The sequence below is a fragment of the Grus americana genome, chromosome 1 (assembly GCF_028858705.1).
Source record: "Grus americana isolate bGruAme1 chromosome 1, bGruAme1.mat, whole genome shotgun sequence".
Classification (NCBI taxonomy): domain Eukaryota; kingdom Metazoa; phylum Chordata; class Aves; order Gruiformes; family Gruidae; genus Grus; species Grus americana.
In genome coordinates, this window is record NC_072852.1 from 93,166,397 (window position 1) to 93,280,790 (window position 114,394).

Here is a 114,394-nt window from a genome sequence, read left to right on the forward strand (position 1 = left end):
AAAAGAGAGTATTACACCTGGAAAGATGAACTCTCTCTTCCCTCTTTTGACAGGATTCTGGTCCATGTTACTGCTGCCAGTGTGTTAGACATTTTACAGCCAACCTGAGAAGTTACTGACTTCCACGGCCATTAACCCAGAACTTCTCATTTTTGTTTTATTCATACGACCACGTACAATGATCACGTATTGCTCTTCTAAAATGTCTCTGAAAACAAACCTTGTCAGAAAGGAAACGTTTGAGGGATCTGTGTTTGGTACGTGAGTGTTGAACCATATTGACTTCTGGGCCATGGACCTCCACATGCCAAGCAAAAAGCAGTAAGAGAGAGAATGAGAAAAGCCGAACTGGAAACACCACGGGATGTCTCATAAATAATGGAAATGCATTAGCAGCACCGAGGTGGGAGGGGGCTGGGAGATGATGACGAAGGGGGGATGGTAAAGAGTGGCCAATGAGGAGAGTGGATCTCACATGGCGCTTGCTGGGAGGCCAGTTGGGTCACAGGCGTGCGTTCTCATCCGGCTGTAGAAGAGTTGACAAAGAATGTCAGGGCGTGAAAAAGTCAAAATAGCTGCTTTAATTAACACCTCTTCACCAGGCAAGACAAGACGCCACCTCCCCTCTCCACGCCTCCTTCACCACCCGCCCCACAGGGCATCTCGTACCTGAGCTGCTGAAAACAACCTCTGGCGAAAGATGTTTGTCACCGTATCACTGACAGGGTCAAGAGATCCAGCTCATCACCTTAAGGAGTGAGCAGGTAACAAATTGACAGGGGTTTCCTGCTGCATGCAACGTTGGGGAAACAGTCAGGAGAAGGTAAAAGTGATCTCTGGGATGAAATCCTCTCCACAGAACTGCTGGCTCTCTTCCATCTTGCATGCTAATGCAGAAACATGAGTTTCTCAGGCAGGGATGAAAGGAAAACACGTCTCATATCACACGGGACCCCTGGGACTGGGACGGGGGGCGGGGGGGGTAGGAGAAGTTGTGGCAAGAAAGATGATCTTTCTTCTCCTTTCCATTCTCATTAGCCCTGAGCACCACCCAGGAAGAAAGAGGTTTGATATCTGAAGAGCCAACTGCTCTCCCTAGTTTTGCTGATGGAGATACAGGCCTAAGGGAAATATCCCACCGGTTGGCACCCCAGTGGGACGGAGTACCTCACTTGTCCTGCTTGGGCAGGTTAAAGAGACTTTTACAATTTACTTCAGTTTGCATTGGGTAGAGGCACCGAGTCTGTAAAGAAATGAAATCTTTCCGAAAGGTCAATTTTAACCCAACTTTTGATAAAAGTTTTGCAGTCTGCATTGGACTAGACTGTTGTGGTACTCTCTCCTGGGACACCCTATGGATTTACTTCCTGGGCTCAGGAGGTGGGGAGTAGGGGTCTGCTTTGGAGTAAAGTTCTGCTTTGCCCTCACCTTAAGACTTGTAGCTCTGCATTAAAAAGCACAAGTATGAGAAATAAATCCCTTGTTTTAGAAATGCAGTTTAGTGGGAAAGGCTGCCCAGACAGCTCTTCCTGATCTGAAGCACCTGAGGAGTGGCTCCACCTGGGAGATGAGTTCAGTGATGAGGAGGCAGAGTTAAAAGAGCAGGGTCCAGGTCCTGCCCTGCTGCTGATACCTTGGGTGATCTTTTGCAAATTACTTAGCCAACTACAGAGTTTCATGTTCCACAGCTCTTGTAACCAAGGCTGGTTATACCCAACTAGCTATAATCTCAGCTGGTTATAACCCCAGATGGTTTTAAGCATGGTAGAGTAGCAATGCCTCAGCTTCTTAGGCTGTGCATGTTACAGACTGCGGTACTCCAGCAACCAAGCAGAGATGTATGTGACAGTGGAAATGCCATTCTGCATGAGTCTTGGGCTTAATAAATGCAGCAGCGATACTGGGCTGCAGAGCTTACAAACAAAAGGTATAAAATGTAGTAGCATGGGGATACTACACAGCTCTCCTTTCCATTTCAGACAAGATGAGCTTCTGCAGAGTTTTGTGTCTGACACAGATATATCTTTATTGCAAAGCTGGGCAGGAAGGTATTCTTTACACCTTGTGCGCTTGAGGCTTCATTAAAAACCTTTCCCCTTTTTGTGCCGTACTACCACAAAAAGTTAAAATCTGAAAAAATGTTGAAAACCAACAATAAAAAATGTTTTTTCTTAAAAATAAACATTTTTTCCCCATATATAAACTATTGTGGCTAAACACCCTTTGATCCAAGAGTTGAATCCATTTCTCCAAGACTGCTGGTACACAACGTGCTGGCCAGTTTGAAATCTTCCATCCACGCTCGCACTAGCCATCAGCCTCAATTGCCATGACCCACTCAGCATGCCATAACTTTCTCAGCGGCAAAAATGACAGCAAATTTCACTTTATCGGTCCTTGTACACTTGAGGAGCTGCCCCTCCAAGGCCATACGCGGCCATAAGGTCTCCCCCAAAGTCTCTGCTCATCCTGCGGTCCACGCGTGGCCGTGTCTGCCATCTTGAAGGCGTCGAGCATCCCAGGCTGGCAGGCAGCCCCCCATGGTGCAAGTGGGGGATGCAGGAACAGGTGCGGATGCCACAGGATATTTAACGGCGCACGGCTTAATCTGGAAAGGTTTCAGCAGGATGGGGGAGGGGGGGTTGAAGTCTGGACAACCCACCCTATGGTGTGCAATTTAAAAAGGCACGATCCCCCTGGTTCTTCTGAGGAGCGATTTCATCTACAAGCACTTCAGGGGAGAGAGAGATTCCTGATATCAAAGGGCTCTTTAATCTGGCAGAAAAGGGCATTTATGAGAACCAGCTGCCAGCAGCTGAGGCGGACAAATTCAGACTGAAAATCAAGGTGCACGTTTTCAACTGTGAAAGTAATTAATCCATACGGCGCATTACCTAGAAGGGCAGCGGCGGCTCGTTCACTGGCAGGCCTGAAATCAGGACCAGATGTTTTCCTGGAAGAGATGATATCACCTAGCCAGGGATGGCAGGCTCGGGGCAGGAACCGTGCGGGGCCAGGCTGGAGAGTCGCAGCTGCCTCCGGCACCGGCCTTGCAGCCCACGCTCCGTGCAGGAATGTGGGTTTTTTTATACATGTATGTATGTATACACCTATATATATGTGTGTATGTGTAGCTTCACACGTACAGCCCCAGTTGGCGCAGACCAGCATCCCCCCAGCCAAAGGTCTGCTCCGCACACTCTATTTATTTACCCATTTCAGTCTTAAAGTGCCGCACAAGCGCCTGGCCTGAGCTCGGGGGCCAAAATCTTCACAGCATCCCCAGTGTTTGATCTGGCAATGGGACTGGGATGGGGGGAAAGCGGCCGGATGCCCACTTACCTGGCGGGGAGGGATGCCTGCCGTCACCCACCTCCCCGCCGCAGCCCCCGAGGGTCCTTTGCTTCTGGCCGGCGCTGCCTCGCAGCCCCTCGAGTGTCGCCTGGAGCCTCCATTGAGAATCAGTGGATTGGGCAAAATCCTGTATTCACCCCTCCTTCCCCTCCCCCAGCCCTCCTTGGCAGAGCTGCAGCCCAGACCTCACAAAAAAAAAAAAAAAAGGAAAAAAAGAAACCCCCAACCCTCCACGCTGCTGACAATAGCAACAACCAGGCCCCAGGCCCTATAATTGATGGCCTCAGCGGAGGGACCCTACTTGTCTGGCTGCCTCCCTCGCCCCCAGCCCCGTTCCCGCCCAAGCCCCTGCTGTTGCTACATTTATCCTCCTCCATCATCTCCTCCTCCACCTCCCTAACCTTTTTTTTTTTTTTCCTGGTTAACAAGTGTGCACTGTTATAGTTGTGATCCCCTTCCCCCCTTGCATCATGCTTATTCCCTTTCTTATGGCAGCAGGGGCTTTTTTTTGGGGGGGGGAATACGCATCCAACTTATCTTTGCACAGGTTGGTGCCTCTCTGTGTGGGCAGCGGGACGCGGGGAAGGGCCGTGGCTTGTGCTCCGGGGCTGAGCAACACAATGTTGATGGGCTGGGGAGAGGAGGAGGAGGAGGGGGAAACGAGTCAAAAGGGCTTCCTGAATCGATGGGGAATAATATGAAAGGGAAACTCTGGCGCGCATGGGGCACCCAGATGGACAAAGTGCAGCAAGGCAGCTTAGTTAATGGGCTGCATTAAAATTAAACAGAGATGGTGTTCGTTTTCCAAGCAGTGCAGCGAACGCAGAAGGGCTTCGCGGTCCCCACAGGAAGACAGCGGTGCAGTGTGAAACAAAACTGGGGCAAACCTTTCCCTCCCTCGACCCCCCCCCATCCTCAGTAGGTGTAAACCGGGGCGGCCCCACTGTCTTTCCCCTTGCCTGAGTTAACACAAGCCAGCTCCCAACATCCCTTCCCGGCCACCGGCTTGCATATCTGTAAAAGGGATGATGATCTTGTCATGTTGATGTAAATCTGAATTTTTCGTACATGGTCGCAGCTCTCAGAGAGGTGACAGCCGCTTACCAGCTGGCCACCAGAACGAGGAAGGACCCGGGCAGTCTGCAAGACCAAGTCAAGCTTTAAAGAGGAGGATGATAATAACATGTATCCATCCCCACTCCCACCCCTGTCAGGAGGAGGATTTATACTCCTTCTTACAAAGGACTTAAATAGTCATTTAGGCTCTGCTTCAGCAAAGCACCTGCTTAATTGCTCGCTTTACTTCACTCAGACTGGAGCGCACGGTTAAGAGCATGCTTAGAGGCGCTGCTGGGTAGGAATAAACTTAATCATATGCTTAAGCTTAAAGAGGTGTTTAAACACCTTGCTAAATCAGGGCCTTGCACCTGAGGAAAGCAAAAGGAAAACGTTACCAAAGCAGAACAGAAGAGCGGCTTTTGGAACAATGAACCGTTTTAGGTTGTCTGTTCTGCATTTAATGGAGATGAATGGAAATCCTCATTACTTGGTGGCTGAAGATGGAATAATCAACCAATGAAAAAGAGCTATGTGGTGATATATTGCACACCTTACTGCTGCAACTATGTCTGAATATCTTCAACTGGCAAGAAATACATAAACATTCCTGCGTTTTCTTGGTTTCTCTTTATATTGAGCAGAATGTGAAACATACATCTTTGTTCAAAAAGGCATGGTAAAGTTTGATGTCCATTTTCCATACTTCTAAACAATTAACCAAGCTGTCAGTGCAGATCTGGGCTGCCTGAGCAAATTTATACCTCTTTAAATAAAAAGTAACCAGGCTATTTAACCAGGGACTGGACTGATAGCCCCTGATGTGATGCGCTGCAGGAAGACTCACAATATAGCCTGAGCGCCCTGTTCAGCACTACAAGGTGTAATTGCCCAGCCCCTTTTGGTGTTCCCGCTAGGTAGGTGCCAGCAGTGAAGGCAGCGGCAGCGCCCATAACGCTGCCCTACAAGGGGCATCAGCACCGAGGAGGTAGGTCAGGCTCCCTGCTCCATGCCTGGCTGAGCTGTTGTGACCATCACCAAAAGGCACTATTCAGGTTGCAGCTCATGTCATGGGGATGCTTGCTCCAAAGAGAGTGTGGAAGACACAAATACAGCTTCTGTTCACTCCTCTTCAATCACCAAGGACTGGATGTGATTTAGGAGGCAATGCTAAATGCCCACGATGATGGACTCCCCAAAATTACCTATGCAGGGAACATAAATTACTAGCTATTTTCTACCTTTCGTATAAACAGCTCTTTCTTTCAGCTCAGTTTCACAGGGGCAAATAACTGTTACAAATAAGCAGAAAGAGCTTCCAAATTTACATGGCGTGCAGATAACTCTTGGATGAAAGTGAGCAGCTTTCCTCAAGCTTGCCCCACATTTCAGGGAGGACTGTCATGGCAGCCCTTTCTGAAGACATCCATTTCATAACCAATACATTTTTGAGAACTGCAATTACTCTGAAACCGCAGTCCATAAAAAGATAAAAGACGAGCTATAAACCCTGTCCTCCCTCAGTTCATGGACCAAGGCTTCAAACATACCTTCTCTCAGTTATGCTAGCCGCCCAAGCGATCTGCTTCAACTGATATATTTATGTATTGAAGAAATGTCATACCTAAATCAAAAGTACTAGGAGGTCTAAAGAATGCTGCTGCACTCAAATTTGCAAATATCTGTCTCTCCCTCTCTCTTAGGGTTGGATAGAGCTGTGCAACAGGGGTGAACACCAAACTACACTCTCATGTACCTTCAGCAACATACAGGCATTATCCCAGCTGGACTGACAACACGTTGGGTCTCTGGAAGAGCAGAGCTGCAGGAAATCTTGCAAAACTTGCTATATGACCCAGCAAGTTGAGGATAAGTTACTGTTGGCTGAGCGGATGATTTGGTGGCAGAAATAACACAGGGTGCCCCAGGATCTGGAGAGACTCAAGAGGTGGCAGGAGACGATAGTGTGACAAGGGCTGCCTCCTGCCTCCCGCCTCTGGCTCCGTGCGACACAAACCTGGGTGCTCCTGAGAAGGGGGATGGTGGGAGGCTGAGGGTGTAGCACTGCAAACAAACTCACTGATGGGGCTGAAAACCTCTACATGACTCCCCGGCATGTCTCTGACTAAAAAGTCAGAGCAACAAGTATCTGCAGATGGAAGGCAGCATACACACCTGTTGCTCTTCTTTTTTTTTTGTGCCCCTTGGTTTGGTCTCTCTTTGCCCCTTCAGATCATCCCGAAATGAAGTCCTCCTCCTCGGTACTTCAGGGTCCTCATGTATGCCCATCTCCTGGGCCCCCACTAGCCCTGTATCTGTCCCCGTGCCCCCCCACTCTGCCCATCGCCCACATCCTGAGCATGAAAGCCGTCCGGATTAATCCGGCACAGAGCACATTGTGTGAGAGTCATGACAGGCTCACTAAGGCGTGCAGTGCTGATAAAAGGCAGCTCTGATGGGCTCTGTCAGGGATCCCGGAGAAACAGCGTGGAAAAAATCTGCTAACCAACATCCCAGCCTGGTGGCCGGGGCCTGGAGACAGCCGGGCACCGAGGGGAGCGCGGGGAAGCCCCCATGGCGATGGCAGGTCCGGCTCCAGGCTCAGCCCCTGGGGAAGCCCCCGGGCCAGGACATGAGCCGGTGCTTCCCGGTGCCCTGGGGTCAGGCGAGAGCTCATGGGGGCAAAGGAGGGCTTGCATGAGACCCTAGCCCCTGAGGATGCACTCCGGGATAACCCCCATCTCCCCAGCTGGCCAGGGTATTTTGCGTATTTATGGAGCTATAGAAAGGGAAGTCTGCCTGACCCTTCAGTGCATCCTTCTGCCTAAAAGTTCCCTCTGGATATTTTTCACAGTTCAGTTCCTCACAGCTGTGGACCACAAGGTAGCTTTTTTTGCCAATCCTTTGCTCAGCACTTAGCAGTGCTGCCCCCGGAAGATCACCAGAAGAGACCACAGCCCAGCAATACCCGGTGCCCTCCGATGTGCTGAAAAAGTGCCTCATAAACAACCAGGAACCTGCGGTGGGTGAAATCATATTACAAGCAGGTGTGCAACTCACTGTAACGCTATCCCAAAAGGTTAGCAACAGTGTTTGCTGCAAAAAAGGGTTCTGCCCCGGGCCCCACACAGTTCTACAGCTTGCCTGACCACAGGAGTAGAGATAATAGGGACCACAACATCAGGGACATTGCAGAGAAATCAGGATGACATTCATGTGCACCACTGAGCTGGGAGGAGTTGCAGCCACGGGGTCTGTGTGGAGGGGAAGGCAGCAGCAGATTTCAAAACAATCTAGATAAATTGGAGAATTGGTCTCAAATCAGCAGGATGGAAATCACACAAGAGCGAGCACAAAATACCACAGCGAGGTGTTGGAACTCAAATGCAAAATGGGGACTAATTGGGTAAAGAGCACCGCTGCAGGAAAGGCTCCCAGGATCGCAGACAAAAACTTAGTCAACACTGTCACGCTGTTTCAAAACAGGCAAGCCTCTTGATGGGATCCATTAACAACAGATTCATAGGCCAGGCATGGGAGAAAATGACTGTGCTGCAGTTGGCCCTGGGGACGCCTCAGCTGGGGACGCCGGGCACAGCAGTCTCCAAACTGGGTAAACAAACTGGGGAGTGCTCTGAGGTGCAAGAGCAAGCACGATAAAAGCTTTAGAAAACATAATCTATGAGGGCAGATTGAAAGAATTGGGTTTGTTTAGTCTGGAGAAGAGAAAACTAAGAGGGAACATAACAGCCTTTCAATACATAAGGGCTTGTCCAAGGGAGTCCAAGGGAGGAGCATGAGGAGAACTGGAGTTGGTTTACAGCAAAGATTTAGGCCCACAGAGCAGCAACAGGGAGGCCTTGGAGCCAATGAGGGATATTGCAGACTCCCCTTCACGGGCACACTTTAAGCGGAGGCTGGAGAAACGCCTGTCAGGGATGGCTCAGGTATAACAAATATTGCTTCAGAAGATGAGGGCATCTACAAGACCATAACCAAGCACTCAGTGGTGTACTCCTTCCCCATCCTGCTCTCCAAGTGAGCCTGCAGCTTTACTTACAGCCCCTCTCTGAATTTCAGCAAGGCAAGGGAATGGGGTTACCCCGAGGAGAAAGTTTTCCATAAAGTGATCATCCATCACCCTTCCTCCGCACTCTAACTCATCACCTCCCCAAGTCCCTCTGCACACCTCAAAAATCTCAGTGGGTTTCCAAAGTTCATTTGTGCTCTATTATCTATTTATGTCACAGCTGAATTGTGAGTCCCCAGCAGAGAGATCCAGGAGGTCTCAAATTGCCATGCATGTACTAAATAACGATACTCATCCCAAAGACTTGACTGTCGAAATAGACAGGACAGAGGAAAATTACTTCCCATTAAGAGATGTGGAGTATACAAGAGAAGCTGAGAGAGAGGGACCTGTTTAGCCTGGAGCAGAGAAGGCTAAAGGGGTGTGTTGGGTTTGCGTGGCAAGGTTTTGGTAGCGGGGGGGCTACAGGGATAGCTTCTGTGAGAAGCTTCCCCTGTGTCTGATAGAGCCAATGCCAGCCGGCTCCAAGATGGACCCGCCGCTGGCTAAGGCCAAGCCAATCAGCGCCTCTGTGATAACATATTTAAGAAGAAGAAAAACACTTAGAGAGAGAGAGCTTTTGCAGCCGGAGAGAGGAGTGAGAAGATGTAAGAAACTCTGCAGACACCAAGGTCAGTGCAGATGGAGGGGGAGGAGGTGCTCCAGGCACTGGAGCAGAGATCCCCCTGCAGCCCGTGGTGAAGACCATGGTGAAGCAGGCTGTCCCCCTGCAGCCCATGGAGGAAGGATGAGGGGGTGTAGAGATTCCACCTGCAGCCCGTGGAGGACCCCACGCCGGAGCAGGTGGAGGCACCTGAAGGAGGCTGTGGCCCATGGGAAGCCCACGCTGGAGCAAGTTCCAGGCCGGACCAGTGGACCCATGAAGAGGGGAGCCCACGCCAGGGCAGGTTTGCTGGCAGGACTTGTGACCCCGTGGGGGACCCCATGCTGGAGCAGTTTGCTCCTGAAGGTCTGCACCCCGTGAGAGGGACTCCATGCTGGAGCAGGGGAACGATGAGAGGAGTCCTCCCCCTGAGGATGAAGAAGCAGCAGAAACACCGTGAGATGAACCGACCGTAACCCCCATTCCCCGTCCCCCTGTGCTGCTGAGCGGGGGGGAAGGTTGAAGCCGGGAGTGAAGTTGAGCCCGGGAAGATGGGAGGGGTGGGGGGAGGTGTTTTAAGAGTTGATTTTATTTTCTCATTCCTCTACTCTGTTTTGTTTGGTAATAAATTAGATGAATTCCCTCTCTAAGTTCGGTCTGTTTTGCTTGTGACAACAATTAGTGAGTGATCTCTCCCTGTCCCAATCTTGACCCATGAGCGTTTCATTATACCTTTTCTCCCCTGTTTAGTGAATGAGGGGAGTGATAGAGCGGCTCTGGTGGGCACCTGGACCCCAGCCAGGGTCAACCCACCGCAAGGGGAATCTACTTGCAGTCTCCAGTTATCTAAAGGAGGTTAAAGAGAAGACAAAGCCAGACTGCACCTGGAGGAGGCCAGTGAGAGGACAAGAAACGATGGGCACAGGTTGCGACGGGAGAAATGCTCATCAGAGCTAAGGAAAAAAATCTTGTCCAGGAGGACGTTTCAGCATTGGAACAGGTTTTGCAGAGAGATTGTGACATCCTCATCCGTGATTTTCAAAACCCAACTGGACGCAGTCCTGGACAACATGATTTAACTTTCACAATAGCTTTGCTCTGAGTGGGGGCCAAGGTTGGAGCTCTGCCAAGGTCCTGTCCCACCTGAGGTCTTCTGTGACAGCTATACTGTGAATAGCACAGAAGCCACCTATGAAACTGATCCCTGCCATCGGTGCTTCATACACTGTCCTCTCTGCCACACTGGGCTCTCTTCATACTGGCATTTCTGTCCCTTTGCCCCATGAGCTTTTCTTTGGTCTTTATGTTCTGCAAAGCTGAATCCCCACTGTTTGCATCAGGCCTCAACTCATTGTAAAGCACTATGTAATAACATTTCTTGATCGTGATTCACAACAATAGCTACCACCCAAGTTCTTGGCTCACTGCGTAGTCCAATATCTAACGGTGTTCAGTTCAACCCAATATTATCTGCATCCCCGCCCCCTCCGACTCCAGCTTCAGAGCCTGGCCAGCGTTGAGCCCATGCTGTTCCTGTTTGCAAACCCTAAGCACCCTGACTGCTGCTTGGAATGAAGAGGGAGCACTTGGACATGAACTTTTAGTAGTGCATGCTCTAGGGAAGGCTGAAGTCCTTGCTTTTCTGTCACTGATTTATTGATGTCTCCCTAATTGTGGAAAGTCAACCATACATGGAGATCTGCAGAAAGAAAGGACTTGGCTTGAAGGAAAGAGAGGTCATCGCAGACAAATCAGACACAGGCACCAAGAAATGTTGTTTTGGTTTGGTTTGTTGGGTTTTTTAATTTGCTGCTGCAGTGAATGTAATAAATGTGCATCTGCTGAGCTGTTTCTACTGACAGAGTTTTCCCTTGTTCCAGATTTGGCCTTAACTCTTCTTAGTAACCCTGATTAGCGGTGATCTGCCCAGCAAGGGTATGTGTGCATATGTATGAGAGAGGGAGAGACAGTGCTCATTTCCAAAGCAGACTTTTTGTTCATCCTCTGCCAGCCATTTTTTGGACGGAGGTATGTTTTTCCTCCATTCTTTTCGGTCATAATGGAAGCATGAATTTGAAAATGATCTGTAGAAGTAAGATTTAATAAGCTCACTGACACAGTAATACACCAAGAAGAAAGAAAAAAAAAGCAAAAATCACAGACCTTTTCTCTAGACCTTCTTTACAAATGTGGGTACTTTTTAATTAAAAGTTAATCCATTGCAAACACTAGAGTACACCATTTGTTCATTTTGGAGAGTGTAATCTGCAATAGCTCCTCATGTACCACTGTAACACATACACTTTTTGTCCTCTTCTTCATTTCCCTCTCTTGAGATGGAGCAGACCTCTGGTTTAGCAGCCGGCATCTGTCGCCAATTACAGCGGCTTAAGATGTTACCTCTGAGGAGCAGAAGGGGAGCAGATTGGGGTCCCTGGATGTTGCTGCACACATCTCCTCTCTGGCACTTCACTCCACACGCCGTCACTCCTTCCTCCTAGATTTGCTCTTCCAGACCCTCCTCAAATCAGCCCTCTCCCCCATTAACCCTCTTCACACACCATACCTGTGAGATGGATCCTGTTGTTTCGTCCTGGTACCAGAGCTAAACAGCATTGATTTGACGGCACACCAGAGAAAATGTGCAGTCTACTTTATACTTTGGATTAATCATACTAATTGAGTACTTTGAATCTAGCCTGCTGCGGCATGGCCAAATGCAGCATCCAAATTAGGCTCTACAGCAGACAAGCTGTCGTTAGACTGAGGTTTCCGAGTCACGCTATTGAAGCGACATTCATGGTAAAGCATTTTATTAATAACTTTGTTGCAGAACTTTATCCCAACAAACAGTCTAAAAATGGTACAACTCATAATTGCACTTACATCTTGTAGCACAGGGTTATTTTGTCATTTATTTATGTCAAGTGGCTTTTTTTTGGGGGGGGGAGAGCTATTTTAAGCCTTCTTCGCTGTAACGTGAAGGCTTCCTCCTGCCCTGCTTCGGTTGCTGTAATATAGCTCTGTCTATCAAAATAAGTTTTTCCCCAGTGCGCAGACCTGAGGGTTCAAGCCTCGGTTCCGGTTTGGGTATAAGGCAAGTTGGCTGACAGAAGTCAGATAAAGTGGAGAGAGCAGGTCACAGACATGGCTGACCAAAGCAGAGACTCTACACAGCTTAAGACACATTGCTTTGAGTGTCGGCTGGTGCCGAGGAGGCTCTAAGGAGGGAACAGCCTCTTGCGGTGCAGAAGCGAGGAGCAGCAGCAGCAGCAGCAAGCTGTGTGTGGCAAAGTCTGTGCAGCACCTTCCTGCACTAAACTTGGACGCAATCTCTGGAAATCTCTCACATTCCCCTGGCAACGGATTCACTTTCCAAAACAAAATGAACTAAAACAGAATCATTTCCTATGAATGAAGTTGGGATGGAACATAAAACACAGGCGGGGAAATATATATATGTGACATACTTGAACCAGCAGAGAGAATGATTTCATCTAGCATCCAGCTGACTAGTAAAGGGAGTCAGCAGCCCCCGAGGAGAAAGCCATTAACACACAAACACATTTTATGCTGGTCAAGGTGAGAAAGGAAGGGCTGTAGGTACTGAGGTGACAGCTACTTTAGGATCAAAGGAGAAGGCTGAGAGGAAACTATAAAACTAACTTCAGATCTGGATGTGGGAGGCTGTGTGAACAGAGGGGAAAACTTAATTAAATGTGGCAAACAATGACTATTTTTTCTGGGGAAGGAGCAGTGATGATTTCACTTCCAAGATACTACACCTGAGCAAACATTATCCAAAGATGGCTTGAATTAGGACTTCATTGCCAGTATGGTAATGCAGATCTAACCTTGACTTCAAAGGCTAAGAAAAGTAATTGGGCAGTGGGGAGGGGGCTCTAGTTTGCCAGTGGTGCTCAGTATCCCTGCCCTCTCCTGCAGAGTAGCTGGAATGGATAGTTGGTGGGCATTGCTGAAGATGTGGCCACCTCATTCATGCCAGTCATTTCTGACAAAACGAAAAAAAAGAAAGAAAGAAGGTGGCACCAGTGCTGAGGTGGGTGGCCCAGAACATCTGCCAGGTGAAATGCTATAGCTAATATAGCTCAGGGAGAAAACACGAACATAGACAGTTTAGGGTGGCCTACGGGTCACCAGATGTAGGTCTCATCATCATGACAAGTCTCCTGCAAAGCATCAAGCCAGGAAGCAACTAGCAGATTTCAACCACAGCCCAGGCTTTGGTGGTAATGGGGGATTTTTTGCAGCCAGCTAGTTGCTGGGACAGGAAGGCAGCAAGACACGGTTTGCTCAGGAAGCTCTACACCAGTGCAGAGAAAGGAAAAGGAATACGAGAAAAGAACAGCTTGGCTAGACTGCTGCTGTTGACCTTGAGCGTAAAGAGCGTTATGTATAGAGAGCAAAATCTAGGCTGGATTACTAAGAATTAGTATACAAGCATAGCAAAAGCAAGGAAAAGTCAAAATCAGAAAGTCTTTGGAAAGAAAAGGAGCTGGGGAATTATAGACCAATGAATTTAATTTCAATTACAGGAAAAATTCTGGAATGAATAATGAAAAAAGCTATTTGTAAGGAACTGGAATGTAATGGGATGAGTAACAACCAATATTAGCTTCATAGTCTAGTCTTGACAAACCCATCTAATTTCCTTTTAAAACAAGGAGACAGACCTCGCAGGCCAGTAAGGAGAAGCAGATGTCAGTATCTTGACTTGAGTAAGTCCTTTGACACTGTCTTACATGAAATTCTCATAAACCAGTGAGGAATGTGTGGTCTATCTACTGCAGAGCAGACACAGCACTGGTACCCAGAAGGCTGTGAGCAAGACTTCACTCTCCACATACAGGAACCCACTGAACAGAGATGTGCAGGTTTCTCTCTGCCTCCGACTCCAGTCTATTGGTAACTTGGACTGTGAACTAGAAGATGATTAAATTTGCAGGATGCCCAAAGCTAGAAGGATCTGCAAGTACATCGAAGACAGGATTAGAATTTAAAAAAAAAACAAAACCCAAAAGCCAACACATCAGCCTGACAAATTAAAGAAACAGTCAGAGGAAAAAAAAGAAAGGACGCAGCAGGAATCCATGCGAGACTCCACACTGAGGAAGAACTGACTGCACAAATATGGATATAGACCTACTGGAGCTGAGGTTTAGTGCAGATTAAAAACTGAACTGTTTGTCATCAGTGCCATACTCTTGGAAAAGCCAAAAAAAGACATGGGCTAATTAGATACAGTCCAGAAGAAAACAAGAAGAATAATCAGAGGTCTAGAGAACATGATCTGGGAGGAAAATCTGAAAGACTTTGTAAAGGTTAGCCTTAACAAAAGAAGACCAAGGATAAGCACAACAAGTCTTCACGTTCATGAAAGACTGCAGCAAGGGGAGAAAGGCACTAGTCAATTCTATCTGCCCAAAACAGAGAGGTTAAGAAATAATAACAGGCTTAAACAGCAGTAACAAAGATTCAAACTGGATGTTACAAAAATATTAGGGCAAATAGATGGAAGCAATGCATGAAGTGTCCGGGCATGAAGCTTCCCTAAGTGGGGAGCTTCAAGAACAGGTTGGATAGTTGTCAGGAATGGCAGGGGTATCCTGTCTTGGGGATCTGGAGGGGGAACAGAGATTTGAGTGTAGTCAGCACCTCTCCTGGGGGAGGCTGACTGAGGAGGAGGGCTGGGAAGGGTCCATTGTAAGTGGAGGGCCTTGTTAGGAGTGTTCAGAGGGACAGGCAGGGAGGAGTTCGAGGATGTTTCTCCTTCCCCTTTCCTCAGTCTGCCCACCAGAACTTCCTTTTCCCTCTGCACAGGGCCTATTTCCACTTACTCCCCTTGTAGTCCCTTATCTGCAGGAGGTGTCACTGATCTTTTTGCACTTCCCGGCTGCTGCTGCACGCCTGAAGAGCAGGAGGGGCCAGTCCAGACTAACCTCGTCCTGGGGAGGTGAGGGACGCAGGGTCAGATGGGAGAGCACTGAAAACCCTGGAGGTTGGGCTTGCTGCTCCCAGTGCCGCTGGCAGGATGGGGTGGGGAAATGGCTATTGCTGCTGCAAAAGGAAGCTCCCTGCAGCCAGCACCACGGCTGGTGACAGGAACACAGGGATACGCCTGCAGGAGGTGAGAAACCAGTGGTTTGCCTTCACGCTTCCCCAGCAGCACCCAGCACTTGTCCTCTCTGGCCTAAGCAAAGAGACTGCAAGTGTGGCACCCGAGGCAACTGCCCACGTTGCCTTAGAGCATGGTACAGATCCCGGTGTGAGGGGGTTTCTCACAACACGTGGTACGGTAGGTGCCAAAGCCAATCTGCATCTCTAGCCTGAGCTTATCAAGGTTCCTTCCCTGTTTACAGGGCAGCAGTGTAAACAGAAGATGGCTGGTGACCACAGTAGAGATAGGTAGGATAAACCGAAGACCGGAGATTTGATAGTTACCATTGTGCTACTTCTGTTCCACAAAAACCTGCCTTTGTGAATGGAATTGCACTACAGGGAAGCACAGTTTTAGGAGTAAAACATATTATAAACCTACGTATCATCCTTGGATGGCAGAGTAGGGGTCGTTAGGTGTTTATACGCACGGATAAGTTGCAGGCACATCGCTGCCATCGGTCACGACCACCTCTTCCTCTGCATTCCCATTCTAAATTCAAATTGCACCCTGTGCTCTGCCCTGACAACCAAGCACTTCAGGACTTCTGAATTGTGCTTTCTGTGATTTGGGATCAGAATAAAATTGTTCCCCACTGACACGACGGTATAGACTCAGCATTTCATCTGGTAAGTGTCAACTGAATCACTTGGAACTGCATGTAAATGCTATATACCAGGACCTACAGCATGCTCTTTAAAAAAACCCAACTCCAACACTGAATGAAAAGCTAGCCCCTTAAATATTTAACATTAATAATAATTACTCTGATGATCAACAGAAAACTTAGGATAAGATTTTCAGCTTGTGTAAATTGGTTGATTTACATTTCATTGAAAGTAACAGTGCCAGCACATCAACTAAGCCCTGTGAGCCCACAGAATCCAATCCAAATTCACTTGCAAAGAAAGATTGGTTCTACGTGTTCTGGCCTTTTGGGTGTTCACAGATCATTTGTTCAATGGTAGTCTCACGTGCATTTTTAATTACTACTAACAATCATTTTGCATTGCATTAGCAACTCAGCAGAAATGCACTTACTAGTACATTACCCTTCTCTTTCCTTGCATGTTTTTACTGGCAAAAACCATCTCTGAGTATTTATTTTCATTCAGCTGAACATCGGCGATATGCACAGAAGGACTAAGAGACGTCATGACACTCTATGTGCAGCAGGCTATATTCCTATGGGTCAAATCCTCTTCTAGTGTCAGTCACCATTAAAAATCAATGGAGGTGCAATGATTTCACAGATGTAGGTGCCAGATCACATAATCTTCATCCCACACTCCTGCCTTATGGGCCATGTCCAGGGCACATGGCATAGCGCTGCTCCTCCTGCTTCCCCTTTGGCACCAGCACCATACGCTTTGTTACCACGCGATTCGTTAGCCTCGGCTCCTGTTGGGTCCCCATCTCCTCTGCAAGGATGCTCTTCCTGCACGCTGGGGTAAATAATGGCATTCAGCCAAACCTTGGTGATAAATGCTTTCTTGGTGGCAGAAGTGGCTCCATTGTCAAAAATCAGAAGAACCATTTCCTGGTTACAGTAGCCTTCAGATACTGATCCAACTTCAACTGCCAAATAAAGATACTGGGAGTGATATATTGGCTATTCTGTTTCAGTGACTGACCACTCGAGAGCAAGAATGCAGCTCCCAGAGGCGCGACACAAGGGCTTGAAGAGGTTGGCTGTATTTTCTTCCACTTAAAACTGGGAGAGGTGAATAGCTGGTAAAAGTGGGGAGGAGATTGATGGCTTTGGAAACTGCAAGGCCCTCTCCCTATGTGGGACAGCTTTGGTACAGACAGTCAGCTTCAAGCCTGACCTTGCCCTCCCTGACCTGTCAGTAACCTCAACCCTGACCTTGGAAGGACCAGCCTTCTGGGGGAAGAACAGTTTAGGGAATAGGGAGAAAATCTGAGTGGTGATCAGGTCAGATTATTTTCTTTTCCAGGAGAAGACAGGCTGTGAGGCATGTAGAAGCTTGGGTGTCCTTCTCATGCTTTGGTGTTCATGGTGCAGCAACCTCATGGTGCTCACCCAGCATTAGACCCAAGCATGGTCTGAGACTGCATCATTACACTTCTGCATGGAGCACCTTCTGGCCTCCTTTGCTGAGTCCCCATCGTCATTGTGCTTTGGATGGCATGACAGCAATCAGACCGCATCCCTGATAGAATTTGCTGAGTCTCTCCTTCTTCAAAAGTCATCAAGATCCAAAACAGGCTCTTTCCAGACCCAAATATTTCAGCAGAATGAGCCCCAAACCCATCTTGTAGCTCTCTGCTTCCCCCTGCAAGGAAATCACCCCCTTCCCCCCGGAGCTGCCTACCCCCCTGCTTTCCCTTTCTCATAACCAGCCGTCCTTCACCGTCCTGTTTCTGTAAAACACTCAGCACACACGGCAGCTGGGGGGGAGGGACCGAGGGGCTGGTGGAAGCCACTCAGATTTCACATGTATTTAATAGCCGTGGCTGTGCTTGTTTGATTTATCTTCACACATACGTTTGACAGATATGGTCTCATAAAAACTCCACAGAGTAAAAACACCGAAAAGGCCTGCAGCCATACTGTGTTAGCATGCAGTCTGGCTCCAGCTCCGGAGCTAAGCAGAGATCAAGCTCGCTGCAGCTGGCAGCACCCCTCAGATGGGAAACCTTTGAGTTTGCAATGCCCAAAATGCAGGGTGCTCAAGTGTAGCTGGACCCGAGTTCCCCAGGTGGTGGTGTCTGCTGCACTTTATGTAAATTGCTTCGTTCAAATAAACTTACATTTGCGTGGCTGATCTCATCCTTCCCCTGAATCCTGTGGGGCGCAGCAGTGTTCAGAATATCTCAAGAAAGCGTCTGATTTTTATAGCACTTCCAAAAAAACCTCTCCCAAGTCACAACAATTAAAGCGTAAGCTTGCTTCACCCTTACCTTGCAAGGGCCTTACGAGCTTGCTGTATTTCATTTATTCCTAACATTCCCTTAAAAAACTGAGGTCTTATTTAATGAGAAAGATTCATACCATCGTAGTTCTGATAAATACATTTTCACTAGAGTGGAACTGTGCCTTTGTACAATTTGTGCACAAAGCGACTACTATATAGTTTGGGATACAGGCTCCACAAAAACACAACCAACTTTAACATAGGCATATTTCACAGCAGGTTTTTTTTTAAAGGGGAGCACACCTGAAACTCTCATTCCTAGCATCAAGAGAGGCAAAGTGAAATAGCTGTAAATGAAGTCACAGGCGTGTTAATGTTGCTCAAAGGTAGGACTCCAGGTGCATTGAGGTGGTGTTTTATTATGCATATAAATAACAACCACCCCCACACACACCTCAGAGCTGGCAGCACCGTCTGGAAGAAGGAGCTCAGGGCCAAGAGTGAAAGACCCTGGGTTCCAACCTGCTGCTGCAGTGGCCGCTTCATTTCTTTATACGTTACTCCCACATACAAAATAATGTTCTTAATACTTACCTGTCACACAGAGATAGGATAGCTCTTGCTCTGTTAACAAAAGCGAAGGGTGAAGGCTTGGGTATCTGGCCCACAATTATCTTGGCTGCTTGAAACCACTGGAGAAGATTAGTGGGAGAAATTTGAACTGCTTCTCTGTGGGCAGATATTTGTGGTTCCCCCTCTCCTTAGGGACGATTCTCCTCAGCTATAGAAGTGTCATCTTTTCTGTTTTAGGTAAATAACTAAGAAGGATGCAATGAAGGTTTGGAAGCCTCACGTTTTCCTGACTTTGGCTAACCTCTTTTTGTTTATGGCTATCTCCTCTGTTGCTGATGTCCTAGCTGTGGCGCAGGGTCAGTGATCCTCTTGGTGCCATGCCCACCCAGTTTTCATGGTCACGCTGAGCAGTGTCACCCCAGTCACCCCAGCCCACAGCAGCTCAGCGCCTGGCAGGGAGTGACTTTCCAAAGGTGAGGACTTCCAGGCAGTGGTTCCCTCTCTCATTAGGGACAGTTTTTCCCAGCTATGGAAATGCCGTCTCTTCTGTTTTAAGGAAACAACTAAGTTTGCAGACACCCTGCCTTCAGGACACACCAGCTCTCTGTTTTCCGAGGACACTAGACGAGGATTGGAGATACTGCTCATCATGGCCTGGATTTTTCTCTCCCTCTTACTCTGTTGCTGGCAGATGAAAAACTTAATTCACCTTTATTAGTAGTTTCAAGGAGTGGAAGGACGTGCTCCCAGACGAAGGGCCAACTTCACACCACAGAATCCTCCTTTCTGGAGTCTGTGTCATTTGAAGAGAAATCACTTGTGGACAACATATTAATTACAACATCGTTACGCACAAGTGCCACACACATTGGGCAGTGTCCGTGACAAACTGAAAGTGAAGACCCATGGTCTGACAGGATTCCTTTCAGAAACAGGCCAGCCTTTCCCAGAGGCAGGGCACAACAAGCTCCCTCAGAAAGCTGCGGGCAATGTGGAAAGGCAGGTTCTTGGAGCGCACAAAATGAAATAACCACATACGAGATCCGGCTATCACAAGAAAGGGGACCCTATCTCCTACAGATGAAGGCAGAAAAGGAGGCCACCCTGACACCAACGACATAGCCACCAATATGCAGCATTTCTGTCCTTTCTTTTTCATTGTGGATAGCTGCAGAGCCACAAGGAAGGTACAGACAAGCAGTCAAGGAATTCAGCTGCTGGTTGGCTATGCAGGAGTTGGGAGCCGGAGGGTGAAAGTGATGCATGGAAATTAAGTTAATTTTAAACCGCAGGCAAGAGAAGAGACTTGCTAGCAGTTACTTAAGAGAAGCTGCTGACTGTTTAAATACCATTAAGAAGATTAATGTCGGCCCGCAGAACCACTGAAAAATTAGGGCTGAAAGGGACCTTGAAAGGTCAGACCAGTCCATCCCGCTAACCCAAGGCAGGATCACCTAAACCTTGGACATCCCTGACAGATGTTGCTTAACTTGATCTTAAAGCTCTCCACTCCCCAGGCAGTCTATTCTTTATTATCCCTGTCATTAGAAAATTTTTCCTAACATCTAAATTGAGTCTTTCCTGCTGTGACTTAAGCCTTCTTTTTTCTTTTTTTCCCCTCTTCTCCATCGCAGACAAGGAGCAAAGATTATGTCCTTTTATGTGCTTAAAGACTTCAGTTCTCTCCTCCTTTGGGTTAGAGAATTTCAGTTCTTTCAAACTTCCCCGGTAGGTAATGGTTTCTCAACTTCCGCTCCTTCTCTCTGCTCTCCACTGGGCTGGATCCAATTACCCCACATCTCCCCTCAACTGATTTTCCATCACCTCAACACCATGACATAACTGACTCGCCTTCAGCTTTTGATCCTTTTTCTGAAGAATTGCTACTTAACCCATCACTCCCTTCTCTGTACTTGGGGAGTTCATATTGCTGCTCAGGTGTACGACCTTCCACTTATCCTTATTCAATTGACTCCTCTTTCTTCCAGACCATTTCCCCAGTTTGCCCCCATAGCTTTTAAATCTACTCCTGCCCAACACTGCATCTACAGTTTTATTTCATGTGTAAAACATGATGTCCTTATGTTTATCCTTTATAACAAAAGAAAAAAAAAAAAGCAGAACTGAATCAGATGTAGGGTGAAACCCCACTCAAAACCACCTTTCACTTGAATAAGAAGTTGCTGGCAGGGGGTAAGGTTATTCAAGTACGTTTGTACCTACTTTCTACAGGAGCACGTTTTCCCAGCTGGCTTCAAGCATCAAACACCAAACAACTTCTGCAGCTGCACAAGGTTCCTGCAGTTAGGCCTCTCCTGCTTCTCACCTCCACCTAAAACTTCCTTTTTGTTTTGCTGTGCCTCTGTCCCGGCTTTCTTTGGCTCACACACCCTCACTTCACCCCCCTCACCCCAGCCACCCCTCACCTCCCCACCACTGTCGCCCAGGACCAGGCTGCCAGTGGGAAATGCCCCCTCGGACCTTCCAGGGCCCCGGGCTTGGGGGAGTGCCGTGGGACAGATGGAAAAATAAAAATAACAATAATAAAAATATCTTTTATATCCTAGAAGTGGCTCAGGACGGGGCCTGGGCAATAACGAACCCCGTAACTGGGCACCGCCAGGCAGGCTAGGGGTTACCTCGCACCTCCACCTGCTCCCCTCTGGCAACCACCCCGCCGCCTCCCCGAGGCCCTCGGGCCCCAGCCCCGGCGGGCAGCGCGGGCCGTGGCCGCCCCCTGCCGGAGCGGCGAGGCGGCGGTTGGCTGCCGCGGGGGTGCCGGGCCCAGAGGCCGCGGGAGCCGTTGGAACCGGCGGGAGCCGTTAGCGCGGGCGGGCGAGCGAGGCTCCCGCCTCAGGCTGCCTCCCCGGGCGGACGGGCCCTGCCTGCAGGTGCTGCTGGCAGGCTGAAGGGCGAGGCATCTAGCCGGGCACCTAGCTGGGATCGTAGAATCATAGAATCATAGAATCATAGAATGGTTTGGGTTGGAAGGGACCTTAAAGATCATCTAGTTCCAACCCCCCTGCTGCGGGCAGGGACACCCTCCACTAGACCATGTTGCCCAAAGCCTCATCCAACCTGGTCTTAAACACTTCCAGGGATGGGGCCTCCACAACCTCTCTGGGCAACCTGTTCCAGTGCCTCACCACCCTCACAGTAAAGAATTTCTTTCTAACTTCTAATCTAAATCAACCCTCCTTCAGCTTATACCCATTACCCCTTGTCCTGTCACTACACTCCCTCATAAACAGTCCCTCTCCAGCTTTCCTGTAGGCCCCTTCAGGTACTGGAAGGCTGCAATTAGATCTCCCCGGAGCCTTCTCTTCTCCAGGCTGAACAACCCCAACTCTCTCAGCCTGTCCTCATAGGAGAGGTGCTCCAGCCCTCTGATCAGCTTCATGGCCCTCCTCTGGACTCGCTCCAACAGCTCCATGTCTCTCCTGTACTGGGGCCCCCAGAGCTGGACGCAGTACTCCAGGTGGGGTCTCACAGGAGCAGAGTAGAGGGGCAGGATCACCTCCCTCGACCTGCTGGTCACACCTCTTTTGATGCAGCCCAGGACACGGTTGGCTTTCTGGGCTGCAAGCGCACGCTGCCGGCTCATGTTGAGCTTCTCATCAATCAATACCCCCAAGTCCTTCTCCTTGGGGCTGCTTTCAATCCATTCCTTGCCCAGCCTATAGTCTTGCTTGGGATTGCGCCGACCCACGTGCAGGACCTTGCACTTGGCCTTGTTGAATTTCATGCAGTTCGCACAGGCCCACCTCTCCAGCCTGTCAAGGTCCCTCTGGATGGCATCCCTTCCCTCCAGCGTGTTGACCCCACCACACAGCTTGGTGTCGTCAGCAAACTTGCTGAGGGTGCACTTGATCCCATTGTCCATGTTGCTGACAAATGATGAGCCACCACTCTCAGCGGGTCACTCCTCAGAGGGCCCGTGCTGAAATAAAAGGTGTCCCAGCTCAGACCTGCCTGCCCCTTGCTGGCTTCAAAAATCAGTGGACACAGAGCTGACCCGAGGAGGAAACAAGATGCAAGTAAGGTCACCTAGACAGATCACAGAATCACAGATTTGCAGGGGCTGGAAGGGACCTCTGGAGATCATCTAGTCCAACCCCCCTGCTAAAGCAGGATCACCTAGAGCAGGTTGCACAGGATCACATCCAGGTAGGTTTTGAATATCTCCAGAGAAGGAGACTCCACAATCTCTCTGGGCAGCCTGTTCCAGTGCTCTGCCACCCTCAGAGTGAAGCATTTTTTCCTCATATTGAGATCTCCCTTCTCTGCTCCCAGTGCCCCCCCAGTCCAGGCTCCTGCCATTAGTAGTGGTAATACTTACACTTTTCCCATTTTTCAGTCATGATTCACTACTGGGATAGGACTAAAGCCTGCAGCTGTGCTTTAAGGTACTAAGGGCTGTGTGAAGGGACCCAGTGCCAGGGCCCGGAGACAGACCACTTTCTGTGGTAGTGGGAAAATACCAAAAGGTCTCCATGTCCAAAGGCAAGTTTCGCCTGAACACAACACTAATAACTAGGATCAGTTGACTCTGAGCTAGGAAGGCTCTAGTCCATATGATGAGAGGAACCAGCAAAAAAACTAGAAAACAGATCAAATCCTGGCATGTGCTTGAAGAGGGAAGGCTTTCCTCTAAACCATCACTTTTCAGGGGCTGCAAACAGAATGGGTTTTGCACAGTGACTTCCGCACCCCTGGAAAGTGCTGCTCTTGGTGCCTTTAAGGCTTGGTCCCAGACCTGTTCCACACAGGAGTCTCCCACTCTGCACCCTCAGTTCAGGCTGCCTGTGTGGCGCCTGCTCCACCCTGCGTGCCGTGGCTCCCAGGTAAGGCCTAGTCTCTAGCTAGGAAAAAGAGATGACCAGGTTCTCTTGGCTGTGTTTAAACAGATGTACATTTTTAGTAAGCCTGCCCCCCCACAAGCTGTCATGACCTGCCATGGTCAGGAGCAACGGTTGCATGGCAGAGCTGAAGAGGACTAGATGTCACTCCTATACAGGGGACAGAGGTTTTACTAGCCCACTCGGGGCCAATGCAGCCAGTATAGTAGAGGAGTGATGGGAACATGGGTCTTCCTGACAGCTTGCTAGATCAGGGATAGGCAGGGAAGGTCAGGCTGTCCCTTGGCATCCACACTGCCCCCCACCCCTTTGCCTGTTTGCTCTGCAGTGAGGGCATTTCCTCATCCTGCCCATGGTCACAATGGAGGAAAAGGGGAAATCAGTAAAAGCCCATGTGACACCACAGCAGCTGTGCAAGAGACAGAACCTAGAACTGCCTTTGTTCTCCAGGTAAACTGAAGTCTACCTCAGCGCCATACAGATACCTTCTCGCCAGGTTCTGAGAGACTGGGTTCTGCTGCACCCAGGCTCCGAGAAACATTTTGGACTTGCACATTAATCAAAACAGGCTGATCTCAGCTCATTTCTAGCTCTATCTAAACTACCTCACTCAGAAAGCGTCCAAGAGCACCTCATGCCCCCGGCCCCATGCTGCACCCATCTTGCCAGCAAGCACAGCTGTGGCTTGGCTGCCATTCCCTGCAGCCTGCAAGGAGCCCACCTGCCTGATATGGATGTGCCTCCCAGCAGCACCAGTGATTAGCACATACAGGAGAGGACCTGGGCAGGCAGACTGCACCCCTCCTAATTGACTAAAGGAAGAGGAACACTTCAACTTGCTCCAAAAGGAAGCACAAGCTCCAGCTTCCCCACATTCATTTACTTGCAGAGCTTGCCCAAACCTGCAAGTGAGGCGTCAGCTTGCAGACAGGCAGTTTAGAGGAAGCAGAGTTAGGCCAGCACAAGTCAGCTGGAGGTATTGACCCTTCTGGCAGTTTGGATGCAGACCTTGGGCTCAGCTTAAACATGTCTTTCTTCCCTTCTCCTCTGTCTAGAAGAACTGGCCCTTCCCAGCCATTATTTTCTTCAGCATGATTCATTGCAACTACAAGTCCATTGCATCCTTCAACACTGTCTATCCAGGCCCTGCAAAACACACCAGGCAGAATGCCGTCAGAGCACCCACACCCCTTCCATACAGGCAATTCCTGGGGAGAAACAGACATACTATCAAATATCCCATTTTTTGTTTTAACCACACAAAGAATTTACCAAAACGTTCTTTATTTTTCTAGAATGTCATATGTGGTAATAGTCCAGTTTAGCTCAGGGCAAAGCTTAAGGCCAATAGAAAGAGCAAGAATCTCTTGAGAACAACTGTCTGCCCCTCAGGTGATGATGGCACTGAGATATACTAGATGCTTCAGTGACATGCACCAGAGGGCTCTGGTGGCAAAGGCCAGCTAGCACACAGACAAAAACCAAATCAAGAGCTAGCTTCCTATGCAAGCAGACTGGGCAGGCTGCCTGACAGCCATTGCTGCAGCATTAAATGCATCGGAGCAGTGAGTTTTAAGTGATTTTTAGTGAGTTATCAGGAAGGCATAAGTGATTGCAAAATGCATGGTGATGTTATTGCATTAACTGAGAGCTCCACTTCCCAAGTCTCTCAGGAATTGAGGTTTTAGGTTAAAAGTTTCCCTTACTCATTATGTAGGGTGAAGTCTGCTCAGCAATGAATGCAAACAGTGCCACAGAATAATGACAACTGCAGGTGCAAAGGAGGAAATGCTAGAGGCATGATAGTGCTTCAACATTTATTTTCCCCAAAGACACATAAAAAGAATTAAAACAGTTCTAAAACCCACAAAGCTTTTTAATACTTCACAATACATAAATACTAACTGTGCTTCCTGCTTAGACTAACCAGCAGGGAGGTCTCTTATTCAGGCCTTTATGTCAGTAGGTGCATAAAGCTGTTTCATTTACTTCAGGTACAGAACAGGTGACAGGAGAAATGTATGGTAGAGTCATTCCAGTTTGGTTCAAGGCCAGGAAATTCTCCTGAGAGGGATGCTCTGCTGTTGACTGGAAGCCATGTTCAACAGATACTGCTCACATCGCGTACAGATGTCTGCAGTCAGCCAGTCTGCCATGGTCCCTGTGTAACAGCACAGAGGCTGTGCTAGGCAATGGGGTTCCAAAACAATGGGTACGCTGGAGTGGGAGAGAGAAAAAGAAAAGCGGGAAAGCTGACCCAGGTTTCTGTTAGCAGGCATAGTGCTCTCCACCCTTCCCCCACGCATGATCCAAAACTGCTAAGCGGTTTAGCTAAATGCATGAGTAAAGCAGAGCAGTCAGCTCCACTTAGGAAGGCTACTAAGCACCAGAACAGCTTCATTTACTGACACCTTCTCTCCATTGACAGTATGTCAGCCAAAGGGCTAATGGATATCTGTGGTTGATCCAAGGTTATGGCTGCATCCTTATGCTGTAGGATTTTTTTTTTTTGCCATCCTGAAGTATGGCAGTAATGCAGTCACTCAGACATCATCTGCAGCACCTGCATTATAAGACAAACCAAACAACTGCCCCACACAGTTAACTTCAGTAGTGAACACTGCCCCTGATTTTTGGCAACTGAGGTACAAACTGAACCAGAAACTCCTGTGACTATTTTGGCTACATTAAAGAATGGTTTCACAGAGAAGAGATACCTGTTCCTCCAGCAGAATATATAATTGATTTGGAAAGAAAAGAACAGATAATGTATGTTTCCAGTACTAGATATTGCACCTATACCTACAAGGTCTGTCTTTTCCACCCAGAACTGTCAAAAGCCCTTTCTGGGGACAAAAGGAAAGGGTGTTTGTATGTGTGTGGAGGGACTGAGAAACCATTTGAGGCATTACTCTTCAGTCAGTTGTACCTGAGACCATTAGTATACTTTATTTCTAGGTATAAAGCAGCTATTCCTGGGTTGTAGTGACAGACCCCCAGCTGTGGGAGATAGAATATAATGGGGTCTGGAAATTCTCATACAAATGAGGCTGTTGCAAGGAACCTTCTATGTGTGGGCTAATATGGACACTTCTGAATCCACGTCAGAAACCTGATAGCTAAAAAGCCAAATGGACTTCAGAGCACCTACATGTCCTCCCTTTTGGTCATCTAAGATCCACACCACTTCCAGAGAAGTGTGGACTAGTTAGACCAGTGGCTAAACCAGTCATTCAGCATAACATTCAGCTGACCAGCATAATACTACACACTGCTGTCTGCACGTTTGTGGACTTGCATATACAAGTAACTGCTAACATCTTTCAAGGTAAAAAGAGAACATCCCCATCTCAGCTTACCCAAAACACTCCCAGTGCTCTATTTCATGCAGCAACTCTGAGCTCTTCCGCTCTTGAGTAGCTGGGTCTTCCTCTCTGGAGAGTCTCAAAAGTTTTATGAGGTGAAGTGGGAGATGTACACACGTTCTGAAGGGCATGGACATCTAGAATCACAGCACAAGTCACCTGAGTTCTCAGGGAAACACGTTCTCCTTCTTACCAGGAAAATTTGCATGGCATGCAATTGATTTATGGGTGCACTTAGAAGATAGACATTAATGCAGTGAACTTCCTGACCCTTGTATAAATAGAGCATAGAGTAATCCCAACCACTTTACACAGGATGAAAGAAAGAGGAACCAGAGTTGTTTTAGCTGAGTATGACAAGAGATGTCTGCGGTATCCTGGCTGCTTTTGTATCTTGTAATATTCCCTCTTCTTTTTTCTTAGAAACAAGCTAGAATGTAGATTTGAGGTATCAGTGGGGTGAAGGAAAGCTTCCTGTGACTACGTGAGGTGCAGGGAAAACAGAAAATGTAAAACACCCATATGCTGTTGTAAAGACTAGACTTGCCTTGATGCAGCAGTCACAGCAGACAACTCTAAGAGAAAAAAGTTCCCAGCATTATCATTTGAGTAAAGCTCAGCACATACCAATACTGCAGCTAAAGGTGACCTTCCCAAGTAAGTCTTAATTTGTGATTGTGGCACAATCACTTGATGGCAAAGTGAGCAAGCTTAGAACTCCCCTATTCAGTTTGCTAGCCCTCCTAGTTGTGCTAGTTTAGATCATCTGAAATGTCAGCATCCATAGCTTGAAGGCCTTATCTGCAAACACCCATTACTTTTCAGCCAGCACTACCACAAGACAGTTACTCAATTCCCAGTGGTTGTTTACTTGTTGCTTGTAATCAATTCAGTGCTTCACCACTGCTTCAAATAGATTTAAGTGAGCCTTAATGAGCCTGAAGTTCCTCTTTTCCTCTCCCATGAGCAGAAAATCTCTGACAAATAAGTGGATACAAGTAGCTCCAACTCTGTTTCCAGTCACAGGGTCTGGAGTTCACTTTTCCAGTCCTCAATAGAAAATTCTGGTGAAGAGCCTCTCCCAGAACCTGCTCAAGCCCTGGACTGCAGTTAAATCCAACCTTTAGAGCAAAATGCAGAGAGTGATCTCAGAGAAATTTAATCTAATACTTGCACAGTAAATTTGGTCACAGCTAGCTTAATAGTAAGAGTTAAAATTGAGATACCACTTCAGAGGCAATTTTTTTCCACGTCCTCTGCAGCTGTAGACACTTCAGCCTGGCTTGTGCAGTATGGCAAAATTGAAGGGTTTGGCAACCTGTTCCTATCCAGTTTTGCAACTGTTTGAATGCTGAGTATTGTCAGTACTGTTCTTTTCACTCTTTTCTCCCTCCTCATTCAGTCCTTTTGTACCAGCTCACCTGCTGCAGAGGTAACAGCTGTAAGGCCACTTAAGAAACATCTGCTTATGGCAGCTGAAACAGATCTGTAGAAAGGAAAGTTACTTGTGAATGCCAGTGGGAAATATCTTTGTACCAACGGTATCTGCTGCCTGCCAAAGAGCAAGCACATAAACCAACCTTCTAAAGGGTTTGGATCCACATACAATAACAGAGGTTCAATAAAGGATAGCAAAGACACAGGAATTAAAAGCTAAAAAGGCAAAAAAAAAAAGTCTTACTTGTAGGCCAGTGTTTTTATGATGCAGAGGTTTGGGGCAGCTGCCAGACAACAGGAGTTTAAAAAAGGCTCTTGAGCAAACAATAGCTGTATTGTGCAAGAGTGTAACAGTAGCTAGTTAAGAGAGAGGGAAGAAGAGAGACATTCTTTGAGGTAGACTGCAACAATCCCAAAGAGATTAAGTCAGGGCAAATTTGAATCCAATCCTGAAGCAAAAAATGAGTCATAAGGAAGCTGTTGAGTCGCTTGAACTTTATAAAAAAGAACACATTCATACACAGCTGGCAGTCAGAAGTGATATTATCTTGAGAAGTAGACCTTGAGAAAGCTAAAAAAACTTCAGCAGCAAGAGCACAAAGGGGGTAAGAGAGCCATTTTAGAATAGGCAGAGAGCAGGCAAGTTAAAGCAAGGTTGGTAGGAAGGTGCGAAGAAAACAAGGATTCATTCTCAGGAGCATCAGGCAGATTGTGGAAGTAGCACAGCTCTGCCAGCAGAATCCTTTGGCTCTGTCTATACTGCTAAATAAGGGAGGGCAAGAAGCTGACCCCTAAGCCAAGTAGCACAAGACTTCCTCACATCTGCGTTGCAAAGGGCTTGTACTCACGACATCTGCTCTAAGGGGCTGGTTGCAACAGCCCCTCTAAAGGAGGCTCGGTGAATAAGCCAGCAGTTTAGCAGAGTGAGGTCATTCCCTGTCCTCCTCATCTCCCCAACCTTTGCATTCACTCAGTAAGGTGGTTTGAGTCAGCACAACTCAGGTGTGGGAGCCTGAGTTAAGAGCCTTTGCTTCACTGTTTAGCAGTACCAAATCCCAATTAATTACTTTGTGGTTTCAGAGCTGGCCAACAGTCACAGCAGTCAGCTCTCCTAGAGTGGAAATAACAAAGAAGAAGTATCAAGCAAAGGCTGGGTTACTTTCCAGGGAACTTACACAGCTTAAGCTTGATTAGAAGCCATCACCACACAAGTATTAAAAGATTTTTACAGGCTAGGGCCAAACTCAGATCAGCTGTATGAACAGGGTAGGTTGAAGCAGTTCAGCACTGAGGGCCATGAAGCCAGTCAGCTTTTGAAAAGGCAAAGACAGCACAAAGAGGAGAGGAAACATACCTTTGCTTTTGGAAAGACACCATCACTACCTCCTTGGAAGAAGCCCTGCCCTTCCAGCACCATCATGGCATATCTGGTTCCAATCAGCTCAGCAATGGTTGGTGATGGCCACTTGGTAGGAAAGGGACAGTCCTATTGACAGACAGAAGTTAAGCATCAGAGAAAACTGAAGGAAGCAGATATTTGGGGAGGTCATCCTCAAACCTGGGTCCCAAAAGGCTCAGGAGCATTTGCCCCCAAAACTCAGTTTTGCCAGTGATGGGGAGCATCAGTTGACTCTGACAATACTAGCAGAGAAACTACTACACAGCTTTCAGTGGTTGCTATAATTTTCAAGCAGCTTCCTGACGCTTCATTAGGGAAGCAGGTCCCTTGGTCACCACAGTGGTTAATACCATCTCCACAGCCAGATCTGGAGGATTTCTACCTTTTCATACAGACCAAGCACAGACGGCACTCTGGCCCCTCCTAGGTACAGGATCCCTTTCCACAGTAGAGCACTCTTGCCTTCTCTTTCCCAAGAACCACGCAAATGGTCTGGTGGTTGACCAGAAGACACAACAGTGCTTTCATCCCCAGGTGGGGAGCCCAACCCACCTGCATCCCCCACCACAGTGCTGAACAAAGAGGTAACACAGAGTTACAGTCAGTTTAGAGACTCACCAGGGGTAGGACAGGGAGGGATGCAGAAAGAAAGGAGGAGGCAAGGGCACAGCACACCTTGTCAGGGCAGGACGGGGCAAGGCCATGATTCAGAAGGTTGCACAGAAGTGCACAAAACCCAGTATCACTACCACCACAGTCATTCAGAGCCTGATGACTTCAGTACTGCGTAGATTTAAAAGTCACTGATGCTGTGCTATCTACATTTTGTCAACCACTTGTTCCCTTTACTACAGCTTAAAGGATGTTTGTGAACATATCAGAATCTAGAGAGAACGAGGTGAGACGGAGAAAGCAGGACAGCCCTACTGCAAACTATAGTCTGCTTGAGGAAGCCTTGACAGATACTTTGAAGTAATGCAGTCATATTTTTCTCTTCTTGTATGAGGAACATCTTTATTTCATGTCATTCAAACTGGAAAGCCTCCACAAGGACACTACAGCATCCAGTCTTCTCTTAAATTGTCTCCAAGGAGAGAATACTATCCCAACTTAAGATCAGTATACAATGTGGCCTAAGATAAAACCCACACGAATGCTTACTGCTTGCATGAGGATCAAGGTGCAAGCTCTGGTCATTACCAGCTGTATCAGACCAGGCTTGCTAGCTGACATGCTGGACTTACAAGTTCCTTGCTTTGAAGGCCTCTCTCTAAAGATTTGGACCTTCCTCTGTAAGGAGGCAGCTGCTGTTGGCCAGCATTCAGGAAACCATTAGGTTTAATGTCTCCTAGTGTGGGTGCACTCATGGGAGGACATTCGCAATTTGCGGTGAGACCTGGATAGGAAGAGAGAGTTTTAGGGTGCAAAAAAAACAACTGGCAGCTTCTAAGTATTCACCCCAAAAGCTGAACGCTCAAAAGCACTCCATTGCCTTTTGAAGGTAGCAAGGCTTACATCTCTCCCCCTCAACCCCCATCAGCTCAGATGACAAAAAGCAGAGGTTACAGTAATTATGCTTGTCAATAGGCAGTGATGAGGTTTCATTAGCACCATTTAGTTTAATAAAGTCAAGTGGTGCACTTTCTACTTGAACATTCAAAATACTCATTTAGCTTTTACTGTGGATTCCAGTTAGGCCTCTGGGGACATGTTATCATTGTTTTGAAGGTGCAGGAGCTATACAAGCTTCAGTCAGCTGCAGAGAAATGGTATTCTAAGGACATCTCCCCAGACTCATTACTTAATGTTGGAGCTTCTCCTGTAAAGCATCTCCAATTGATCAGAAAGGGTACAGTGAGCCCAACCTAAGGATTTGGGAACCCAGCAGGCCACTGACTGTACTTTGTCACCTGGTTTAGATGTGCAGCTGGAAGTGCACTGACCTGTGCTGTTGTGGGATATTACTGATGACCTAGTTGAGGCAAGCCAGGTGCTGGAAGGCAGCTTGGGAGCTGTTTCCTGTAGATGAGAGGACAGGATGTTCTTAAGCTGCATACAAGAGACACCAAGCCCACTTCCTCACAAGTGCTGCTGCTAAACAAAACCCAGGATACCCAGGACTGACCAGAAATGTTCAAGGTTCAGCCAAAAGTGGAGAGAAAAATGAATGTGGTACATTTAGCAACTTTATATTCCAAGAGGTAATAGCAAGTTAATTCCCCACAACCAGGAAGCTCCATCCAAGCTACGGAAATTTCAAATTCATCTGTTCTCTTTCACCCAAGTTCAATGCAGATACTACACCCAAAGTTTCATCTGTTCAGGAACCAACTTCACAAAGTCCTCTCTACACAACTCCCAGAGTACATTGGAACCATTTTCTTGGCTCCAGCTCACATGTAGCAACACTGGAGAACAGTTCAAGAGACTGTGCTCCACTAACCTGACTCAAACCCAATGCTGTATCTCAACAGCATTGTTTCTAGCTTCTCTAGAAAAGCAGAACACAAATTTTATTATGTTATTCTCCATATGAAGGTCCTTCTAGTTTAGCAGCAATACATCAACCACAGGGTGCTCAGATGCTGAACATTCCTACAAGTAGCACAGACTTGTGCAAATATAGCTAAGATTTTCTTTTATTAATTCATACTCGTTTTCCTCAGTTAAGCAACTGCACTTCAGACAGAAATGTTTACAGAAAACAGATTCCTGTTTGCATGCCAGCGATCTGTGCTAGACATGATGTGTTAGGGCTTAAGTTCTGTTCCACAGAATTTCTGAATATGCTCAGGCTGAATCCCAGAACCAAGCAATCAAGCTTTTCATGATCAAGCCAGGAGTTAAAGAACCCGAAGACCATGTATCATGGTTTATTGAAGAATAGTGCTCCTGAAATTGCTCCACAGGTAGAAGAGTGGGAATTCACCAGTGAAGTTGCTTCCTGAATATAAATCATTAAGTTTTCCTTCCATAAGCTCACATACCACGTGAAATACAAATACATCTAGCATCAAATGCCTCACTGTGAGGTAAGAGCGGGAATAGTTCTGGCCTATATTGGCCCAACTGCTATGCATATTAAAATTTCTGGGGGATCTAGTTTTAAGACACCAGAGCAGAAGTTGGTTCTACAGGCTGCAATCATGGCACAAAAAGAAGTTTTTTAAATATGGTATGAACTTCTGTAGAGGAAAGGACTTCAGTGAACCTAATAGTACCATATCTGTTCACTTTTGAGAGACAAGATTGCCAACACTAGGATTTGAACCTGACATTCCAGGCTACGTGCGCACGCAGATCTAATGCCTGAAGTACTTGTGCCTCTCCAGAGTCCTTTCATTTAAAGCCTTACCTGAACTCCTGGTCCCAGCTGTTGTGTTGCAGCGTTGACAATTTTAAACTTGGTACTGGCATCTTGGAGAGTTAAGAATCTATCGCTTGGAGATTTCAAGGCAGTATTTGGTGTCACAAGCGTTTCTGTAGGGGAAAGGGAGAACAAAAAACCCCATACACACAGACAGGACAAGATACTGTTCTGTGACAAGAAAATGACAAATTTGATACCCACACATCAGAATTTGATATTAGGCTAGACTTTGTCTTGGTAGTTACATAATCTTTTAGTTTTGGGGGATGGTCAAAATCCTGTCCTCTCACTTAGTGGACAGACAAATTTGAACATCCATAAAAAAAAGGTAAGTTGAAACATCTTTTGAGTCTTAATAAGCCACAAACATATTTTCTAGAAAGAACTATTCTTATGCCATACCACCTCTATCCACAAAATTTGCATTCCCGCCTCCCTTGCATTTATACATACTGTGGAAAAGATAAGTGGGCTTTCATTTCAAAGGCCACCCATTATTTTTAGTCAACGCTGACTTCACTTGCATGCTGGATGGGTCACTTTGTAGCAGGTACCTTTGGGCGTGCTCCCATTTTCCCTTGCTGCAGAAGACAAAAGCTTTTGTGGTCGTTTTACTCCTGCCATGAGGTGTTCATGCCAGCTGGACTCCCATGGCACACACTCTTTCAGCTTCCTCTCCAGCACCTGCAGGCAAAGCATAGCACCAGAAAGAGCCAGTGGCTAGAGCAAGGACACCAGTGGTGACAGAACTACTCCTTCAGCAATGGCACTGTTTTACACATGCCTCTCTCTCAAGAGGGCACTGGGCCCTGCACACAAGGGACACATGAGAGAACCTTTAGATAACGCATAGTAGAATACTCTAGGAACTCCCAAATTTGACATCAAGAACACCACGAGTACTTTCAGGACCACAAAATGTTCCAAATGGAAGAAGCAGCAGAGGAAGTAGAGAGACTGATCATCTTTCTCCTATGAAGATGTCACCTCCCATTTTCCTAGCCCCATGTTTTGACAGGAAGGTCTGCCCAAAATTTAAGTATCATTAATATATCCCCCTCCCAAATCCAAACCAGTAGCTGAGACATTAGCTCTACATTCCTAGAAACTGTCCTGTCAGCTCCAGAATCATCTTGTTTTGCTGTCATTAGATGCAACACCAGGTCACCTACAGGTTTTAGATGAGGCTTGGGAGCAGCTACATCAACTTTGGGGGTCCTGTGTTTTTGCTCGATGATCACCTGGAAGAGCAGAAGTGATGCTTAAGCAATAGTTCTTTCTCTACTCGTGGTGTACCCTCCCATTCAGCGGCACAGTGAATGACTCCAGTCAGGCTTTGAGGAATAGGAAAGGTGGGGAAGGCATAACAAAACTGCGCTGGGAAGTGTAGAATGATGAGGTTTACGTACATGGGTTTTTGGTAGAGACAGAGTTGCCTGAGGCAAACTAGAGGCAATCAGAAGCACTCCACAGCTCTTTGGGGCTTGCACAAGAAGCATACAGCCTTCTAGCCCCAGCAGCTTGTGAACTGCTCTGAGGAGCCACTGGAAAATGTTGTACTCAGATTTTAATGTCAGGAATGATCCTGACAAGCACCATGGTCACATCACATTCATCAGCGAGAACTCAGCTCCAGCCAGGAGAGTAATTGAATGGGTTAACAAGACTGTAACAAGAACTGTAGCAGCAGACAGCTGTATGCATGAGCTAGAGTCCCAGAGACTGGCTACATAAACTAGGAACAATAGCAAGATAGAATTGCAGGGCAGGTATTCATGTGAGGCAGACTGTCTCCCTCATCAAGCCCTGTGTTTACTGCATAGGGGAGAACTGACAAAAAAGTCAAGTTGTACATGCATGTCTTCAGCTGCTTTGTTCACTTATTCTTTCTTTGAGGCTATGCCATTTACTTTCCCTGTGTGTACAACTTCAGAACACATGGGAGTCCAGGTAGAACACTACAGCTTCCCACACTAGCTGTGCTTTCATTCATTTGCAAATTAGACCACTGTTTGCTAGAGAAGCTTTAAAATAGTTTTGCAGATGGGGAAATCCTCCTTTAAGAGCCTTCACAAAGACCTGAGCAGTAGCACGCTATGCTTTCTTCTAGCATTTCTGAATACTACTCTTCAAATACGTTTGTGCTTCTTGTTGACCACAGAAAAAAAAAAATTTAAAAAAAATAAGAAAAAAAAATCAAGACCCAGTTCATCCTGCCACCTTGAGTTACGGTTCTGTACTGCACAGCGCATTGATACACAGTACATTGCAAGGAACACAAGTAGTTATGATGTATTGTCTCCTTTCCACTACTATTAATTTATATATCAATCCAGATATCATCTCCAGAGAAATGTCATAGCCTTATCTGAAGGCTGGAGCCACAGTCAAGAAAAGCAAGAGCTGGGGTTTTACAGAGGTGCGTGGCTTCGCTGAGGCTTTTAAACCCCTGCACTCTAGCAGCACCAACAAGGAGAAAAAAGGCTGAAGTCTAGTATGGTATGCAAAGTTTTCACTTTTTAAAATATCGCTCTTTATTACAAGTAGAGTTGTGTCTCATCTTCTGCCAAAATGTCTGTTTGCAAAGCACGCCAATGCCACAAAGCCTTATGCCAATGTTTTAGATCTGCTCATCATTCCCAGCTCAAGCTGCAGCAAGCAAACAGCATCACAAGCCTTTAGAGGCACCCCCGACATTTTTGTATCTGGTCATCCTCAACAACCATCCATGCTGTTAGAAGCCCCTACCACTTGAGTTAGCACCGCAGCTGCCCCTGGAAGGGGCTCAGCTTTTTTTACCCTGACTAAATTCCTGCAGTAGCTCATAGACACCGCCTAGAGGCCTCTGCCTGAGGCTGAGCAAAGGACTCGCTCTAAAGTGCTTTTGCACTTGCACACATCCCACAACATCAGCGAAGGGAAGCAGCGAAGGGAAGCAGCGAAGGGAAGCAGCGAAGGGAAGCAGCGAAGGGAAGCAGCGAAGGGAAGCAGCGAAGGGAAGCAGCGAAGGGAAGCAGCGAAGGGAAGCAGCGAAGGGAAGCAGCGAAGGGAAGCAGCGAAGGGAAGCAGCGAAGGGAAGCAGCGAAGGGAAGCAGCGAAGGGAAGCAGCGAAGGGAAGCAGCGAAGGGAAGCAGCGAAGGGAAGCAGCGAAGGGAAGCAGCGAAGGGAAGCAGCGAAGGGAAGCAGCGAAGGGAAGCAGCGAAGGGAAGCAGCGAAGGGAAGCAGCGAAGGGAAGCAGCGAAGGGAAGCAGCGAAGGGAAGCAGCGAAGGGAAGCAGCGAAGGGAAGCAGCAAGAGATGCCAGGCACAGCTCAGCTCAAGGAGCCTGAGAGGCCACAAGTGTCCAAGGTGGAAAGCATAAGCAGGCAAGGGTCCATTTCATGAAACTGTTGGGTGCAAGGCAGTGTAATTGCTCCAGGGAAAGGAGTGGCTGACCCCTGGAGGGGGAAAAAGTTTAACACCCAGCTTCCTAAAAGTATTGCTATCCCTGAATTAAAATGTTACTGGAAATGAAGCACTTGGGTGGACAAACAGTGTGATCTAATGTTGAGCTGCAGCTGAGAGGGAGACCCAGACACTTCTGGACTTGGAAGTACCTTTGCAAGAGACAGGCTTTTGGAGAAGAGGTCTCAACAAATATTGCTTAGAAATGAGGTAGAAGAGGTGGTTTCAGAGGTGTCTGTTGACTCTCATCACTCACCTTCTGAAGGGTGTACCTCTTGTGCCGAATATCATCCAAAAGTAATTCAAAGGGAGAGCGGACAGTTTCTTTTGGAGGCACGTGATGCTGTGGTCGCTCAGTGGCCTTGCGCAGCCTCACACCATTCTGCAGTTCACGGATGACGTTGGGCCACAGGGATGCCTTGGAGAGACCAGTGAGGGCCAAGTCAACACCTGGCTAGAATGCATGGAGCAGCATTCCCTCCCTCCCCAGAACAGAGCACATTTAGGAACTGAAATCATTCAGAAACACAGAAGTGTGTCCTTAACGCCCCATTCAACTCACTTGCAGATCAGGGCACAGTACCAGAACAGTGAATTGCTTCTCTTTGCAGAAGTTAATTTACAAGGAAGGATCTGGGAGCTGACTTGCCACGTTCATTCCTGAATTTTGTCATTAACTTTATGAATGTACTTCAGCAAAACACAGCTTCTGCCGCCAGGTAGCTAGGCCCATTTTCTTCAATACTTACTGCCTGCAAGTGCTCCAGGTGCCAGAGCTTTTTTGTATTATTGGACCCTAGGAAACACTTGGAATGAAATCCCAAATCTTACCATTAAAATCCTCTGAACTTTCAGAAACCGAGGGTTGAAGGGCCCACAGACAAAAGAGGAAGACAAGGGGAAAGGGCTCTTATACTTTAACCTTCACAGCAGCATACATTAGCAGTTTCAGCCTGAAGACACAAGCCGATAACTGACATCTGCTCATCCTGTTCCTGTATTAATATCTGAGGATGCTCAGGCATGCAGCATAACCCAACAAAAGTTAAAGACAGGAAAAAAATAATGTTTAGACAACATTGTAATGGAAGTGCTAAGTCAACAGCTTATCTGGATCCCAAAGGCAAATTGAGTAAGAACAAGTGATTGTATTATAAACAGAGAATGGGAAGCAAAACATTTTAGAAAACTGCCTCGGAACCAGGCTTGTGACTTAGACTCCTCTTCCTTTTCCACTTACAGTATGAAGCATCTTCTCTCAACTTATCCCTTCAGATATCTTGGTATATTGTCAGAAGACTCTTATGCAGGCTCTGACTGATGGCTGCCTTCAAGGAGACAGGTTTTTTTTCTTGGATTGTTTTAGCGTGGCTTTGGTATAGTCATACTTCAACTCCAGAAAACTAGAACTGTCAGAGAGTGACCATATACTAGCCGTATCTCCTGGGCTACACATCATGTAGGAGAACACACAAAAGTCTCTGGGCAAACTGGTCAGTATTAGAAACCTTTGAAATAGCTTATACTGAGCCATTTGCACTTTCGAGAGTTGTATTTCACATGGTGACGGAACTTGACTGAAAGATATGACCTGAAGAGAGACTTCTGTACTGTAATATTGCCACATTAGTTTCAGGACAAGAATTGCCTTCAGCTGGCCATTTCAGAGCACCTTGTACACCCAAAACATTTTTCAGATGTAGGTGACATCATTATCACTCATACTTTTCTTTCCTTACTGACTGGATCACTGCAATTATTCTACTTCCACCATCCCGTGTATTGTCAAACTCCGCATAAAATACCCACATCTGTGCAATACAGTGCAAACGGCTACAACACTTGAAACCCATTGCATTCAGTTTAACAGATGAGTGGTAAGACAGCTGCGTTCCTAAGAGGTCTCAGTGCTTCGATTTCAAGGTGAAGACTGTCTTATGACATGTACAGATAAGCTCTGCTGAAACTGTACAACCCTGCACACCATCAGGCTGTGGTCTGTTTCAGAAGGCCTGTTTTGTAGCAGTCAACATGAAAAAGTGAGGTCCATAGAGAGCATTGGCTGCTTGGCACCAGTTCTAACCTGTAGGATCCCAGTGAAGTTGGCATCCTGGTTATTTTAAACTCAAGAGTTTGTCAGAGCAATGCAATCAAGTGGCACTTAGGGACTTGGAAACTAGAGGCAGAAGATTTGCAACAGACATCCTGCTTTTGGAATTCATGCCTCCTGAAGGAGCAGAGGCCAAATACACTGGCCTTCAGGTCACATGGCAAAGCCCATGTATTTATTCATGTATTCCCTGCAGAAAAGAACTATAGCAGTTGATGAGTTTGTGGTTTGAGATAGCTTGCCAGTTTATTTTAATAGATCACAAAATTGAGAATATGCCCAAACACACATTTCACAAACATTTTCATACGAATAGTTTGAGCACGCTTCAAAGCAAGTGCTATTTAGACAAAGGGAGCGAGTCCACAAGTCTCTCGGGGCTTGCCGTTTGTCTCCACAGACTCCAGACTACAGTGCATTTGTTTATGCTAGGCAGAGCTCCAGCCAGAAGAGCTATTTGTTTCTGACTGAGCCCTGACTGTGTAGGGCCTTGAAAAGAACAGAATAAGTTGCTTTCTCTGCCCCAAACACACAGTCCAACATCTAGGTTAAGACAAGAAAGGCAATAAGCAGAATGTAGGAGCTGTATCTCCAACCTCACTTTCCTTCACCCCGTTGTTTCAGCTGCTGGAGCTGCATAGCCACAAAGATGGCCAGACCTACTGGCCCTCAGTCCCCTCCAGCCCTGAACCAGCACAGACTCCACATAATAAGAGTCAACTAGTCCACCCCAGTACTACCATCAACAGAAGAGTTTTCTGGGAGTTTTCAGTCCAGCTACAAGAAGGGAAAAGATTGCTTTTGGCAGGTGTCAGTTCCTGCCAAAAGCTGGAGTTTGGGGCTCATTTGCAGGAAGAAACAGCCTGAGTAACTACTTGTGGACACTTACTCCAAAGACTGCCCTGCCTCCAACTTCATTTTTAGGAATGGTTTAAGTTGAACCACAAAGACACTCTGTGTAGAATAAATGTCCACATGAGTTTAACACATGAAACAGTTTAACTTCAAGTTCACTCCCCAGCTTGTTTTGCAGACAAGTCTAACTACTTAAGCTCTTGAACAACCCAAAAAGTTTTGTTTGTGTTCAAGCTCTACACAAGAGTCAATCGAAAGCCTCAGAGAGCCAAGGTAGACAAAAAACCCCAGCCCCCCATAATGAAGAATTAAATCACTTACCCAGTGTTTTTCCTTCTTCTGAAGGGGATTTTCCACTGAATCTTCCACATCAATTTTTCTCAGACTCTGAGAAGCAAGCACATGAGTTCATTACCTTGCACTGTTCAGTGATTTCCTATCTATTCTGTATAAATAACTAATGTTAATCTGAAAAGCCTAGAAGCCCCAAACACCCAAACTTTCAAAAGCTACAATAAATCACTAATATGGTGCAGAGACAGTATATGACAGTAGCCTTTCACATCATGAAACGAGACCTTCAGCTAGGTACACCATTTCTAGTGCAATGGGAAGGTTATTTTAGAACTAGGTGACTGTGTGAAGGCAGAAGGAATAACAACTAAGGGGTGATCCCAAACGTACCTCTTTGGAGGTCTGGATGATGGTCACAAGCTTCTGAAGTTCCATATATTCAGTAAACAGACTCCTACAGGTCATTTCATAATGGCTAGTAGCCTCAGAAGGCCTGGTCAAGTGCTCCTCACAGGCCTGAAAGAAGTGCAGCTATTTAAAAGAGATCTTGAAATGAAAAATCACAGTAGAATAAAGCAAGATTCAGTTTTCTCACCCCATGGTTAAAAAAATCTTCCTCACAGCCCATTTCTATATTTTTTTAATTTATTGCAGATGCAGAGGAAGAAAGAAATAAGATTATGTCCAATTTCATATGTACAATAATGTAAGTAGCTGTGTAATTTATATATCTCATTCTCCATAAGGTGTAGTTTGAAATAAGTACCCGGAAGGAGAAGCCTCCAGTGCAGACAAATCGCAACAAAACACAGCAGGCGGAGTCACTTGTCCTGTTCTTCTCCCCTGCCCTGATCAGACTGAGGGGTGGGAAGTTTCTCATACCTTTAAATTATGGTTGAGAGGAAAATATTCATTTGAGTTGAGACATTCAAATCCCAGCTCTTGCAGAAACTGAATACTATGGACAAGTAACTTTTTTCAATATCCATAGCCTTCTAGGTACCTAATTTGGAGACTATGTACAGAAGGACTTCATAGACACAGCTGAGAGCGCGCCATGCTCAGTCTTCCTTCTTAATTCATTTCCACAGGCACGTGTGCACACCCAAGATGGTTTTGCCTTTTCCCTCTGATGGGAAAGCCATGCGCACCCTCTGTGTTCTCCAACAAGCTACCCAGCTTTTTCCCAGAAATGGTCTTGCCCCTTGGTTAACAGCATTATTCCATCAACTCCTCTAAAGCTACTATGTTTACTAAGAACGAAGAAGGAAACCTTGATAACATCCTGCAGGGTGACTGCTGGTTTCATTGCCTCATCATCCAGTTTCAACATGAGGCACAGCAGTTTCTCCAAAGGATCACTCAGTTCTCGCTCCACTTGGCTGTCAATTCCCCAGTCCAGGGCTTCATAAATCACCACTCCCAAGTACTCCAGCAGCTGCAGACAGAGACCAAGGAAGCAGGGCAGCACAAAGTGTAGCGGAGAACTTCACAGCTCTTGCTTCCCAGCCTCGCGCATACCCTCCACTGCCCCTCAGGGCTGAGCACATCTTTCAGGATGAGAAGGGCCTAAAAGGCAGTTAGATACTCATCGCATAGCCCGAGATACTCCATAAACAGGCTATTTTAAGATTTTTTTTAAATGGCTTTAGCGCCTCTAAGTTATCTGTTATTAAGACAAAAAGACCGTGGGCTATTCCACAGTAGGCAGCATCCGTGCACATTGTTTCCCAGTCCCATTGTTTTACTGGAGTTCAGTCCTAGCATTTTGCTTCATTTTCCAGACTGCAGGAGACAGAGTGACTCTCACAGGGAACAGCAAATTTAAGCACTTTGATAGTGTCCAAAGACATCTGCATCTCCTGAGGTGGCCTGCTACTACAGCAGGATTATATCTGCACACATATGAAGGTGAAGACACAGGCTTACCTTGTCCTCTGACTGCTGAATGCTGCCAGCATCTGAAAGGGAAACAAGAGGGGATGAGGAGAAAGATAACTGCAGAGGCATTGATAAATAGCTTTTAGAATCCCCGACAAGAGAGAAAACCAGGAAGAATTCTTGACAATAAGGAAACAAACTCCTTTGACTAAGGTCAGTCGCACCTGGGGAAAGTAGGTCTATATTTGGGGACTGCCGGAAAGCAACACAGGATACAATTCTTATTGTGAGCATTAGCCCCAAACTAACTGCTGCTGGGTACTTCTTTTGTTTGTTAATAGGTATCTAACTACAAAGAAGGCACTGCATCTTTTTCTTCATTCTTTATTACCTGCTCTTGTCCCTGAAAAGTCAGCCTAGCATTGACCTCTGCAGCAGTGCAACCAAGCGGTGCATAAGACAGGCTTGTTGCCATTTGCTGGCTACATATAGTGACAAAAAAGGGAAACGGTCAATTATAGATCTATTGCAAGGTTACTATAACAAAGGAACCATACATTGGAAGATGAACAGAGCAGGACATATAATAGAGCCTCAGGCTATTTATTTTAAATAACATAAGTGCTAACAAACTTTCATCCCAGCTATTCCCTAGAACCAAATTACTTGCTAGAGCACTATTAGAAAAAATAGTAAGCCATACACCTGTATTACCACTCATCTACAGCCCTTTAAAATAAAGTATAGGCAGCAGAATAGCTTCATAACAACATAGAGAGAGAGGAGAAGGGGAAAAAAAAATTCCCCACATTTTAGCTTGTTATAGGAACAGCCCTTGGCATCTACCTATGCTCTTACCAGACTTGTGGTACACCTTGAAGGAAGCAGTACCATCATCATGGATAAAGATGCTTCCAGGACCTTTTATAAACACAGAATGGAGTGGTGGGCACAGCCCCTGAGCCAATTGCTCCATTTTTTGGCAACACTGAAAGCAGACAGCCCAGGCTTGCTCCTCGCTTATAGGATGTTCAAAACACCTCAGAATCTCGGCTAGAGAGACCTTTGTGATCCTCTGCTCACACCGTGGAGGCTCCATTTTCATCTTTGACCTCTCATCTCCACTCTTAGCCTACAAAGCTTAGCACCCTCCTTTCCAGGACAGGCTCATGGCAGCCTTTTATCAATTCTGCCTCCTGCTTTGCTCTCACCTCTCTTCCCTACAGGTGCAATCACTAATGCCAATTTTGCTCTCTCTTCTTAAAGGGACACCACTTTAATATGTATTTGTATGAGACTCCTTGAAAGAAAACAGAAAATATACAACAAAATGGAATCTAAAGAGAAGACTGTATAAAAAACATGCTCAATTTAACTCCATTGTTTCTAACAAATGTATTAATTGGAATACCAATGTTGGCAGGTAAGAAATGAGTACATTCAACTTCAGGCAGAGAAGGAAGGAGGCAGGAAATAAGGTCTTATGGGAGAAAAACTCACAGAGAACCACAAAAATTCAATCCATTTGATGGGAAACTATTCTGGGAGCACTAATACATTACAGCAATCAACCCTTCAGGGCATCTGCATCCCCCGCAGGCCCCACTCCTGCCTGGCCTTGACCCTTTGGCCCTGCCATGGCAAATCCTAACCGCTGGGGCTGGGAGCAAGGCACGCAGGGACCAGGCAGGCCAGGTGGGTGCCCAGGGTAAGGGCAGCGAGGCCCTTCCTTGCCCAAAATGCTGATACGAATTGCTACCGGTGTGAAGTAATTTTCTCAGCTTTTTTTGCATTTTGGGTTGTGTGTGTGTGCGATGGGAGGGGACAGTCGCACGGCTCGTGACGGGGTCATCCCCTGAGGACTCTGTTGCTGCCGCAGTGCATCAGCTGCTGCCGCGCTGGCTCCAAACAGCCCAAACTCCTGAGGCAGACACTGAAGAACTGTGAGGTTTAAAAAGTATGAATAACTCCCTTAATTTATATTTCTTTCCCTTCTCGCTTATTACATTTTGGGAATGCAGTCAGGCCCAAGGCCTTGGAGAGGTGTCCAGGCTGACATGCCATGGCATCTGGCAGACAACACGCCCCACCACAGCCGGGGGGGCTCACGGCGCGGCGGTGTTTTCGGGGCTGCCCTGTGGCCCTTACCCTGCCTCGGGCATCAGCCTGCCCACGGTGCTTGGCTGGGTCCCGAGAAGGGCCTTCCCGCTCCCGCCCGCAGCGCAGGGGACCTGCCGGGCCCGGTCCTGCCAGGCGGGAGGCCCGGAGCTCCCCGCAGCCATGGGGGGCAGGGGAAGCCTGGGGGCTTCATTCCCGCGGCTCTGGCGTGCCGGGTACCCAGCAGCACCCGAGCTATGCTGTGCCGGGAAGGTGTAAAGACACCCCGGCGCTGGGGACCCCCAGGGCGAGCAGCCCCTGCGCCGCTTTGCCCGCCTCCACCGGGCCTGCGGGCTGAAGGCCCTGCCGCGGGGATCGGCGCGGCCCGCCACCCGGGTGACTTGGTCCGGCCCGCGCCCCCCCCCGCCATGGTCCCGCCCGCGTCCGGCCTCCGTCGTGCCCTGCGCAGCACCGCCCCCACGCGGGGAAGATGGCGGCGGCCGAGGCGGCGTGGAATAGGCTGGACGTGCCGTGGCCCGCGAGCAGCGCGACGGTGGCCCTGGCGGCCGAACACCCTGCAGGTCCCCGGCGCGGACGCCGCGCCGTGCGGCCGGGCTGGGCTGAGGGCCTGAGGAGGGCTGGGGGGCGTTTTAAGGCGCTCCCGGGCGCCGTGCGGGGCGCTGGCGTTTGCGGCGGTTGCTCAGTCGGTGCTCGCCAGCCGTGAGAGGGGGGACCGTTGGGGGACGCGTGGGGCGGCGACGGGCGCTGAGGCGGTGTGTCCCGCCCGCAGGGAAGTGGCTGCCGGTGCTGCGGCGGCGGTGCGACACCGCCGGCAAGCGGCTGTCGGGAACAGGCCTGGCCGTCGAGGGACGCGTCCTGCGGGCCGTGCTCTACGTCTACCACAGCAGGCTGCTCCGGCACCGGCCCTACCTGGCCCTGCAGCAGGTGAGGAGCAGCCCCGGCTGGTTGGCAGGTACCCGGCAGCTGGGCTCTGCACCCCGGCCCCAGTCACCAGTCCCGGAAGGGCATCTGGGTGCCTGGGGCATCGTGCGAAAAGTATTTTGGAGCAGATGCGTTTTTGTTGTCTTTAAAGCTCCTCACAGTTCAGTTGAGTGGGTTTCCTGGCTCTGAGCAGCCAGTGCAATTTCTGCTTTCCAGCCCTGTGGAACCAATGCTTGGTCTCGTATGCTAAAACCTGAAGTAGGTACAATTACAGACCTTTCAATATGTAGTAATACAGGGATTTGATTTTCAATTAATTGTAATAATGGGAGAGGGGAAGAATAACCTTAGACTACTTGATTAGGCACTTTTTGTTTTAAGGTGAAAAGTGACCTCCTTACCAATTTTCCAGTAAAGGGATTGTCAGAATCTTCAAATCACTGTTTTGAAATAGAACAGGAATCGTTCTTACCTTCTTGATTTGTTTATGCATTTTTGTTCTTGAAAGGAAAGCCAATACCAAAAGCCATTGTATATTGCAGGAGAAGCCATGCAGCACTGATTACCAGTGGCCTACTCCGGCCTTTTACTTAATTCCATATTGATGGTAGTGTGATAAAAGGTTCTTTTTCATCGTACCACAGATATGGGAACATACCAGAACATTCCATCTTGCAAACCTGCCATTTGTGCTCATAAGGGGAAGGTGTCACTTACAATAGTGACAGTCCTGAGACCAAGGCAGTGCTGTCTCTCAAAATACCAGTCACGGGAGTTTTCGTTTTTCTAGGTAGAGCAATGCTTGAAACGCGTGTGGAAAATGAACTTGGTGGGCTGCATTGAAATTCTGGCAGGACTGATTCCCAAGTAAGTGTCATGATTCCATATGTTATACAGGATATATGCATTCGTCTGCAGAGCTAAAGGGGGGAATGCTAGATCATAACCATCTCCTCATCCTTGTATCAACACAGGAAAAACACATCCCAAGCCCACGCAGAATGCTTAGTTCCCAGCCAGCCTATACTGGAAACAGTGGCTCTGAAGGTATTGGGAGGTTGCAAGCTCATACTACGTCTACTGGACTGTTGCTGTAAAGCTTTTCTGTATCCTTTTTTCACCATGAAAACATTCTTGCAGTTCACCAGCAGTACCTCATGAGACAGACCAAAGGTAGGTCTGCTGTAGGCCCTGTATTGCTGACGGACTCAACTGTGCAATTCATATGTGCAACTTGACGTTTCTTTGATAGCCAAACATCTTATTTTCAAGTCATTATGTAGGAACCTCAGGCTGTTGGCCAGCTGCTCTTCTGGCCTTGAGCAACCCAAAGTTTGGATACTCATCTCCCAAATTATCCAGGATATTGCCTTGTGAATTGCCTCTAGTTGGTATGTTCAGCAAGTCTCATTACATGCTGTTTATTTTTCATCCTTAACTGTATAATCTTTAGCTTGTCCATTAAACATCTCTGCTCGGAAGAATTCATACTTTTGAACACTGTGGCTTCAGGGTTGTTGAGCCGGCTATGGTTTGTGTATTAAAAAGTCTGTCTTGTTTGTTGTCTGTTTGACATGTCTGTCAGGGAGAAGGGCTTCTAATTAGGCCTTGCTGCTGAGTGAGCTTTATTCAACTGGGAGAAGGAGGAGGAGGGGACTGCCTCCATCCTTTTGGACTTGATTCTAGCACCTGAAGAGTTGTGTAAGTGGAGAGGGACTTCTTACATGCTGTCTTGGAAGGCTTTGTTCTTGGTTCATAGCAGACTTTATGTAGCACTAATAAAATCACAGGGTTAATGCCAGCCTGCCACAAACACTAACATCTGGTGCTCTTTGCAGCAATCAGTAAGTCCTGCCTCATGCTGAAATGGAAAGGCTGGGATAATTCTATAATACTGCTGAGTTTTCCAGGGAAATCGTTGTTCTAGTCTCTCTCAGTGTGGCAGAGCAACACCAAGAAAGTAACTGCTGTCTGTAGCTGAAGGAATAACAGCATTGTGTAGAACTCAGTAAAACATTCTTTGGCACAAGGAATATGCCTCCCCAGTAAACGCAGAGCAGGTGATTGTACGGCATCAGTGCTGGCACCGTTGTCCTGAGTTGTTACAGGTTGCTTTTGGGGGAAGACTTCAAATGATTTGGATGTCACCTGAGAACCTGGTGATTCCCAGGTGTGGCACTCAGCAAAGCTCTAGGGAAGCGTAGCGGCTCCTGATCAGGGATTTACAAGTCAAGTTGCTCCTACATTCTGATCTTGAACAGTTCCTTAAAGTTCAGACTAATATTAAGGAAAGCGTGGTGACGGAGTGTAAAAAGATAAGCTTGTAATGAGGGGGAATAGGGAAAGGGCAGCTTGGAATCTGTTCCATCAGCTCTTACACTTGAGCTGAAGGTAGTTGTTCAGTGAGCGCAAGGTTTTGCTAAAGGAGACTCCATACCTTTCTGTCTTCTCTCTTCAGGATTCAGTACAGGTGTGTATTGCGGAGCCTCATGTCCTTGTATGGCACGTTGTTGACATCACTTCATCTGGTATCCAAGACCCAACAGATGCCTTATATCAAGGGGTTTACCTTCCCTTCTGATATCAGTAACTTCCTTGGAGTTAACATTTCTTCTGAGGTGAAAAAGCAAAAGGCTAGAATGCTTACAACAAAAAAACCTACCAGCTGGCTGAAGAAGTTCTTCCCAACAATGCCAGAGGCAGCGTCAGAGCCTGGGAAAAAGAGAAATCTTGCGACCTGCTTGAATGCTGTGAAAAACTGTAGCATCCCGTGCCCCATGGACATTGGAGAGCCAGTTCTGGTGACCAGAGCCAGCAGAGGTAAAGCCTTGTGCCACAGTGCTACTGGTTTCTGACATCTGAGACTGCAACTCCTGTCCAACAGAGCCGAGCACTTCTACTGTCCACAGAGTGCAGTTCTAGTACAAACTCTCCTGTCTTTGCAAGAGGAGAAGAATGCTGCATGTACCCTTGCCTTCATAAAGCTGTGGATATTGTCAGTATTGTGAGGTTTTTTTGTTTGCTTGTTTTAAACATGATACAGTCTGGAGAGAAGCAGGTAATGAATGTGGTTTATAGGTCCTGTAGTTACTCATATTTTGCTGCTTCTGCATAGATGGGGCCCAAGGATAGTGAAGGAAGCTAAGAGCACTGTCTGCAGTCCATACAAGAGTAGATAAGGCTGTAAGTACAGGGTGCAGGTATCCTGTGCTTGCTGCTTCTGGGTTGTGCCCAACTCTTCCCTTGCAGTCAGGGCTATGGCCAGTTACTGCAGGCATCTCCAGGTGTTGTCGTGAAGCTTTTACCCATTAAGTTTTCTCTGCATCCTCTTCATCCCTTGCCAGCTGCCATGTGAGATGAGTGTAGTCCCCTTGAGTTTGCCTGGAAATGTTGAGTGCAGGTGTGAGCCTGCTGAGACAGCAGGAGATCTGAGAGCTCGGCAGGGCAAAGCATTGTGGTGTCTCTGTGCAAAGACTTAAAACTGTCTTTACGGGAACTCCTCTCTCTTTGTAGGGAAGCGCCAGGGGTTTGATGTGAAGAGCTTACGTAGACCATCCAGACTTCCAACACAAGAGGTTCGTATGCTACTGTTTTACACATAATTTTTTTTTTAACTTTAAAGACCCTAATACTCACAACATGATGTTCCTAATTGAAAATGTCCCCTTTTCCGGCCTTATTTTTGCTTGTCTAACAATCCAAGTTAGTGTGGAAGCTTTGCACTGAAAATCACTACTAATTTCAGCTTAGGAATTTGAGCATTTGTTGGTATGTCAAGTGAAATGACCAGAGAGCAAGTCAGTAGTAGACAGGAATACAAATTCTAATTATCTGCCTCCTCTTTTTGTATTCCACAAAGCAAGACTGCTCTACCACTTTCTCCTTAGGAAATAAAGAATTTTCTCTCAAAACCCTCAATGCTCTGCTCCTCTCCAGCAGAGAGGATCAGGCATGTCATGTTTTTAAGACTAATTCTGTTATTCATTGTTTCAGGGTATAAGCATTGCATCGACACCTTTTAAAGCCAAGTCGGCATCACTCTTCTCTCGTATAGCAAAATTGCAGCATACTGGATCTCTTGTACAGATGGTCCAAACAGCTATGTCATTTGGGGAACTGTCGGAGGCACTCAGAAAAGCTATTCTGTGGTGCAAAGGCAACAAGTTCAAACCAGAAGCTTATTTTCTGCGTAACAAGTTGTTGAAAAGCAACCGGTTGCACCACGTGGAGGCTCAAGGATGCAGGTAACTTTGCATGGGTGTGGGGTTTCTGGATCTGACACTTTAATATCATGTATTTTGCTACAGTGTAGAGAAACGCAGTTGTCTAACCCATTCTTTTAAAACTCAAACAGGATCACTAGTTCAGGTTACTGGACGTTCTGACATGAACATTCTGTTTAGCTTTAGTCATTTGTGAAAGGATTTAAAAGGCTAACAAATGCACAAATACTTAAGAGGGAGGGAGGGAGGATGAAAATGCAACTTAAATCGTGTGCATGTTTAATGGTAATGATTATATGATGCAAGGGATGTCATCTTTCTTCAGAATGCCCTGGCTCCTATTGCATGAGGTGCTGTTCTGTCTCCTTGGTATGACAAGGAAAATGGTAGAGGCGGCTAATAACCCAATCTCTCCAAACCCCAAATGAACTAACACTTCAGCAGCTGATAAAGTTATGTTTTGTGCACCTTCCTCCCCTTAAGCTTGAAGAAAAAACTCTGCTGTGTCAAAACATCTGTCTGTAAATACCTCCTGTACGGGTTGCAAAACGCACGCTGGCCAAAGCAGTACCTCGGGGCGCAGTTCTGTCGAAGGAGGATCAGATCATCCGCGCGCTTGAAGAGAACTCTGAAGACTGTTCGGCAAAAACCTTCTGAGCTTTCTGGGGCCTGTGAGAACAGCGCTTCGCTCATCCTCCCAGCTTACCGGCACGGGCCTCTGAGTTGGGAAGGATGTTCCAATGCTGATGCAGGCTGTGTCCAGCTAAGCACAGCAGGGACCCCTCAGCAGCTGCTGCTGGAAGGAAACCCTGGCCCTGCATGGAAAGAAGCTACTGAGAATGTGGATATTGATTCTATTTTTGCAGCAATGGGTGTCTGACCCTGGACTTGCAAGGAGGGAAGGGGTCAAGTCGTTCCAATTTTGGGGCTTTTTTAAATCCTCAGAACCCTAATGGTGTCTTGGTCACTCACACCTTGAATTCTGTTAAGAAAGCAGCAACTATTTTATTATGTTTCTGTAAACCAGCTTTTTTTTTTTTTTAATGGAAGGGTGTTCCAAACAGTTGAATAGTCTTCATCCTTTTACTTAGCCTTGTCCAGGAACAGTGATTTTGAGTTACCCTTACTCAGTGTCCCTTCTTTATTGCTTGACCACATGTGAAGTGCTGCTGTCAAACCCACAGTGCAAACAGTTACCACCCATGGCAGAAGGCTGCAGCTGATCACTTACTGCTGCTGAGGACAAAAGCCTTGCCACCGCTTTTCCAAGGAAGCAGTCTTACACCCTTCCTTCTGTGCTGCTTGTATAAGAGACAGCCTTGACTTGCAGTATTATCACTGTTCAGCATCTGTTATCCTCGGCCTGAAATGAGGACTTGACTTAACTGAACCTACTGCCTCTGAGCTGCTCCACAAATAGGGGAAAGCACAGCTGTGGCCTGCAGCAGTAAACTCCTGACCGGTGAACATATTTCTCACTGTCCTGAGATCTTTTTAATGGAAGTGCAATTTCTGCCTGCTTGGCAATGCAAGGCCCAGCTACTTCAACATGTATTAATGAAATAATGTTAGAACAAGCCAATGGGGTTAGTGCTTTCTGCCAGGTTCTTGCTTGTGCCCAAGTCCCAAGATCAGGATCACCAGGAAATACTAAGAAAAAACTGTCTCGAAATGAAAAACAGGAATTGCTTTAATGTACCACACCTGCATAGCAGGAGTAAGGAAAGGCTGTAAGTACAAGTAAATCTGGAATAGGTTAACTTCATTTTCTTAGGCTTAATAGTGGTAAAAACCAAAAGAGCTGTGCTCGTTGGGACCAAAGAAAAAATAACCTTCCTAGCCCATTAAGTGCTAAAAGCCCTGTATTATGCATCTTGTGTGAATTGATCAATGTTAGTTGTGAGGAGTGGGCACAAGCTTAAAATGTTTTATTCAAAGAGCATATACAGAGCAAAGAGCAGAACTTCTATAGCAGTTTGGCATTGAAGCCTTTCTTCTGTTAACCAAGATCCATTTTCTAGGTTTCCTGTAACAGGAATACCTAGTGATAACTGAAATATTTGTAGGGAATTATTAGCCCTCTAAATATCTGATTCAACATAGTCCTCCTTCAAACAGACTTCCTGCCATTACAAGAATCTTTAGAACTCTTCTCTCACTTCATTAAAATGGTATAAAAGTACCTAAGTATACCACATACAATCAGATAACATTCAGCTGCTTGAATATTTTTCAGAAAAGGCTGGGAGCGAGGGCAGACATCCCAGCAGTGATCTCCATCCCGAATAACCCCTCCAAACACCACACGATATCCCTTTTTGGGCAGCAAGTGCCCAAGTAATGCATGCCCAGTGCAGCCCACGCACAGGATCAAGATCCGTAGTTTGCTTCATCAAAGGCCTTTCTGGCTCGTTTCAGTTCTTCATTCATAGTTAGGAGGTCTTTAACTCTGGCAAACTTCCGGGGGTCTTTGCGGATTAGAAAGACAATGTCCTCAACTTGTACACGACCCTGCCGCCCAATTGACATGGCCTTGTGTGTCTGTTGGAGGAAAAGAGGAAAGTTGGGGAGGGTTCTTTTGCCCCTTGATTTCTTGTAAGCTCTCAATTCCACTTTATTTCCTGTCATTTTATAATCAAAAAGTAAGAAATTGCAGGATCTGGGCACCACCATGCTAGTCACAAGAGAACTTCCCAGTAAACCATGGACTCACTGTCACTCTGTTGTCCCCAGCTGCCTGTCACACATAGCACTACATACACATAACAGTAATGGCATCAGAACTAAAGCCAGGTTACATGTAGGACACCCAGCCTGCAAAGTAGTTGAACAGCATCAGGCAGAACTCAGAAGCAATGTGAAGTACCCATATCACAGGACAGTTTAGGGCATTTCAGTGAGGGAAGGCAAGGCCAACCTTTTAAAAGAAAGGGGATCCACAAATAGTAGGAATAACTTTTTTCAAAAAACAAACAACTTTCAAACAGTATCCAAATGTCTGGAAGAGTGAAGGCTTCAGGCCCGGGAAGCTTGCATTTCTTTTGTAGCGCAGAACTACCTTCCTATCCATGAAAATACACTGGGACTACGCAAAATGTCAAGAAACTTGAAAAGCTGAGCCTTGTCTTCTGTCAGCTGCACATACAGTGATGCCACAGCAAACCCCCAAGTCAGCCATGTATTCCGCCCCCACCAATACTAATCTACCTGCTACCTAAGGACTTCAGATGTTCTTCTAAGTCTACATGGAGCAAGATGTATGAATTTTGCGTTAATCATGGAAGAACAAAGTCCAAGTTTAGCTTTCTCCTACTAGCATCAGAGTTTTGGGCCTGGAATAATGCAGTATTTGAGTCAGAGGCAATAACCTTCAGAAGACTTACAAAGTCTTAGTGAAGATGTTTTGACCATGCTGTTTAGAGTAAACTTACCATTTCTGTGATAAACTCTATTACCAGGTCCTCAAGAATGTCCACTGATTCTGTGTAAGGGTTCTGGTCATCCCCAAATCCATACATCATGCATCTTACTGCAGAAAGAAACACTCAGCGTGAGGGTCCTTTCATCCATTCAGTGCTGCCAGCAGTGCGCATCTAGTTACAGCTTACCGTCCTACGCATCATGCACCAGGACAGCATGCTTGTCTGTGGGGCAGGACAATTCTTGAGCAAACATACAGGAAATAAGCAGGTAGAGAGAGGCCAACAAAAGCCTAGTGCTGTATATACAGTAAAACACATCTGATGACAGATTAAATATGCATTTAGCCTACCAAATGCTGACTGACATTGTGACTGACTTTTGGCAGTTAGGTTCAGAGGATACATTAGCAGTATTTTTTTGGAGTCTGCACAACAGCTTTCTGCACTTTCAGCCAGGGCACAGAACGAAAGCCGTTGGTGTTGAGTTTTGGAACTCCACAGCTGCCTCCTCAGAGTTTCATCGTCCTTAAAAGCCGCAGGGAGCCCTGTGGCGATTGACCTGCCAGCGCTGGGCAGGGGTTTCTGGCCCGGCTCGACTCACGTTCTTTGGAGAACAGCCTCTTCCTCTTGCCTTGCCCGCCGTCCAGGCCCCCGCCGGCTTCTTCCGCATCTTCTTCAAACTAGACGGGCACAGCGGAGGAGAGGCCGCCATCAGCGCCCAGGGCGGCGGGGGGACCCCTTCCCTTCCCGCTACCCTCCCTCCCCAACCCCGGCTAGGGGCGAGGCCTGGGCCACCAGCCGCCCCCGTTCCCGCAGCACCCTAAGGCTGCCCGGCTGCGGTTGGGATGCGGCCGGAGCATTCCATCCAGCGCTCCGGACCGCCACTTACCGGCACGTCCTCCTCTTCATCAGCCATAGCGATCAGGACCCGGCGAGCGCTTCCGGGCGGGGCGGAGGAGCTTCCGCTTCCTCCGCCCCGCCCCCCGCGGAGGCCGCCATGTTGTGGTACGGTGGAGGGCGGGGGCTGGGGTGGTTTGCTCCGATTTTGCTCCGCCTGCGCTCCCCGGCAGCTTTTCGGTGCCAGTTCCGCTCCCGCGGCCCTCCTCACTTCACTGGGCCTGTTGCCCCAGCTCGGCGCTCCCACAGAGACCGGCGGCGGTTGCGCAGCTGAGGCGCTGCGGTCCTGTGTTACCGCTCGCTCTCCTCTGGAGACCTGTCCCTGCACAGTGCAGCCGGCTGTTTCCTCACACCGTCCCTACACACCTGGGGGAAGTTTCTAAATTCCGCCTTTGTAGCCTGTCCCTGTTTCCACCTGCTATGTGCTGCCTTTTTATGTTGGAGTTCCCGTTGTGGGTTCCCAGTTCAGCCAAACTGATCTCCTAATATGCCTGCTTGTCTTCCTGAGTGTGGGGATGGTCCTTCTTGTGCTTGGAGGTCTCGTCAAAGACCCGCCAGCTTTCCTGAGCTCCCATTACACATCAGAGCTGCCTTCCATGGGATCCCATGTAGTCGGTTAGTGAGCAACAGGCACAGCGCTGTGTCACCCCTGGCTGGCCCATCCAGTACCTGTATCAGGAAGCTGTTCCTGACACCCCATGGAAATCTTGGCTGCTTGTGTCTTGTGTTGCCCTTCCAGCAGTTGTCAGGGAGGCTCAACTCACCCATGAGAAGCAGAATCTGTTGATACAGAGACTTCTGGAGTTGCTTGAAGAGGGGAGAAGTGTTCATCCACTTATCTTACCCGGTTGGGTGGTCAGTAACACACTCCCACCACGCTGTCACCCTTACTGGCCTCTCCTCTCATCCCAAAGCTTGTGAAGAAGCTCATTTATCCTTGCAACAGATAATTATGGAACAGCTAATGTGAGAGTAGCCTCCTCTTTGCCTTTGGTTGGCAGCTGGGTTATGACTTGAAGCTGAATTCCTGTGCACTTGTATTATGTTGAGTACAAATCTGTGTATTCTGCAGATATGGAAAACAGTGGATGTGCTGTATTGAAGCTCAAAACTAATTTCAATTTCTGACTTTGATTTTAGGAAAAATAGTGCTAGGGCATTGCACAAAAGTCAGCGGGCTTTTTTTTTTTTTTTCCTGGTACTGAGAAGTTGAAAGATTGCAGGTTGCTTCATGACAGGATTTTATGGAAAAAGGATCTCAAATGAACCGTGGAATTTCCCTTTCAGGTCATCTGTGACTTGGGAAAGAACACACAAACTTTTGCTGATGCCTGGATCTGGTCAGGCAAAACTGAAGATGAAACTTAACAATATAAGGTAAGATGCTGGTGCAGTTACAGTACAGTTCCTCGTCCTGTCAGGAGAAGGCTTTGTGGAAGTAAATGTCCCTCTACTTTGTGTGAATTCTAAGTACTTAGGACTTCATTAGCTCTTAAGACCATTAAAAAAAAAGTTAAAACTTGTGCTTTTTCTTCCTTTACTGATGGCATTGGTACATGTTCTTACAACATGCTAAGGTTTAAAATATGGTCTAAGTAAATATAGGTAGAAAGGGAGAAGAGGACAGCTTGTTTCATTGCTTGCATGTGGAACTGATTTGGCTTAGCCAAAACAAAAGATCAGGCTTTATTCTTGTCTTTGTTTTTTTAGCACAATTTGGGGTAAGTTCCTCCTCCTTGCTTTACAAAGTGAGCATGGAACATGCATCCATGCTTGGCAGGTGGTTTGAATTTGAGCACTGTGAATGAAAAGCAGCTGCTTTCTAACACAGTAAATTATTTTAGATCAATAAACTCGAGATTATGCTTTTAATAATAAATAACATACAGGAAGGGGAATGGACTTAGGTTTTTTTCCAGTGAAGTAACTGATGGCTCTGAGAGCTGAAGTATGCTAAGGGCAAAGAGCTGGCGAGTGAATCTGTTCGCAGTTGTAAAGAAATGGAATTAGATGCTCTTGCTGTCCTTGATGGTGAGGGTAGAAATAACACAAAAAGAAAATACGTTCTTCAAGAGCTCTGGAATTAAGGGAACAGGAATGGTTGTGTAGCCTTTTCAGGGAAGTTTCTCCTTTTCCTGGTTCTCAGTACTTCACAGATTGAAGCACAATTGACTATGACCAAACAACTTGGAGACAGAAGGTAATCCCCGCAAGCATGGCAGTTTCCCATGGCCGCAACTTTGAAACTAAGTTTAATTCAGAGCATGGAGTTCACTCTTTCACCAAAAGCAAGACTTAAGTCAATGCGAGTGTGTTGTGTAACTTCTGTGTATGCTGCTCATTTCCTGCTGTAACAGCGTTCAGTGTAGGAGTCTGCATTGGTATCTAAAGGTCCTCACTGGCAGTCCCTCACTGTCAGGGCCAAATACAACTCAGAACGATTTCCCCTAAGACAAAGAACAAGTACAATGAGACTCATAAATCCTTTTTCCTTTCTATATAACACTTGGCTCCTGTTAACAGATAAATAATCTTGTCCTTTTTTTTTTAATTTTGTGAGGTACGTTTCATGCTATTAGCATAAACTAGATAAAAAAATCAGAGGAGGGGCAGACAAAGGAAATGGATGCAGATCACTTGCTTAAGTAATGCTCTTTTCAGCTAGATTATAAAAGAATGGCCTATGCACCATGTCATTTAACTTGTATTTGTGCTTAAGTTTCCACCTGGAGCTGCAAGGAGAACGGTGGCTCTTTGTAATGCAACAGCTAAGGCTTGGACAGCATTTATCCTCGTCAGCTTAGACACCTGTTAGTGTTTCTTAAAGAAACTTTAACATTGAAATGTTTTATACTGTAAAAAAAAAATTCTTGTTATTTTTATTGCATTATTTTTAATTTGCTTAATGTACTCTTAATATTGTTGGTGAAGTTCTTACACCTACTCATTTAGAGTACTAAGTTTAGAACAAATGTCCTAGTTATGCCTTGGAAGTCATGTTGGTGAGGGAATAAAATATTTTTTTATTAGAATGGTCTTTAAAAATTGTCCAAGACTAATCCTTTATCCCAAATGTTGTAAATACTTTGGCCACCTGAACCCTGGCTGTTATGAGCCAAAGCTGTCAGCAGTACCTTCTGACAGCGTGCAAACTGTCATTGTGCTTGGCTTATTTACAGATCTACCTGCCAACTCTTCCCCAAGGTTTGCAAGGAGTTGGCATTATTCCTTATTTTTTTCCATCATCAGTTTCTAAAATTTCTGAAATGTCTCTTGTAATTGGGGGCTGAGTACCAGGTTTCCTATGCCTGTTTTTTTGGAAGAAAAAGAATCCCTAATACTTCTGAATTGTACAATTGCTTACATCCTTCATAAATTGTTGTGAGTGGTTCAGCTAGTTTTACTGATGCTTGAGAAATACAAGTTTCTTTGTGTCTTTGTTGGGTTTTGCCTTAAGAAAAAATTTTGTCTTAAGAATTTTTTCTTTATGAAGAAAAATCCATTATGTCTCCAGTAGGAGGCTCACTCCCCTAGTGTAATAAATGCTTTGTCAAGTCAAGTTTGAACACAGGTTTTTCTCTAGGAAGCTGAAGAGGAAGAAGTGCAGCTGAGGTGCAGACACTGGAGAAACAAAAACGTACTGGAGAGTAGAGTCAGAGAGAGTCCTGATGAAGGACTGAAGGACGCCAAGGAATGCATTCAAAAGAAGTGAGTGCAGTGCCTTTTGGTGTCTGAGCCTAAGCAGCCTTCCCTGAGGGAGCTCGCGGCTGGTGCCATCTCAAGACACCACATTCTGCACTGGCATCAGGGGTGAGGGCAGCAGTCCAGCAGTGCTGTATTCATCACACAAGAATCAGCGGGGAATAACTTCTTGGGGAACAGCATTAGCAAGAGTGCTAAGATTTATTCCCTGTCCCCCACTCCCCCTTACTACTTATTGGCATAATATCTTCTCCATCATTCTCAGCATTTTTCAAATAAAATACTGGTTTAAGTAGCTACGTCTGTGCAAGTGGTAGATTTATTGTCTTGTATAAACTTTGTAAGTGTGCCACAAGGTGCACGAATGCTACTGCGGATTATTAGAATACAAAAATGTGAACTACCTTCCCTGAAAAAATCTGCTGTATATTTAACTAAACAGTTGATGGCTGCTCAATAATTACCTTATTGAGCAAAACAGTTTTCTGTGCTTATATAAGAGATGCTTAAAAGCAGACTAGTTATACCTGAAGTAGTTAGAGATCGTATTTAACAAGTGCTTGGACAGTGTTAAATTAGTGTTACAATAAATCTGCACACACATACTTAATGCTGTGGCTAATTCTTAGGAGCAGATCAAATTGCAGTTACCAAACCCAGTATTAAAATCATGTGTGCAGATAAAGAAGGGATGCTTACTTTACTTTTTATTGCTAATGCTTTTAGATACCAACTGGCTGTAAGTGCATCAGATGAGAATTAAAGGAACTTACAGGACTGGCTACAGCATATTGTGGAGAGGCTGGCTTCTCATATAGAGGGCTGTAAAGTCACACCTCTTATTTATAAACTAGTCATTTTTATTTTGGGATGTAAGGTAAGATCGGTTTGTCTTGTCTTAGTTCTGTTCCTTTCCTCATTGCATGCCCAGTTTGTAGTATGGGACAAAAGCCACAACTTATTCCTTCCTCACATGCCCCTTCTGTAAATGGGTTCTGGTCTTACTCTGTTTCCAAAACACTTAAGCAGGAGAGTGGCGTAAGCAGCTCTATATCTCCTTGGGTTTGTCCTTGCTTGCACAAAAAAAGCTACAGTGTCTCTGTAAAATACAGTACCATGTTATAGCTGGGATAAGCAGGTACTAAAGTAACCTCAAGCATGAGTAGGACTAGCCAACAATACAGACTGGAAACATTAGCTACTGCTAAAAATCTGTTTCCTCTCTTGCCAGAAACTCTGATAGCTGAGGTAGCAGTATCTTGCTTCTCGTGGGCAGCCACCCCACTTAATGCAAAATGAATCGTCTGTATTCAACCCTTGGCATGTTCTGTTTGGCATCCAAAATTTGTTTCATACTATATCAAAGAACTACTACTACATCCTAGTTCTGAGCACAGTAGGAAAACAATGCTGAGCCCAAGGAAGAAGACTTTAGACAACAGTGAAAGAAGGCAACGCAGAAACAACCTTCAAAGTGACAGTAAACGAGAGCTCTGCCTTAGTGCATGTTGCCTTTCTGTGTAAATGCCTCGGAGAGGCTAAATCTGAAATGTCTTAACTGCTAAAAAAAGCCTCTGCTTTTTAAAATTACCCAAGAAACCTGTTTAGATTACTTCATTAATAGAATTATTGACATAGTATCTGGTCAAGGTCCCTACTAAAATGCTTTCTATGCTATAGTGGCTCTAGTGGACTGTTGAAAGAGTAAGGTCAAAACGCTGGCTTTGTAGTGCCAGGGTTATGGTGACAGGCTAGACCAGACGCAGTAGAGGAGGAAGAAGGAGAAAGTACTGCTGAAAGACCGGAGAGGCTGCACAAGGTGAAATCCTTTTCCATAGGAGCCTGTACTCAATATCATTTCTGTAAATGCAGGTGCAGAAGAGGCAAAGCTTTACAAGGTAACGTTGGATGCCTGCAGTGTGGTGTACACACTGCAAATGATGTCAGACATCAAAAGCATTTAAAACTGAAGTGATCTTTACTACTTCAGTATGCTGCCAGGCCCACCACTGATCAATGAGTGGGGAAAAGAAAGGGAGAGCTTGTGCGTCCCAGGTCTGAGCAAGTGCAGTTCCTCATTTGGCAACGCAGCACGTTCCTTAAGAACTTGGCAAGGGAGCCTGCTAGTGCGTCAGACGCCTGTTCACCCAAAGCATGCTCCCATGAAGGCACTTAAAGTTTTAATGTTTAAGTGAAGGAGAGGATTTGATTTTATTTACTATCTTACCTGTCACAGGGGCACTGATTCTTGCATGTAACAAACTGGTGTTTTCTCCTGCAGATGGCTGAGCAAAATACAAGAGTTATTCCAGTATTTAAAGCATTTGTGAATGAAGATCTTTCGGCCAACGCAGCAGAAAACCTAGATATGGCCAGAGGTAAAGCTGGTTCTTCAGAACAAAACTGTACCTACCGTTTCTAGTACAGCTGTAAGAAAATGTATGGCCTAGCTCCACCTGTCTTCCGCTAAGGACACCTCAAGGCAACTGTACACACACAGGAGGATCACAGGGTCCAGTTCACAGTCTGCTGCCATTTCAAAGCAGTTTTTATACAAATGGATTTACCAGACATCCTTTATGTATTTGCGTGATTAATAAAAGACTTTGTAGCACTAGAAGGGGTTTTGTTCTGAAGAGGGACTAAAACCTGAACTGCATTTTTTTTACATATACAGGCTTATTTTCAGAGGCTCTTCAGTCAAGGCTGAGGCCTTGAAAATGACAGCCTTGACAGGATCGATGCTTTTGGAAGATCCTGGTTTTAAGATACTAAGAAAAGGTTATTCCTGAAGTGTTCACTTTGCACCTGTTCCAGCTGTCTATATACTACTGCACTTCCCCCTAGGATCAAGCATCCCATTGGCTGGTTTGCCTTGGAGCATTTTGGGCTTAGAGGTAAAACATTAGAGAATTACAGGTTTGATCTCTGCTAAGATGTGGAAACTAGAGATCCACATCTTTCTACTGCATTCCTCACACACCCCCACTTCTTACACGTATGCTGAAAACAGACCTCGCCTCATGTCTAGTCTGAGAGTTACAAGAAATTCAATAATGAAAGAAAACACTTGAAATACCACCTTCTTGCCCTCAGAGTGGTTCACAAGAGGACTGCCCTTTCTTGAGGTTTAAACACTTAATGTAAGTAACTTTGACAACCGCACACCCTCGTTTGGCAATGTTAAGACATGACAAGACCAAGTGCCAGGGTTTGACATAGGCGCTTAATAGCTTTGGTCTAAATTCTCCCATACAACTGGTGCTGTTGACAGCAGTCCTTTTGTCCGATTGTGTACCTTGGAACTGGACAGCTTCGGGTGCCCTTAGCCAGGTACAGCTGCTTGTGGGACTCAGTTCCGCGAGCCGCTACAGTGCCCCTAAGGAGTACAGAGCATCGGTATTGTGCTTCAGCCACCAGGGTGGAACAGATGCAGATAGTGGACAATGCGTCTCATCTCTGGCAGTTCTTCCGAGTGCAGCTGTAGAGCTTATGCTGGACTTAAACCACAAGGTAGATGCAGCACTGACGGCTGATAAAGTGCAGAAGAAGAGCTCCCCTAGTTGTCAGTCTTTTATTCCACTCTGTTTCAAGCCAACAGTGATCAAAAAGTAGACCCCATTAAAGTTGTGTCCTTTCCTTCATCCACCTGGATCAGGGACACCTCAGTGTATGCAAGCGAGGCATGCTATCACACCACACCTATTGAACGCACAATGCAGGAGAGTTAGAAAAGTAAAATATACAAGTCCTAAACACACCTTCCCAGACAGCGTGCTGGCTGTTTCCACTCTAAATCGCCTTAGAGCAGGCAGGTTGCAGAGGTGCCAGTTTTTGGGCCCTGCTACATAAGCTGAGAGAAGTAAACCTCTGTGTATTATTCAACTGGGCAAGTACAGTTTGCTTAACATCAGAGCTACAGTTTTTCTTAACTAACTGCTTTTTTATTAATGAGATCACCAGACTATCTCTAGTATCCTAAATATATTGGAGCTTAGGCATGCTGTGGTAGCTTTTTGAACACTTAACTGGAGGGAGAGGAAATGCTGTATTAAAATTTAGCTTCTCTTTGGAGGTTCTCTGCTTTTTATTCCTTAGCACAATCATGTAGGTTTTACAAAACAGTTTTAAAATAATCTGGATTCATTCATAGTGCAATCTTCCTGAATGGATGATGTTATTAAACAAAAAGTTTAGCCTTACAAACATTAATTTATCCAAAAATGTATACAAGTTTATCCAAAAATAAATTCTAGTACCTCGGGTTATTTACAACCAAAACCCAGACCTCTAGTTTTGGTACCTTTTGTTCTGGATAAGCCAAGCAGATCAGGAGCTGGTCTTTTCAGCTGGCCTCTACAGCAGGCAGGTTTCCAGTAACGTGGGCTACGAAACACCTTAGCAAGTGAACCCCCGAAAACTCCAAAGAACTGTGGAAACAAAGGCGTCGATGTTCAGCACCAGATGCTGCCGTGTCTTGGAGCAAGACAAGCAAACTCAGCCAGTGGCTGTATTAAATTACATCTCCGGCAGTGCAGTACAACCTTGTTAAGAGGAAGCACTTCAGCTACGTAATCAAACCATTACAGCTCGCTACTGTTAACACAACTCCACATAGAAGAGCGTGCAGCATAGGGACTGCTGCCTCTCTCGGAGAGCAGCCAAAGGAAGAGCAGCCTTGAAAACTGAACTCGGCTCCCTTGCAGAGGAGGGGGAAGAAGGGAAGGGGCGTTTCCACACCAGCAGCCCACCCGCTGTCCTTGGGGCACAGAGAAGTGCCACCCACTGCTAGAGCAGACGGACAGATTTCAGGTGGTTTGCCCCACTGCAAGTCATCACCTGAAAGGAAAAGGCAGCAACAGAGAAGAGCTTTACCTGACCAGGAATAGCTGAGGAAAGCATCCCTGAGTTTTCTCCTTTACAAACTCCTGGATCTCCAGCACGTTCTTTAACAACAGTCCCCTGGAAGCTCGGTCAATTTTTGTTAACACCATCTGCATGGATCCAGAAAAGCAGGATTAAAAAAGGAAAAGAAGATTATTTTGCTGCTAGCCTGGAACATCTGTAAGAGTCCTAGACCATCTTGCAAGGCAGGCTGAAAGCTCTGGGTCATATCTAGGGGGAAAATGGTGTAATACAGTTCTCCAAAGCACTTCTATAGCGTGAATAAGGAGTGGACCTTTTCAAGCTCCTCAAGCTGAGCACTGAAAAAAAAGTGTCTTTAATAAATCAAGCAAAAAATCCCTTAAATCCCACTTGGCCCCCTCAACACATTTTAGGCCTATTTATTTAACAATAAAAGGGGGGGGGTACTACTTAGGTAGGACAACTTCCATAAGCTTGGGTAGAGGGTACACACCTTTATAGATTATCTGTAACTTATAACCACACAAGAATGAAGCACTACCTACCACATAAGGAATCCCAAACTCTTCTAGCATCTCTACTGCAATGTGATCTGTTTTCTGGAGTCCTACTACACCATCAACTAATAGAAAAGTCCTCTTCAAGCTGCCAGAAATACAAACAACAGTAATCACCACCATTATTTCATCATCACGGGATCTGGGGATAGGAGGAGCCAAGAAAAGCCATGCATGGGAGCTGAGGGTCAGCATGGAGCAGCACACGTCTATCTTTTCTGCTGTTTTCATCTGTCTAAGCATGAATGAGTAATACCACAGAGGTTCCCAGGGAAACGACATCGGAACTAATCAATGTTACCACTGGAAGTAGCTACTCCTCCTGCATTTTTACACCTAATTACATGACACTATATATAGGTGTCTGGCTTTCGCTGCTCTGTGGAGGTACAGTTAAGTCCCTTACTTGTGCCGTTCCTGCAGATAGGCCTCCACCATCTCCACAAAGTCTTGCGGGGCACGGTAACCGTATCCTGGCATATCCACCAGAGTAAAGTACTTCCCTACTTTGAAGAAATTCATCTTCTTGGTGTGGCCCTGGGGAGAGGATTTAGGTAAGATGAAGGAAGGGGGTCGTTTTAAAAAGGTGCTTTAAGCAGTGAACTAGGAGAGGTCCCACAAGACGTGTGTACCATACCTGCCCCTCCCTGAGAAGGTTGCAAAAACGCTACCGTTGCTTTAAGCCGCCTAGTCTCCTACGCTTGTAGCAATCCTATGCAGCTCTATCCTTAAGAGAGACCAAAAATACCTTCATGGGTCTGTGCTTGGTTCTTCCCAAAGGGATTTATGGCACATCTGCGCAGCTTGTACAACTCTTCTGTGAGGCACGTGTGCCAGCCCTGGCTGAAGAGCGAAGCGAAGCTCTTTCCACCTCTTCCTTTGCTAGAGCAAGGCCTGCACCAGCCTGAGCTGGCGGCCACCACGGCTGACATGCTGCTCTCCTGCTGCTTCAAGTTACCCAAGAGCTTGTTTCCCCCCGCCCCGCTCAGCCCTATCCTCTGGGCTGGCACCAGCTTCTGACCAAGAGGAGGGAAGGTAAAAACGTCACTTACAGGAGTTTTTGACACTCTGACCTCCACTTCTGGAGATAGTGAAAACAAGGCCCGGATTAAAGATGATTTCCCCACATTGCTTCGGCCGATGAAGCACACCTGAAGTAGGAAAAGCAGAGAGAGTATTAAGTATTTCTACACCTGTCCATCTCCCCTCATCTCACGTGTCTGGGCAGGGGTACCCCCTCCTGCTGCAGTCAGTCCTGGCCATTTGTCAGCCTTTGCTACCAACGCCTGGGGACAGCGATGTCCTGTGCCACGGAGCGCTGTGCCGGCCACATCACATTGCCGAGTTGTACAACACGGGGGCAACAACAAATGAATGATTTAAAAAAAACCAGTAATAAATGCACCACGCATTGTGCAGCGCTCAGACACTGCCGCCCCCAGAGCCACACGAATACCGCCAACACCGGTTCATCTCCAGCAGCTCAGGCCAGCCCGGGGGCACGGCGGGGGCTCCAGCTGAAGTCACGGAGGGCCCCGCTGCCGGGCGGGGAGGGGACGCGCGGGGGCCGGGCTCGCCCTGACCTCGGGTAAGGCCGGCGGCGGGGCATGGTCCATGCGGACGGCGGAGCTCACGTAGTCGATGGCATGGTCGCGGCTGGACCTGAAGAGCGCCTCGGCGCGCTGCAGAGCGGCCAGGCCGGGCTGGAAGAGGCGGAACCGCGCCGTGTCGACGCCGGGAGCCAGGTAGCGCTCCAGCCTCTGCAGCGGGAACACGACGCCGGTGCGACGGCTCCGCTCCAGCCGCAGCACCTGGGACAGGGCGGCCAGCGGCGACGGGGAGCGTCGCGCCGCACCACCGGCCCCCGGCAGCAGCATCCCGACGGGTGGCGGCGCAAGCCCGGCCCGGCCCCGGAAGGCGGCGAGCGCAGGGCGGAGCGGAGCCCGGCGGAGCGGGAACGGGCGGAGCGGGGCCCGGCGCTGCGCCCCCGGCTGCCCCCGCGTGGCCAGGGTTTGTCACGGTCCGGTGCTGCGTGTGGCCGGTGCCCTGGCCGTAAAGCCGTCCGTCTTCATCGGACACGAAGAGAGCGGGACGCTTTCCCTAGCCACGGCTTTTTATCTTTTGTTCTTGCTGATCTTGTGTTTATAGACTAGAACCAAACCCATGAACGTTGCTGAGCTGCTAAGGGCGCTGTATGCCCAAGTTTGGCCACGAAACGGGGCAAAGCAACAACGTCCTTCCGCGTGCTCAGTCTCTCTACTGTAATAATCAGTTTTCCAAGAGCTATTCTGATCTTCGACCTTACACCCAGGCAAGAAATCTAGGGGAAAATAGCCTGTATTCTACCTTAGTCCCATAAATTAAGTCCTCTTAAAGTCTGGTTTGTTTTGCAGCAAGACAGAGCTCAAATGCACGTAGCTCAGGACAGACCACAATCACTGGCTGCTAGGTGCACGCTTAGAAGAATGCTCCCAAATAAATCTATGACCATTGTTTGGTTCCAAACCAGTTTGAAACCTACAGAGCAAGCCTCTCTCCTATCACCCCCAGTGGTGCAAATAACCATAGGTAAATGCAGAGGAAAAAAACAGAAGAATAAAAATTTCAGGAATTCTTTCAGGAACACTGCTGGGTTTTTTTTGTGGTAACACAGCAACCTAATTTAATTGAAATCCGTGTTGAAACTGGGATAGAGTGCTGGTGCACAGTGTACCCTAATGCCAACAAGCTATGAAGGGGCAGAACCCATCTGTATTTCTGGAGTGACGGGGGCATCCCAACAGCTGACTGCACTGGAGGCACTGCTATGCTCCAACTGAAAAAGGGATATCGGCAGCACCTGAAGGGGTTCGAGCTGCTTTGGAAGTGATTGGTGCTGAAGCACAGCTCCTCCTGGCACCCCAACTGCCGGTGCTGGCCTGGAGGTTCAAAGGGAGGGTCCCCTCTACGCACCATGCAACTGATGCTATGTAGAGTAAGTGGGTCGCAGTGATCACACAGTGGGCTCCAATAGGAAACCCCAATTGCCCAGGAATTCTGGAATTGATCACAGACTGGCCAGAAGGCACAGATTTCAGAATATCGCCAGAGGAGGAGGTGACACGTGCTGAAGGGGCCCTGCTGCATAATAAACTGCCAGACAATGAGAAGCCATATGCCCCGTTCACTGACGGGTCCTGTCGCATCGTGGGAAAGCATCAGAGGTGGAAGGCTGCCCTATGGAGTCCTGCATGACAAGTCGCAGAAGCTGCTGAAGGAGGAGGTGAATCGAGCCAGTCTGCAGAGGTGAAAGCCATCCAGCTTTAGACATTGCTGAACGAGAAAAGCGGCCGATGCTCTGTCTCTGGACTGACAGAGATGGACGGTGGCCAATGTCCTGTGGGGTGGTTACAGCAATGGCAGCAGAGCAACTGGCAGCGCAGAGGCAAACCCATCTGGGCTGCCCCAGTGTGGCAAGATACTGCTGCCCGGCTAGAGAAGCTGGTTGTAAAAGGACATCATGTAGGTGCCCTCATACCCAAGAGTTGGGCTGCTGAGGAACATCAAAGCAACCATCAGGTGGATCAGGCTGCTAAGGTTGAAGTGGCTCAGGTAGATCTGGACTGGCAACATAAGGGTGATTTATTTATAGCTGACTGGGCCCATGACACCTCAGGCCATCAGGGAAGAGATGCAACATATCGATGGGCTCGTGATCAAGGGGTGGACTCGACCATGGACGCTATCACACAGGTAATCCATGAATGTGAAACATGTGCTGTGATCAAGCAAGCCAAGCGGTTAAAGCCTCTGTGGTATGGAGGATGGTGGCTGAAATATCAATATGAGGAGGCCTGGCAGATTGATTATATCACACTCCACAAACCCGCCAAGGCAAGTATCATGTGCTTAGAATGGTGGAAGTAACCACTGGCTGGAAACATACCCCATGACCCATGCCACTGCCCAGAACACTATCCTGGGTCTTGAAAAGCAATTCTTATGGACTATTAAAGACTACAGTGAGAGCATGGGGTGGTGAGACCCTCAAACACTGGGGCACACATTTAGCAAAGGCCACCTGGTTAGTCAACACCAGTGGATCTATATCAATCAAGCTGGCCCTGCCCAAACAAAACTTCCACATACTGTAGAAGGGGGTAAAGTCCCCGTAGTGCACATGAAGAATGTGTTGGGGAGGCCAGTCTGGGTTACTCTTGTCTTGGGCAAAGGCAAACCCATCTGTGGGATTGCTTTTGCTCAAGGACCTGGGTGCACTTGGTGGGTGATGCAGAAGGATGCAGAATTCCAATATGTACCACAAGGGGATTTGATTTTGGGTGAGAATAGCCAGTTATTTGAATTGTATTATGTTAATTGCAATATAATACTGTATATCATCACTACTATAGTTGCTATATGCCATATCAGTGGTATTAAATTAAACAAATCACTCAGATTAATGAAGGATGAATTTTGATGAAACCAAGCAAAGTGCAGCAATGACAGAACCAGACAAGTACAGTGGTGATGGAACCAGAAGTGGCTTCAGCATGCAACAACCTCTGCTGCCCTGAAGGACTACTGACAGATGGAGCCCAAAGTCATGGACTAGAGGAACACAATGGAATTTTTGTGGACATTTATGAACATTATACAGACATTGCACAGGGGTGGTCCATTGACTAAGGGAACGATATCTGTGTGTATATATCACAAGACAGGAAAGGTGGTGATCGTTAATTGGGATGTATTGGAAAGTGTGGGACCTGGGTATGACATAGGTGATATAGAATAAGGGGGGGGATACTGTCCTGGTTTTGGCAGGGATAGAGTTAATTTTCTTCCTAGCAGCTGGTACAGCACTGTATTTTGGATTTAGGATTAGAATAATATTGATAACACACTGATAGCGTAGTTGTTGCCAAGCAGTCAAGGACTTTTCAGCTTCTCATACTGCCCTGCCAATGAGAAGGTGAGGGGTGCACAAGAAGCTGTGAGGGGACACAGCCAGGACAGCTGACCCAAACTGGCCAAAGGGATATTCCATACCATGTGATGTCATGCTCAGTATATAACTGGGGGAGTTGGCTTGGAGGCAGGCGGCTCAGGAACTAGCTGAGCATTGGCTCCAGGTGGTAAGCAATTGTACTTGTTTTGTATATTCTATTATTATTATTATTACCTTCCTTTTCTGTCCTATTAAACTGTCTTTGTCTCAACCCACCTTTTTCTTTCTGATTCTCTCCCCCATCCCACTTTTGGGGGGGTAGGCAGTGAGCAAACAGCTGTGTGGTTGTTTTAGCTGCCTGCTGGGTTAAACTATGACAATCTAGTAACAGAAAAACCATACCAGCCAAAGATTATGCTTGTAACCACTCCAGCAGGCAGATTTCCATATGCCAAACTGTGACATGCAAAACAGAGCAAGTGGTCTTAGGTATTTTTGCCTCAGCATCCCACACAGCTCACTGCTGCTGGCAGCAGACTTGCCTGCTTGAAATTGCTCTACAGTAGTTACCCTTACCAGGCACACGTTATCCAGCACCATACTCCCAGAACAGCCAGCCAGAGACAGGATGGAAGGCAGCAGAGAAACCCACTGGCCCGTTTAACTGCAGGTGGGATGATGTGAACAGAGGTGCCCAGTTCACAGGCTAGCCCTAGCCACTAATTAAGTCTCCTTTTTAACGTGACAGTACCTTCATAGGCAACAGGAACAAATTAAAATGGCATAGGACCTTCTGAATACTTCTCATTTTAGCAAAGGGCTAGATAAACAAGAGCATTCCACATCTAAAACCTGAAGATGAGAACTGTGCATTTCAGTAGAAGGTGGTTTTGTTTGTTTGTTTGTTTGTTTGTTTTTTCCTGGACCAAACTGCAGTCTAGGTTCTCTGTGGGCAGACTGTATGGAGAGTGGAAATGGCAGGTTACTGTGGACAGAGCTGGTAAAACATCAACATTTAAGCCTGCTTTGTATCTCCCTTGACTCTACTTTCTATTCTATATATTATTGCCAAACATTAGGCATTCAGACTAAAATTGCCTATGGCTCATGTCTGTGGCAGCAGATGTCTCTTTTCAGTTGTGGGTTATGTAGTTCAGATGTCAGAGAATGACTACAAAAATGATTTAGTCCACATTAAAAACTCTGACAATCATTCCTCTGGAGTATGAAAGAGGGATCTATAATCATTGACACTGACCTAAATTCCAAAGAATGGTCAAGAGCACGGAGCTGGAAGGAAGTAGTGACACCAGTTGTCTTGTCTGATCTGATCTTGTCTATCCCAGCATCATGTGACAGGTCAAACCATGATTCATTTCAGACACCTCGGAGAAGAGTAGCTGTGAGAGCAGCTGGAGATGGAGTTCTGGGAGAGCAGTGAGGGCTCCTTGTTCAGGCCCAGTCAGCCAAAGCTAGCTGGGCTTTTGAGCTTCATTTCCAAGAAGAGGAACTAAGACCAAATAGTGTTACCAGGAAGCGTGCCAGAAAGGACGGAGTGCATGCACCAAACTTTCTGCTTTTTTTTGTGACATAAGGGCGCTACTGAGTACATCCAAATCTGTGCTTTCTCCTAAAATACAGCCTATGTTCTTTCCACTTGGAAGGTGGTTTAGGAACTAGAGTTACTAGAATAGACAGTTTTAAAGGCTAAATTACTTATATAAAATATTAAGAAACTCTGCATTTTCCTCTATGCAAAGTATTCTACTTAAGGAAAAAAAAAGGTGTCTCTTTCCTCAAGAAGGAATTCAAAGCTACAAAACTCTCAAGAACTGGACGTTCTGAGATGAAAACAAAAGTTTAGAAAAATAAATTAAAACACTCATTAGTGGGAAAGTCTTTTACAAGTTCTCGAGTAAAGTAATGGAAGGGAGATGCATTATTGTTCATGTGGCAGCCAACACTGCTAGTCCTAGCTGAAGAGTAGTTTCCACTGGCTTCACAGAACTGAAATTCTCTTTTTGATATTCATCTCAAATTTGATGAATCTCTTCCATTTGTACCTGATCTGACCTCTGCTGCAGCATTTGTTTTTGCACTTCAGTCTTTGAGGAGAGGCAAAGAGCATAAGGCAGAATTACTCCATCCATTTTCTCGGAGTTGGCCTTGGTCATTAGCACAGCAAACAGTGCCATGAATATGCAGAAGAGGGGGAAATTCTGTGTCTTAAGGGTGCTAAATCAGTTAGAAAGGCTTTGAATCTGGGCTGAAAAAATAGTAGTGCCAATAACACTGACTGGTGAGGACACTGACAAATGGAAAAGCACCCCATGATGGGTGCAGGTGGGATGGAGAACCACATCGTCAAGAGCTGATTAGAGATAAACTTTTGTTTCCTTAATGCTGGTTGCTATGGCCATGACCTGGATCACAGTAGCAGCAGGTACATCTTGAAATAAAGGAATTGGTAAAAAAGGAAGACAGTGTCATGTGTTTCCTCCCCAGTCTGGCAGTGCCTCACACTGTACAGTGATTTTATTGCAGAAACATTCAGAATATCAGACAAAGCTTTATGGACACTTCTATACTCCACATCCTTAACTAGGTTTATCAGCAAACTTCTGCCTTCATACAGTGAATATCTGTGCTAAAACAGTGCATTGGCATGAAAAAAAAAGGCTCAAACAATACAATTCCTGCTACAAATTTCCAAGCAAAGTACTAGCTTATGCGAGAACCTAGTGTCGCATGGCTGAGATCCCACAATGTACCTTTGTTTTGTTTATAATAATAATCTAGAAATGTAATCTGATTACCTCATCAGTTTGCGATTGCCCTTTTTAGCATACCTTAGTTTTTGTGGGCATAGCATCCAAAGGCCGACACAATTCAGGGGTAGTGATAGCTCACATAGACCACAGTTCTGAGTTTTCCATTGTAAGAGCTGGTGGGGGTGGTCTCGTTCTGTCCCTTGCAGATCTACAACATGTTTGCTCAGATTACAATATTCTCTAATGATCTGGCCCAAAAGCATTTCTGGTGCAAGCAAAGTATTTATTTGATAATTTATAAATTCAGTAATGGCTTCAGCAAATGCCTTCCTCTCTGCTCCCAAAAGGAAATGCCCTACTTCAGGAATTAGAAATGCTCCACTTAAAAGTTAACGAAAATTTACCACATCAATACTAGAAAGCAACGATGAACATCCCTGAAAGTAAAATGTTTTGAATGTGATACAAAGATAAAGAAAAGAAAAAGAAAAAGGAAAAGAAAAAGGAAAAGGAAAAAAAAAACTTTTCAAGGTGAGTGTTGTTGCTTGCTTTGACCAGGAGATGGAGAGGATAGCGCAGCTAGAGTCCAGACCCTAGCACAAGCCTTCACAGAGGGACTGCTCTGCCGCAGCATGATGCCAACGTTTGCAAAACTGTGCTCTCCCAGGGGCTGAGCCACAAATAACCATCGAGCAGCTACATAGCAGCATGCTCTGAAACACCCAGGGCTGTGCAGGAGGTGGATGGAGAGCAACCAGGTTCAGCAGCTGAGTTGTTTGGATCAGCTGCCTGGGGCACAACAGTGGTGCTCTTACCACGATATTACCATGCTGTCTGACTAGCGTCAGCCTGAGGGTTTGGGCTTCCAAAAATAAAAAACACCCATCAATCCTCCCCTTGCCAAATCGTCCATATACAACTTTTCCAGTCTTCACAGTCACACAGTAAGTTGCTGTGCCATGGCTGAACTGTAATCCAAAGACTCAAAATCCAAAAGACTAACTAAAGAAATATGAACGTCATTTTCAGACATCATCTTAACTATCAGAAAGCAGAATATTTAGTAAACGCCCCCCAAAACCCAAAAACATTAGGCCTCACCCCAAAGATAACTGGACTAGGTTGCATCACATGCTGTAGGGAATTATCCCTTTCCATTTATCAGTTTTTCTGTCTTAGTTTCTACCTTAAATACTTCCAGGTGGCTGGGTGCATTGCTCCCAATTAAACCCCAAGTGATTAGGACCTTGAAAGCTGATTTTTATGACTTGGACTATTATTTCTTGCTGCATCTGCCATTTAGTGCTGAGCTACATCACCCACAGATTCTATTGCTGAAACTATGGTATGTGTCGCACTGCAGGGATCTAAATATGATCTTTGCATCTTGGACGTGCCTCTAAACATGAGAAATAGTTGTTGCACGTAACCGCCAAACCACACCACACTGAAGCAGAAGCTGCATCAACCAAGATGCAGATAGCTGCCTGAAATTTTTTGACAAAGTGGCTTTCAGAAAATATAACTGCAGCAGCAATAGCCAGCAGAGATGAAGATTTCATTACATTGCTGCTGTTGGCTTTTCTGAATATAAGAACTGTGAACACAGGCTGCCTAACTTTCTCTTTGAACTTACCCAGTGTCCCGGTTTCAGCCAGGTGACCCAAACTAGCCAAAGGGGTATTCCATACCATATGATGGCTGGCTGACTCAGGCAATACAAAGAAAGTCTCTCTTCCTCCCTTGTCTCGGCTGTGGAGAAACTGTCCCAGAAGGTCCAGCGACCTGAAGAGAATATGTCCTGTTCCCAACCTGTACAGATCAGTATCTCAGTTATTAGGAGTAAGTGTTTGTCTGCTCAAGAGAGAGGATATAGAGGGTACACACCATGAGGCACCCTGTGGTTTTACCTGCATGACCACAGAGGGTACAAGGAAGTGGGATGGAAAAACTACCCCGACCCTACAGGCACAAGTATGTGAGCTGCAAGGCAAAACAATCACAAAAGGGGATTCTTCCAGCAGGCAGTTCCCCAGACAGAGTGGAAGGCCTGATTGTACTTATCATCCTCTCGAAGGGACTGCTAACTCATTTTTGCAAGGAGTGAGTAATGAATATGATGACCAGGACAAGCCAGGTGGAGGAAAGGGACAACTGGGTTTATTGGACTGTATGGATCTGACGGCCTGGCACGTCAGATCCACGAGTGTAAAGCACAGCAGACGTTGGCTTGGGGCACTCGCAAACCTCCCAAGTCGTGTGGAGAACTGGGGGTGGTTACAGCAATGGCAGCAGAGCAACTGGCAGCGCAGAGGCAAACCCATCTGGGCTGCCCCACTGTGGCAAGATGCTGCTGCCCGGCTAGAGAAGCTGGTTGTAAAAGGACATCACGTAGGTGCCCACGTGCCCAAGAGTCGGGCCACTGAGCAACGTCAAAATGACCAGCAGATGCATCAGGCTGCTAAGGTTGAAGTGGCTCAGATACATCTGGACTGGCAACATAAAGGTTGCTCAGTGGTCCCTTCAGGCCATCAGGGAAGAGATGCAACATATCGATGGGCTTGTGATTAAGGGGTGGACTCGACCATGGACACTATCGCACAGGTTATCCATGAATGTGAAACATGTGCAATGATCAAGCAAGCCAAGCGGTTAAAGCCTCTGTGGTATGGAGGATGGTGGCTGAAATATCAATATAGGGAGGCCTAGCAGATTGATTACATCACACTCTCACAAACCTGTCAAGGCAAGCGCTATGTACTTACAGTGGTGGAAGCAACCACCAGACGGCTGGAAACAATCCCATGCCCTGTGCCACCACCCAGAATGCTATCCTGGGTCTTGAAAAGCAAGTCTTGTGGTGACATGGCACCCCAGAAAGAGCTGAGTCAGACAATGGGACTAATTTCTGAAACAACCTCATAGATACCTGGGCCAAAGAGCATGGCATGGAGTGGGTGTATCACATCCCCTGTCATGCACCAGCCTCCAGGAAAATCGAGCGGTACAATGGACTGCTAAAGATTAGACTGAGAGCATGGGGTGGTGAGACCCTCAAACACTGGGGCACACATTTAGCAAAGGCCACCTGGTTAGTTAACACTAAGGGGTCTGCCAATCAAGCTGGCCCTGCCCAATCACAACTTCCACGTACTGTAGACGGGGGTAAAATTCCCATAGTGCACACAAAGAATGTGTTGGGGAAGACAGTCTGAGTTATCCCTGCTTCAGGCAAAGGCAAACCCATCCACGGGATTGCTTTTGCTCAAGGACCTGGGTGCACTTGGTGGGGGATGCAGAAGTCCAATACGTACCTCAAGGGGATTTGATTTTGGGTGAGAATAGCCAGTTATTAGAACTGCATGATGTTAATTGCTAAATAACCCTGCCATTGTATGTCATCGCTACTACAATCGCTATATGCCATATCAATGGTGTTACAGTAAGAATCACCCAAATTAATGAAGGATAAACTGTGATGAAACTGAGCAAAGTGCAGCGATGATGGAACTAGAACTGACTTCAGCAACTGGCGCCCAGCAACTTCCTCGAAATTGACACCTTCAACCCACAGACCATGAGCATGACCCACGTCAGATACACCAGCCACGAGCTCCGGATGCAGCATGCAACAACCCAGCAGCACGGACCATCTCTCCTGCCCTGAGAGACTGTTGCAGCAAATGGAGCCTAAAGTCATGGATTAAATGAACTCAACAGACATTTTAGAGGGATGGCCTATAGACTAAGGGAATGATATCTGTGTTTATATATCACAAAGACAGGGAAAGTGGTGGTGATCAGTTGGGAGGTGTAGGATCTGGGCATGACATAGATGGTACAGAATAAAGGGTGGATAACGTTCTGGTTTTGGCTGGGATAGAGTGAATTTTCACAAGAAGGTGGGAGGGGACACAGCCAGGACAGCTGACCCAAACTAGCCAAAGGGGTATTCCATACCATATGATGTCATGCTCAGCATAAAAAGGGGCTAGTCAGGGAGGGGTGGAGTGGCCTTGGTATGGTCTGAGTGTGCAGTCTGAGTGTACAGTCATTGGGTCATGTCATCAGGTGAGAAATTGCATTGTGTATCACACGCTTTGTATAAGTACTGTTGCTGTTATTTTCCTCTCCCTTTGCTGTCCCAGTCAACTGTCCTTATCCCCAACTCAGGAGTTTTACCTTTGTCTTCTAATTCTCCTCCCCATCCCACCGGGTGGGGGTGTGTGGGGTGTGTGAGCAAGCGGCCGTGTGGTGGCTAGCTGCCAGCTGGGACTGAACCACAACACTCAGCTTTCCCTGTGAGTCATTAATAGGTGCTATGCTTCTCAGTTAAATGGCACCCACTACTTGGTGCGGGGCAGCCTGCCTACCAGTGATCCCCTCCATTTCTGGATGTCATTTGACCACAGAACTGAAGACCTTCCAGGCACATTTCAGCACAGCCATGGAAATACATAAATCTACTGTAACAGTAGTTGTGGGGCACAGTTCTGTTCTTAGAACAGGCCAATAGTCACCAACTCATATCAGCTTGGTGGCTTCAAAGTTTGGGGAGGCTAACATTTTTCTGATAAAATTAAATTCAGTGCATTAATTTCCAGGGAGGTTCACCTTACATCTAGGAAAGCTGTCTTTGCTGGTATAAAACAGCAGTCTTAATCCCATGGGAAGACGGACAGTGCTATCTTGGGGAAATGTCTTTAAGGACCTTGTAAAAATTAAGAGACTCTTCTGGCTCTAAATGAAATCTCGCAGCTCACCACCGGAACGACCTTCAATGATCACTTGTGTGTGTATGGGGGGAATAGAGTACCAGAACAGTTTGAAAAACAAACCAGTGGTACAAAAAAAGCAACTTTGGCCTAACTATCTGTAGATGTACTTTTATCAGAGAAAGGGAGCTGTGGTATAAATATGCAATGTACCTACCTACCTACCTTCCTTCCCTGCAGGGGAGAAGTGATTGCCAGTGCCTTTTAGAGAAAAGGTCTTAGGCTGCTAGGTATGTGGTGAAGAATAGAGCTAGGATGAAGAAGAATTTGTTTTAAGAGACTTTTCTGAATATGTTGAGCATCCTTTAAAGCGGTAAGCTAAGAATATCCTTCCCCCAGTTCCCAACGATAAAATTCTCACTGCGAGATCAGAACCAGACATGAAAAATCACACTGTTTAGACTTCATGCAAGTTCTGCTACAGAGTTTGTCTTCCCATAGTAACACTATACCAAAGGTCAGTGGTCAGAAAGCAAATATCAATACCATTTCCTTTATGTTCACCAATTCTCAGCACAGGAAGCTCGGTGCTAGGAAGATGAAGAACCACCTCTTTGTAGCTGCACCGCAGGGCCCTCAGGAGCACAGCGACTCTGGCTGCTGAGGATCACTGGCAGGGAATGATGAGGAGCTCACAGCAAGCTGGATGGTGCAAGAAACCCAGATCATCCACAAACACAAGAGCTACTTTGAAAGTTGTCAGGAAGACCCTGTACATCACTGTTCTGCTCACCATCACTGCAGTCACGGGAGCTACAGGTACTTCTGACGGTACTTTGGTACCAACTCTCTGTTAAGGGCAGAGGAGGAAAAGGCAATGTATCAGAGTGATGTTTACTCAGTTCTTTGAGTATGAAAAAATCTAGGGGAAGAGATCTTTACAAATTGCTGAAGGGATTTTTTTGATGCAAAACCAATAACCTGCAAATCAAAACATATCTAGCTGCAACTAGATCTTTTCAGTTGTCAAACAATAAGATGTTGAACTTGAGCTTTTCAATGATTTGATGAAAACTGGTAATAATTTTCTCTGAGTATGATATTTTTCATGATAATTAACAGATTTATTAAAAATGTTTGATGGGAGGTTTTCTGATCAGAGAATCCTATAAAGCTTTATTCTTAGGTATCAGTGACTTGTCCTTACAAATGAAGTATACTGGGATTTTACAGCACTAGACTGAGATGAAAGCTTTAGGAAGACTTAATGGGAAGGTTGTTTCCCCTTTCCAAACTCAGTCAAATACTTAGAAAAGCTAATCAAAAAAATGTGGGATCTAAAAATGCAGCTAAAACCCTTCTCCTCCCTACCTGACATGAATTACACAAATTTTTCTTTTTCTTGTTTGTTTTTGTTAGGACAGGTGAGGCCAGGTAACAAGGCAGTGATATCGAGTCTGTCAGGGATCTCTGGATCTAACAACAAACAGGAATGTATTGTCTTTCCAGTTAAATGTCATACTCCTCTACTATTTCATCTGTCACCACTATAATCAGGGAAATTGGTTCATATAAGCATTGGAGTGTCAGGGCAGAAATTGCCACCTGTGCTTGACCTGATTAGGAGGGCTACTTATATCCAGCACAAAAGTGGAGTGAATGTCCTCAAACATTCACTTTTCTGCTGTACTGGGCAGCAATGCTGGGGGAAAAGCAACCTGAGAGATCTCCCCATACAGATGGGCTCTGCAGCTTATTCAGACTCTGCTTCCCAGTCATGTCATTAATCCACTGTCCTAGGGAGAGGACATTACAGAGGGAGGGAGAGGAAACAAGGACCAATGTATGGAACACAGCCATGAATTTGGTGATCTATTCTCGCCTAAGAGGAGAGACGCAGCTCTTGGGCTGGCACAGACACAGCCTCATGCTGGTGTGTAACAGCGCAGACATTTCTCTGTGAAGCACAGACCAGAACTCCAAGGCTATGAGGGACATCTCTGGGCACCTTCTCACACATCTTTCTCCTCCTTTCTCTCCCTCAGGGAACAAGAGAGTGTCAGCAACTGTAGGTAACAGCTGTGTGCTCACCTGCACTACCAAATCAAATGTAACCATGGTAACATGGAAAATAAGCCCCAAGGTTGGAGGCCCCTGCACCTTGGGATACAGGGCTGATCAGAACAAGACAGACAAAACAAACTGCAGTGACAGCATGAACTGGAAATTCAGACCAGATCGAGATCCTACCCTTGAGATACGGCAAGTGGGAATAGCCCACGAAGGAAATTACACCTGTGACGTAGTAACAACAGAAGGGAATTTCCATGAGATGTACTACCTGACCGTGCTGGGTAAGGGACTCCTTCCTCATTTTACAGTTCTCCAAAGGACCGTGTCTGGGCCTGCACATACAAAGCTCCTCTCCCCATGCACCGGGGGAAGCGTGCAGTAAGAAGAGGAGCTTTCTTGCTGGGATAAACTGTCATGCATTTCATTGATAGCAGCTCCGTGTCTCCCTTCTCCTTGTTTCCCAAAACTCTTCTCCCTTCTGCTGCCCCCTTTTCCTCTGTCCAGTTAGAAATAACATGCGTGAAGCAACTTCCAGTACACTAAAAGAGGATTCTGCATATGCTTCCGGTTATCCTGTAGAATCAATCATTAATACATGAATTTAAAAGAACTAAAGCATGTGACAGTAACACTTCCAAGTGCTGAGAGAGTCTATCAAACATGGGATGTTCTCATCCAGACAGTAGGAACAGACCCATTTCCTCTTATGCTGGCGTTCAGATACATTTTAAACCACGCATACGATGGCTGCTTAGCACAAAAGTCTAATTCAGCCCTGTATTTGGGATAATTCCCAACCGCAACGTCCAGGGAAACCTCCTCTAATGGTACAAGGCTGTGGCAGCTCACCCGAATGGGGGAGAGTTGTCCAAAAGGGAAAAAGAGGCGCGATCTTTGTCTCTTGTCGCTTTGGCACATGTCGCTGTAACGGGATGGCACCTCCAACCTTATTCTCCTCTTTTCACTGTGTTCATTTTGGGTAGAGAACAAGAACATCTGATCCCAACTGCGGCAAACTAACTCCCTGTATCTCCTCCCTTCCTGATGCTTTGCAGTCCCCCCCCGGCTGACCCTGTACTGTGATGACCACGGGAACCCCGTGTGCGAGGCAGCGGCAGGGAAGCCGGCTGCTTGGGTCTCGTGGCTACTAGGGAGCAACTTCACCCCCGAGGAAGAAGGCCATGACAACGGGACAGTGACTGTTCTCAGCACACTGACAGCATATAGCACCAACGTGACTAATACCACCTGCATTGTGTCCCACCCAGCTGGGAACCAGAGCAAGTCCATAGCCTGTCATCCCTCAAGTAAGCTTCCCTTTGTGTGTCCGGTGTTCAAAACCCCATTTAGCCCTCTGTTCATGCACTAAGAGGGACATCAGTGGCACTGGCAGGATTGCAGCTGGGCTGAAGTTTCCAGTGAGAAATTTGTCAGGAGGGGGAAGGATTAAAAAGGGAAAAAAAAAAAGTGCTGTCAGAACTGTAAAGCCCTCTGTGAAATTCTAGGAGAGGAGATGGTTGTAGTGGTCTTCCCTTCCACCAACAGGGCTCAATAGAAAGGGAGGATTATTCAGAAGTTCACAACACACAAAGATGTCAATGGTGTGATCACCCAGATACACCTATTGTAATCCAGTGGTACCACTACATCTTGCTAATTGTTGGGTTACATGTAGGGTGTGACAGGAAGACTGAAAGCCCCCTAAACAGCTTCTAAAGACTGGCTGGTAGGTGCAGGCTTTAGGTGGTGAAGTTGAAGAGGTTGCTGGGAAGTTGCATGCAATTGTATATACGTCACTGAAGTACCCGGCTGGAAGAGAATCAGAGCTGAAATTTGCTGGGATGCACATGCAAGGCCTGCAGCTGGACTGTGGGAGCTGGTGGAGAGGAGGATCTAATTAGTGCCCGTACAGCAAAAGACAATGGTCCTCCATCAAGGGCATGAGGACACATTGTTTATTCCCAGTTCTGTGCCCAGCGCTGTATTCCAGCTACCTTAGGTCATCCTCCAAAGCACAGCACAAAGAGGGCATTGTCTAGAAGATGCCATCCTGACAAAGGCACAGGGTAAATAAACAGCCCATGAGCAATTGTTTCTCTTCAGAGAATAGTACACGGTTTCTCCACTGTGCCGTCAGCCTTGCTAGTCTCCTGGGCCTCCTCTTCCTGCTTGCTGTTCTTCAACTCTACGCCTTCTGTGATAACAGGTATGTATGGAGCATGATACCCACAAACCCCTTTGGCCAGCCCTGGGGAAGTCTAAAAGGGCTTCTGGTACTATTTCACGTCGTGCACGGTCACCTCAGTCTGTCACAAACACACCAGTTCAGCACATGGAGACTTCTTTGAGGTCCATACCACCACAGCTAGGGCAGAGGGGGAGGGAGTCCATACATGAGCATTAGGGACCTTCTTCCCGCTGCCATATTTCTTTCAGGAGCAAAAATACAAAAGGAATAGTAGTTTTTTCTACCTGATTGAGGGATCTGAACAAAGATTGCCAGGCTGTGAAGATTAAGAGGCAGCAAAATATCTTTCTGAGCTTGGACCCAGACTTCTAGTCCAGTTTGTCCTACTCAAAGGAATCCAGGAAAGAAAGGGCCAATGTAGAAATGCAGGAAGCATTGCACGAGAACAGAACAGGTCTGCTGTTGTAACTGCTCAGGAGTTCTGGCATCAGTCTGGCAACTTGGCTGATTACTCTATCTGAACTAGCCTCTCTGTCATGAGGTGCAATTGCTGCCCAGAATCACAGTATGAACACCACAGAGGCAGAACTAATTACTGCGTTCAAGTCACTTGAGCTCCACACTTTGCCGCGGCTCTTGGCGGCTCTCTGTTTGGTGCTGGCTGGAGCATGGCCAGCTCTGGTCATGCTCACGTGAGTTACAGACATAAAGCCTTATGTTCTCTTAATTCTTTACCAAATAAAGGGGAAGAATTCTGTTCTTACGTTCCTAGAGCCCAAAATCACATTCCCAAAGTAGCCTCATCCTCACATTTACAAGTATTGGTGTCTTGTTTCCTAGGTCAATAAGAAACGAGTACAAGCCAAGGCATCTTCCATCTGCAAAGCTGTCTGGGCCTATTTCTAACTCAGCACCCAAGCAGAGATGAAAGAAACTACCAGTATGCCTCAGTCAGCAGTGTGACATGCAGCAGGGACTCACCAGCACCAAAGCATTCTGGAGAAAGAAGCAAACATCTGCAATGCAGCCAGTGTTACTGTGAAGAAACATAGCATGCAGGGCAGATCCTACTTGACCCATGTCAGATCTGTATTCCATCATCTCTCTAGTGCAACTATAGATAGTGTTATTACTCATGCAAGTATCAATCTTTTTTTATAAAACCAAATCTAACATATATGCAATAGGAAATTAATTCATGTTGTGTAAAATAAGGTCACTCCATTTCAAATACATTGTATCCTAGTATTTATGTATCATGTCTTACAGGATAAAATAAAATCAGAAGACATTTTCATGTATACTAATGAGCAGCAACCTTCCCAGGATGATCAGACAGGACTGAAGCTAAATTTGAGCAACTCTCGTTTTCACTATAAGAATTTGAAAGTGTTTCACCAACAGCTACAAAAAAGGGAGAGAGAATATTTGAGCTTGAGCAGTTATTGCTACTTGAAGCATAGAATTTATTACAATCCTGAGACCTAAGCCTCACACTCATTTACCTTTTTGCATAATCCAGAGAGCTGCAGCCCACAAAACACAGCTCTCTAATATTAAATGTCTTTAAACACATCTTACTGGTCCTGTCACAAGGGAACCCTTGAGTTTAATCTTTCATTTGATGACGTACTGCTGCTACTAAGCCTCTAAATGTAACTGTGCCTCTTCACCATTTCTTAACTTCTATTTTGAGTAGATATGACTAGAGCTGAATGTTACTATGCACCCGAAATTTCAAAGGAACCACAGGTATTTCAGACCCACCTTACTCCTCCACGCTCAGCAGAAATCCACATCTCATCATTGTTACCGTACAGAAGACTCTATTCCAAACTGTAATACATCTGGAGACCTTTCCCACTTGATACAGTCATTCAATTTCATGTTAATGAATTCCTGTGAGATATCAGCTTACATAAGGGCAGAAATGGGAAGGTGCTGCAGGAGCACCTTTGCTAGGCATGCTGCCGTGTGTTGGTGCATTTCACGTGCCCAGGTTACAGAGCTGTTGGGCCTTTCTACACTCTTCACAACCCTTCCAATCCCAGACTAAGGGGTTTTTTTCTTCTATTTTTTTCTTCCATTAGCTACTCAAGAATTTATTTAATTTCTTTGAGTATCAGTTACACAGATCTCTAGCTCTCAGCCAGCACGCCGGGCTTAGAATTGGAGCATTAATATGTTACAGAGAAAGTAAAACACAGAAGCCAAGGTACTAAACCCCTCAAGGCATTGGGGGTGCTTTGTGGGGCGCAAGCCTGCACAAGTGTCCACAAAACTCAGCTGTTCTGAGGGCATCAATGAATCTCAGCCAGATTTACTAGTTTTGTTTGTAGTGCCTTGTGCACACAGGCCAGGTTTAAGGCTGACAAGATAGGGCGATCACCCAGAGCCCCAGCCCAGAAGAATACTTGTCTAAGGCTGAGTTAGACGGCATTGCAAGCGCAGGGAGGAGGGCAGGGTAGAGAGCAGGGAACTCCACTGCTTCCACAAAGCTGGAACATGATCCCAATCTTTGCTGTTCATTCACTGCTTCTACCTATGGCTGACCACATCTCAAGCTTTCTGAGCCTCATTTCACATCTGAACCAGCTACTGAAGGAGCTAGGGCCAGAACCTCACATAAACTTCAGTAATTAAAAAAAAAAAAAATCAAGCTTTTCGATCTCAGCACTCTAGCATATAAAACAGTTATCAAGCTTTATACAGAAAAGGAAATGCCACAGTCACCGCACTCCCTCCCTTGTGCAGCTTTTCTACCACTACCTTGCTGCCCCTCACCCTTTCCTGGTGCAGCTGATAAACTCATGTAAATCACTGCCTGGGCTGGTTTCTGCAGAACGACACCAGCAGGATGCAGACACTGATTCTGCTGGCACAGCGCCATGAAACTGCTCCTTTCATGTTTACAGACACAGCCCTATTGTGTCCATCTGTTGTCCCATACGGCTGTTTGGTCACAACAGAGTCTGAACTCTGCAGAGCTGACGCACAGTGCAAATGAACTCAGAGACAAGAGCTAGAAGAATAAACAATTTGGAGGCTAACAGAATTACTGCAAATTCTTTGTGGTAACCTAACTGCTTTATCAAAAGGCCAGCAAGCAGAAAACCACACTGACTTTAGTTGATATTTGTAGCTATCCTGGTAACTGAATTTCCACAGTGCACATCAACTGACTGCACGCAAGTTGCACTCGGCTAAATCTCACCTCTGCAGCAGCTAAGTAAGTGTTGCGCACCTACGCGTACAAACCTACATGCAAACATGTAGCTTCTCCACCAGCAGTCTCATTTTATGTTAAGACCATCTGCAAAGCTGCGACTCCGCTTGGCTCTTACTAAGTATATTACAGGCAAAGAGAGTACACAGAGAAAACCCATCTTTCTTTCCTCTCTTCCCAAATTGCAGGCCAAGTCAAAATTTCAGAGATACCAACAAAGATGTGCCCTAGGTGAGTAACAGCCTACCAGTGCCAGTGGTATTTAGGATGTATTCTTGTTGAGCTCTACTTAGTACATTTCTTTTCCTTGTCTCCAGATTGGACAGGTCTCCAGCCAGAAAGAAAAGTATCTCACATCCTTTGTTGCAGTTTCCATTCAAATAGCTCAGTCTTTCTATCCTCCATTAAGAATAAAAGTGATCAGACTCACGTACCAGAGTCCACAGGATTCTGTAACCAGTCATGCCCCTACTCCTTGGTCTATTTACTCTCAAAGCCATCACAAATTCTTCTGCAGGAGGGAGGATAAAGCAACCTAAGCTTTCTACAGTCAGAGTTTCAGCCCAGTCTCCTGGGCAACTACTGGAGCAACTAAGAACATTGCTTCCCTTCTCTCACCAGACGCCCTATCTTCTTATTGGTGCGTTCACCACATGATAACAACAGATTTGATTGGAGCTGTTATTAAATTATAGCTGTTATAGCTGTTTAGGTATTAATTGGCAGGCTTCTGTGCTTGCCACAGGGCTTGCTTGCCTTACTGTTGTGTTGGGTTTGCATGGCAAGGTTTTGGTAGTGGGGGGGGCTACAGGGGTGGCTTCTGTGAGAAGCTGCTAGAAGCTCCCCCTGTGTCTGATAGAGCCAATGCCAGCCGGCTCTAAGACGGGCCCGCCGCTGGCCAAGGCCAAGCCAGTCAGCGCCTCTGTGATAACATATTTAAGAACGGAAAAAAAACAAGCTAGAGAGAGCTTTTGCAGCCGGAGAGAGGAGTGAGAAGATGTAAGAAACTCTGCAGACACCAAGGTCAGTGCAGAAGGAGGGGGAGGAGGTGCTCCAGGTGCCGGAGCAGAGATCCCCCTGCAGCCCGTGGTGAAGGCCATGGTGAAGCAGGCTGTCCCCCTGCAGCCCATGGAGGAAGGATGAGGGGGTGTAGAGATTCCACCTGCAGCCCGTGGAGGACCCCACGCCGGAGCAGGTGGAGGCACCTGAAGGAGGCTGCGGCCCATGGGAAGCCCAGGCTGGAGCAAGTTCCTGGCTGGACCGGTGGACCCGTGGAGAGAGGAGCCCACGCCAGGGCAGGTTTGCTGGCAGGACTTGTGACCTCGTGGGGGACCCCACGCTGGAGCAGTTTGCTCCTGAAGGTCTGCACCCCGTGAGAGGGACTCCATGCTGGAGCAGGGGAACGATGAGAGGAGTCCTCCCCCTGAGGATGAAGAAGCGGCAGAAACACCATGTGATGAACTGACCGTAACCCCCACTCCCCGTCCCCCTGTGCCGCTGAGGGGGGGAAGGTTGAAGCCGGGAGTGAAGTTGAGCCCGGGAAGATGGGAGGGGTGGGGGGAAGTGTTTTAAGAGTTGATTTTATTTTCTCATTCCTCTACTCTGTTTTGCCTAGTAATAAATTAGATGAATTCCCTCTCTAAGTTTGGTCTGTTTTGCTCGTGACAACAATTAGTGAGTGATCTCTCCCTGTCCTTATCTCGACCCACAAGCATTTCATTATGCCTTTTCTCCCCTGTTTAGTGAATGAGGGGAGTGAGAGAGCGGCTCTGGTGGGCACCTGGCCTCCAGCCAGGGTCAACCCACCACAACTGTATATTAGAGTCTAGTGCTCGTTAGTGGCTGCTTTTTGCTTTCACTGCTTGCTGTACTGCTTATCATCTTACTCTACTGTGCCTAGGAATATTTTGATAACAGCAGTGGCCATGCACTTGGGCTGGTAGATGGCCAGGGCATCACTGCTGTTTCTGTGCTGCTGTACTGGACAGACTGGAACTCCAGTGTGAACTTGAGTTGAAGGGACTGTGACCTGCCAATGAGTTCACGTGGAAGCAGGACACTGAAGCATCTGTGACCATGCATAAGCCCATGCCAGAGCAGACACACCTCAAAGTGTCTGTGGTTACATCTGTGCTGCAGCAGGTATACCTCTGAAGGGAGTGTGGCCCAACGATAAGTCCGCGCTGGAAAAGGTACACCTTGAAGCATCAGTGGCTGTGGATAAGTCCACACTGCAGTAGGTACGCTTTGAAGTATCAGCAGCTGTGCACAAGGCTATGCTGGAACACCTCGAAGTGTCTGGCCATGGATAAGTCCACAACACAGCAGGTACACCCCTGAAGGGACTGTGGCCATGGGTATGGCCATGTTGGAACAGGTACATCTTTGAAGGGATTGTGGCCCACAGATAAAGCCACACTGGAACAGATGCACCTCAAAGCAACTGTGGCTGTGGATAGGTCTGCTCCACAGCAGGTGTAGCCCTGGAGACACTGCGGCCCATAGATAAAGCTCTACTTGGAGCAGGTACACCCCTAAGGGACTGCAGTCCGCAGATAAGTCCAAGCTGGAACAGGGTAACAGGAAGGCGTTCATCGCAGTGTTAAACCCTATGGTCTGGTCCAAAGAGACCAGGGGTGGAGACTGTAATGGAAATACCTTTAAATCGTTCTAACCCCTGATTTGAGTCGCATATTATAGGAAGTACTGTAGCAGGAACCACCCAAACCAATGGAGGACAAACCTTACAAGAAGCAGAGCAAGTGCAGCAGTGACTGAACCTGAGCTGGCTTTGGTGCCCAGTAACTCCATGCAACACACCACCTTTCCTGTCCTGAGTGACCACCATGACAGATGGAGCTCAAAGTCATAGACTAAATGAACTCAGTGAATAGTTTATGGATGTTTATGGACATTTTACAGGGCAGTGGTCAACAAACTAAGGGAATGATATCTGTGTGTATATATCAAAGGATGGGAAGAGGGGTGGTGGTTAATGAGGATGGATTGGATAGTGTGTGACCTGAGCATGACATAAGTGGTATGGAATAAGAGGTGGAGAATGCGCTGGCTTGGGCTGGGGTAGAGTTAATTTTCTTTGTTTGGATTGTGCTGAAAACACGGTTGATAACAGTAATGTTTTAGTTATTGCTGAGCAGTGCTTACACAGAGCCAAGGCCTTTTCTAACACAGCCCCACCAGCAAGCAGGCTGGGGGTGCACAAGAAGTTGGGAGGGGACACAGCCAGGACAGCTGACCCAAACTGACCAAAGGGATATTCCATACCGTATGGCATCATACTCAGCAATTAAAACTGGGGGAAGAAGGAAAGAGGGGGGAAACTTTCAGAGTGATGGCATTTGTCTTCCCAAGTAACCGTTATACATGATGGAGCCTTGCTTTCCTGGAGATGGCTGAACACCTGCCTGCCATAGGAATTAGCAATTCCTTATGTTGCTTTGCTTATGAGCGCAGATTTTGCTTTACCTATTCAACTGTCTTTATCTCAACTCATGAGTTTTACCTTCCCCACCCCCTGATTCTCTGCCCTATCCCACTGCAGGGGGGGGTGGTGGTGAGTGAGCAAATGGCTGTGTGGTTGTTTTAGCTGCTGGCCAGGTTAAACCACAACACTCACTTCTACTCTTCCCATTCTCTCTCCCATCCCACCGGGGAGAGAACAAGTGAGCAGCTGGGGCGGCTTAGGTCATGGCTATGGTTAAAACATGGCAGCAGGAAGAGATTTTTACCTTTTTATGGGATTTTTTTTTAAAAAATATATCAGTTTTAAACTGTTGATCTCCTCAAAGAAAAAAAAAAACAAACAATCCTAGTAGGGTGAAAATTTTCTAACAAATTCAGAGACTGCACTAACTTTTCTCCCCACCCTCCACCCCTAAATAAGAACTAACTTTTCTAAGTTTAAGTCTGTTCCCCAGCAGGCACGCACAACTGAGAGACCGCAGACTGACCACAGACTCATTTTTTTTCCTCACTTGGTGAGACTGCCCCAGGGGATTACATTAAACCCCTCCCACATCCTGTTCACTTGCAGAACTATCTCAGAGACCACTCCAGCATCACCAGCTGTGTCTCTTCCACATTACTACTTGTCGTGGTTTAACCCCAGCCAGCAACTAGTCACCACACAGCCACTCCCTCACAGTGGGATGGGGGAGAGAATTGGAGGAGTAAAAGTGAGAAAACTTGTGGATTGAGATAAAGACAGTAATAGGTAAAGCAAAAGCTGCACACACAAGCAAAGCAAAACAAGGAATTAATTCACCACTTCCCATGGGCAGGCAGGTGTTCAGCCATCTCCAGGAAAGCAGGGCTCCATCACACCTAATGGTTACTTGGGAAGACAAGTGCCATCACTCTGAATGTCTGCCCTCTACCTTCTTCTCTCAGCTTTAATTGCTGAGTATGATGCCATACGGTATGGAATATCCCTTTGGTCAGTTGGGGTCAGCTGTCCTGGCTGTGTCCCCTCCCAACTTCTTGTGCACTCCCAGCCTCCTCGCTGGTGGGGTGGTGTGAGGAACAGAAAAGGCCTTGGCTCTGTGTAAGCACTGCTCAGCAGTAATGAAAACATCTCTGTTATCAACACTGTTTTCAGCACAAATTCAAAGCATAGCCCCATACTAGCTACGATAAAGAAAATTAACTCTACCCTGGCCAAAACCAGCACACAACTATTTCAGTGCTACAAGTCCTTAGGACAAGTCTCTTCCTATCCCTACTACTGCTGTTTGAGTATGGTGAATGGGAACACTGGGACGCTGAAAGATGCTCTCACTTCACAAAGTATTTCCTGAAGCTGGGTACAAGGATACAAAACCCATGTCAACCCACTGACAAGCTATCATACCAACCTGTAGAGCATTCTGCTTTTTTTCTACATGCTGATTCATACAAGTAGAAACAGGAAAAGAAAATTAACAGGAAAATGTGTTTCTCACAATGACTTCTCATTTCATGTGTATAAACACATGGACAAAGATACAGAAAGCGGCACGTATTTATTTCCCTAAATCTACCTGCTCTAGGTAGAATAAAACTGGGTTACATCAGAAACCCTTATAAAGAGTTTGCATATTTTTGCTTCTATGTCCCCTGATGTCCTTGAAAAAGTAACATGTGTGCTAAAGTGCCCAAACTGGCAGAGCACTGGCAAAAATAGCCCTGTCCTGCCTAGTGGGGTTTTTTTTGGGTGGCTGGCAAAAATCCTCACTTTAAGGCAAGTGCATGGTTCTAAAGCTACTACAGCATCCAGAGCTAGAGATGAAAGCAAGAGAAATCCCAGCCTCCCCTTGATCTATTGTTTGTTACATCAGCAGGATTAGTATATAACAAAATGCTGTTGCTCCTTGGGCATTCTGTGACAACAGAAACTGGCCTCAAAGTCCCCCCTACCCACCCCACTGCTAGCAGCTTATTCCCACCTCTGCAGTATCCCTATCACTGATGTTGGCACAAGGCTATGCGGCTACTCACTGAATGGAAATAGGGAACTCAGCAGGCAAGAATGAGTTAACTTTGTGGTCTGATTTACCACAAGACTGCCATAGGCAGGTGGGATCCCAAGGAGGACCTCAGGGGTGGAAAGGAATGGCCAGGGCCAGGGCAGGGGCTTAAACAGCAGTGGCTACTTAGTCCTCTCAAGTGCTGATGGTGGTCTGGTGTGAGGGTGGACTTGTGTTCCAGTTAGAGGCAGTATCTCCTTATGGTGGGAGAGAAACCACAGAGAAGACTGCAAGGGAAGAGTTCAGTTTTAAGGACTGCTCTTATATCTAAGGATGAACATACAACAGACATTTCCCCCATGCTGGCACAGCAACTTTCCGCAAAAGTGTGTTTAGAGCCCTTGTTGTTACTTTTCTGTCCTGAGGTATGTTCAGGCATTGGCCTTTAAAGAAAAGATCGCAGGTTAGTAAGGTTTTTTTGGGGAAAAGCTGGGGTCATGCCCAGAGAGTGCTAACACCCTGTCAGTACTGGAGGTAGAACATGTTTCTTCCATTTCCCTATGTAAAATTTATCTTCACCCAGCTGTGCGAGAAGTGAAAAACAGAAGGGATAGTAACTGTATCTACTTCCACATGCTTTCCCAGACTGACAACACAGGAAGCTTGGTGCTGTGGAGAGGGATCTCCTGCTTCAAGAAGCTAATCATTCAGAAACAGGCAGGTCAGGATGAACTGGCATAGCAAATAGCAACACTGCCTACTGAGAGCACAGTGGCAAGGTCCTCCTCAGCTGAACAAGACAGTCCCTTGAGCAGTAATAAATAAGTGCTGTTGGCAAGAGTTTTGTTGGAAGGATTGCGTGAGCCTTCATGCGGCTTGCTATTGGAGCAAAAGCCAAGGCAGACTACCCTTTAGGAGCAGGTAGCTGTCGAAGCTGGAGGTCAGGGCAATGCGGACCAATTGCTTCTTAGTGTTACTGTACACACGGCTAGGTAGCACACTCACATCAGGAACAGGGTGCTAATCAGCAGCTGGATGGAAAAGTGAAGGAAGAAACATTTACTGCAGGAGCTATAATGTAATTGCATTAGCCTGTGGGTCCCCAAGAATTGGAAGTCTTCCAGAAAAAACAGGACCAGGCAGGTGGTTGCTCCCCAGATTTACTTATCATGAGGTCACGCAGCAAACTCACAACACAGAAAGCATCAGAATGACCTTTCCTGGTCCACTGCTGGACGGAAAGAGAGGAAAAAGAAGTGAATGTTGTGGGGGGTTGTTTTCTGGAGAGGAGGTGGCAGGGAGCAGCTTAGGAAAATGTTCAGCTTTTGTTAGGAAAATGACAACTAGATGTTTCCAACTACAGATCAACACGTGCCAGTGGGGAATATGTTTATAATGGATGTTGAATTTCTGAAAGCCTTGATTTGTTTTGGCCAAAAAAGCCTTGGAATTAAACATTCAGATTCAACATCTAGAAAACTTTAAGTCTTTGCTGAAGTCTAACAAAAATAAAAAAAATACACAGAAAATCCCCGTGATGAATCAAGTGCTGTTTTGGCTCAGTTAAAACTCTCATTCCACCCTAAAAGGTAAGTGTTATTACTTTCTTGACACATAAGATGGAAATTAAGGAGCAGATAGTATGTTTTAGAACGGTAACCTTGGTTTTACACACAACACATCAGAGAGAACATTAGCAAGTCTGTATGTAGTCTCACGCACCAAGACATGAATAACCAGATAAAAAATAGCTGGAGACATATCAATAAATGTACTCCCATGGGAACGTAGGAGAAAGAGAAGTTTCAGTTCACATTTGAATCAGAGCAAAGGCTGGAGGTGAAAAGAACAGTCCTCCTCCCAGCATTCATCTAGATGCTTAATTATTCTGCACATCTGCCTATGACATAGCAGCTAAATATTGTATTAATGTAGCATTTGGCATTATGCTGGTGAATGCAGTCCTGGGTGAATTACTGCTCTATGTTTACAGTCATTCCCAATACTGCTCTGAAGAACAGTACAATCTCTGAGACTTAAGGCATCTGAAATTGCCATGTAACTAGAATCTGGGAGTTTATTTTAATAGGATCTTTGCTTTTGTTTCTTCTTCAAACATGAGCCCAGGTTTTACCTCACCCTTATTTGCAGAAATAAAAGAAACAATGGCTCATGTTCTAGAAAACAAGTAAATTTCCCCTAGTTCAATGTATTTTAACTACAATTCTTTGTTAGTATGTATTTTAGAAAGATTTTTCTGAAAGAAAAGTATGGATTTTGACACAGATCCTCCTGGAGTAGAGATAGTAGATATTTTCCTTGATGACAGAAGAGACCAAACCTGTCCTCTTCAGAGATTCTGTGGGAACAGTCCTCACCATCACAGCAGGACTGTTGGAAAACACTAATACTAGAAGTAGCTTTAGCTTTACTGTAGAATTAAGGAGGAAAAATAAATGTGTGCCTACTTTCCTGTTTGAATTTGTTTGGCTATGCCTTACAGCCATTAACAGGCAGTATACCTTTCACACAGAAGACAGGATCCTTTAACATCTAGTGTTTCTTCTTGGGTGGCTTCCATAAGTTATTTATTTGTCAAAAGAGCCAGTTTTCAAACAAGAGTTTTTCAACAGATTTAAGAAAATAAACTAGTGACCAGCCATGATGAAAGTTAGTGGGAAGCAAACTTTTGTCCCCTAGAAGACTGGAGAAAACAGGCACCTTTTCATTCATAAATGGATTTTCCAGATTTCTGGACCAAAGTTTTTCTACATCATCACCTTTGCATTGGGGTGAACACATTCTCTGATTCACATGAGCAGAAAGTTGCTCTACAAGTGGCTCAGTTTCTGAGATGGGTTGAGCTGAAAGAGTCATCAGGGGAAGAAAAGTTCCCATAAATCTATTGGTCTCCATAAAAGCTTGCTGTATATATCACCCGAAAACATCTTGTTAAAAACTCATACAACTTAAGACTGACTACAAGCATGGATTTCTGTGCAAGGATATTTGTGCACAGCTGGTTGAGTCACCATATCATTTCAATCCTACAGAGCAGGGATGATATGCAGATAAATCATAGGCACGAGAAAGGACGTAATTTCAAATAGCTCTTTTATGGTTGCTGTTATTGCTTCATGATAAGCAATCTGTATTATTGAAAGCCACAAGAAGCCTAGGCACAGCAAACCACACTGACCAAGCTCACATTCATACTCACACTGGTGAGTGAGTTTCCACAGTAAAACAAACCTATCTCAATAGGAGGCACTCAGTTGAATTGAATCAGTTGAGCTTTGCACACACTTACCAGGACACACCTCACCAACAAGCATACTTACATTTCATTCAAGTTGGAGTCCAAGCAACATGTTACAGCCAGGTACCACCACTAGGCTGGCTCAAAATTTCACAAGTGCCACAGAAAATTCGCACTGGTTATTCCCTGCTAGTTCCTGTCAGGCTTCGACTGAAGCAGTAACCTTACCACACAGCTGCATAAGCCAGAGCACAAGAGAAAAGAAAGAGCACACATCTTTTTTAACAATTCTTTTCCACATACCCAGCCACAGGTTTCACTTCTCTCAGGCACAAGGCTCAGCATCACACTCTGGACACAATAGGATCACAGGCAAACTGGAGCTTTTCCACATTTTGCAGATAATCCATTCTTGAACTCCCTTGGAGGAGGAAAGAGAGCAAAACCCAGACCAGCAAAAGACACTACTCTGAGTTCCAGCACAGCATCCGCATCAAGCAAGTGAAAAACAACCCTGTTAAGCTATCACCAGTACTTCTAACAAAGCTGTTTCCCTTGCAGTTTCTTTTTTCCTACAGACCCAGTTTGCCTCAGCTGCAGGCTATTACAGCAAATGCCCAAACACAGCTGGGCAAAATAATGAAGCCCCTCATTACTTCTTTCTGGATAGTCTTTCCCTGTGGTCTGTGTACACTGTCACATTGTGACTAATTACCGATTGTAAAAAAAAAAATGCACATATGCTATGCAATGTTTGGGTTTTTCCTTACTTCTTCTGACTGCTTCATTTTCAAGCCTTTAATAACGTGCCTTTAACATTTTATATTTTTTGCCTTTTTTTCCTATCGTCTTCTTTATATAATATGTTTACACTAATAGTACAAAGTGAGCAAGAAGTAGGTGGAGCTCCTTGTGAGAAAACCAGCCATTAGTTCTAACTTTCCATTACCAAAATAAACCGAGATCAGTAAGTTTCAAGTCTTCCTCTGCCACACATGCTTACTTGCAAGACAGCAAATCTGTGACCACAGGTTCTTCATTTTTTAGTCAGTGTATCTGTCCATCAGAGGATTATGAAAAATCCACCCACATCTTCTCAGCATGTGAGCTCCCCAGTGACCTCCATCCTACCTATCTCAAGCTAGCAATACCTTGCTAGGTAAGCACCTCTTAATCTCCAGTATGTTTACTCACACAATAGCATTTTGAATATGCATGTGATTATAGCTAGAAAACTACATGCAATTACCTGCTCAGCAGCAAACAGGAAGTCTGAAATCTGGAACATGGTTGATCTTAGGTTATGCTACAGACAGTGTGGCACCTTAATCCATAGAACCTTTTCTTTCATGCAGTATGACTAATGGAAGTCATAGGAGTGACTTCAGGACCTTCTGCTCAGTGGAACTTGTCACTTTGGAAAGGGATTAGATAAAAAAAGAGAGGCAAAAAAGCTTTAATCTAAAAAGGAATCCCCTGAAATGTGAGTAGGAGGAAAAGCCTTTTACTCTGACCAAACTATACTGTTTTTTTCGCAAGTAGGCTTTATGCAACTACTGTGTAGAAGCATGGGTGGGTGCTTGTAGGTGGGACTGATACAGTCAGCTCTTAAGATTATGTGACAGTTCCCATTATGAGAATCTGTTTTCTACAATTTATAATATTGCCAAATGTTATGACTTTGTGCTGGAATTACCTGTGGTGGAAGATGTCTGCCTCAGCCTGATATTAGATTTTTTTTTCTTTTACATTTTAGCTTAGATCAATAATTCAGTAACATTTTACTCATACCAGAAAGTGTGGACAATCTCTCATTTGAAATGCCGTGGAAATGACACATCTTCAATCGGGTGGTTAATGTTTGGCAGTGTTTGCCTTTCTGTTAGTGATATGCTGTACTGAGTCCCATAAAAGCCTGGCCAAAATGAATCAGGGAACAAGACTTTGTAAATGTACAATTCATACGTGTACTGCACTATTCGCTGAATCTTTCTTCCCAAAGCAACATGCACGAATTCCAGGGAATGACAGCACAGGTATAGTCCAGTGTTGCTATAAGACTTTATACACAGAAATGTGAGTGTACACCCAGACCCTCAGAGTCTTTGCTAGAGCAGTTATAAAATTTTGAAACAGAAGGATTTCTGAAGACAGGAAGGTATCTGTATAAATTCAAGTTCAAACCAATTCTAAGACTAAACATAGGAACAAAATAAAAACCAAGGGCTGGGCCTGCCATTTCAGAAAAGAGAAATGGAATGAGAGTGACACAACCCTTTGTATAGCTGGACAGAGAAGAACACTTGTATTTCCCAATTCAGGTGGATTTGGGATTGCTAGATTTGTCATGACAGAAAAGCACAATGAGCCTCTAGGGTTCAGAGGAAGAGTCCAGCAGAAAAGAAGTGATCTAAAGATGAAATGCATAACCATGACCATCAATTTAAATCCCAAATACTGCTGAAGAGCAGCAAGGAAACTGCGGAAGGGTGACAAACAAGTATTCCCACTGCAGTGTCTATGCCCCGTGCTGTGTAGTAGAAAGAGCTTACTTTAGGAACTTGCCTGAAGAGTCTGTTTCTTTGTACGTCACATTACCCTGACAGATAAGACTGTGTACCAGAAAGATCACAAGGGTGAACACTGGGAAAACAAGGTCTAACTTTTGCCTGCCCTGTGTGGGGCAGTAGCTGTCCTGGGGGTCTGTGGCACCAGGATCCTTGGGTTCCATTTTCAGAAGTAATCCACATAGAGGCACTTTTTGCAGAAAATCGGCCAAAACCAGCAGAGCCAATGACTGAAGCAGAAAGTCATGCACCAGCCTTTCTGCTTTTTGGCTCTAGCTGTGTCAACACCATTACCAGTGGCAACTGCTTCTGGCTAGCCCCATATTCTAGTCTGTCACCATAGAGCTAGTCATTGATGGGGAAGAGTGCTGCACAGGTTCAGTACTGGAATTAGCTGTGTCTAAAGTTGAAAAGACTCCATTTTATTAAGTGTTTAGTATCTCAGTGTCTGGGAGGCCTTGAATCTGTCAGTAGGTAAGCCCCTCCAGAAGGGAGAAATTGTAAGGATTCTTTCTAAAGAGAAATTCTACAGTTGTTCTTTCTTCTGGGACATAAATAAAGCAAACTGTTCTTTGGGAACAAGCAGATGCTATGGATAGGGGAAAAGTTAAGAGCACAGAGGGGCTTCTTCCCTTTTTTATTCTGTTCTGTTTCACTGAGAGACATGAAGTTGCAACCAGTGTTGGTAATTTCCACAGAAACCATAATGTGGCTGCATTGGATAAAAACCTCGTTGTTTTGTTCTTTTTGCCTAGCATGGTAATATGCTCTGACATACCAACTTCATCTCTTATGAGCAGAATGATCATGTAGATGACTAGATACAGCAAGAGGCAGAGGCTGAGACAAACTTGTTACGGTCTAATTTGAAGGTCTTGATACTCCCTGTCGCCCAAACATTTTTCAAACTTTCCCCTCACAGCCACTCTCTTGTCAGCAGTATGGCTGGAGAACACTGGCATGAGCCAGATTTCAACCTGATGCAGTGTTTTGACAGTTAAAAGAGGCTTCTGCATAGCCATGTCCATGTTTTATGAAGTATTTTGAAGACAAGGTATGCCTACTAAGAGGTACCACCTAGGCCTGCGGGTTTATCTGTGTGTCCCTGTGTAGGCAGTACAGTTTCTTAACAGTCTACACCATACAAAGTGCGGTGTGTAAATCAGCCATGAGAACAAAGAGAACATTTTCCTTTTGCACCGAGAAGCAGCAAAAGAAGCACTTCACAGGACTAAATCAAGGTTGCTATTAGTTTTGTGGTAGCATAACTATCTGCATAACTGAAAGCCACAAAGAATTCAGTAGCAGAAAGCTACCCTGGCCTGAATATATATTTTAAATTAACATGAAGATCACGTTCACACAGTGAAAGTGGTCCTGCTGCAGCTGAAAGGTGCTTGGTTAAATACTTTTTTTGTCCCCTAGCAGAACAACCTTTGAGTTCACGTGCAGTCACACAGATGCACACCTGGCATTGCCCATGCACAAGAGGAGCCATTCCCTGGTCACAAGAGAAGTTTATACTTCAAGACTTACTTAGGCCTCTCTGAGAAGTTACTGGCCAAGAGCACGCTGAGCAAAGAGTATACTGTAGATTTTATGGATTCAGTGTCCTCACTCATAAGACTGTGGGCCTTGTCATGATTTCAGATACTATCAGAGAAATATATTTTACTTTCAGAGAAATACTTCATGTTAGCAACATCCTTTGAGTATCAGCTGTATTTGATTTCAGCCAGTAAACTTGTTTTATATTTTATATTTGTTCTGTTCACTATTTACAGTTTTCTTCAAATTAGTTAGATGCTGTCTAGACAAACTGTAAGAGAAATAAATAGCAGACTTTTCCCCAGAGGTCCAGAAATTACCTTCAGTTTTCCCCTATCAAAAATATCCAGTCAACAAGCTTCAAGACCAAAGTGAACACAAACAATTTTACCTAGGAAATAGCAAACATCTGACTACAGACTCCAATGCATTATTACTAGTCTACTTCATTATTATTTGCCAGTTTGTCCCAGGGGATTACACAGAAGCCCACCCACATCATCTTAATACGCAGGATGCCCTCAGAGATAAACTTTCTACTGATCAAGGCCTTTATAAGTCAGAAGTTATCTTTAATCTGGTATCTAAGCAAGTCACCGTCTACCACTGAGGGAAGCAGGTGATTTCATTAGTATTTTAAAGATGGGGAGGGATGGACCGAAGCATAAGATTTCTGTGAGGCCTAGGAATAATTACTAGGTCACAGAAGGGACAGTAGCAGCTTTAAAAAATACAGGGTTCTTACCAGAACTTCTCACTTCAGCAAGGATCCAATGGACAAATAGGCCTGATACATGCTCAAAGCTCCCACAGGCTATGTGGTTCTGCTTCTGATTATGCTAAATTTTCCAGAGATAGACAGTATGCACTAGAACAGGCATATGGAACAGGACTGGTACCAGTTCCCAAACCTGAGAAGAATATGCCAGGTGTCCGTCATCTCTGCCTCATTGCTCATGTTCTCTACAAGTACCTGTGAGGTCTCTTTGGATATGGGCTCAGAACTCCACTCCTGCTAATGGCTGAGTACCTCTTTACTGGAAAAAGCATCGATGACACAAATACAAAAAGATGTATATTGTTCTCACTCTGTGGAAGGGTTAGGGATGGACTGTATAATTTTAGCATTTTCAGTGCTAAAGGAAGAATATGTTTCTTCTACTAGCTCAGAATAAGAAAACTCTCTCTGATATGAAACACAGACAAGAAAAGACTCCTACCCCATTTGAGCTCTTCTGTGGGGTTTATCAGCCACAGATCAGCCCCATGAGGAGAGGCAAGGCAAAGAAAGTAGATACAGGAAGCCCAGCTCTGCAAAAAGGCAGGGGGTGGAACATCTCTAGCTCCAAGGACCCGATCTGCCAGAATTATGGTGAGTCATGGCACAGTAGCCAAGAACCAGCAATGACTCTGGTTGCCGAAGATGTACTGGCACAACAGGAATCTGGGACAAACCAGACTGTATGGAAGACCCATCTGTGACAGAGACAAGAGCAGGCTTGAACACTGAGTGCAAAAACTGCTTGTGCCTTCTCTGAGGAGACCACAAGTGCAATGGGTGGGTCAGACTGTTCTTTGGAACATGGCACTGTTACTAGCAGGGCCAGGACTCTGTGCCCAGGCTGTTTCTTTCAAACTTTGTCATAGCAGAGACCAGATCAGAACCCCAGGTGTTCAAATGAGGTATCAAAATGAGTGAAATGAAACAGAAATTGTGGAGGCCAGTTGAGGGAGGGTCACATTTCTTCCTGAAATGGCATGCAGGCCAAATGTCTGTCCCAATGGACCAGGGAATAAGTGCTGCACTAACCAAATATATCAGTAGGAGTCACAGTGCAGAACCACTCTTCCAAAGATAAACATGCTCCAGGATAATTGGATGATATGACAGAAAGAGTGGCCTGAGACCCAGGTCCTCGGGAATTTAATCTTCCTCATACTGGCATTAGGGCAACAGATTTAGGACGGAGAAAAAAACCTTAAGTGAACTGAGCATCAAACTTACAAAACTTACAACTTATGAACTAAATATCAAACTTATGAAAACTAAATATTTTTGCAGACCCAAAGTAATCACACAGTTTTCTGTAAGTGCATAAAAAGTAGTTCTAGGGACTGCATCCTTTTGTAATGTCTCTTCTGCTCAGTGCTGAAAATATTACAAGTTTTTCTGAACATGATATTTAAAGGCAAATAAATAGTGTCACCACTCATTGATGATTTCTGCTCACAGCACAGTTGTATGGGATCTCCAACATCTCAGACATGTAATTCTAAAAGCTGATGGAAACTTTTCTCCTATTATTATCAGTGATTTAGATACTTTAGAATTAAAAATATATGCTAAAGGAATCATGATACAAGAATGTAGTTGAGATCACTGTCTCTTATCCCATCATCAATGAAGATTTTAGTACCATTAAAAAAGATTTTTATAGTGCCCCGCTTAGCAAGACATAAGGCTATGAGGGATCTGTTCAGGGTTTGCAGACATGCCTTCATCCAGATTTCTCTCAGTAATGAGATTGCAAACCTAGTAACACTACTGGAGTCAGAGTAAAAGGGCAGAATTTCTGCTACAGGAATATGTGCAATAACAAGGAGCTAATAACAAATTGAGTATTCTTGCCAGCATAATTCAGGATGACATTTACATAGCTAATAATGTTCTAGTAAGTAAAAAAAATTTCATCCTCCCCCACCTATGCCAGTCTAAAACTTAAGCTGAACTAAAGCAAGGGCTCTGTCTTATTGATCTTTCATCCAGTACAAGGTAGAAAATCCATACTGGCTGTAGATGGAACAGCAGCAGTCTGGGGCTGAGGAATACCCAAATGTGAGGTGCAATTACTATCAGGGGTAGGATTAAAGTTACTCTCTCACCACTCTTCTATCAGAGAATAGCAGGATTAGAAGGCTTCCTCTTCCTGCAGGGCAGTCTAGGGGACAGTAGCCCTGTCCATATCAGTGGGCAAGTTATGTCAGTAAGGTTGGTGCAAGGTCATGCTGGGAAGTCAGTCCACAAGTCAAGGTCAAGTCTGGTGAAGGTAACCAGGGTCAGACACAGGCCAGCGATCATCAGGCATCTTCACAGTCACAAGACATGCCTGCGGTCAAGCTGTGCAATCAGTCCAGAGCAAGGCATAGGTATGGCCAACTCAGAGATCAGCTATCACAAGTCAAATAAACCAGGGGATTGGGAAAAGCCAGCACGGATTCACCAAGGGCAAATTGTGCTTGCAAACCTGATCGCTTTCTACGAAAAAGTAACCTGCTCAGTTGATGTGGGGCAAGAAGTGGACACTGTCTACCTGGATTTCTCCAAGGCTTTCGATACAGTTCCCCACTGCTTCCTCCTAGAGAAATGGATGCATTAGGGTCTAGACAAGTGGTCTGTCTGGTGGGTGGGGAACTGGCTGACAGGCTGCACCCAGAGGGTAGTGGTAAATTGCTCTTTTTTGAACTGGCAACCTGTCACAAAGGGGGTCCCTCAGGGATCAATACTGGGCCCAATGCTTCTTCGTAAGTCATCTGGATGATGGGATCAAGTGCACCCTGATGAAGTTTGCGGATGATACCAAACTAAGTGGGGAAGTAGACACCTCAGAAGGGAGAGCCACCCTGCAGGAAGACCTGGATAGGCTGGAAGAGTGGGCTAACAAGAACCTTATGAAGTTCAACAAGGACAAGTGTAAGGTCTTGCACCTGGGAAAACATAATCCAGCAGAACAGCACAGGCTGGGATCCACCTGGCTGGAGAGCAGCTCTGTGGAAAGGGACCTGGGGGTCCTGGTGGACAACAAGCTCAATATGAGGGAGCAGTGTGCTGCAGTGGCAAAGCAAGCCAACAGGATGCTGGGTTGCATCAACAAGGGCATCACCAGCAGAGATAAAGAAGTCATTATCCCACTGTACTCAGCGCTTATCAGGCCATACCTGGAATACTGGGTTCAGTTTTGGTCCGCACTATACAAAAAAGATGTGGACATGCTGGAGAGGGTCCAGAGAAGGGCCACTAGGATGGTCAAAGGACTGGGAAGCCTGTCATATGAGGAAAGGCTGAGAGAATCGTGTTCGTTCAGCCTTGAGAGAAAAGGTTTAGGGGACACCTCATCATCATGTTCCAGTACTTAAACGGTTGCTACAAAGAAGATGGAGTCTCCCTTTTTGCAAGGAGTCACATGGAAAAGACATGGGGTAACAGGTGCAAGTTACTCCTGGTGAAATTCCGATTGGACACAACAGGAACATTTTTCCCAAGGAGAACAATCAGCCATTGGAATAATCTCCCCAGGGAAGTGGTGGATTCCCCAACATTGGACACTTTTAAGATTTAGGTGGACAGAGTGCTGGGCCATTTCGTCTAGACGGTGCTTTTGTCTAGATGGAGCTTTTGCCAAGAAAGATTGGACAAGATGATCCTTGAGGTCCCTTCTAACCCAGTATTCAATGATCCACTCCTACAAGGCAGCTCAAATAGGAAGCAAGGACCAATCATTATGTTATTACCATTAGGTAAAAGTCATACAGTAGTACATGCTTTCTCCTAAAGTTTCACAGAAAGTAGACCTTCAAAAATACTTTAATAAAACACCCACAAATCCCACTCCTTCAAACAAGTAAAATCTTTTGCTTTGGGTTGAATAAAGTATTTCATTCCATCCTAAAATGTGTTTCTGAAAGAGGGCCGCACCATCTGGTTTGACCACAAGGTGGAGATGAAAGGGCAACTAGGGTGGGTTTTTTTAAGCTTCTACTGAAGTCATCCACAAGTCAAATGTACTTTATCACAAATGTCTAGTCTTATACACTGGACAATGAGGAAAATAATGACTATCTGACATCATGTTTTGAAACAGCTGGGAAGGAGATTAAAAAAAAATTTCAGGTCGCTGTGGATTTTAGCAAAACTTGTGCAATAGAATGGAGAAAAAAAGGACAGTTTTCTCCTCTAGAAGAAATGCAACACCCATCTCTTAGATCCTACTGCTAGAATAGCTGAAAAAGTAGGGTGGAATGTAAGTAGATACAATGGGAGAACCTTGCAACATAGAGGAGATGTTCCTTGTAAAGTCATTTCTGGTCTTTCCGTATTTCTAGTAAAACAGGACCTCATGACACATTTATCAGCAGAGAATCCCAACCAAGGAGAAAAGAAGGCTGGTAACTTTGCAGAATAATTTGTCTCACAGATGGTACAGATGACCAGCTCTATCAGGTAGAAAGTCCATGCTGAATGTGGATAGCAATGCAAGAAATCTTAGTTACTTCAGCTGTCTGAAGGACAGGTATTTTTAGAGCAGTCACATGATATGAGTTCTCAGATCATTATTTTTACTCATCAAGACCATACGTGTGGAAAGATTTGAGGTATCTGTAGGGTGCAGAGCCTGGGCTGAACTCCACATTGCAAAGTGTTTTCCATTGCTTTTTCTTTTTGTTCTGATCCTTCTCGATTTAGATTTAGATGTTTGATTCTCACAGAAATCAAACATTAATATGTGCCAAAAAGCCTCTATGATTTCAAGGCATTAACTGTATATGCCATTTCATATACAGTCGTGCTGTCTTCCAGATGGTATTACTGAACCAAGTCTTGGCAGAGAAAAGTTGGGAAACTTCAGTCGGTCTAGATAATGTTATAAACAAGACATATATCCCAACCTACCTTGAAAGCAAGTAGAATATTTAATCACAGAAGATTTAATCTGAAGTTGTACTCAGTTTGGGCAGTTATTTGGATCACAACAATCTATTGACAAAGTGATTTTGAGAGAAGAAAAGCTGCTGTACTCCTGCTGCAAACCCACTGACAACAATGCCAAATTCATTAGTAAGCCGTTGTTGGTATTTATAGCTTATCAGGGTAAACAATTGCTCTTTACAAAGCCCAAGTTGTACGTTGCCATCATAATCAATGGGCACAAGGTTCAGAAAACCATCCCAAAGTGGGAAGCTTAGAATGCTCTGCTCAATACCACCCTTTTGTCTTCACCAAAATTCAAGTTGCACTGTTTCCTGGATTTTAGTGCTGTTTCATTCTACTTTCAGCATTTTCATCCCAAAGAGCAGCCACAGCAGTTTCTAAAGAAAGAACAGAGCAGTGTGAGGCAACACATCATTGCTAGTCCCCAAATTGCAATTTTTGAGCTTCTGACTCACTGCATCGTTCTTACTACTGTTCAGACAAGCTTGCCAAGCACCAGAGAGATACAAATTTCAAATGTCTTCTCTTGTATTCACCAGTATCTAGTTTAGAAATTCTGACCTGATTGAAACATAAAAAGCCAAATTTATTGTAACTAGCAGAATTTTACCATCATGTTCTTTTCTTCACCTGAAGTGTTCTCAGTATTGCCAAGTTCCCAAAGAAAGTGATACTTTGAGGAGTTCTGCCCCAGCTTCTGGACTCACATGGTTCTGAGATCTCATATTTTAACCATTGTTGCTACAGAGCAAAACCACCCAAGCAAATGCATTTCTTTTGCAGTCATATGACTTGTGGCCAGCAAGTTGAGAAACAGTTTTTCAATCTCCAGGGTTGGCAAGGCTCTATTTTCCAGATCATACAGACACTGTATCCCCTGTGCTGTTCTTAGTCATACATCGCCAACAACTGTAGGCTGATATTTCCCTGTGCCAGACAGGCCTTGTCTGTTCTGGTGTAGCAAGCAGGGCTGATTCCTAGTCATATGTTAGTATTAGAAAAAATGGTAGGCTAGCAAGTCTGCTTACACGGGAGAAGCCCGTTTGTTCTCAATTTCCAATGCATGCATCCCCATCATAATGTAAGCATTGTATGTATATAATATGTGTAGCCTTGGGAGTTGAGCTTCTCTGTTGACAGAAGCAGTTTTTACAATTCACTTATAAAAAGTGAAGGTGACAGAATGAGCCAGTAGCAAAACTGGAAGAGAGATTTTTACCTCCAGCCTATCATGAACACCCCAGATCAAGTCTCCTGCCTTCCTTAGAAAATGGCAAGAATAGTGCCATGAAATCCGGAAATTCCATCCTACACATTAAAAACATTAAGACTATCAGGAAAAATCAAGGCTTGATAAATAAACTGACCTTTCTGGAGTTATACTAGAGATTCTTTTGGATTCTGCACATCTTAACTAAACCAATTATAACTGAACTATTTTGTTCACGTTGGGCACCAGAAAGGATTGTTGTGGTTTAGTGCCAGCTGGCAGCTGAGCTCCACATGGCCGTTCGCTCACTCCCCCGCCCCCGCTCCCATCCCCTGGTGCGATGGGGAGGAGAATGGGAATGAAAAGGCAAAACCTTGTGGGTTGGGATAAGGACAGTTTACTGGGACAGCAAAGGGACAGGGAGAAAAAAACCCAACAACAGTACTTACCAGAATATACAAAACTGGTGAGACACAATGCAGTTTCTCACCCAACAACCACAACTCAGAACACATGCTCGGAGCCATCCTGAAGCCAAATCGTCCCCAAGTCGTGCGTCCTGAAGCTGTGTCACCCCTCCCTGACCAGCCCCCCTTCTATGCTGAGCATGATGTCACATGGTATGGAATACTCCCTTTGGCTAGTTTGGGTCAGCTGTCCTGTCTGTGTCCCCTCCCAACTCGTGCACCCCCAGCCATCCTGCTGGCAGGGTGGTGTGAGAAGCAGCGAAGGGCTTGACTCTGTGTAAGCACTGCTGAACAACAACAGGTCTATATAACAAAAACATCTCTATATTATCAACACTGTTTCCAGCATGAATCCAAAACACAGCCCCATACTAACTACTATGAAGAAAATTAACCTTCTCAGGTGAAACCAGGACAGCCTAACACAACTGCAATGGATTAGACTTGGCTACCAACCAAATGCCCACACATCTGCTCACTTACTACCCACACTCTCAGCAAGAGAGAGGGAAAAAATAGGAAGAATAGGAATGAGAAAACTCATGAGTGAAGATAAAAACAAGGAGATAGCTTATCAATTACCCTTATGAGCAAAATAGACTTGACTTGGGGAAAATTAATTTATTGCCAATTCAAATAAGCATTTAATTAGTGATTTGGATAGTGGGAAACAAGAAGACAAACATTAAGACAATTTCCTCTCCCCTTTTCTATGTTCAACTTCATTCCCAGCTCCTCCACCCTGCACAGAGTTACAGGGGGGATGCGGGGTTATAGTCAGTAAAAAGCGGTTCCTCTCTGCTGCTGCTTCTTTCTCACACTTTTCATCTGCTTCACACAGGTCCTCCATGGGCTGCAGTGAAATATCTGCTCTGGTACCATGCAACACCCCTCCTCCTCTTCTGACCTTGGTGTTTCCTCTGTTGTTTCTCACTCTTTTTGTTTCCTATGTTGTGTTTTCTGCCTTTTCTTAAACGTATTTTCATAGAGGCATGCCAGCTTTCCTGCTGGGCTCAGCTGTGTCTACAGTGGGTCCACCACCCCACTACCAAACCTTGCCACATATACCCAGTACATAAATTTAAGGAAAAATCTCATTGTGGGGAACTCCTCAAATGCTAAATATTTTTCAACTGGATCAGGATTTTCCTCTATTAAATACAAATTATGTATTTTTTTCTGAAAGTTGGTGGCACAGGAGTTGATCATATTAGAGGTAAATGCAGCACAGAAGTTATCTGAACAATATGGAATATTTCCAAACCTCCCAAATTTCTGGCTGACAGCCCAATCTGGAGATGGTAATGTCAGCATGATCTGAGTCACAACATAGATCCTTTGCTAGGAAAGCCCTCTTTCATGCGAAAACCATTTTATTTGGAAAATAATATACATGCTGATGGAATGGAGACAGTGGATCTTGTCCTCCATTTCAGATTCTAGAGGCTGCTGAAGCTTTTATCAGTACTCTTTAGAAGGAGACTGTGTTGGGTTTGCGTGGCAGGGTTTTGGTGGCGGGGGGGCTACAGGGGTGGCTTCTGTGAGAAGCTGCTAGAAGCTCCCCCTGTGTCTGATAGAGCCAATGCCAGCCGGCTCTAAGACGGACCCGCCGCTGGCCAAGGCCAAGCCAATCAGCGCCTCTGTGATAACATATTTAAGAAGTAGAAAAAAACACTTAGGGAGAGAGCTTTTGCAGCCAGAGAGAGGAGTGAGAAGATGTAAGAAACTCTGCAGACACCAAGGTCAGTGCAGATGGAGGGGGAGGAGGAGCTCAAGGCGCCGGAGCGGAGATCCCCCTGCAGCCCGTGGTGAAGGCCATGGTGAAGCAGGCTGTCCCCCTGCAGCCCATGGAGGAAGGATGAGGGGGTGTAGAGATTCCACCTGCAGCCCATGGAGGACCCCACGCCGGAGCAGGTGGAGGCACCTGAAGGAGGCTGTGGCCCATGGGAAGCCCACGCTGGAGCAAGTTCCTGGCTGGACCAGTGGACCCGTGAAGAGGGGAGCCCACGCCAGGGCAGGTTTGCTGGCAGGACTTGTGACCCCGTGGGGGACCCCACGCTGGAGCAGTTTGCTCCTGAAGGTCTGAACCCCATGAGAGGGACTCCATGCTGGAGCAGGGGAACGATGAGAGGAGTCCTCCCCCTGAGGATGAAGAAGCGGCAGAAACACCATGTGATGAACTGACCGTAACCCCCACTCCCCGTCCCCCTGTGCCGCTGAGGGGGGGAAGGTTGAAGCCGGGAGTGAAGTTGAGCCCGGGAAGATGGGAGGGGTGGGGGGAAGTGTTTTAAGAGTTGATTTTATTTTCTCATTCCTCTACTCTGTTTTGCCTAGTAATAAATTAGATGAATTCCCTCTCTAAGTTTGGTCTGTTTTGCTCGTGATGATAATTAGTGAGTGATCTCTCCCTGTCCTTATCTCGACCTGCAAGCATTTCGTTATGCCTTTTCTCCCCTGTTTAGTGAATGAGGGGAGTGAGAGAGCGGCTCTGGTGGGCACCTGGCCTCCAGCCAGGGTCAACCCACCACAGAGACACACAGAAATGAGATAAGGAAAAGCATGGTACAAGATCCAGAGATTATGTCCTCATTCAGATTTTCATGGCCTTGAGAAAATTTTGTATTTCATACTATTTTTCAGTTTAGTCTCCTTTCCCCAGTATAACTATCTTTCTTTCACTGGAAAAAAATCAAGAATAGTGCAGGGTAAAAGCCCAAAGCTGATAATCCATAACTTCCGTTAATCACCTACAGATTAGGTTCACCACTGCTACAGAATTCACTAACGTGTTTAAGATCGATCCTGGGAGAAGTGAATAGGTATGAATGAAGAATGTTTCAAATTTCATGCATATCCTGTTCTTCATCTCAGTAGAGGTACTACTAGTACTCATTCTCTGTGGCAAAATAACCCAGGATCCAGTAGAGCACTTTTTCTAAGGCAGCTAGCCTTTACCTGAAGGAAACGAGACATGGGAATCATCACTTCCTACAGTTATTTGTTCCAACGCTTAGTCATGCTCACTGTTAAAAATACATGCCTGATTTATAGTTTGAATTTGACTGGCTGTAGCTTGGTGGATGTTGCACCTTTTTCACTGAGTGAAAAAGTCCTTTAGCACCTGCACTTTTTCCCTGTGCACATATTTGCATGTGGTGATCTGATCACATTTTTAATCTCCCATATTTCCATTTACTTGTTTGTTTATATGCTATTATAGCTAACTAGCCAAAGGATTAGAGCTTCCCAAAAGGGATTTCTTGATATGGTTGAGGAAATGAATGTGTGCAAATCATGATAACTTGTCAGTTTATTTCACAAAGGGTGCTTCAAACCTTGAGGCAAAATTTCACTGAAACTAATGAATTTGTCTCCATTTAGCTTGAAAAGTTTGCCCTTTTTAGGACAAGATATATCACTGAATGTTCTTGGTCAACTTGATGGTAGTGAACCTAAAAAGAAAAGCTTTCTTCCCATTTCTAGTCCCATTGCTCAACCAGATTCCACAAAGCTGCACTCGATGCTGTTGGGAACAGGCGCACAGTACAACCATGTGCCAGCTGCAGCTATTAGCCGCTAACATTACTGTAATATCACATACAATACTGTCTTGGTGCCCTGCTCTGCACATCGTGCCTCATTGTGTGCTCCACTCAGCCTATCTTGCTCTCCTTTCATCTCAACATCCCATTTTCTGAAATGGGATGCCATCTCTCTCTCTCTCTCTCTCGTCTGCTCTATCAGTGCAAAGGATGGTGAAGACTCCTATATCCCAGCTGGTGACACTTTCCAAGCAATGTAGGAGAACATAGCTGACATGTGAGTGGGTGACAGAGGTAGAAGGGAGCAGAAATGGTGTTTTGCCAAGGAAAGGGAGTCAGAGAGAAGGAGGGAGTCAGACAGAAGGAGGGAGTCACAGCAACTTCTACACTAATCACTTTGGCTGTGGAGATAAGTCTTCTAGGAAAAAGCCCTGTGAACTCCCATACCTCACTTATGAGATCAGATCACTTTGACAATGGGGAAGGGTTAGTGAGGCTGGAGGAAAGATGTCTGCCTCCATCTCCTGTTCCTTGATGTTCCACTTAACTCTCTCCAAAAGTTTTAATACAACAGTGATTTAGCATGGATTCCTGACGGCTTTTTGTTTTATGAAAAAAAGACAAATTTCAACCTTCCATGACTGCTGTGTTCCTGACAGATGAATGTCATGGTGGATCTCAATGTAATTTATATAGTTTAAGAATGATCTTGAGCTGTGAGATTCCTGTGGATGTCTCTGTGGTAAGCTGACTTTCACAGAGAAGACATGCTATGTTAATAAACCAGAGTAACTGAGAGAGATTTCCTCTCTAGTGTCCAAAGAAAGATGCTGAAAATAATAATTTTAAATGGTGATCCTGAGGTTTTGCTAATTTTCTGTGGAAGTATAGCTGTCTTTGGGTAGTCCTTTTGATGCAGGTACAGAAAACGACAATGAACCTAGCATATAGTTTTCATCAATATTGCGACCTTCCTGCACATAAATGGTCCATGATTGACTGAAATTATCTATAGATGGTAGCAGCAGCAATACATACACCCACCCACACATACAAGACTCATTACTGCATGCCTTGACCACACTTTGGAAAGACTGTAGCTTATTAAATTTACAGGAAGTATTCAGACTTGGCAACACTTTCAGTTCTTTATCTTTCTCCAAGTGTAGTGGGGAATATGTTTTGCACAGAAACCCCTCCTAAACTGCAGTCTATCATTTCAGAGTGGCCTTAAAAACTCAGTCATACATTAGCAAATCCCACCACCATCACATATTTCAGACTTGAATCACATGCTTCTCTTTACTTCCTTTTGTTTTCTAATTCAGGTCATGTTAAATGCAGTCTGAATCAAAAGGGAGAGAAACCAGAGTTTTTAGAAGAAAGGCAGAAAGATTAGGATTCAGGCTTGGATAGCTAATTGTTACTATTAGGACTAGAAATTAGTTTCTGTTTCCCTTGATCCCCACTATGCAAGACCAGCAGGATGCCTCGCCTCACCTGATACCAACTTCAAGGCAGGAAAAGGAAGTAACTTTTCATTCACTGCATAAATGGGCTGTGTACCTAATTATCACCAGATATTCCTGAAATAAGAAAAAAAGCAAGACTCCATAAAACAGTAGATAGTCATGAATTGTGGAAACACTAGAAATTAGAACAATGCAGGTGCAGTACTGAACCAGATATTAAGCTTTATGTACTGTCACTTCAACCAATACCTATCTCCTGAAGATTAGAATGTTTCTTGCACCTTTCTGTGAATGATCTGATGCTGGACTTTAATTTCTTCACTACACATGTCCATTCCATTAGAATAATTTTCTCTCAGCCTTACTGCTGTTTCCTAAGCAAAATAAGATAGAAATAACTGTCCAAACCCCAAATTAGGCAGAAGAACCTCCTGCTTCTGCTTAGATGTGTAGCATCTGTTGCAGAAAACAACATATATGCCTCTGCATCCTGCAAATGTCTCCATACACCAGTTTCTTTCCACTAACTTCAGTTGATTTATGTCAGGGAAGAATTTCCCACAGATTTCTCATGTTTCCTTACTCCAGCTACTTCAAATAATAGAGGACATATCACATACAGCCTTATTATTCTGTGCAGCCACACTGGGGATAATAGACACAGCACAACATGCAGGGTAGTGCAGAGGTTAGGCCCAACCTAGATGAAATAGCAGGTTTCCAGGACACATCATTAGAAGTGCTGCAAATAGTGTTAAAATGCAGAACTTCCTCCTTCATATCCCTAGCTTGCCCACCCCTGACTGGGAGATTGCTAGAAAGCATCTCCAGTGGAAAAAAATAGCCTCAGGCTTTGCTGTCAAGTGAAGTTATCCTGTTCATTCCTCAAGCCAAGGATTTCAGCATTTTAAGGAATCAGAGAAGTGAAACATCTTCTTCCTATTGTTCAAGCAGAGCCTTAACAGTTACTTGTTTCTGCGCAACCTCTTGACCAAAGAAATGAGGGGCTGACGCCAATGCTTTTGACGTGCAGCATAGAGGGGAGCTAGGACTCATCTGGAGGTTCCTGCTCCTTTCCTGTCACTAAACATCTGTCTCAGTTCATCCGGTTCTCTGAGTCACTTCCTCCGCACTTTTCAGTCATCCGCTCTCAGTGCACTTCTCCAAGTAAGCCCAGTCATTGTTGCCCAGTCTGGAGTAGAGTTCAAGAGAAGACTTGCTGGGATGTAGGCTAAGAACATAACCACAACTCTAATTACAAGGTCACGCTCCTAAGTATTGTGGCCTGTGCAGGACAGGTGAACATCAGGGCAGGTGAACATCATCCATTTTAGTGATATTAGTGCTGATTTCAAGAGAGCTACCACATTTCATACCAGCAGGAACTGTCTGCCTTCTGCATATGTCAGTGACCCCAGGACTAGCTCCAAGTGAGCTGCTACGTCATTGCGTTGCAGTGGGTGGAATCATTCATCCCTACCAGGTAGCAGTTAGTTGCACAAACAAGTTGCTGTGCCCTGGCTAGATGCAGTGTTGTGCTGACTTGACTGTACCACTTCTACTTCTGAAGCCAGCTCAAAGCCAGCTTAGGGAGCTCTGCACGGTCAGCAGCTGCACAGCATGGACATGGCCCGCAGAAGCTATTGAGACAGGAATCCAAGGAGTGATGGGAAGCAGAATTTCGGACTAGGCTGCAGGGAGATGTTAAGTACATTTAGCCCTTACACTCAGCAACCCCAGAAGTACTTTGAAACATGAGTAATATTTTATTTACCTACACATGTAGTATAAAGGGTGCACAATAGCTCTGAATTCAAAGTCAGGTTCTCCAATTTCAATCTTGATATTAAATGCAAGATTCCCTGAAAGGGGAGGGACTCTGGAAATGTGGGCTTCACTTCAGCCTTACCTACCCTCCAGTAGGATTTGTGTAAAAGAAACCATATTCTCATCAGGACTTTCAGGTGTGTGGGTGTTTCCAGGAATAAACAACACCCAACCACAGAACAACCAGGAAGCGGCTTTGTAAGTGTACCATGCTACTTTACTGCCACAGAGTTTATAAATTTTATCTCCATAACCAGCCTACCACATTATTCTTCTAGGAGACTTGCTGTGTAGTGGGACCAATGGGCTAGGAAATGACCACTGCACACTGCCCTTCATGGCATGCTGAAAGCAAGAGCTGAAATTACAGAGTCTGCAATTGCAATCGTTCAATCAAATTTTAGGCAGACTTGCTAATTATATTCCAGGTAGACCGGATGAGATCTGTTAGAATTAAGAACTGAAATAGTGGGAGGAACAGCCAGTCAGAGGTGCATCAGCAAGGTAGATACAGGAGAAGTTTTGCATCTGCCCACACAAGACGTGATGATATGCAATACTTTTGTTTTCTATTTCACATACCCCCATATGCAAAATTAATGTATTTTGTCACAGAGTATGCAAATAAAACTTATGAAATTATTTTTCCTTTGTTATAAAAGTAACAAGTTCTAGGCTGTAAAGTCATCAAAAAGCAGGAAATTCACTGACAAGTGTGACATACACTGCTATCTCTGAAAGAACTGAAGTAGGTTTAATGACCTATACATTGGACAAAGCCACTGCATAATGTAGTCCAGCCTGAAGTTCACTTATTTACCAAATTGCTAGACAAAACCATTGTATTTCATTGCTGGGGTGAGTAAAACAGATCTGTCAGTACATAGAGAATCATGATGCTTTTCCAGAACCATTTCCAGCTTCAGACATAACTGGATTCACTCATTTATGTGCAGCCTGTTCGGCTATCCGTGTGGTCCCAAGATTTAGGATCCTCAGCTGATATAGAGACAGCAGGGAGAATTCTCACATGGAGAAAATCATGGTAGTTCCGTTACAAGTCAACAGAACTGGGCCAGCTTAAAAGTTTATACCAGCTGAGGTTCCAGCACTCTGATATTCATGTCATCATTGGAAATGAAGTTCCTGGAGATAATTTAATTTCTGTCTGCACCTTGATACTTAAATTCCACCTTTATAGCTCCTGCACTTCTTGTTGAATGAGTTATTAGCATGGTATCTGCTGTCAGCAAGGACTTTAATGCTGAGTAAAACCACTTCAAACAGAGCAGATCACAGATTCTGCCTTTGTCAAATAATATCTGATGACATTACGATAATTAACATAAAATGGGTCTGCAATAACCCACACTGAAAACCACAGGCAGAGCCCAGATCTGTGCTCTCAGAACACAGAAGACAGGGAAAGTTTGGTCTCCAGGAAGGCTGTGATGCCTCTGCATAGCACCTTAAAAAAAACCAAAGCTTGAGTTTTGTCTGCTGCTGTGTGGAAACATGCACTTACTGAAAGTGTATCTTTAATTGCACCTTGTTGGCAACATCTTCATCCTCAGCTATGTCGCAGGCTTCAGCTTCAGCTATCACAACCAGTTTATCCCTCTCCTTCTTCTCCTTTCCATCAAATGCACACTACATTTCTGACTGATGAAGCTAGCAAACCCTGACAACTTTCCCTCCCCCACATGCATTATTTCTCCATGTAGGTGATCCTCTGTCCCACTCTGGCCTTTCTCAGGATCAATTCCTCTGCCATGAGATCCTGACTCTCAATGTGTGACTGAGAGGACAGGCTCCAGTGAATAAGAAATAAAGTACTTGTCACTTCTTGTGCTAAATTTATGTTTTCAGTCATGTGCTGCCACAGACTTCTTGTATTTCACTTCCCAAGTTCTGTTGTGCATAGCAGAATTTTCACAAGGTAGAAGAAGGAACTGTTCCAGTACTTCCCAGACTCCGCCCTCCTCAGATTTCTAGATCTGATCAACAAGATAGCAGCTATGTCTCCATCAGCTAACAAGAAAGAAACATGAGCTTCCCTAGGCCTCACGTGGTTCTGGAAAATACATATTCCAGGTTATAGACAGCCTGTGAGCCCTCTTTATCGAGTAACCTGAAAGAAGAACTATTTTGAGTGGAGCCTTGAGCAACAACAAGCATTTCAGCGTATCAAACAGGAAATAGCTCGTGTGGTAGTCCTTGGGCCTGCCTGGACAGGACCAGCTGTGCAAAATGTACTCTACACTGCAGCTGGGGAGAATGGTCTCACCTGGAACCTCTGGCAGAAAACATCAGGAGAAACCTGAGGTCGACCATTAGGGTTTTGGAGCCAGGGGTAACGAGTTTAAGAAGTCCACTATACCCTGACTGAAAAAGAGATACTAGCAGCATACGAGGGGGTTTGAGCCACTTCAGAAGTTGTTGCTACAGAAGCATATCTCCTCTTGGCACTGCAATTGCCCATGCTACACTGGATGTTCAAAGGAAACCTCCCGGCTACACATCACGCAACCAGCGCTACACGGAGTAAGTGGGTAGCACTGATCATGCAACGAGCTCGACTGGGGAAACCCAACTGCCCAGGAATCCTGGAAGAGATTATGGACTGGCTAGAAGGATTTTTGAACACTGCCTGAGGAGGTTGTTCATGCCCAAGAAGCACCACCATACAATGGGTTATCAGAAGATGAAAGGCATTATGCTCTGTTTACTGTTGGATCCTGTTGTGTTGTAGGAAACCGTTGGAAGTGGAAAGCTGCTGTGTGGAGTCCCACACAGCAAGTGTGGAAGCCACTGAAGGAGAAAGTGAGTCAGGTCAGTTTTCTGAAGTGAAAGCCATCCAAGTAGCCCTAGAGATTGCTGAACAAGAAAAGTGGCCAGTGCCCTATCTCTATATTGATTCCTGGATGGTGGCTAATGCCCTATGGGAGTGGCTACAGCAGTGGAAGACCAATTGGCAGCACAGAGGTAAATCCATCTGGGCTGCTGCATTGTGGCAAGACATCGCTGCCCAGGTAGAAAACATTGCTCTGAAGGTACATCGTGCTCACATGTCCAAAAGTCACACCACTGAAGAACATCAAAATGATAAACAGACAAGGCTGCTAAAATTGAAGTAGCTCAGGTGGACCTGGACTGGGTGTGTAAGGGTGAGCTATTTGTAGCTCAACGGGCCTACAAAACATCTGGACATCTAGGGAGAGATGCAACATACAGATGGGCTTATGGTCGAGGGGTCGACTTGACCATGGTGGCCATCACACAGGTCACTCATGAGTGTGAAACGTGCTTGCAATCAACTGAACCACACAAGTAGAGTCTCCCTGGAATAGAGGGCAGTGGCTGGGTTTTCACTGTGAGGCCTGGCAAATTGACTATATTGGACCACTGCCACAAACAGGCCAAGGTGTCGTGGTTTAGCCCCAGCCGATAGCTAAGCACCACACATCCTCTCACTCCTTCCCCCTGGTGGGATGGGGAGAAGAATCAGAAGAAAAAAGTAAAACTCGTGGGTTGGGATAAGGACAGTTTAACAGGACAGCAAAGGAAGAGAAAAGTAACACCAATACTAATAAAGAAACATATGAAGTGGGTAATACACAATGCAATTTGCTCACCCCTGGAGCCCAATGCCCAGCCTGTCTCGGAGCAGCGACCCCTCCTCCCCAGCCATCTCCACCCCTTATACACTGAGCATGACTGGTATGGAATAGCCCTTTGGCTAGTTTGGGTCAGCTGTCCTGGCTGCGTCCCCTCCCAGCTTCTTGTGAAAATTCACTCTATCCCAGCCAAAAACCAGGACACAAGGCAAATGCTATATACTCACTGTAGTGGAAGCAACTACTGATTCGCTAGAAATATACCTTATAAACCACACCACTGCCCAAAACACCTTCTTGTATTGCCCATGACGGTTATTGTTCAGTGATCTCCCTGTCCTTACCTCAAATCACGAGCCTTTAATCATATTTTTCTCCCCCTGTCCCATTGAGGATGGGGAGTAATAGAGCAGCTTGGTGGGCACCTGGCAGCCAGCCAAGATCAACCCACCACGCCTTCTCATAGGAGCCCCTCACTTGTTCCTAGAAACCCAGGCTTCAAACAGAAAGTTGCTCCCAAGGCATTTAATGACATCTTAAATAATATTTGCCAACCATAAGAATTGAGCTGTCTAACTTCTGGTTCTGAATGAATTCCTATAGGAATGGCAGAGACCTTTCATTATGACAGCTTAAGGTGGGACTTTTCTTATTTAGAAGATAGTTTGCTCTCTTTCAAAATCTCCTCTATCCCATTGCATCTTCTCATTTTTTGACAGTCATGCAGGAATCGTCTATCCAATATGCCACATGTCTGCACATTTACACCACCTTAGTTTCCTCTTGTCTTTTACATTTGAGGCCTCATACTGCTTACATGTTGCCTACTTCTCTCTCCTACCTTGTATCTTAATCTCCACTTACATAAACACCTCTTCTTCCTCTCCACGCCCTTTTCTAAAATATAGCTATGATATCTATTCACAAGCATTACTAATTCCTAGATCAATGATAAATACTCAGAAAATACACCAGAGTGTTACTGTGAATAGCATATTGAAAACCACAGAACAGTGTGGAGGAGAGTCAAAATGTTAAATTAAATTTAAAAAATCAAGTGGGAAAAATATACAGAACACCCTCCCACACAAAACTGTAATTATTAAGATGATCCTGGGACCAAGATGATCCAGCTGAATTTCTGTCTTACCTGATTTTCTTTATATGATCATTATCAGTCTTTTTTTACTTATTTAAATAGGGCCTTAATTCACACTCCTCTGTTCCAGTGAACATCAATGCAGACCATTTTTGAACACCATTCTGATCAAACAAAATTACCAGAACATCAGACTACAGTCATCAGCACAGCTTGCCGATGTTCAAATGTGGTGTGCAGTCCTAGCTCCTGAGCAGTTCAATTTCCTGCCAACTTTGA

General features: G+C 45.8%; 5 protein-coding genes across 15 annotated transcripts; 2 read left to right on the forward strand and 3 right to left on the reverse strand.

The window, feature by feature from the left end:
- Positions 1-24,886: 24,886 nt before the first annotated feature.
- On the reverse strand, positions 24,887-44,206 carry LOC129202244 (protein spire homolog 1-like). 6 transcript variants are annotated; one of them, XR_008575663.1, is made up of 18 exons: positions 43,875-44,206; positions 41,775-41,806; positions 41,119-41,283; positions 40,612-40,727; positions 40,236-40,361; positions 39,873-39,938; positions 36,843-37,004; positions 34,316-34,384; positions 33,698-33,827; positions 33,129-33,253; positions 31,684-31,792; positions 31,018-31,169; positions 29,729-29,860; positions 28,619-28,731; positions 28,359-28,423; positions 27,485-27,512; positions 26,932-27,074; positions 25,651-25,789 (listed from the first exon to the last, which is right to left on the reverse strand). XR_008575663.1 is itself a non-coding variant. In XM_054814664.1 (17 exons), the coding sequence occupies exons 4-17, from the start codon at positions 40,723-40,725 to the stop codon at positions 25,618-25,620; spliced, it is 1,593 nt and encodes a 530-aa protein (XP_054670639.1). In that variant the 5' UTR covers positions 40,726-40,727; positions 41,119-41,283; positions 41,775-41,806; positions 43,875-44,206; the 3' UTR covers positions 24,887-25,617. The 6 variants fall into 6 exon arrangements, 4 of the variants coding, with proteins under 4 accessions (XP_054670639.1, XP_054670648.1, XP_054670628.1 ...); XM_054814664.1 differs by lacking the exon at positions 28,619-28,731 and having other exon boundaries at positions 24,887-25,789; XM_054814682.1 differs by lacking the exon at positions 27,485-27,512.
- An 85-nt stretch (positions 44,207-44,291) lies between these two features.
- On the forward strand, positions 44,292-61,294 carry NEPRO (nucleolus and neural progenitor protein). 5 transcript variants are annotated; one of them, XR_008575669.1, is made up of 11 exons: positions 44,292-44,404; positions 44,614-44,768; positions 45,556-45,632; positions 45,740-45,871; positions 46,219-46,296; positions 47,224-47,585; positions 48,279-48,340; positions 48,759-49,009; positions 54,595-54,684; positions 56,891-57,015; positions 57,736-57,872. XR_008575669.1 is itself a non-coding variant. In XM_054814750.1 (10 exons), the coding sequence occupies exons 1-10, from the start codon at positions 44,314-44,316 to the stop codon at positions 59,337-59,339; spliced, it is 1,347 nt and encodes a 448-aa protein (XP_054670725.1). In that variant the 5' UTR covers positions 44,292-44,313; the 3' UTR covers positions 59,340-61,294. The 5 variants fall into 5 exon arrangements, 4 of the variants coding, with proteins under 4 accessions (XP_054670725.1, XP_054670734.1, XP_054670744.1 ...); XM_054814750.1 differs by lacking the exons at positions 56,891-57,015; positions 57,736-57,872 and adding an exon at positions 59,291-61,294; XM_054814759.1 differs by lacking the exon at positions 56,891-57,015 and having other exon boundaries at positions 57,736-57,863.
- On the reverse strand, positions 50,655-53,415 carry TAF13 (TATA-box binding protein associated factor 13). The gene is made up of 4 exons (XM_054814908.1): positions 53,300-53,415; positions 53,012-53,090; positions 52,420-52,517; positions 50,655-51,529 (listed from the first exon to the last, which is right to left on the reverse strand). The coding sequence occupies exons 1-4, from the start codon at positions 53,324-53,326 to the stop codon at positions 51,359-51,361; spliced, it is 375 nt and encodes a 124-aa protein (XP_054670883.1). The 5' UTR covers positions 53,327-53,415; the 3' UTR covers positions 50,655-51,358.
- GTPBP8 (GTP binding protein 8 (putative)) lies at positions 57,310-64,366 on the reverse strand. 2 transcript variants are annotated; one of them, XM_054814894.1, is made up of 7 exons: positions 64,067-64,366; positions 63,485-63,583; positions 62,839-62,969; positions 62,421-62,520; positions 61,885-62,003; positions 61,313-61,439; positions 57,310-60,711 (listed from the first exon to the last, which is right to left on the reverse strand). In XM_054814894.1, the coding sequence occupies exons 1-6, from the start codon at positions 64,307-64,309 to the stop codon at positions 61,355-61,357; spliced, it is 777 nt and encodes a 258-aa protein (XP_054670869.1). In that variant the 5' UTR covers positions 64,310-64,366; the 3' UTR covers positions 57,310-60,711; positions 61,313-61,354. The 2 variants fall into 2 exon arrangements, with proteins under 2 accessions (XP_054670869.1, XP_054670861.1); XM_054814886.1 differs by having other exon boundaries at positions 64,016-64,361.
- An 11,162-nt stretch (positions 64,367-75,528) lies between these two features.
- Positions 75,529-79,269, forward strand: LOC129203718 (cell surface glycoprotein CD200 receptor 1-B-like). The gene is made up of 4 exons (XM_054818621.1): positions 75,529-75,667; positions 76,894-77,202; positions 77,977-78,228; positions 79,025-79,269. The coding sequence occupies exons 1-4, from the start codon at positions 75,529-75,531 to the stop codon at positions 79,267-79,269; spliced, it is 945 nt and encodes a 314-aa protein (XP_054674596.1).
- Positions 79,270-114,394: the final 35,125 nt, after the last annotated feature.

Excerpts from the sequence above, each read along its gene's own strand:
- GTPBP8 (XM_054814886.1), bottom strand. The coding sequence starts at position 64,309 with ATGCTGCTGCCGGGGGCCGGTGGTGCGGCGCGACGCTCCCCGTCGCCG. Across the intron at positions 62,970-63,484 it reads TCAGAGTGTCAAAAACTCCT|GGCCACACCAAGAAGATGAA; the intron begins GTAAGTGACGTT and ends TCCTCTCCCCAG. Across the intron at positions 61,440-61,884 it reads CCTCAGCTATTCCTGGTCAG|TTCTTTGGAGTTTTCGGGGG; the intron begins GTAAAGCTCTTC and ends TTGTTTCCACAG.
- LOC129202244 (XM_054814653.1), bottom strand. The coding sequence starts at position 41,855 with ATGCCTCTGCAGTTATCTTTCTCCTCATCCCCTCTTGTTTCCCTTTCA. Across the intron at positions 40,362-41,118 it reads CCCTGCAGGATGTTATCAAG|GCCTGTGAGGAGCACTTGAC; the intron begins GTTTCCTTCTTC and ends CACTTCTTTCAG. Across the intron at positions 27,075-27,484 it reads GCTGTGACTGCTGCATCAAG|ATGTCCATGCCCTTCAGAAC; the intron begins GCAAGTCTAGTC and ends CTGTGATTCTAG.
- TAF13 (XM_054814908.1), bottom strand. The coding sequence starts at position 53,326 with ATGGCTGATGAAGAGGAGGACGTGCCG. Across the intron at positions 53,091-53,299 it reads ATGAAGAGGAGGACGTGCCG|TTTGAAGAAGATGCGGAAGA; the intron begins GTAAGTGGCGGT and ends GTGCCCGTCTAG. Across the intron at positions 51,530-52,419 it reads TAGAGTTTATCACAGAAATG|ACACACAAGGCCATGTCAAT; the intron begins GTAAGTTTACTC and ends TTCCTCCAACAG.
- NEPRO (XM_054814740.1), top strand. The coding sequence starts at position 44,314 with ATGGCGGCGGCCGAGGCGGCGTGGAATAGGCTGGACGTGCCGTGGCCC. Across the intron at positions 45,872-46,218 it reads TGTTGCTGTAAAGCTTTTCT|CTTGTCCATTAAACATCTCT; the intron begins GTATCCTTTTTT and ends TATAATCTTTAG. Across the intron at positions 48,341-48,758 it reads CCAGACTTCCAACACAAGAG|GGTATAAGCATTGCATCGAC; the intron begins GTTCGTATGCTA and ends TCATTGTTTCAG.
- LOC129203718 (XM_054818621.1), top strand. The coding sequence starts at position 75,529 with ATGATGAGGAGCTCACAGCAAGCTGGATGGTGCAAGAAACCCAGATCA. Across the intron at positions 75,668-76,893 it reads TGCAGTCACGGGAGCTACAG|GGAACAAGAGAGTGTCAGCA; the intron begins GTACTTCTGACG and ends TCTCTCCCTCAG. Across the intron at positions 77,203-77,976 it reads GTACTACCTGACCGTGCTGG|TCCCCCCCCGGCTGACCCTG; the intron begins GTAAGGGACTCC and ends GATGCTTTGCAG.